This window comes from Rana temporaria, chromosome 1 (assembly GCF_905171775.1).
Source record: "Rana temporaria chromosome 1, aRanTem1.1, whole genome shotgun sequence".
NCBI classification, from domain to species: domain Eukaryota; kingdom Metazoa; phylum Chordata; class Amphibia; order Anura; family Ranidae; genus Rana; species Rana temporaria.
Genome location: NC_053489.1, coordinates 178782817 through 178926995, shown reverse-complemented (window position 1 = coordinate 178926995; position 144179 = coordinate 178782817). Strand labels below are relative to the sequence as shown.

The 144179-nt window shown below is 43.7% G+C and overlaps 1 protein-coding gene across 3 annotated transcripts; it reads left to right on the top strand.

Annotated features, from left to right (window-relative positions):
• The first annotated feature begins 58534 nt into the window (after window positions 1-58534).
• Window positions 58535-143634, top strand: ATP2A2 (ATPase sarcoplasmic/endoplasmic reticulum Ca2+ transporting 2). 3 transcript variants are annotated; one of them, XR_005748103.1, is made up of 21 exons: window positions 58535-58839; window positions 61668-61685; window positions 61775-61857; window positions 69609-69713; window positions 73786-73924; window positions 84692-84772; window positions 85664-85749; window positions 85894-86358; window positions 99692-99780; window positions 103148-103250; window positions 109813-109944; window positions 110085-110207; window positions 110336-110554; window positions 111489-111824; window positions 112027-112247; window positions 112535-112737; window positions 113593-113678; window positions 114422-114555; window positions 116517-116634; window positions 116731-118326; window positions 142847-143634. XR_005748103.1 is itself a non-coding variant. In XM_040346772.1 (21 exons), exons 1-21 carry the CDS (start codon window positions 58722-58724, stop codon window positions 142858-142860), a joined length of 2994 nt encoding a protein of 997 aa, XP_040202706.1. In that variant the 5' UTR covers window positions 58535-58721; the 3' UTR covers window positions 142861-143634. The 3 variants fall into 3 exon arrangements, 2 of the variants coding, with proteins under 2 accessions (XP_040202706.1, XP_040202693.1); XM_040346772.1 differs by having other exon boundaries at window positions 116731-116851; XM_040346759.1 differs by lacking the exon at window positions 142847-143634 and having other exon boundaries at window positions 116731-118436.
• The last annotated feature ends 545 nt before the right edge of the window (window positions 143635-144179 follow it).

Genomic DNA, 144179 nt, shown 5'->3' with positions numbered 1-144179 from the left:
TTCTAATTTGCACACTAACGGCTCATGCACAATGGGTGTCAAAAATGCCACTTTTATAGATGTTTGAGGATTTATTATCTGAATCTAAACACTCCTCTATGTTAGCCTATGTGTCTAAATGTAAGGTATATTTAATGCTTGAACATGTATTCAAAGGCTCATGGTTTTTCACCTTTATGCATTAAAATGATTGTAAAGTCTCTTTTTTAAAAAAAAAATAACAAACATGTTATGTTTCAGTGAATTTGCACAGAGCAGCCTGAATCCTCCTCTTCTTCACTGCTCCTGGCCCCTCCCTTCTTTCGAGTGCCCCCTCAGCCAGCAGCTTGCTATAGGGGCACCCAGGCCGAGTCACAGCTCTACGTGTCCATTAAGACACAGAGCCACGCCCCGCCCCCGCCCCCTCTCTACCCTGATTGGCTAACTGACTTTGACAGCTGTGGGAGCTAATGGCGCCGCTGTTGTGTCTCAGACAATCTGGAGGGGAGTCCCGGATGGCTAAGACACTCATGGTAAGTAATTAGGGGGTGCTGGGGAGGCTGCCACAGACGGAAGTTTTTTTATCTTAATGCATAGAACTGGCATTCCAGCTATGTCTCTTGGGTTTATTACCCAGGATGCATGGTTTTAACGGTTAGATTTATTGTGCCGCCCTGTTCCAACATGGTCGAAACCTGCCTTGCTTGGATGCTCACATCAAGGCAGTGGGAGGTGACGTGATCTCGTCCATTCCCTGGGACGTTAGGCGGGTGCTCTGATGACGCGGTGTGTTTTCAATGCGCGCCACTTCATCGTGACCTGTGATTACAAGAATCACAAGGAGAGTACATGGCACCATTCCCTCTCCTCAGCTGGATAGCTGAAGGAGTTCTCTTGAAGGTGCTAATACAGCCAGTGGACAATTCCTTAAGGATTCCCACTCAAGCTGAAGGAGCCAGTCTTTGCATCACAAGCTGTTTTTTTCTTTGGGATTCCACTCTTTGTGTGGGTAAGTTTTCTTGCACCCTTCTCCTGTGTTGTTTAGGAGATGGGGTATGTGTAAGAATTATAACAGCTTTTTTCATTTATCTTTTGGCACAGCACTTTAATCAGCTTTTAAGCGCCATGTCTTGGATTTAATTATCTGGCTCTTCTATAGGAAGTTAGGGGTGGAGAAGTACACAGAGAAACAAGGGGAACCAATACCACTGTTACCATGAGGAATGCATTTGCTCTTTGAGGATACTGAAATTTGAAAAGTGAGTCACTACCCGTTTACACAAATAGGAGTGTGGGAAATGTGGTTCAATGTTTGACATTAAATGAATTTGTTTATCTATTTATAGATAATTATACAACAATATCCCTGATGAAGAAATGTTTTAAGATAACCACTTGAAACGGTTTGGTAAGCTGCTCTTCTTCTACCACTAGTTGACCTGGAGGTTTTGGAATTATGGAAATTGTATCATCTTTATCTATTCTTTCATCAAGGTCCTCATGTTTTTAATGTCCACCTAGGATATATTAAAATGTATTTATAATATATATATTTTTTGTACAATAAATTAATTATTTTTTGCTATATTTTTGTTTCTGTTGCCTTAAAAATCCCATCACTAGAGGTTTCTCAATAATACTTCTGTAAACATACCTTGGAAGAGCGTTTTTCAATGTTTTTTTTTCATCCAAAGTACCCAATAAAAGTAAGCAAAATCCAGAGGAACCCCAGTAAAAAACATAGGGCCAGATTCACAGAAGAGATACGACGGCGTATCAGGACCAGCTGTGGGAGCTAATGGCGCCGCTGTTGTGTCTCAGACAATCTGGAGGGGAGTCCCGGATGGCTAAGACACTCATGGTAAGTAATTAGGGGGTGCTGGGGAGGCTGCCACAGACGGAAGTTTTTTTATCTTAATGCATAGAACTGGCATTCCAGCTATGTCTCTTGGGTTTATTACCCAGGATGCATGGTTTTAACGGTTAGATTTATTGTGCCGCCCTGTTCCAACATGGTCGAAACCTGCCTTGCTTGGATGCTCACATCAAGGCAGTGGGAGGTGACGTGATCTCGTCCATTCCCTGGGACGTTAGGCGGGTGCTCTGATGACGCGGTGTGTTTTCAATGCGCGCCACTTCATCGTGACCTGTGATTACAAGAATCACAAGGAGAGTACATGGCACCATTCCCTCTCCTCAGCTGGATAGCTGAAGGAGTTCTCTTGAAGGTGCTAATACAGCCAGTGGACAATTCCTTAAGGATTCCCACTCAAGCTGAAGGAGCCAGTCTTTGCATCACAAGCTGTTTTTTTCTTTGGGATTCCACTCTTTGTGTGGGTAAGTTTTCTTGCACCCTTCTCCTGTGTTGTTTAGGAGATGGGGTATGTGTAAGAATTATAACAGCTTTTTTCATTTATCTTTTGGCACAGCACTTTAATCAGCTTTTAAGCGCCATGTCTTGGATTTAATTATCTGGCTCTTCTATAGGAAGTTAGGGGTGGAGAAGTACACAGAGAAACAAGGGGAACCAATACCACTGTTACCATGAGGAATGCATTTGCTCTTTGAGGATACTGAAATTTGAAAAGTGAGTCACTACCCGTTTACACAAATAGGAGTGTGGGAAATGTGGTTCAATGTTTGACATTAAATGAATTTGTTTATCTATTTATAGATAATTATACAACAATATCCCTGATGAAGAAATGTTTTAAGATAACCACTTGAAACGGTTTGGTAAGCTGCTCTTCTTCTACCACTAGTTGACCTGGAGGTTTTGGAATTATGGAAATTGTATCATCTTTATCTATTCTTTCATCAAGGTCCTCATGTTTTTAATGTCCACCTAGGATATATTAAAATGTATTTATAATATATATATTTTTTGTACAATAAATTAATTATTTTTTGCTATATTTTTGTTTCTGTTGCCTTAAAAATCCCATCACTAGAGGTTTCTCAATAATACTTCTGTAAACATACCTTGGAAGAGCGTTTTTCAATGTTTTTTTTTCATCCAAAGTACCCAATAAAAGTAAGCAAAATCCAGAGGAACCCCAGTAAAAAACATAGGGCCAGATTCACAGAAGAGATACGACGGCGTATCTCCTGATACGCCGTCATATCTCTGAGAGTATCTATGCGGCTGATTCATAGAATCAGTTACGCATAGATAGCCCTAAGATCCGACAGGTGTAATTGACTTACACCGTCGGATCTTAGGATGCAATACTTCGGCCGTCGCTGGGTGGAGTTTGCGTCGTTTTCCAGCGTCGGGTATGCAAATGAGCTTTTACGGCGATCCACAAAGGTTTTCGCGTTCGTTACGTAGTCGCTAGTCGTTTTTTCCCGTCGCAAAGTTACGGCTGCTTTTTTATTGCTTAACTTTAGACGAGCCATGTTAAAGTATGGCCGTGGTTCCCAAGTCGAATTTAAATGTATTTATTTTTTGCGTAAGACGTCCGGGAATACGAAAGTACGTTACGCACGTCGCCATTCAAAAAACACGTCTGGGCGCCGTAATTTCACGCAATGCACATCGGGAAATTTCCTAACGGAGCATGCGCAGAACGTTCGGCGCGGGAACGCGCCTAATTTAAATGGTACACGCCCCATTTGAATTAGGCCGGCTTGCGCCGGACGTCTTTACGTTACTCCGCCGCAAGTTTATACTCAAGTGCTTTGTGAATCAGGCACTTACGAGGAAAACTTGCGGCAGTGTAACTTAAAGACGATACGTTACGCCGCCGCAGTTCTTTCTGAATCTGGCCCATAAATGTTACTTATCAATGGAATACCTGAGCATGGGACAGTCCACACAACTGTCTTGATGAAATGAATTCATTTCAAAAGACCCACCACATCAGAGGTACCCCCATCTTGTCAGAGACCCCCCTATTATGTCAGAGGCCCCTCCATCCATCCCCCATAACATCAGAGTTCCCCCAACACCATAGTTACAAATAATGCCGTGTTTTCTGCCTTAGAGCAGTTGTTATGGAGCTGGTGGCGGGCCTGCCTGCATCATGGCAACTTGTGATTCTGATCCAGGGCAAACTTTGTCATGTGCAGAACCCTGATTGAGAAACACTGTCCTAGGCCCCATAGCAGAGCATGTGTAACAGCACAGGGGCAGAGTATTGTCTGACTGTGCAATAATGTATCCATGCCATAGAATTTGCCAAATTAGTATAAAATGGAGAAAGGACTGTAAATGGACTCCAAGTAGAATGGTGCTGACCGTGGAAGGGGGTTAAAAAGCCATACTTAAAGTGGAGGTTCACCCAAAAACTAAATTTTTAACATTAGATTGAGACTCGTTTTGTCAAGGGGAATCGGGTGTTTTTTTTTTAAATCGAAGCAGTACTTACCGTTTTAGAGATAAATCTTCTCCGCCGCTTCCGGGTTTGGGCTGCGGGACTGGGCGTTCCTATTTGATTGACAGGCTTCCGACGGTCGCATACATCGCGTCGCGATTTTCCGAAAGTAGCCGAACGTCGGTGCGCAGGCGCCGTATAGAGCCGCACCGCCGTTCGGCTTCTTTCGGCTACTCGTGACGCGATGTATGCGACCGTCGGAAGCCTGTCGGAAGACTGTCAATCAAATAGGAACGCCCAGTCCCGAAGACCATACCTGGAAGCGGCAGAGAAGATCGCTCTCTAAAACGGTAAGTACTGCTTAGATTTTAAAAAAACTACCCGAATCCCCTTTGACAAAATGAGCATTAATCTAAGGTTACAAATTTTTTTTTGCTTTAAGTGCAAATGCTGGAGCTCAACTGTACACTTCAAAATGCTTTATTGTTAGAAGTCCATGGTTAAAGTGGAGTTTCCATCCCAACATTTTTTTTTTCTTTATTGTGCTCATTAGACCTAAAAAAGAAAAAAAAAAAATTTTTTACTCACCTGGGAATGCCTGTTGCTATGCGGTCCCACAAAATCTGCCTTTGGAATCACCTAGGATTCTGACATCATCTCCCTCGGCTCCTCAGCACGCTAATGCTCCTGGGAATGCAGTGCGCTTCCAAATTATAACTCCCCATCCAAGATATCCAGGAAGTAAGTGCTTGTGGGCTTCACAATGCCCACAAGCAAAATGACAACGGTGTGGACATAGTTTTATAAACTATCTTTTTTTAATAACTATGCGGAGCGGCGGCGGATTGTAAAATAGTAAGTGACCGGATTTATATTATAAAAACACATGATGAAATGACATACATTTAAAAAACGCTAATTGTGGTTGGAACCCCGCTTTAAGACAGTGATACAAAATGCATTTTGGCTAAGCAGCCTTAGTCATACTTGGGCTGCTTAGTAAAAATGCGATAGCTATTGTATCACCTTCTAAACCATAAACTTTTAACAAGAAAAGATTTTGAAGTGTACAGTTGAGCTCCAGCGTTTGTACTATTTAAGTATGACTTTTTAAATGTCTATGAAAGACATTTATTTGCTGCAGTATTAATAGCTATTGTTTTAGTACACCTCCCAATTTTAGAACTCAAGAAGGAGGGATACCTTAGGCAGAAAGAGGACCACAGCAAAGTTTAGGTGTGGTTAAATTACACTCAAATGTGGGGCATGGCTTAAAATAATTTGAGCCTACACACTGTACACATCACACACCTATGCGGCATTCCTTGTACTCAGAAAGATACAGTTGAACAAATAAGAATCTTACAGACCTACATTTTCTTTACCACAAAGAAATTTTTTTTAAAAAAAAGGAACTCTTTCATTACAAATGCCTTTCTCTACACAGAATACAGGCCATCTGGCATACAACTGACACTTTGATCCTACATTAAAGAAGTTGGGGACTACATAGCAACCAGCAACTGTTGAGACAATAACCACCATGGTCAGGAGTATGTAATGTGCAGCACAGATTAAAGTGTGCAGCAGTCAGGACTAAATAAAGGCGTTCCCGTACATACAAACATCAGACTTACAAATGACTCCTACTTAGAAACGAGGGAGACAAAAGGACGTGAGAGGAAATCTACCCCTACGAAGGAAAATTCACTCCTGTAAGGCCCCGTACACACGACCGAGTTTTTCGGCAGAATTCAGCCAGAAACTCGATCAGAGCCGTATTCTGCCGAGAAACCCGGTCCTGTGTAAACTTTTGGCCGAGGAAACCGACGAGGAACTCGTCGAGCCAAATAGAGAACATGTTCTCTATTTCCTCGTTAGTCAATAGGGAAACTTGGCTCGCCGAGATCCTCGGCGGCTTCACAAGGAACTCGACGAGCAAAACAATGTGTTTTGCCCGTCGAGTTTCTCGGACGTGTGTACGGGGCCTTAGAGTTATTATGGGAAAAAGGTATATATTGCTTTATCACCAAGGCTTTTTTCCACAACAGCCCAAAATTTTCAAAATCCAATTGTCCTTGGGACAGAAAGTGAGGTGAAATCTTCTAAACAGGGGCACAGACAGCAAAACAAATTTTACAGGGATGTTAACCCTTTCCTATGCTATCCAAAAAGCTTTTTTTGGCTGGAGCTACACTTAAAAAATGTACCTGTTTCGGCTTACAAACAGATCTAACTAAAAGCTCCACCCTAAAGTGGAACTTCCGCTCATCGGATTCCTCCCCCCCTCCGATTTCACAATTGGCACCTTTCGGGGGGAGGGGGGGACAGGATACCTTTTTTGACAGGTATCCTTTCCCACTTCCGGAAGTCCAGGCCACGGCCCGTGACATCACCGCGGGGCTCCCTCCTTTCCAGGCCGCCGGGCCAATAGGAGAGAGGAGCGGGCCTTGCGCATGCGCAGTAGGGTTCCCGGTGTGAAGCTACACTAAAAGGTTCCCTTACCCGCAATGGAAACATCAGCCGCGGTGCCGACATTGAGGGACTCCAGGACAGGTAAGTGTCCTATTATTAAAAGCCAATAATTAAACTGGCTTTTTTTTTTTTTTTTTTTTACAGAAAGGTGTTTTTATTAACAAAACAGCATTTCAAGATATGCAGTAGTCGACAATCAGGTTTTACAGAGAAACAGTAACAGTCAGAAACAAGCATTCTCAGAGTTGCAGATAATAAAACAAATAAAAATAAATAAATACAAATAAAGTAAGGTAAATAAACAAGGTACAAGTTCATGGCTCTTTTTCCCTGACACACCTCAACCAATAACTACCAGGTGCAATCCCAACCGGAGTCCTCCCTTGAGTACACTAGGGTAAATAACCGTCGCCCCTGCGCTAAATCCTCATGTACCCAACCACATCGTGAAATTAACTCAACAGCCGGCAGATTCAGGCGGCGCCCCAGGCAGAGAGGGGAAGGGGCAACAGACCCCCATGCCGGGCAGGGGGGGAGTCCATCTCTCAGTCCCCTACCCCCGGGCACCCCAGCCCCGCGCATCCACCCAAGCCGACCAGACCTTATCGTATTTAGCAGGGCACTGCCTACTCTCATACGTTAGTTTGTAAAGGGGCAAAGCCGAATCCACCGCCTTCCTCCAGGAACCAAGGGTAGGGGGTCCTACCGACTTCCACCGTAGCAGTATCTCCCTCCTAGCATAAAACAGTGAGAATGTGATACATAGATATACTAAGCTGTCTCCCTCCCCCTCACCCAAATGACTCAGAATGAGCACCATGGGGTCCAGCGGTACCCTGGTCCCTCCTATGTCGCTAAGCCTCTCTGCTACCCCCACCCAGTACGGCTGCAGCTTCGGGCAGTCCCAAACCATGTGCCAGAAGGTCCCCACCTCGATCCCACACCTGGGACAGTTCGGATCCAGATGTGGGTATATGCTGGCCATTCTATGAGGGGTGAAGTAGGCCCTATGTAGGAACTTGAGCTGGAGGAATCTGTCCTTGGCTGCTATCATGGACGGGATGTAGGTGGAGACACATTCCTCCCATTCCTCCTCCCCCAAAGTCCTCCCTCCATTTATCCATTACCCGGGTGAGTTTAACATCGTGGCCCACCGTCAAATACATATACAGGTTGAAAAGAGGCTTCCCCATCGCGCTCGACTTCAACAGTCGCTCGATTGAGTCGGGCTCCAGGGTCAGTGTTTCCGGGAATTGGGCCCTCATCGCATGCCTCAGCTGGTAATATTTAAACTCGAAGGAATTAGGGAGGGAGTAAAACTGGCTTTTAATTTTGGCCAGAACACCACTTTAAGAACAAACCTACAGACCCTATCTTGTTTGTAACCCAAGGACCGCCTGTATGCAGGCATCTGGGGTAAAATGGTTTTGGAATAAATCATTTGAGTTTCCATTATTTCTTATGGGGAAATTTATTTTGATATACAAGTGCTTTGGATTACAAGCATGTTTCTGGAATGAATTATGCTCGCAATCCAAGGTTTTACTGTAGTTCATGTTATTTTAGTTAATCCTGTCTCTTCTGGTCTGGGATTCTATAGCTAGTTTTAGCCCAGGGTTTAAAAGCCAGGTCAGGCATCCGATGGCCACTTCTGGTAGTTAGAGTTCCATTTGCATGTCAGATTAGAGGCTACTAGGGAGGAACAATAACACAGAGAAGATAGGCTGACTCTGAGTTCCAGTGCACACCAGAGTTTATGTGTGTGAAAAGCTGCGTTCCAAGCTGGTTGGGCAACAGTAGGAGGGTCTCCCAATCACTGCTGATCTTGTCTTTCCGAGACAAAGACGGACGTAGCATCATAATCATTCTCAGTAGCCCCTGTAACTGGACTTTGCTGCAACATTTATCTGGAGGTATCTCTATAAATAACTATATATACCTGTGTATACATGCACCATTCCACCAGGACACTTATCAGGCCCTTTGCTGATAATACCTGTCTGTACAATGGATGTTTATAAAGCTTGTATTATTCCCATACCGGAGTGCATCTATATACTTATTTACTTATGGTTAATGTTATATGCTGGTTGCAGTAGTTCCTCTGCTCCAAATTACTTTAATTACCGTAGGTTACTGGTTAATTTCCCAGGAAGGGAATCCTCTCTGTTAACAGAGGACCTGTTCTGGGTGGAGGCACTGCCAACTTTATTGTAGTCAGATGCTGCCTCAGCTGGCGAAGCGGCTATACTGTGGGCTCTGAGGTTGCAGAAAAGAGAGAGGCACAGCTGCCGATTTTGTGTGAAGATCCCCCATGCTTACTTCTGCCTCCTCCCTCCCTCTTGGCAGCAGTGACTTGAGCTTGTCATGGTGGGAAGGAGGCTCTGTGATGATAATACTGTTGCAATGTAAGCTGAGATTTGTAGTTATAAAATGGTTCTGCACAGTACAAATGGATGAGGGCTTGGACTTCATTACCCAAACTTCCAGGTCACACCTGAAGAGGATGAACACATGACTTTCCCAGGAACATCAAGGAGAGATCAGGAAGAGAGCAGGGCAGTGGGGACAGAACAAAGAGTGGAAAGTTGGTGGTTTGTGCCTGAGTTGGATGACAAAGAGAGAGTGAGACTGAGCCAATATAAAACCCTTTTTTTCCCTGTGTCTATATCTGGAGATTATAGAGCAATGACCTGTTTGCTGAAGGACGGAGCCACCGCCAGAATACAGTCCATGATGTGCTGAGAACTGGATTCACCCCAGACAACCCAGAGTAATCAGGCACCTAACCAGAGAGATCAATGCCACTGTGTCGCTGGGTTTTGAAGAGGACCTTTCAGATATGACCTATTGCCTCTAAAGACTTAGCCCTTAGGGACTGACTACCCAGATGCATTATGGCACTATTACTGCCTGTAGACCTAATTGTGACTGTTCTCAAGAGCGCAATGGAATCACTTGACCCCAACGTTAGGCGGCAGAATACAGCTGTCGCCCAAAGACCTTTGCCCATTAATTAGTTTAGAGGTACCTCTCAGGAGACACTGAATTGGACTTAGCCATTCATTTAGAGTGCAGCTAATGTTTATACTGTATGTACCGTTCTTGGCTGAATTTGCAGATTCATAGGTTGATTCCAGTTAACTGGTACCGAACCCTACTCTAACATACTTTGGCATAGCTAATACATTGCCTAGCAGACTGTGTCCTACTCTACCATCTGTGTGTTTATTTATGCTCAGACCACCCTTTATTCTAACCCAATATACAGTATCTCACAAAAGTGAGTATACCCCGCACATTTTTGTAAATATTTTATTGTATCTTTTCATGTGACAACACTGAAGAAATTACACTTTGTTACAATGTAAAGTAGTGAGTGTACAGCTTGTATAACAGTATAAATTTGCTGTCCCCTCAAAATAACTCAACACACATCCATTAATATCTAAACCGCTGGCAACAAACGTGAAATGTCCAAATTGGGCCCAAAGTGTCAATATTTTGTGTGGCAACCATCATTTTCCAGCACTGCCTTCACCTTCTTGGGCATGGAGTTCATCAGAGCTTCACAGGTTGCCACTCCTCTTCCACTCCTCTATGATGACATAACAGAGCTGGTGAATGTTAGAGACCTTGCGCTCCTCCACCTTCCATTTGAGGATGCTTCACAGATGCTCAATAGGGTTTAGGTCTGGAGACATGCTTGGTCAGTCCATCACCTTTACCCTCAGCTTCTTTGGCAAGGCAGCAGTCTTCTTGGAGGTGTGTTTGGGGTTGTTATGTTGGAATACTGCCCTGCGGCCCAGTCTCCGAATGGAGGGGATCATGCTCTGCTTTAGTATGTCACAGTACATGTTGGCATTCATGGTTCCCTCAATGAACTGTAGGTCCCCAGTGCCGGCAGAACTTATGCAGTCCCAGACCATGACACTCCCACCACCATGCTTGACTGCAGGCAAGACACAATTGTCTCTGTACTCCTCACCTGGTTGCCGCCACAATAGACACCATCTGAACCAAATAAGTTTATCTTGGTTTCATCAGACCACAGGACATGGTTCCAGTAATTCATGTCCTTCGTCTGCTTCGTCTTCAGCAAACTGTTTGTGGGCTTTCTTGTGCATCATCTTTAGAAGAAGTTTCCTTCTGGGATGACAGACCAATTTAATGCAGTGTGCGACATATGGTCTTAGCACTGTCAGGCTGACCCCCCACCCCTTCAGCCTCTGTAGCAATGCTGGCAGCACTCGTATGTCTATTTACCAAAGGCAGCCTCTGGATATGATGCTGAGCACGTGCTCTCTGCTTCTTTGGTCGACCATGGTGATGCCTGTTCTGAGTGGAACCTGTCCTGTTAAACCGCTGTATGGTCTTGGCTAAGGTGCTGCAGCTCAGTTTCAGGGTCTTGGAAATTTGCTTATAGCCTAGGCCATCTTTATGTAGCGCAACAATTATTTTTTTCAGATCCTCAGAGAATTCTTTGCCATGAGGTGCCATGTTGAACTTCCAGTGACCAATATGAGAGAGCGAAAGCGATAACACCAAATTTACCACACCTGCTCCCCATTCACACCTGAGTAACACTAATGAGTCACATGACACCAGGGAGGGAAAATGGCTAATTGGGCCCAATTTGGAAATTTTCACTTAGGGGTGTTCACACTTTTGTACAAGCTGTACACTTACTACTTTACATTGTAGTAATGTGTAATTTCTTCAGTGTTGGCACATGAAAAGATATAATAAAATATTTGAGGGGTGTACTCACTTTTGTGAGATACTGTATACGTTTACTATACATACGTTTACAATATATACTTTTATATATGTTTGAAGCAGGTCAAAACACATGATACAGATGGTAAACAACATGAGAGACTGACCAGCTACATTAAGCATGTTTTGAACTGCTGCAGTGCACTTTACTCTGGCTAAAAGAAGAAGGAGAACTTTCCCTAGCACTATTGCACCCTAAAGAACTGTCAGTTAATATACTTTAAGCACTGTTTGCACTTTGAATACAAAAATATTGCAGTTTGGTATTTTTTAGTGTAGAGGATAGCGCAGTTTCACAGTTTTTTGTTAATTGATTGTGTTATCACAAGTTATAGCAGCAGCTTTCCTTTCATTTTGACTTTTTGATTTATTTGTCATCACTGTGGAAAAGCACTAATTGGAGGTAGCGCAGCTCATACATATTTTATATTGGCATACTGTATATAGTGTCTACTACACTATTTAAAGCAGCAGCTTCATCATTTGGGATATAATTGGTTTCAATCATAGCACCAACACACTTGTTGGGAGCAATATGGATATTTTTAATTTTATTAAAAAAATCATAATAATAATTTAGAGGAATTGTTCAAAAGGCAATCATAATGAACCAAATATAGATTTAGAGCAAGGATTTAAACAGCTGAAGTATACTATGGATAAACAGGTTAGAAATTGGTGGGATATTGTGGTCTTGGTGCAATACATTCAGAGCAATATAACACCAAGACAACTCAGATGGCATACAGACCCCAATGATGGTATGGACCAAAAGGATCTTATGGATGATTGATACACATTTTATAACCAAAGTGAACACAAACTGTTAGAAATCATCCTTCATAGACGAAGATTAAAATTCACACTGGTGGAAAGACACCAAAGAATATAAAGATAAATCGAAACAGTTGGAAGAATTTTTAACCAAAGTGGATGCAGAAAAAAAGAGAATATTCGATCACTGTGGACACATGACCCAGTACGGGTAAAGAAAAAACAAAGGAGGATTGGAAGGAAGTTAAATATAGAAATCAGAATAGAGGGGACAGACAATGCCCCACACACCAGCCACAATTCTATTTTTATCAAGAAAATAGAAATCCACAAGGTACTTCCAATTATAGAGTACCGGCCCACAATAGATATTTACCATTGAGGAATACAGCACCAAGTACATACAGAGGTGAGAACCAGGAGTACCATAACAACCATTCCACCATAAGACCCCCAAGGGGAAGAGGAGGATATGGAGGATACAGAAATCCACCAAATTAGGGGAGGGGTTTGCAAGAATGGAGAGAACCATACAGAATCTACCAGAATCTCAGGGGATACTCAAGAGGGTATACACAAAACCAAGGAGGAGAGGATGTAGGGGGGGAGGAAAAGAGAAGGTTAGGAGAGGGTATCTTTTTTTTTCACAAGAGAAGGAGATGGTATCTTTAATCTAAAGCCTCATACACACGCTCGGTTTTCTCGGCAAGAACCAGCAAGAAAACTTGCCGAGTAAACCGAGTGTGTGAACGAGGCTTTCAGATTTCTCGTCTGGAAATCTGGCCAGAATCTCGACGAGAAAAATAGAGATCCTGCTCTCTATTTTCTGGTCAAGATTCTTGTCAGCCTGTTTCCCGGCGAGAAACCTGAGAGTGTGTATACTTACCTGTCGCCGTGGAAACCCGCGCATGCTCGAAATGACTTAGACGCATGCGCGGTAGCTTCCACGTCATAGGTAGGGTGAAGCAAGATGGCGGCGATGGCATCGAATGTGATGAGCGCATGCTCCTCATATGCGATGATGTCACCACGTTCTTGCCTTTCAAGAGAACCGAGGTTCTTTTGAAAGGTCTGTCTGTACACTCGGGCGGCAAGAGATTCTTGCAAAGAATCTCGTCGGGAAAAACGTGTTTTTCCTGACGAGATTCTTGCCCGTGTGTACGAGGCCTTAGTAATGGCATACTCGCACAAGAAAAACTGGAGATCTTAAATTTGGACTAAAATTTGCACCAGATAAAATGCTAGATATATTTTAAAATTATATTGATTTGCAGAAATTTATACGTAAACTTAATTTAAAAAAGCATTTCTCCCTAAAGGGGGAACAACTGCAAATATCAGTGGAAACACAATTTGTTCATAGTGGCCTAAATAATAAGTCTACATTCAATCCCAAATCAAAAGGACACCAATATGTGGAGGTATTTAAAAGTATGTTGGAACAGATTAGATTACTGAATATAAGAAAATCTAGACAAAATAAAAAATATAGAGAAAGGCATAGAGAGAAAGAGAAAAGAGAAAAGGAGGAACGTTGTGAAAGGGCCATCGGACAAGGGAGGGGGGAGGGGGGTTAGTAATTTTGGACAAACAAGATTATGATGCAGAGAGGAAAATTATTTTAGGGGAAGAAGGGACATATAATAAATTTAAATAGAATTCCAGAAAAAAGTTAAAAGAAAAACTAGTGTAATTGGTGAAGAGAGGAGAAACTAGTAGGGTGCTGAATAACAAAAGTAGCAAAATATCTCACTCCAAAGGCCCCACGTATACCTAATATTTATCAAGTACCAAAAGTACATAAAAACAAAAGTAAAACGTCAGGAAGTCCAATAATTAGTGGAATAGATTGCTTATACAACAGAATAGGGGAGTATATCGATATTTACTTACAACCCCTAGTTAGGAATAATTAAATATAGTAAGTAAAGACATTATTACTTAACTTCAGAATTTGTGCGTTAATAACAACAGTATATTGGTCAGTATATATTTAATCCAACATAAGCAAGAGGAAACACTTAAAGCAGTAAAATGGGCCCTCTAATCTTTAAAGAACTCAGAGGTAGGGATTAGCCAAACACCCCCCGTTCGGTTCGCACCAGAACCTTCGAACAGACCGTCCGTTCGTGCGAACATTTAGAACCCCATTGACGTCTATGGGACTCGAATGTTCGAATTCAAAAGTGCTCAAAAGCCTACTGTGCAAGTTATTGTCGTAAAACATCTTTGAGAACCTGGGTCTTGCCCCAGGGAACATGTATCAATCGAAAAAAAGTTTTAAAAACTGTCATTTTTTTCTGGAGCAGTGATTTTAATGATGCTTAAATAAAAAATAAAAATAAATGAAAAATTCCTTTAAATATTGTACCTGCTGGGTGTCTATAGTATGCCTGTGAAGTGGCACGTGTTTAGAACTGTCCCTGCACAAAATTAGATTACTATAAGAAAAAAGTAATTTAAAACTGCTTGCAGCTTTAATGTAATGTCTGGTCCCTGCAATATGGATGAAAAATGAGAAAAATAGCACAGACACAGACAGTACACACACCACGTAGCTTTAGGTGCACACTGCAGAGGACAAAGGCAGTACACACTATGTAGCTTTAGGTGCAATCTGAAGAGGACACGGGCAGTACACACCAAGTAGCTTTAGGTGCAAACTGCAGAGGACAAAGGCAGTACACACACTACGTAGCTTTATGCCGGGTACACACGAGAGGATTTATCCGCGTAAACGGTCCTCCGGACCGTATCCGCGGATAAATCCTCTGGCGGATTTTGATCTCCTGGTTGTACTAACCAGGAGATCAAAATCCCCGCGGAATTCCGTCCGCGGTGACGTGTCGCGCCGTCGCCGCGATGATGACGCGGCGACGTGCGCGACGCTGTCATATAAGGATATCCACGCATGCGCCGAATCATTACGACGCATGCGAGGGAGGGAATCGGACGGATCGATCCGGTGAGTCTGTACAGACCCCCGGATCGATCCGCTGGAGCCGATTCCAGCGGATAGATTTCTTAGCATGCTAAGAAATTTTTATCCGCTGGAAATCGGTCGGCCCGAAATATATCCGCGGATAAATATCTAAATATCCGCTGGATCGTACACACCAGCGGATCTATCCGCTGAAACCGATCCGCGGATCAATTTCAGCAGATCGATCCTCTCGTGTGTACGGGGCCTTAGGTGAAAACTGCAGAGGACAAAGGCAGTACACACACTACGTAGCTTTAGGTGCAAACTGCAGAGGACACGGGCAGTACACACCAAGTAGCTTTAGGTGCAAACTACAGAGGACAAAGGCAGTACACACACCACATAGCTTTATGGTGCACACTGCAGAGGACACAGGCAATACACCACGTGAGAATACTGCAGCTAGCACAATCACCTGCCTGCCAGTAAATTAGGAAGAGCTGATCTAGCTAAACTATACAGTGTATAAGTATATATACTGTACAACACCTGGGATGCATATATATATCCTCTACACACTGTAACTTTAACTGACTAGCCTGCCTGCTCTATCTACCTACTAAAAATGACACTCTCTCTCTCTCTCTCTCTCTCTCTCTCTGTCTTCTCTCTTTTAACCACCGGAACACACTACACAAGGCCGACCTGCAGGCGGCCTTTTATAGTGTGGGGCATGTACTAAACCCCCTGTGCCATAATTGGCCAAAGCCACCCTGGCTTTGCCCAATTATAACTCTCTGTTAATTGCAAGCTGTGATTGGCCAAGCATGCGGGTCATAGTGCATGCTTGGCCAATCATCAGCCAGCAATGCACTGCGATGCCGCAGTGAATTATGGGCTGTGAAACGTAACTCGAATTTGGCCCAAAACGTTCGTAATTCGACGAACGATCGAACATGAGTTCGACTCGAATACGAAGCTCATCCCTACTCAGAGGTAGTTTCTTATTGAGGCCTTGGATATGGCCATGGGCAACAAGTACTTCTGGTAATTGTCAAGGCCTCCCAGAACAGGTAACAGAGAGGTGAATTCACTTTTTTAACATTGCATGTGAAATTTGGATCAAATGAGTCACGTGATGCAAATATCGCATGCAATATTATTTTGTGAACTGAGCTTTCTGTGAGTAGCAGGAGAAATTGGCTCCCGCTGCTGTCAGTCAAATCCTGTGAGAAGAGGGTGGGTGACGTGGTCGAGCCACACTGTGTGTGTCTATGGACGCACACAGCCTGGCTTTGGAGCGCACATGCATTGTTGCCCCCTCACCAGCAGGGAAGGTAGAGCAAAGAGCACTGTCAGGTATTCCAGGAGATGAAATAGCAGACCATTCTGTGCAATATCGATGGACAGAGCAGGTAAGTATAACATCTTTTTTATTTTAGCTTAAAAAAAATATTACCTTTAGTATCAGTTTAAAGTGGATGTAAACCCCAAATTATTATTTTTTTTTTTTATGTCAGAATGTAAAGTATAAGATTTCCTATCATCTGTGCCCAGTTTTGCCACACCGAGTTAATCCAGCTCTGAGCAATCCTCTTTTATTGTTCAGTGAAAATTAACAGACTTCCAGATAAAAACCTGTCTAAATAAAAAGTCCTTTCCTCTCTCCTTGATTTGAGTGACAGGTTATTTAAATATCTAGCTTGGACATGTTTATCATATGTTATGTTTATCATAATATGAGGTGATCCGAAGTTCATTGTATATTACCAGGGTGTTTTATGTGGGGGAGGGGTGGATTTCTCACTTTTTATACTGTGGATCACCTCATATTATGATAAACATAACATAACATATGATAAACATGTCCAAGCTAGATATGTAAATAACCTGTCACTTAAAGCAAGGAGAGAGAAAAGGACTTTTTATTTAGACAGGTTTTTATCTGGAAGTCTGTTAATTTTCACTGAACAATAAGCGAGGATTGCTTTTTTAAAGCTTACAACTAAAAAAAGATATATTAATTTACTCAACAAACATTTTACATCACTGGAAAAGTTTTCTCAGTAGTAAAGTAAATGATACTCTCACCCCATCTTATTCGCCATATTATTTGATTTTGAGAGAAATACAAGCTTTCAGGTCCCTGTGTTTGATAACAGATTTAAAGGGGTTGTAAAGGTTCCTTTTTTATTTTCTAAATAGGTTCCTTTAAGCTAGTGCATTGTTGGTTCACTTACCTTTTCCTTCAATTTCCCTTCTAAATTTATTTTCTTTGTCTGACTTTCTGTTTCTCCTCAGTAAACTTCACACCATCATCCGAACGGTGTTTAGTCAGCCAGAACAGCTTACTGAGGAGGAACAGGAACGTAGAAATTCAGACAAAGAAAACAAACATTTAAAAGGGAAATCAAAGGAAAAGATAAGTAAACCAACAATGCACTAGCTTATAGGAAGGTATTTAGAAAATAAAAAACAAACCTTTACAACCCCTTTAAGACTTATAGGTGGTATACCTACATTTGTTGTCTAACATAGCAACTTAGCTGGTGGTAGAAAAGCAATGTTAATTATAATATGCCTTGCTGTTTCTTAGGGTGTTATGGGGAACCTCTCCCTGCGGTGTAACGCCGCGCCGCCAAGTAAGGGCAATTTGTACCATACTTAAGATGGCGTTTCTGTAGCTATTGCAGCGTTTTTCACAATGAGCGCTAGCCCTATATATATGGTAAATCACTGCTAAGCCCTACCCCCATTGAAAACGTCCTTTGATGACGAAATGCGTCTGGGAGGCCACGCAGTGATGTCACCACGCAGAGGAGGAGGGCTCCTTGTATGCCGGCCGGCATTTGTTTGGATTTTTACATGCTGTTTTAATCCTTATGCTTGTGAGTATATCTAATTTTTTAATAAACCCTTTTGTAAAACGGAGTCACGCTATGGTGCACCTCTCTTTTATGTCCTAACCGAATGAATTGGAGCTGTTTGCCATCGAGTGCCTGCTGTTAACCCTTTCCATCCTGGGTTTCTAAGGAGCAAAAGGCCGCGGCTGGGCTATAGCCAAATGCTCGATTTGCTTGCCCTCTGGTAAGCGGCCTCTTATTCCGGTGGAGGGTTCACCTATATTGCCTTACATGTCATGTGGTGGTGTGGAATTTAGGACATTACCTGCAGTGTTCCAATTAATAGGAGTCCTATGCTAATCACTCAAGTGTTGTGCCATACTTTCCCACGGACTTGTATATATTTGAGAGTGATTCATGGTGCAAGATACATGTATATGGACTTTAATATACCTTATCCTCTGAGATTTGTATTGAAATGTTGTATTAATTGTGGCGCGGCTTATGTTTTTTGTTTCTCTCCCTGTTACTACATGGATAAGTCCAGGACCAAATAGAAAGATAACATTTCGCATTATTACACAAACTTCATTTTGTGATGTACTCCAGACAAAGATTTTAAATGATATTGGATTTTCACTGTGCCTGAAACTGCGTATGATTCTATTACAAGCCAGATTAGCTCTGATAGAGACTGCAATTCTAATTTCCAATAATTATCAGATATATCTCCCTCTTGAAAAGCAGCCTTTGTGCTGTTTGTACAAGAGAAGAGAATGATTGAACAGCTTTATGAGCGCTACAGCTACAGACCTAGAAAATCAGAGGCACAGGTGGGCTGTTGCTGTTACCAGGTAAGAATGTTTACCTAATTCACTTTTAAAGCTTAAGAAGACGACATTCAGTGCCACAAACTTAAACAAACTCAAACAGTTGACTTGACAAACTCTTGTTTGCAAAGGATCAGAGTGTTTTCTAAGACTGTAAACATAAATTCAAGTTTCACATTTGCTTGGAGGTAGAATAAACTTGGACGTTTACTGGGAACTATTGCAAGGCTTAAGGCACAAACAAATCGCTTGGCGTACATATATACAAGAACTGAAGTAACAGTGTACAGATCAAAAGGATCCTGTAGGTTAGAAATATGGAAGTTTCCATTGCTTACTTTTTTGAAGGTGTGTTTTTAGGCATTCAGGCCCGGATTTACGTAGAATCGCGTATCTTTGTGCGGACGTAACGTATCCTATTTACGTTACGCCTCCGCAACTTTGACAGGCAAGTGCCGTATTCTCAAACCAAAGTTGCGGCGGCGTAGCGTAAATAGGCCGGCGTAAGCCCACCTAATTCAAATGTGGTAGATGTGGACGTGTGTTATGTAAATTTTATGTGACCCCACGCATGTGCCGTCCGTGAAAGTATCCCAGTGCGCATGCTCCAAATTAACCCGCAAGAAGCCAATACTTTCGACGTGAACGTAAATGACGCCCAGCCCTATTGACGAACGACTTACACAAACAACGTAAAACGTAAAAAATTCGCTGGCCCGACGTCCATACTTAACATTGGTACGCCTTATGTACGCCTCATATAGCAGGGGTAACTTTACGCCGGGAAAAGCCTAACGTAAACGGCGTATCTGTACTGCGTCGGCCGGGCGTACGTTCGTGAATTGGCGTATCTAGCTGATTTACATATTTCTAGGCGTAAATCAGCGTACATGCCCCTAGCGGCCAGCGTAAATATGCAGTTAAGATACGACGGCGTAAGAGACTTACGCCGGTCGGATCTAATACAAATCTATGCGTAACTGATTCTAAGAATCAGGCGCATAGATACGACGGCTCGGACTCAGAGTTACGACGGCGTATCTGGAGATCGTGAATCCGGGCCTCAGTTCTTTTTTTTTTTTTAACTGATATATCCAATTGCTTTTAATAGCCCTATACACACAGGCACGTAAATGTCAGTAAACTAGTGCATCTAGTGAAAACATTTACATCAGTGAAAAAATTATTTTAACAAAAATTTAAATAAGGCCTCATGTGTAAAAAAAAAAAAACATTTCAAATCGTTTTTTGTTTACAGACCTGAATGCAAGTTAGTGGGGCACCTAAGTCCGATACTTTCAGCCAGACCCCACCTACATACAGGGTCTTCAGGGCAACGTGCTTTGCTCTCCGCCCATACCCACACTTTGTTCACGTGCACCAATGCAGGTCCAATATAACACAAACATGTCTGGCACTAGGGGACCAAAACAGTGACTCCCTCGATGACAATAAATGGTACCATGTGGGGAGCCATATACAGCTGTGTGGAGCTTCTGCACCAGGAGCGGTGCTAGAATTGAAAACCAAAAAACAACCAACAGAAAAAAAAACACAGTAAAAAGCACTAAATGGAAACTCCTATGAGAGAAAGACGGATGACCGATGTGCTGAAAAATAGTCTATGAAGGTGTCAATGTTATAAAACCATAAAAAGTTTATTGAAGCAATAACCATCTTGAACAATGTAAATTGATAAATGCAGAGCTCCCCCTGGCAGATGAAAAGTCCGAACAGCGTTAGCAATGCTGTGTGAGTACCTTATGCATGCAGTGGACTGTGTCCCAGCCCTGTGGGACAGTGCTGCAGTGATTAGATTATGCTCCTCATGTCAATGACCAGAGCCCGGTGGGAGGGATGGATGCAGGTCCTAGACCAGCCCAGAGTGCTTCTCACATAGGCCTATGTTTTCTGTGGTCCAGATAGAGATTTCAGGAGTCCATCTGAACACCTAGGGCCCATGAAACATGGGGGCCTGGGTCACCTGATGCATGGTATATGAGGGGGTTTTCTCTCACTGTCAGGTGAGGGACTCCTTTTCCGCCATCATCACTCACTCCTGAGCTGACCAGGCTTGCACCAATAAATACACATAATGCCCTGTACACACGACCGTTTTTCATGAGGAGAAAAATGCCATTTTTTTAATTGGTCATTAAAAACAATCGTGTGTAGGCTCCAGAGCATTTTCCTCGACGTGAAAAACGGGCATTAAAAATTTAGAACATGCTCTATCGTTTTTCACATTGTTGTTTTTCACGTTGTGAAAAATGATCGTGTTTGGGTTTTAACAACGGGGGAAAAATTGCGCATGCTCAGAAGCAAGTTATGAGAAGGGAAATTTGCATAATCAGCCCAAAGGGTGGCACAAATCGAACGGAACTTCCCCTTTATAGTGCCGTTGTACGTCACCGCGCTTTGCGCAAGCATTTTTTTTTCACGATCGTGTGTATGCAAGGCAGGCTTGACAAGAATCATGTTGAGAAAAACTTTGTTTTTTTCCATGACATGAAAAATGGTCGTGTGTGCGCTGTTTAACTCTCCCCAGGAATTGACTATGCACTGTACATCATTCTACACTTTTTTGTTGTAGACTATAGCACAGAGACTTCTGTTTGCCAAAGTAACACCTTTACTTAATAAAATTAGTCATAAACATTCCATCATAGTGGCATTGATAGTTTCCAGAACCTGGCAAAAGTGTTCTATAGAACAGTCACATTATTTGATAGAGGGAGGAAGCATTGCCATACTCATTTATATCATCAAAGTCTTCCTTCTTAGTACACGTTTCCAGACCTAAGTTTTACAGGTCTACCTAGCCCCTCCCACAAAGAGGACCTTACCTCTACCTATAAGAAGGTGTGTTGTTTTCAATAGGGACATGCACGCAGGTGTGTAAAAATACACTGTATTCAGATCCACAACCAAAAATAAAAAAATCTGCGACTGAGCACATGCATTTTACGCATTTATGAGAGTAAACGAAAGTACTGTATATTGCAAAAAGTGCATCTGAATAATGAAGGGGAAAAAAAACAGGAGGGTATAGAACTACAATTTTAAGCATTTAAAAAAAAAATCTAAAAGGCAAGAATTTTACTGATCATTTACACAGAAACATTTGTTCCAGAAAAACCTTGCCTATATGATGAGTAAAATTCTCATGGCTGTGTGCATGTAGCCTCCCTGGTCAGTATTTTCTGTGTCTACACATCAATACTTGCGTTTGTGTATGAATCACACCTGCCTTCAATTCTGGGAGCTAGAAGAATCACTCTGGAATTTTTTTATACGCATATAAGTGTACGGAAGTTTTTGCATCTGTAGCACACTCTAGCGTGTGCAACTAGGGTTGAGAGCAGTGGCGGCCTGTCCATACGGGGCGCAAGGGAGGTACCCCCCTAATCCCGGACCCTAATTTACATGCAGGATGCTGGATGCATGGATTCCAATGGAAGCACAAGATTGTGTGACACATGGTTGTAGCCAATTAATATTCGCTATTGTGCTCCTGATTCTCTTCCCGGCCAATCAGGAAGCTGATCCTGAGACCCGATTGGCTGGGAGTCCTAAGTCCTGAGTGGGTCTCAGGACCCACTTCCTGTTTGGCTGGGAGGAGAAGCAACAACCCCTGGAGCGAGGAAAAGCTGAAGTGAGGAGCAGCAGCCCTTTCCCCTCGGATCCTTGTCATCTGCCTCCTAAGGTAAGGAGGCCTCTAATCACCGCCTTCCCATCCGTCTCCCACAGGGGGGTGATCGCAGCTTTCCCATCTGTTTCAGGGCTGGTGCAAGGATTTTTGACACCCTAGGCGAAACCTAATTTTGCCTCCCCACTGACTCCACCCCCTTTGCACTACCCATGTGACAGGAGGCATCGCTATACACGTAGCATTGGCTTCCTCTAGAGCTGGCTCGAGTGCTGAGATGTGCCTCTAATTACACCACCGGTCGGGTGGAGCAGCTGCCTGGGACTGAGTTAGTTACATGCTGCAGCCTGCAGAGCATGCAGACGCGGAGGGAAACCAGTATCTGGGCGCCCCTAGGCAGCAGTGCACCCTAGGTGGCTGCCTAGTTTGCCTATTGGGGGGGGGGGGGGGGATAACTGCCTTCCCGTCTGTCTTCTACCTTGGGCCGGGTGCTCAGGAAAGCTGGCCTGGAAAGATCCTAATACAGGAGGCAGTGGAAGGATTCATGCCGGAGAGGCAGCAGGAAGAAAAAAGGAGAGACACTGAGTAGATCAGGTGCAGGGACAGACAAGGGGGAGAGACAGCCATCTGCAGCAGGTCTCTCTTGAAGACCGCTTAGTGCTAAGTCTTCATCTAACCTTGCCCTGGGAGGTCTCCATTTGTGTGAGCCAGTAAGACCAAGAGGAAGAGCAGACAGGCATGGCTGGTGGCAGCCAGGTTTGTTTAGCATTTTCTGCAAGCAAGTGGAGCTGGAATCAGTGGCCACAGGAAGGCAGAAAGAGGAATGTCATGCTGTTCACTCACATTGTACTACTTTGTCAGTTGTAACAGTGACAGTTCCTGCCTGTAATGGGCCTTTGATGAACTAGTAACATCCTGCTTCCCAAAAGAGTGAGCAGCAGGTGCTGTGCATTGGAAAACCAAGTTTGTGCAGGAAGAAAGGAAGAAGAGGACTTTTTGTAAATAGGGAGAAAGTGTCCCTTTGAACATAGTTCTGGATATTTTTCAAGTTCGGAAACCCATAATTCCCTACCCTGTCCAAGTTATCAACTCCTAAAAAAACTTAAAAAACAAGCCCAGGGTCTGTTGTCTGCATTAGAATGTATTAAGGAAATGCTATGTGACTGGCTGTGCACCAGTGAGGACCCGGGACATTAGAATCTCCTATACACATGTATAAGCACTCACAGCTGAGCCAGAAGGGAGTTGGTGGGAGGAAGCCCAACCATTGTTAGACTGAATGAGTACCTGATCCTGCTATGCAGAGGAGAAGTGGCTGGTCTAACCCCATATCCCCAATCCCCAAGCAAGTGCAGTGCAATACTGCTTTAGTACAAGACAGCAAAGAGACTACAGTGCAGCCGGAGGCTGTGCAATAAGGCCTGCACTTTTATACAGAGAAGCCAGGAGCTTAGCAGTCCTCAAGTGGTTATACAGTTTCAGAATATCCCATGCTCCCCATCCCTATCCAAGTTATTGTTCTAATAAAAACCTTAAAAGAAACCCCTGGACTGATCTTTGAGCCAGAGGAAGAAGAATCCTGAAAATGCTGTGTACCTGGCTGTGATGCTGTGAGTGGGGGAGACAAGCCCAAATTACTACAAGAGTGACAATGTTCTGTCTGTGTCTGCCATTTGTGTTATTGCATCATTACTCTGTCACATTAGCTTACGAGTCAAGTCTTGCCACAAATTCTCAATTGAATTCAGATGGAGTCGTGGTGGTCATTTCAGCACAGACTAGGTGGTCATGGTTCACTGTTGCCGTTTTCAGGAAATGCAGCCAACATGCTTGCGTGGTTGTCTCCAAATTGTGGTCCCCTAGGCCGAATACAACCCTTTGCTTGCCTTTATCCAGCCCTTGGGGTACTATTCTTCCCACTGACACAAACAGTGGGGCATAATTCCTCCCACTGACAATAACAGTGGGGCATTGTTCCTCCCACTGACAATGACAGTGGGGCATAATTCCTCCCACTTACACCAACAATGAGGTACTATTCCTCTTACTGACACCAACAGTGGGGGCATAATTTCTCCCACTGACAATAACAGTGGGGCATAATTCCTCCTGTAGCACTACCCCCAAAGGAGCTGCTGGTTTGTTTTGGGTGGCATGTTACCTCATGTTTCTCTGATGTCTAGGGGTGTTTGATGAAGGTTGTAGTAACGGAATGTCCACGACAGGTGTCTTTTTCTTTGTTTTTTATTACCCAGCCGGTTAAAAACAATAAAACTTGGTGAAGAGTAGAGGTTCAGAAGAAATGAAGATAGCAGATCCAGATGTCAGTAATAGGGAAACAGTCCTGCTCCCATATGTACTCTTTCACCACTCCAGCCTGAGTTGGTGTAGCGCACCTGGACAGGCTTCTTTCACCAGCCTGGCAGCCAGAATGTCACTCGTACCTTAGGAAAAGTTTCTGCCACAGACCCTCCTGGTAAACGAACGGCGGAGATAATCCTCCTTAGCAGACTTGGCACCTGGATCTCCTTCAGGTAGTTTTGAATTAGGGTACCGACTGACAGGCGGCCAACTTCCAGCCTTTCAGTGTCCGGTTCCCCTGGTCCCCAATGGATAGTCAGGCCCCTATCGGAATTGTAGAAAAAAGGGAAAAAACTGCGCTAAACTAACAAATGTTCAGGAGATGAATAGACTCCTAGAAGATAGGACCACATACACCATTTTACCAGGTGATCCCACCTTCAAGTACAAAAAAGCTTTGGTTGCAATTATTAAGGAGGGCTCAGCTCTCAACATTCTAAATAAAAAATAGGTTGAATATCTGATCCCACTAGCACCCCGTATCCCTATTATTTATTATTTGCCAAAGGTCCACAAGGACCCAGTCAATCCCCTTGGGCGTCCCATTGTCAGTGGGATTGACTCGGTCACTTCAAGAATAGGAAAATATATTGACCACTACCTCCAGCCTTTTGTCAAGCTAATTCCATCTTATCTGAAGGACACCAGGGATACTATCAAATTACTGGAGAATGTTCACTATCAGGGCGAAATTTTTTTAGTTAAAGCTGCCGTATCGGCGTATCCCACACCAATTAGGTCTCGCCACAGGTGAGCTGTTTTTCACAAGAAACTCTTCATTGTCCATGATTCAGAGAAATGTTATCATGGAACTTCTGAGTTTTGCCACCAGCCACAATTACTTCTGGTTTCAGGGGACCTTTTTTCACAAATTAATGGTGTGGCGATGGGGGCCAAATATGCCCCCAGCCTCGCTAATTTGTTCATGGCCCAGTGGGAGGAGGATGTAATCTATGCCCTGAAGAGACCAGAATTGGCCTTATGGGCACGATACATAGACGACATTCTCCTCCTCTGGAAAGGCAATAGGGAGTCTTTAGACTCTTTTATGGCCTGCCTGAACAACAATGATCGTGGCATCATTTTGTCATACAAGGCCAGCTATACGTCCATTCATTTTCTGGACTTAGAGATCTCAGCTATTGACGATCATTTTGAATTCAAAACCTACTTTAAACCTACTGACCGGAATGGATACATTCCGGTCGATAGTTGCCATCACCGCCAGTGGTTGGAATCTGTTCCTCGAGGCCAATTTCTTTGTCTCAGGAGGAATTGCACCAACGAGAGAGATTTTCAGTCTCAATGTGGCATCCTAAGAGGGAGGTTCTTGGACAAAGGGTATCAGCCCACTGCATTGGATGATGCCATTAATGCAGTGTCCACTATTGAGAGAACCTCCCTTCTAGTTGATAAACCACCAACTGGTAAAGATGACAGGTTTAAGAGGTCTTTTTTCACTGCATACTCCACCCAATATAGCGACATCAAAAAGATCCTAAACAGGCACTGGAAGGTCCTATGCAGTGATATAATTCTTGGACCTTCTCTACCTAAGAAAGCGGGAGTCATTTTCAAGGGAGTGATGTAGCTCCCAATACCATCGATCCCCCCAAAAAGGCCTCCTTTTTCCCTGAAGCTAAGGGTTATCATCCGTGTCGCAAATGTAATGTGTGTGTTGCCAATATCCTGGGTAGACGTAGGATTGATACCTTTACTTCCACTGTCACCAACCGGATGTATACCATGTATCACCACCTGCTATACCAGCTTCATAGTTTACCTTATCACTTGTCCCTGTAAGCTGCAGTATGTGGGACGCACCATTAGAAATGTTGCCATTAGAGTGAACGAACATTTGGCCAATATTCGGAAAGGTTGTCATAAACACACTGTGTCTAGGCATTATTTAGAACACCACGGTAAAGACCCTAGGGGCACACAGTTCCAGGTCATTGACAAGTTTGTTCCCCATTGGAGGGGCGATTCCTGTCTGCGAGGGGTCTCCAGATTGGAGACGTATTGGATACATGAGCTCAGGTGTTACTCACCCCACGGCATGAATGTTGAATGGGACATCAACTGTTTCATCAACGGGGCGTGAGTACCCTGGACTCATGTTCCAATCTGTGGTTATACCACAGTGATTGGCCCACCAATTTGCAACTGTATGGGTGTATATAGAGTGGGACCAATATACAGTCTATTTATAATTACTATTATTTTTTTTGGGTGGCCATTCATGCCCATATATATGTAGATTGGTTATATATTTGGCCCATTATTATAAACCATTTGGATATTGGAATTTTGATTTTTATATTCAATTAATGTGTTTTTTGTCTCTGGACATTGCTAGCAATATCTCTGTGGTTGTTGCCTCCCCATCTGGGCGGGTCGGTATACTTCACACACAGATATTGTATGTGTTTTTTGTCCAGTATAGTTCCCTGGGGATTGGTTTATCCAGTTTGTGTACCAGTCCGCACATTTATAGTGACTTTGTGGCCCCAAGTAATTTTTGCCCATCACAGTTATGGAGTCTGTGGTCTTCATGTATGGGCACCTGTACAGGGGGTGAGTCTGATGGATTGGCCAAGGTCTGACCGCGTGACATTAGGTTATCGTCACGTGATCCTCCGATTGGCTCACGCTCCGGGAAATGGAAGTGTCATTTGTCCATGCTCCGGTCTGCAAGTGTTTAATGGGTGGTCACATGGCCACCCATACCGGAGCGCGATTGGTCGGCGCTCATGGGAGCGTGATTGGTCGGCGCTCATGGGAGCGTGATTGGTCGGCGCTCATGGGAGCGTGATTGGTCGGCTATATTACATACATAGCAATGTGCGTCATTTCCGGTATACAAGGTGTCCCCAAACACTTTTCTTGAATAGTGCCACATCTACAGGGATCACACTATTGCCATCTGATTTCAACATAAGGAGGCTTATTATATGATATCCATAGTTTAGGATGACTGTGACCTTATTGTACATACACATGTTTCCATAAATATTTAGAAATATTTTAAAACAATGTATTTTTATACTCTTGATGGGTCACTTTATGTATATGCTGGGTGCAGTTGTGATGTATAGAACATGCATTATATAATTTCCTGTTTTTTTATGATTCGTTATGCCATTTCCTGTCTCCACCCCTGTTTGGGTCGGCCTTGGTCTGGTATATGTATAAAAGCAAGCAGTATGGGGGTGCAGTAACATGCCCCTGGTGACGGCTCTCTAAGCCAAAACGCGTCGGGGTCCACTTTACAGCACCCCATACTGCTTTTATATTTTATGCGATCACTTTTTATCTGCCCATTTCTTGTTATATGAATTTAAAAAGAAAACTGTCACAGTTTATATTTTTTGACCTGCGCCATCTGGAGCACTCTTTTTTCTTTTTTTCTGTTGCTCTCTGAGCCTGTTGGAAACTCTCCATTTTGCATCCTGCATTGGAAGGTCCATCTGTCCGGTTCCTGTTGTGTTTGGTATCCATCTCACCTGAGTGATTGAAGTATATACCACCATTCGGGGAGTCCGTTGTTGCAGTGATCCAGGTCCGTCGAGACCATCAAGTGCATGAGACTTACTGTTGCAAAACAGCTGAGTCCACACCCTATGGTAAGAGTACCTCATCATACTTATATCCATTATTTGATGCCTTGGTGATCCCTTCAGGCAACTAGACATTCTACATCATATGTCAACAATTGGAAAGTTACTCTTTCTTTGTGTAACGCCCCCTTTACTTTCAGTAAGGGCACTACGCTAAAGTTAGTGGGAGAATGAGAGAGGTAATTTGCTCTCATTCTTGATTATGTTAAATTTGGCTGTCGCCAAATCTGGATTGTTCTCTGGGTCAGACTGCGTTCTAGGGATGCAGTGCCATCCCTGGGCGGCAGGTGGCGCCAGAGGGGTCCAGGCGGAGCCGCTTCTTCCCAGCAGCCAATGAGAGGAGTTGAGCCTCGCTGTGCATGCTGGGAGGGAGTATTTCTGTGGCGAAGGCCGTTGTTCTGGGTCTTCACAGGTTCCTGTTTCCAGGTGCGGCACCCACCTTTAGGGTGTGTGCACATCGTGGGCCCCACCACTGTGGCCTACCTGGCCTGGGGTCGCGCTACGTGGAGTTCCTGACTCTGGGCCCTTCTGGCCTGGAGCAACTGATGCCACAAAGGGGCCCCAGTGACTGACTGGGTCCCCCTTCTACTGAGGAGATCCCAGGCTGTATGCCGCACGGTGGGGGATCTGCTTGTGGAAAACCCGGAGGCAGGTTATCCAAGAGGGCTTGAACGAACCATTGGGGATCTGGTGACCGGAACATTGACAGGTACACTTCCACTGTCAACCGTTGACCCTAGTGCAAATTTACTGGGAGGATAAGCTCAACTATTTAGCTCATCCAAGTTCTAGGCCTGTGGCAGAGGCCCCATCAGAGTCAGGTCTGTGGCAGAGACCTGCTCCTCCCAGCATCCTTAAAGTGACACTTTGGCTGCCAGGCCTGTGGCAGGGGGCTGTCCGGGGGCACTTCACCCACTCTGGCTGGAGTGGCGACGAACTGTACTACTATTGCTGAAAGCAGGATTACTTTCTTTTTCATCCAAGCCTGATACCGCAAAGTTCTTTACTTCATCAACCTTTTCTGTCTACCTCAAGTTGATGTTGGTCGTGTTGGGCCAAGAAATAAAGCATTCAGAAAACCTATTCTACGAACTGGACATTCTCTTATTGCTCTACTCACTACCTTCACCCCTAGACTACACATAGAGGTAACTTAATACGCCAATCCCAAAAACAATCAGCGGCTCCTCTGGGGGTAGCGCTACATTTGTATGGACTACTATTTCACACATCAGTCTGTGTGATCGTTTTATTAATCCAGCATCGCATTATTTGTGGTGTATGGTCTTTATATGGACTTTTCACATTCATTAAGTTGTAATTTAATGTATATATTATTTTTGATCTTATGTCACTATAAGTAGTGTGTACAACACATTTTAGTGCCGCACTATTGCTCTTCAGGCTCCTATCGGAACACCAGCTTCTCTTGGTACTCCTCAGGCAGATTCTCCAACGTACGGCCTCCTCCAACTGGACGGACGACCCAGGACCTTCTTAGGTGGGACCCAGTCGACTACTGAGTCCCCAAGCGGCAGATCAATTGCTCCGGGCCCGGATCCTTGCATTGCACACGCAACCCCGGCCCGGAAGGCCATTTGCCGGGGCGGCGTGAAGTGGCTACCCTAAAGGTGGGCGCCACAAGAGGAGAGACCCAGGAAAATGGCGTCTGCCTCATAAATACTCTCTCCCAGCATGTACAGCAAGGCCAAACCCTCCTGATAGGCTGCTGGGCAAGAACACCCAATCCTTGACTCCACTGCTGCCACCTGCCGACTGCACCCCAGAAACGACAGAATGGACCCACTTCACAGCCAAAGCTGAGACAGAGACCCAAATTTGAACAAATCAACATGGTCAGAGTTGACCCCCTCTAAATTTAACATAGCACCGGTACTGGAAAGTAACCAGGCGCTACACTCCCATTGACAATAGCAGTGGGGCATAATTCCTCCCACTGATACCAACAGTAGGGCATAACTCTTCCCACTGACAATAGCAGTGGGGAATAATTCCTCCCACTGACAATAACAGTGGGGCATAGTTCCTCCCACTCATACCAACAATGAGGTACTATTCCTCTCACTGACACCAACAGTGGGGGCATAATTCCTCCCACTGACAATAACAGTGGGGCATAATTCCTCCCACTGACAATAACAGTGGGGCATAATTCTTCCCACTGACAATAACAGTGGGAGTATAATGCCTCCCACTCACACCAACAATGACGTACTATTCCTCTCACTAACACCAACAGTGGGGGCATAATTCTTCCCACTGACAATAACATTGGGGCATAATTCCTCCCACAGACAATAACAGTGGGGCATAATTCCTCCCACTCACACCAACAATGAGGTACTATTCCTCTCATTGACATCAGTGATAGGACACTTTTCCTCCCATTGACACCAACGATGGGATGCTATTTCTCTAATACCAAAAATATGGCATTGCTCACTCCCACTGACGCCATGACATTTTCTACTCCCACTGGCCACAGTCAAGCCCCTTTAAAGTCTGAAAGACAGTAAACTGGTCCTTTGTTTAAAACGTTTGGAGACCCCTGATCTAGCATGTAGACCAAAAGTGGCTGAAGTAGATTAGCAGCACTGAGACTGAGAATAAACAAGGGATGAAAGAAAGCATATTTTATTTTTAAAAATGCTGGTTATTTATGACATACACAATTTTAGCAACTCAAATGCCATTCAAAAAGGGTTCACATCTGCTTTAAATATTCTATTAACAGTTTCCATGATTTGTATATTTTAACTAAATAAAGAAGAATCCTTAACAGTATGATGTTATATCCAAGCAAGTAAAATAAAATCATCCTGGCATACTGAGCAGGAGCCTCAATAAGAGTGAATATCGTTTGTAAAATTCTTTATCTTTGTGCTGTAATGCTATTTTATCTAATTTCCCCTGATATTAAAACTTTCATCTTCCAGTCTTATGAAAATGATGTTATCAATGGTTCAGTTTCTCAGTTTCTTGGTGTATGATAAAATAGTGTTGAGAAAGAGTTTGTCTTAGGCCGGGTACTCACGACCAAACATGTATGGTGAAAGCGGTCCGTCGGACCGTTTTCACCATACATGTCTGCCAGAGGGCTTCTGTACGATGGTTGTACACACCATCGTACAGAAGTCCGCGCGTAAACAATACGCGGGGCGTGTCCGCGGTGTCGCCGCGTCGATGACGCGGTGTCGCCGCGACAATGACGCGGCGACGTGGGCGGCCCGCCTTTAAAATGCTTCCACGCATGCGTCGAAGTCATTCGACGCATGCGAGGGACGGCGGGCGCCTGGACATGTACGGTAGGTCTGTACTGACGACCGTACATGTCCGAGCGGGCAGAATTCCAGCGGACTGTTTTAAAACAAGTCCAGGAATATTTGTCTGCTGGGAAAAGGCCCGGCGGGCAAATGTTTGCTGGAATTCGGCCCGCTCGCGCCCACACACGACCAAACATGTCTGCTGAAACTGGCCTGCGGGCCAGTTTCAGCAGACATGTTTGCTCGTGAGTATGGGGCCTTATCCTTATTTGGTTAAACCCTCTGTGCTGTCTCCATGTAAATGCCACCAAAGCAAATACAAGTGTCCTGCTTGTGATCCACAACCTGCTTATCCCTATTCCTGGATAGTGTTCCTCATTGCACTAACAGGCATTTATTAAATATACAGAAGGCTAAAAAGAATAGTAGAATAACTGATGTGATAAAACTAAAATTGTCTACCAGATTCAGGGGTCATGATGAGTTTTCAGTAGTTTTTTTCTTGTACTCTAAAAGTAAAAGCATTTTGTGTTTTTTTATTATCTCTCCCTCTGGAATGACAAGAGGAGAATGAGCACATACATTCCTACATATTCAAAGGGCTGAATGTCCAATTTGCAGCCTTTGGAATATATCTACTGCTACTGCAATAGACATGCACTGCAGGGGGTGTTCCGGGTGTGCCTGGGCACACCCTAATTACCCCTGGGGCACAGATTCCACTTGCTGATATTTCACCAAAGCTCCCAAACGGGGCTCCTAAAAAAAAAATGTATAATATGTAATAAATAATATAAAAATAAAATTGTAAAAAATAATACAAAAATAAAATAATAAAAATAAATAAAAAGCTGCTGACATGTATTTCTAAGAGTGTATACATATATATATATATATATATATATATATATATATATATATATATATATATATATATATACACACACACACACACACACATTTATTACACATACGCACACACACACATGTTTGAGCTTTGGGTTGCACACCCTAATGCAATAGGCTGCGCACACCTATGTCTACTGCTCCAGTGATTTAAAGCATATTTAAACCCCAAAAACAAACATTTAAAGTGGAAGTAAACTCCCATCTTTGACTTTTACCTATAGGTAAGCCTTATTATAGGCTTACCTATAGGTAGTGTAAATATCTCCTAAACGTGCACCCTTCAGGAGATATTTACTGTACATTCAGTCGGTGACGTCACCAGCGCATGCGCTCTAAAGGAACGGCCACCCAGGCCATTCCTTCAGAGTCCTGTGCCGTAAAGCGTTGGCTCCATGACTGTGATGTCATTGCGGTTCCGGTCACTCACACAGTCTAACATACTCTTGATCCCTGCATTCTGAGCCTAACATACTCCTGATCCCTGAATTATACCTCCGTATACCGCGCACCCCTAAAGTTGCCCCCAATCCTGTGGAAAAAAAGTTTTTTTTGTACTTACAGTTTTGGTGTCTTGCACGGCATCCATCGGCGGCCTCGTCGGGTCCGGCGTTCGTCTGCGGCTTCGGGTGTCCTCTTCGTCGGGTCTGGCATCCTTCTGCGGCTTCGGGTGTCCTCTTCGTCGGGTCCGGCGTCCTTCTGCGGCTTCGGGTGTCCTATAGCGACGCTTTACTGCTATTTAACCGCTTCAGGACCTGCGCACGACTGTTGAAGAGGAATACCTCGTTAACGGCAGCAGCTGCTGCCACAACTGAGATATCCATCTCTTCAGACGCCGGTCCTGTAAACAATAATGGTGGTCTGCGCGGCTGATTCGCTCTCCTGTGCCCTCCGCCGCTTACCGGAGCCGTCGGCAGTGGCGGAGACGATTGGGTCCTTCTTCCTGCTTGCCATGAATACGAGTGAGGACAAGATGGCCCTCACCCGTCTCCATAGCATAGCAGGGCGGAAGCGGCGTCAAAACGTCACTTCCGCCCATACGTCTTAAAGGGCAATTTATTTTTGTCATTTTTTCAAATGAAAATATTTTTTATTGCATTTTAGCCTAAATATGAGATGTGAGGCCTTTTTGACCCCAGATCTCATATTTAAGAGGACCTGTCATGCTTTTTTCTATTACAAGGGATGTTTACATTCCTTGTAATAGGAATAAAAGTGATCCAAATTAAAAAAAAAATTTAAATAGTGTAAAAATAAATAAAATCAAGTAAAATAAATAATAAAAAAATAAAAAAATGTAAAGCGCCCCTGAGCTCGTGCGCAGAAGCCAATGCATACGTAAGTATCGCCCACATATAAAAAACGGTGTTGAAACCACACATGAGGTATCGCCGCGATCGTTAGAGCGAGAGCAAAAATTCTAACCCTAGACTTCCTCTGTAACTTAAAACATGCAACCTGTAGAGTGTTTTAAACATCGCCCATGGAGATTTTTAAGGATAAAAGTTTGACGCCATTATACAAGCGGGCGCAATTTTGAAGCGTGACATGTTGGGTATCAATTTACTCGGCGTAACATAATCTTTCACAATATAAAAAAAATTGGGCTAACTTTACTTTTGTCTTATTTTTTTATTAAAAGAAGTGATTTTTTTTTCCAAAAAAAAGTGCGCTTGTAAGACTGCTGCGCAGATACACTGTGACAAAAAGTATTGCAATGACTGCCATTTTATTTTCTAGGGTGTTAGAATTTTTTTTTATAATGTTTGGGGGTTCTAAGAATTTTCTAGCAAAAAAACGGTTTTAAACTTGTAAACACCGAGTCTCAAAAACAGGCAAGGTCCTTAAGTTGTTAAGCAACACTTTTCAGCCGCTAGTAGGGACCTTTTAACCCCAAAGAAGGGGTTAAAAACTACTATGTTTCTGCGCTTCAGAATTGCTTTTTAGGCGTTTCTGAAGCGTTGCCCATTCAGTCCAATGGGCAGGGCATTTTGGAAGCAGTAAATACGGTGCTCCCAACCCGCCCCAAAGATGCTACTTGCAGGACTTTTCAGAACGTCCCACAAGTGCACCGCCCAAGTGTGAAAAGTCACACTTGAATGAATGGGAGGTGGTTTTCAGGCGCTTTGCAGAGGCTATTTCCAGCGCTAAAGTGCCCAAAAACTGCCCTAGTGTGAAAGGGGTCTTAATGTTTTACATACTGAAGGAACATTTGCATTCATCAGCCAGGAAGCTGCTCATGGGACATTCCAACATGACAATGATCCAAAACACAAGGCCAAGTCAACCTGTCATTGGCTACAGCAGAATAAAGTGAAGGTTCTGGAGTGGCCATCTCAGTCTCCTGACCTCAATATCATTGAGCCACTCTGGGGAGATCTGAAATGTGCAGTTCATTCAAAACAGCCCAGTAATTTACAGGAACTGGAGGCTTTTTTCCAAGAGGAATGGGCAGCTTTACCATCTGAGAAGATAAAGAGCATCGTTCACAAAAGACTTCCAGCTGTCATTGATGTTAAAGGGGGCAATACACGGTATTAAGAACTGGGGTATGTAAACTTTTGATATGGGTCATTTAGGTCGTTTCTGTTGTGATTATGATTTAAAAAGATTAAAAACAGTTGATTGATAATAAACGGCTTTTAGCCAAACACTAACCATGAGTGAAAGAAAATATTTGTGTTATTCATATTCTCTGAAAAATGGCCAAGAAATCATAAATTCTGCCAGGGTGTGTAAACTTATGAGTACTGTAGCAATACCTGTAAAAGGAGCCTGTGTGAAATGATCTAGCAGGAATTCATTTTCTAAAGTTCCACGCTAAATTCTGTCTTCCATATAATCAGAAAGTAGATCTGGTGAGAACATTCACCCCTCTGTTGAGTTGAGTTGAATTGAGAGGTATCTTAATATAGCACGGTCTTACCCCAAAGGGTCCAGATGAGCTTAGCAGAGTTCCTGGTAAAAGAGGACCCAAGAACCAGAAGCAGCACAGAGCGGCCGAAAGGGTGGAAGAGATAGGCTATGCAGGGAAGGATTGCGTGAAAAGCCAAGTCTTCAGCAACCCGCGGAAGACCGGAATAGTAGGGGCCTCCTGGAGCTTGACAGGAAGGCTATTCCATAGAACGGCACCCTGGTGGGGTGGCCCATACTGACAAGATCTAGATTGCAAGTCAGATCTGACATAAAGCCAAGCATCTTTTTTTTTTTTTTGTAAATCTGTTTGACAAATGACAAAAATTGGCTAAGGTACATACAGAAATATGATTCGAGGCAATCTGGTTACATAAAATAAGGTGGGGAGCTCAAGTCATCACAATGGTCTCAGCGGGCCATCATTCACGGGTAGAAGGACAACTCCGGGCAAAAAAAAAAAAAAGGGACAAAAAACCCCTGCAGCTCAGAGACACGTGATATATTACAGTCGTAGAGTCCTATACAACAGCAGGGAACAAAGAATTAAGTGGAGTTTGGGTCTGCGGCTGTGGAAGGATCCGCCAGCCATTTGGACCAAACCTTATCATATTTTTGAGGGCAACCCCTATTAGCATAGCAATCTTTGTAACGAGGCAGGCTGTTGTTGACCAATTGCTTCCACAGGGAGAGAGGAGGAGGAGTAGGTTTACGCCAGCTAAGGGCTATGGCCTTGCGGGCATAAAAGAGAAGCAACCCGACCAGAGTGCGACCTGCCACAGTGGCAATCAGTTGTTCTATGAGACCTAATATACACACTGCTATGGATGGTTGAAGCGATAAAGTGGTGATCTGCGTAATGACCCGTAATATCTCCTTCCAGTAATCGACAATAGCTGGGCAGGTCCAAAAAATGTGGGTAAAGTCACCTGGTACTGTACCACAACGCCAACACCCCGGGGGGGAGGCGGGGTTCATTATGTGCAACCTGTGCGGGTAAAGTATGCGCGGTGAGCCAAAGCCAAGCATCTTTGAAGACTACTGACTAGGGATGAGCTTTGTGTTCGACTCGAACGTATGTTCGACTCGAACATCGTCTGTTCTTACGTTCGATGAATTTCGAACGAAACGGGTCGTTCGCGCCAAATTCGAGTGACGCGTTTCGGCCCATAATTCACTGCGGCGTTGCGCGCTGATGATTGGCCAAGCATGCACCATGACCCTGCATGCTTGGCCAATCACAAGGCGCAAAAAACGAAGAACCACAATTGGCCAAAGCCATGGTGGCTTTGGCCAATTATGGCTCAGGGGGTTTAGTACACGCCCCACACTATATAAGGCCGCCTGTAAGGCGGCCGCGTGTAGTGTGTTCCAGCTTTGTTAAAGAAAAGAACAGTCAGACAGTTAGAGAGAGAGAGATAGATAGAGACACAGTGTCTTTTCTACTAGATAGATAGATAGATAGATAGATAGATAGATAGATAGATAGATAGATAGATAGATAGAGCAGGAAGGCTAGTCAGTTTAGTTAAATTTACAGTGTGTAGAGGATATATATACATCCTAGCGTTGTACATATATTTATACACTGTATAGCTTAGCTAGATCAGCTATTCCTATTGTTAGGCAGTAGATTGTGCTAGATGCAGTGCTCTAACGTGTTGTATTGCCTGCATAGTGTTTAGTTTACACCTAAACATAGTACTCAGTGTTAGTGGACGTGTGCTATTTAATTGCCCATAAACGCATTAGCTGTTACTGCACGTGGGCTATTTAATAGTGTATAAAAGGATATTGCGTGAGTGAGAACGTCGTTCGCAGTCGGTAGAAAACGTTGTGAAAACGATCATGCAGTACGACGATACGAAACTTGATTTTTGGACTTTATGATCAGTGGATGAGTTTGTCGGTTTGATATGGGGAGAAAGCTAAGGCTTGACTGACATTAGTTTTTTTTTATACATTTTGACTTGCAGAAATAATGGAGGCCTTCAGAGAACAGGAGTTCTTCACAGAGTTTGTTCAAAGGGGGCCCCTTTTTTCTAGAATTTTTCTTTCCCAAAAAAATAATTTATTGAGCCAAGATCTGGCATTGTAATGCCCCCTCCCCCACCCCTAAAATAATCTACATATTGTTGCCACACAGCACGTGCACTTTGGGGGGCCAAGCCTGTATGGACAGTCTCACGGGCCACCACCACTGGAACATCAGTGGCCTCATCAGGCACAAGTGTCATGTAGTTTGTTGAGGGTCTCTTTAGGAAATTGTGCAATATGCAGCAGCAAAGTATGACATGGTTCAGATTCTACTTAAGAAACCTACAGTCCTTATCTTGTTTGCACCGCCTGTATACTGCTGTTCAAAGTATATAGGGCCAAACGGTCTTGTCAGGGCCGATCCTCGCTATAGGCTCACTATGCAGGCCTGCTTAGGGCCCCGCAAAGCTGCTAAGGGCCCCCCAAATTACTAGAGGCCCCGCCTGGTGAGAAGTCATTTTCGCCCCCTCACCCCGCTTCTAAACTCACTGGCTGAGTCATTTCCGAATTTCCGACAGCAGAACACCCCCTCCCCCCGCTTCTCAACTTTCTTTAATGTGACATGTCACTGTCGTCAGCGCCCCCCCGATTCTCATTTTTAATGTGCCATGTCATTTTGCTTAGGGCCCCAGGGAGGTCAGGATCGGCACTGGGTCTTGTAATGACTCAGGGGGAGTGGTGGCGGGGAAACTCATGCTATTTTTTTCAATGATTTTTATCCATATTGCAGGGACCAAACATTATATTAAAGCCGCAAGAAGTATTAAATTACTTTTTACTGAGAGTAATCTCATGTTGTGCAGGTACATTCACTTTACGCATCATTAAAATCGCTGCTCAAGAAAAAACTACAGTTTTTACAACTTTTTTTTCCATTGATACATGTTCCCTGGGGCAAGACCCGGGTTCTCAAAGACGTTTTCCAACAATAACTTGCATATTGGGCTTTAAAATGAGCACTTTTGAATTCGAACGTTCGAGTCCCATAGACTTCAATGGGATTCTAAATGTTCACGCGAACGGTCGGTCTGTTCGAACGTTCTGGTGCGAACCGAACCCGGGTACGTTCGGCTCATCCATACTACTGACTGCTTTGTGTTTATTAAATGCCACATCCTCTAAATGGATGTATTCAATGAAAGCAACAAAGCCAATGTGCGCTGCTAGCTGTGGTCAAGGATCAGGATGGATCGGCACATTATTATATATTATTTAGGAATAAAGCCAATCTTCAGTTACCCTCGTCACAAACCTAGAGCAACAATTAAATACCTATCTTTAACATTCTGATTTCCTCTGAACTGTCAAAGCAGCAGTCATTGCTCTGCTCACTTTATGGTCAGTGAGTGCAAAGGTCTTTTCATGTCAGCATTGCACAATTGCTGTGTTGAAAATAATGACTGTTCTTCCTTTCAGAAGTACGGTATTATAAAAGGATTACAGTGAAAACAAGGCATCTAGGATGTACTTCAGAATACAGATCATTTTGTGTGAAATACATTTGAAAATCTTCTCTCCATCCAATGTCTGCATTGCTCTGTATTATAAATCAGGTATATATATATATTTTTTTTCAATACATTTTTATTGATTATTGACCTAAAAAATAAAATAATTACTGATAAAAGTAATACAATAATAGTAATAAATCAGGTATCATTTCTATGTCATGGGACATCTGTCCACCTCTCACTTTCCAACATATGGTTACATTTGGAAGGGGTGATATGCACTCTTAAAGCGGAATTCCACCCAAAAATTGAACTTCCGCTTTTCGGATTCCTTCCCCCCTCCGGTGCCACATTTGCCACCTTTCGGGGGGAGGAGGGAGCAGATACCTGTGTAATCCAGGTATTTACTCCCACTTCCGGGCATAGATCACTGTGGCGACCTGCACCACGTCCGGCGCTTACTTCGCCCCCCCACTGTCTTCTGGGAGACACACAGGTCCTAGAAGACAGCAGGGACCTGTGGGATCGAGCAGTGCGACTCACGCAATAGGGAACCAGAAAGTGAAGCCGCAAGGCTTCACTTCCTGATTCCCTTACCAAAGATGGCAGTGGCAGCACCCGAGAACCGGGGGACAGATCGGCTTCGGGTGCCGACATCGCAGGTGCCGAGGACAGGTAAGTGTCCATATATTAAAAGTCAGCAACTGTAGTATTTGTAGCTGCTGACTTTTAATTATTTATGTTTTTCAGCGGAACTCCGCTTTAAAAAAAAAAATTATAAAAAAAGACCGGGGTTTTTAGTTTAACTTTTAACAAGCATACTTTTTTTGTTTTATGTAGATTTCCAAGCATGGGTTGATTTACTAAAAGGAGAAGTCCAGCCTGAGCTTGTTTGGCTGGGCTTCTCCTATGGGTCACAGGAGTGCAATTCGTTTTACACTGCTGTGACCCGTTTTCAGCAGAAAGCGGGCAGATTTAGATACACAAATAAATTGAAGGAAAACTTCAGCTAACACTTTAGAAGTAGTTATGAGAAACATTTTTCTTTTGTTTTAGGCCGAAGGTTTTACATAAATAAATATAAGCTGATCATTGTCTCAACCCTTGTTCTGCTGAAAAACAGCAAACTTACTGGTCAGGATTACTAGGGGAAAGTAAAAGAACAAAAGTAAAAAAACAAAATAATGCAGCCATAAGAATTGGTAAGCCGCAATATATTACGGGCTAGATTCAGCATTGATTTACGCCGACGTATCTATAGATACGCCACGTAAATTCAAAGCTGCGCCGGCGTATCTTCTTTCTGTATTCAGAAAGCAAGATACGCCGACATTAACCTAAGATGCGAATGGCGTAAGTCTCTTACACCGTCGTATCTTAGGGTGCATATTTACGCTGGCCGCTAGGTGGCGCTTCCGTCGTTTTCGGCGTAGAATATGTAAATGACCTAGATACGCCGATTCACAAGTTTACGTACGCCCGGCGCTATTTTTTAACGCCGTTTACGTTATGCTTTTTCGGCGTAAGGTTGCTCCTGCTATTATGAGGCGTACGCAATGTTAAGTATGGACGTTGTTGCCGCATCAAATTTTGAATTTTTTTACGTCGTTTGCGTAAGTCGTTCGCGAATAGGGCTGGATGGAATTTACGTTCACGTCGAAACCAATGACGTCCTTGCGGCGTACTTTGGAGCAATGCACACTGAGAAATTCCACGGACGGCGCATAACATAAAACACGCCCCCTCATCCACATTTGAATTACGCGCGATTACGCCGGCCCCATTTACGCTACGCCACCGTAACTTAGAAGGCAAGTGCTTTGTGAATACAGCACTTGCCTCTCTAACTTACGGCGACGTAGCGTAAATACGATACGCTGCGCCGCCGTAAAAATGCGCGCCCCTACCTGAATCTAGCCCTACATGTTTGCTTTTGGGTTTAATACCACTTTAATGAAATGAACCCCATTGTATTTTTAGAAAACAAACAGAAAATTAAAGTAATATATATATATATATATATATATATATAAATGTTGAACATGCTGATGGGCTATGTACTACTACTGTCTGTAAACCAGGATGTGCATACTGCTTCTTTCAAGGATTGGACAAGAGGGGTAACCCGAGTTCCCTGTGATTACTTCTTGGTTGATGACGGTTGCTCACAAGACCCTCCAATGGTAGTTATAGGAAAGAGCTTCAGCTGGACTGAGCCTATATCACAAGTTAGGTATCACAGCCCCCTTTATTTTGCAGCCCAGTATTTGTCACAGCAGAGCAACTTTAAAGGACCCACGCCGCATTCATTCCCATCTCTTTCAATTCAAACCCACAATTTCAGATGACCTTAAATGCGCTCAGCACTTTAGACACTTTAAAAAACAAGTTTGGCTACCAAAGAAATGCCAACCAGTCATTATGTCACTTTGAAGTATTCTATCTCAGCTGTTACTTTCATATTTGAACATTCCAAATAATTTTCGCATCTGCATTTTGAAATGTCACCTCCTTTAAAGTTTCTAGGTTATCTAGTTTGTCCAGTCACTATTAGAGAGTATGACATTCAACATTACCTACAGCTGTCTACATTGCTGGTATGTATTTTTATTTTAGGTAGTGTTAAAGGATAACTTTACCTTTATTTATTTTTTAATAAATAAAATAACAATAAATGTGCATCTTTTTGCAGGTAAAAAAAAGGATTTTTTATTAATTTTTTTACACTGGAGCCTGTAAAGCATTGCACCCGTGATCAGAAGATTGTGAGATCAAAGCTGGGATCCTGCAGACTCTGGCCCAGATTCTCAGTGGAGATACGACGGCGTATCTCTAGATACGCCTTCGTATCTCTGCGTTGTGGCGTCGTATCTATGTGCCTGATTCTGAGAATCAGTTACGCATTGATATCTGTTAGATCCGACAGGCTTAAGTCTCTTACGCCGTCGGATCGTAACTGCATATTTACGCTGGCCGCTAGGGGCGTGTACGCTTATTTACGCGTCAAAATATGTAAATCAGCTAGATACGCGAATTCACGAACATACGCCCGGCCGACGCAGTAAAGTTACGCCGTTTACGTTAGGCTTTTTTCCGGCGTATAGTTACCCCTGCTATATGGTGGCGTAAGTGTGGCGTACCAATGTTAAGTATGGCCGTCGTTCCCGCGTCGAAATTTGAAAATTTTACGTTGTTTGCGTAACTCGTCCGTGAATGGGGCTGGACGTAATTTACGTCCACGTCAAAACCAATACGTCCTTGCGGCGTATTAGGAGCAATGCACACTGGGAGATTTCCACGGACAGCGCATGCGCCATTCGTGAAAAACGTCAATCACGTCGGGTCACACAACATTTACATAAAACATGCCCCCCTGTTCCAAATTTGAATTAAGCGGGCTTGCGCCAGCCGATTTACGCTACGCCGCCGCAACTTACGGAGCAAGTGCTTTGAGAATACAGCACTTGCCCGTCTAAGTTGCGGCGGCATAACGTAAATCGGATACGTTACGCCGCCGCAAAGATACGCCGCTGGACGAGAATCTGGCCCTTTCAGTACACTGTCTGCTCATACCTCTAATACAGGCAGTTACTGAATTGCAGGAAGAATCAATAAACGACAAAAGCACTCACCAGTGCCCTCGCAGTTAATTTTGAACTACAAGACATTGGCAGCGGTGGCTGACGGTATTTGTAGTTCATTCATTCACAGAGGATTAGGGGGAGAGATGGCAGGAGCTGAAACATGTTACCCATAATACGGGTAGAACATGAAACATTTTCCAAAAATGAACTTAGCCTTCCACGATTAAGTGGGAGACAGCCACACACAGTAACGCAAAGATGTGTGATCATTTTAGAAAAACAATGTTACAGTTTTTGAAAGAGTTATGCCGCGTACACACAAAGTTTTTCAGGCTCTAAAAAAAACAACGTTTTTTTCAACTTCATCATTAAAACGGCTTTGCCTACACACGATCGCTAAAAAAAAATGCTCTAGCAAAGCGCGATGACGTACAACACGTACGACGGAACTATAAAGGGGAAGTTCCATGCGGATGATGCCACCCTTTGGGCTGCTTTAGCTGATTTTGTGTTAGTAAAAGACGATTCACGCTTTTCTGTCTGTTACAGCGTGATGAATGCGCTTACTCCCATTATGAACGGTAGTTTTACCAGAACGAGCGCTCCCATCTCATAACTTGCTTCTGAGCATGCGCAGGTTTTCACGTCGTTAAAGCCCACACACGATCATTTTTTTACAACCCGAAAAATGACATTGTTTAAAACGTTGTGAAAAAATAGAGCATGTTCGAAAAAAAATTTGCCCGTTTTTCAGAACCCGAAAAATGCTCTGAAGCCCACACACGATAATTTTAAATGACATTTTTAAAAAACGTTGTTTTTTACAACCCGAAAAATGATCGTGTGGAATCTTGTCCTATTGGGAAGATTCCCCTTCACTTCCAGTTCCATAGCCAAAACAGGAGGTGAGAGAAAATCTCTGCAAATTAAGCCCCCTTTTACACAGGCGCCTCCGTCTAGCTGATTCCGCTTGCTCAGCAGGGGGATCGCTCCGCTGATCCGGGTGACAGGTCTTGTCTGCTGGGCTGTGCAGAGTGGACATGGACACAGCTCCTCTCTCCTCTATGGGGAAATCAGAAGGATACGGATCCCCCAAATAGGACCACAATCCTCCTGGTTTTGCAGGCAAGATCGGAACAGATGGCGGTGGGTGTCAGCAGACTACAGGGTGCCTCTAAAAAGAGGGTATCCGCTCCCCCCGCCCCCAAAAAAATGTTATGCCAAATGTGGCATGTCAGGGGGTCACCGTCACTTAGACCCCTTTCACACTGGGGCGGTTTGCAGGCGCAACTAGTTTTCCCATTGAAAGATTTATCTATTACTATTACTTTTCTAGGGACAACGCAAAATTCGGGATTCTCTTTTTAGGCTTAATGTACACGGGACGTTTTGAAACCTCTGCTGAACGATTTAACTTGACAGATAGTAACCGACATTTAAAAACGTCAGTTTTGACGCGTTTACATGCCGCGTTGGTGTTTAGAAGTGCATTTTTTTTTTTAAATAGTCAAAAATGTATCTCCATTAAAAATGCCTGCAAACGAATTGTGGCTAAGCGCGAGTTACCACAATTACATACGTTTACAATTCCTCCTAATGACATCAACAAAGGGGCACAATTCCTCCCAATGACACCAACAAAGAGGCACAATTCCTCCCAATGACACCAACAAAGGGGCACAATTACTCCTAATGACACCAACAATGAGGAACAATTTCCTTATAATGACACCAACAATGAGGAACAATTTCCTTCTAATAACACCAACAAAGGGGCACAGTTCCTCCCAATTACACAAACGATGGGTCATTACTCCTCTCACTGACACCAAAAAATGGGGCATTGTTTACTCCTGCCGATGCCGGAACATTTTTCTATTTTCAGTGGCCACAGTCCGGCCCCCCTAAAGTCCGAAGGACAGTAAACTGGCCCTTCCTTTAGAAAGTTTGGAGACCCCTGCTCTAAAGAATCTGAACATGTTTTATTGTTGCTCTACATAAAGATGGCCTAGGCCAGTGATGGCGAACCTTTTTGAGCCTGAGTGCCCAAACTGTAACACAAAACCAACTTATTGATTTCAAAGTGCCAACACTGCAATTAAACCTGAATATCAAGGTTTTCGTTTAGAAAAAACAACTCGCACAGTTGTCCAAACTAATTACCGTATTTATCGCGGTATAACGCGCTCCCGCGTATACCGTGCACCCCTAAAGTGGCCCCCAATCCTGTGGAAAAAAAGTTTTTTGTTTTTTTTGTACTTACAGTTTTGGTGTCTTGCGCGGCGTCCATCGGCGGCCTCGTCGGGTCCGGTGTCCTTCTGCGGCTTCGGGTGTCCTCTTCGGCAGGTCCGGAGTCCGTCTTCGGCGGGTCGGGTGTCCTCTTCGGCGGTTCGGGTGTCCTCTTCGGCGGGTCGGGTGTCCTCTTCGGCGGGTCCGGCGTCCTCTTCGGCGGCGTCCTCGCCGCTCGTTTCCCGCGCTGAGTTTGAATACTGCGCTGACATATACAGAGCGCAGTACACTCGTGTATTGTCGGCAATGCTCGGCTACCCGCGCTGACGTCCTGTACGTCCAGGACGTGAGTGTGGAAGGAGCCGAGACTGCCCGACTATACCCGAGTGTACTGCGCTCGGTATATGTCGGCGCAGTATTCAAAACTCAGCGCGGGAAAGTGGGTATCGGCGTATACCGCGCACCCACGATTTTGCCCTGATTTTCAGGGCAAAAAAGTGCGCGGTATACGCCGATAAATACGGTAACAGCTTTTGTCTTAAAAGAAAAACACGATACCAGAGGTTTCAATTATGCAGTTTTTTTATTGAAAAAAAACATCAACTCTACATGTGCATGTATTTTTGGATAAGGTTGTATTTGCTGGGCACTGGTAAGGATCCACTGCTGGGCACTGGTAAGGATGCATTTGCTGGGCACTGGTAAGCAGTGGCGGTTCGTCCATAGAGGGCGCTGGAGTGCCGCCCCCTCTGGCTCTCACCGCCACTGAGTGAAATAACAGATTTATGCATTGCACGAATTTATGTTATTTTCGCCGCTGCCGCGGTTATTCAGATGGTCGGCGCTCAATGTCCGGCCATCTGAATAACGCCAGCTGGTTGGCTGTACGGAAATGTCTATCAAAGCCAACAGCTCTCATAGGCTTTCCCAATACAGCCCTCGGGTCCCGGAAGCTTATTCTCGGAGCGCACAGACTGTACGCCCCTTGAATAAGATGACAGGCGTCTCAGCCAATCAGGTTGGCCGGTTCTGGCTACCGGTAACCTGATTGGCTGAGACGCCTGTCAGTCATCGAGGGCGGGAGAAGACATTGTGGGACGTGGATGCCTAAAACCAGTAAAGGTAAGTGCCGGGCGGGGGGGGAAGAAAGCAATTTACAGGGCACAGTGGGGACAATTGGCACAGCGGCGACCATTAAAGGGCACAGTGGCTGCGTTTAATGGCATGGCACAGTGGTGACAATGGATGGCACAGTGGTGACAATGGATGGCACAGTGGCTGTGTTTAATGGCATGGCACAGTGGTGACAATGTATGGCACAGTGGCTGCGTTTAATGGCATGGCACAGTGGTGACAATGGATGGCACAGTGACTGCATTTGATGGCATGGCACAGTGACTGCGTTTAATGGCATGGCACAGTGGTGCGAATTGATGGCACAGTGACTGCATTTGATGGCATGGCACAGTGACTGCGTTTAATGGCATGGCACAGTGGTGCGAATTGATGGCACAGTGGCTGCATTTGATGGCATGGCACAGTGGTGCAAATTGATGGCACAGTGGCTGCATTTGATGGCATGGCACAGTGGTGCAAATTGATGGCACAGTGGCTGCGTTTGATGGCATGTAACAGTGGCTGCGTTTGGGCACAGTGAGACTGCAATTTTTTTTTCTTTGCGCCCCCCCAAAAATTTTGAGCACCAGCCGCCACTGCTGGTAAGAATGCATTTGCTGGGCACTGGTAAAGGATGCATTTGCTGGGCACTGGTAAGGATGGTGAAAGCGGGGGTTCACCCTATAAACCTAAAAAAAAAAAAAAATTTTTGTTCTACCATAAAATCAGGCATTGTAGCGCGAGCTACAGTATGCCTGTCCCGATTTTTTTTTCCCCGTACTCACCGTTTACTCCTACATCGAAGATACCGACTCCCCTCGGTGAATGGGCGTGCCTATGGAGACGGAGGATGATTGACGGCCGGGTCTGGCGCGTCACGCTTCTCCGGAAATAGCCGAAATAGGCTTGGCTCTTCACGGCGCCTGCGCATAGCCTGTGCGCAGGCGCCGTGAAGAGCCGAGACCTACTTCGGCTGTCTTCGGGGAGAGTGACGTGCCAGGGCCGGCCGTCAATCATCCTCCTTCTCCATAGGCACGCCCATTCCCCGCGGGAGCCGAAATCTTCTATGTACGATTACAAGGTGAGTCCGGGGTTAAAAAAATTGGGACAGGCATACTGTAGCTCGCGCTACAATGCCTGTCTCGATGGTAAAATCATGTGGGTGAGGGTGAACTACCGCTTGAAGCCAGACAGGAATGAGTTAAAGGTACCCACCAGCAGGTGGTACTGTATTGCATGGCTCTTGTCAGCAGGATGTACAGTAAAGCAGCAGCTTGAGCCTCTGCCACTAAGAACATTAAACTTCTCACCTGGCTCCTGTCGGTGTGTCTCCCAATCCGGCAGCTCATTCCTGCCTGCACATCACCCCTGATCCCAGCTGCGAGGGAGCCGTGTTCTTTCAGTCACGTCCACCCCAGACACTTCACTGCTGGCCCCAGAGACTTGTGGGAGATGTAGTTAGATGGTGGGGGGCCTGAGACAGCTGATATGAATGGTTTTCTGCTTGCACGTCACCCCTGGCCCCAGAGCCGTGTGGGAGCCGCTTCTTCTCATTCATGTGCACCTCAGACACGTCACCGCTGGCTCTAGAGACTTGTGGGGGGTGTAGTTAGATGGGGGGTGCGTTGTGGACGAGACAGCTTGTATGGATGGCCAGCCAGTGTGTGCTCTTCTTCCTAGCGTGCCCACAGAGAGGGCTCTGCGTGCCTTCTGTGGCACGTTTGTCACAAGTTCCCCATCACTGGCCTAGGCTATAAGAAGATTGCCAAGACCCTGAAACTGAGCTGCAGCACAGTGGCCAAGACCATACAGCGGTTAAACAGGACAGGTTCCACTCAGAACAGGCCTCGCTATGGTCGACCAAAAAAGCTGAGTGCACGTGCTCAGCGTCATAGCCAGAGATTGTCTTTGAGAAATAGACGTATGAATGCTGCCAGCATTGCTGCAGAGGTTGGAGGGGTGGGGGGTCAGTCTGTCAGTGCTCAGACCATTTGCTGCACACTGCATCAAATTGGTCTGCATGGCAGTCATCCCCAAACAGTTTGCTGAAGACAAGCAGACTAAGAGCATGGATTAATGGAACCATTTCCTGTGGTCTGATGAGGCCAAGATAATCTTATTTGGTCCAGATGGTGTCAAGAGTATGTGGCGGCAACAAAGTGAGGAGTACAAAGACAAGTGTGTCTTGCCTACAGTCAAGCATGGTGGTGGGAGTGTTATGGTCTGAGGCTGCATGAGTGCTGCCAGCACTGGGGAGCTACAGTTCATTGAGGGAACAATGAATGCCAACATGTACTGTGACATACTGAAGCAGAGCATGATCCTCTCCATTCGGAGACTGGACCACAGGGCAGTATTCCAACATTCCAACATAAAAGATAAAGATCCCAAACACACCTCTAAGGCCCCATACTCACGACCAAACATGTCTGCTGAAACTGGTCCGCGGGCCAGTTTCAGCATACATGTTTGGTCGTGTGTGGGCGCGAGCGGGCCGAATTCCAGCAAACATTTGCCCGCCGGGCCTTTTCCCAGCGGACAAATATTCCTGGACTTGTTTTAAAACAGTCCGCTGGAATCCTGCCCGCTCGGACATGTACGGTCGTCAGTACAGACCTAGCGTACATGTCCAGGCGCCCGCCGTCCCTCGCATGCGTCGAATGACTTCGACGCATGCGTGGAAGCATTTTAAAGGCAGGCCGCCCACGTCGCCGCGTCATTGTCGCGGCGACACCGCGGACACGCCCCGCGTATTGTTTACGCGCGGACTTCTGTACGATGGTGTGTACAACCATCGTACAGAAGCCCTCTGGCAGACATGTACGGTGAAAACGGTCCGACGGACCGCTTTCACCGTACATGTTTGTCCGTGTGTACCTGGCCTTAGGCCTCGTACACACGACCAGACATGTCCGATGAAAACGGTCCGCGGACCGTTTTTATCGGACATGTCTGCTGGGATCATTTGGTCTGATGTGTGTACACACCATCAGACCAAATTCCCCGCGGACAGAATACGCGGTGACGTGGCGGCGACGATGACGCGGCGACGTGCGCGCACCAGGAAGTTCAATGCTTCCACGCATGTGTCGAATCACTTCGACGCATGCGTGGGATTTCGGGCCAGCGGACATGTCCGATGAGTCGTACTGACCATCGGACATGTCCGACGGACAGGCTTCCAGCGGACACATTTCTTAGCATGCTAAGAAACTTTTGTCCGCTGGAAACCTGTCCACTAGGCCGGAAAACTGTCCGGTAGGCCCTACACATGGTCGGACATGTCCGCGGAAACTGGTCAACCGGACCAGTTTCAGCGGACATGTTTAGTCGTGGGTACAAGGCCTAAGACGACCACTGCCTTGCTAAAGAAGCTGAGGGTAAAAGGTGATGGACTGGCCAAGCATGACCCCAGACCTAAACCCTATTGAGCATCTGTGGGGCATCCTCAAATGGAAGGTCTCTAACATCCACCAGCTCTGTGATGTCATCATGGAAGAGTACTCCAGTGGCAACCTGTGAATCTCTGGTGAACTCTGTACCCAAGAGGGTTAAGGCAGTGCTGTAAAATAATGGTGGCCACACAAATTTTGACACTTTGGGCCCAATTTGGAAATTTTCACATGGGGTGTACTCACTTTTGTTGCCAGTGGTTTAGACATTAATGGCTGTGTGTTGAGTTATTTTGGAGGGGACAGCAAATTTACACTGTTATACAAGCTGTACACTGACTACTTTACATTGTAGCAAAGTGTCATTTCATCAGTGTTATCACATAAAAAGATATAATAAAATATCTACAAAAATACGAGGGGTGTACTCACTTTTGTCAGATACTGTATATCCAAAATGATTTTTGGATAGTTTTGATTTTACATACAAAATCAGATCAGCATATTCTACAATGGGTATGGCTAGGTGCTAGCTGTGACTGCTCAGCCTGTACAAAACAATGAGAGACTCTGCACCTGTCTGCATGTATTTGCACAAGGAGCGATTACCTGCGGTTAGAGACAGATCAATGGCCTTAGACGCAAACGGTCTTTGTACAGAGTTGCTCCTCTGCCCTTGGCTGCATATAATTGCTGTTTGTGCGAGCTGCACCACCAGCTGCAGACAGTGTCAGCCTGTCATTGAATTGTTCAGGCATCCTGTCCCCAGCTAGTGGGACCTACCTGACCGTAACCTAGTTGTACTCATGATAATTGATATAAAAGGCCTACGGTCCCGTTTAAAGTGGTTGTAAACCCTCTGGCGGAAGTTACACCTACAGGTAAGCCTAGATTAAGGCTTACCTGTAGGTGCAAGAAATATCTCCGAGACCTACACCTACACCATCAGGGTTTACTTCCTCTTTAATACATTATTTATAAAAACATATTTGTAGCCAGGGCAGGACTTAAGGTGGTGGGGGCCCCTGGGCTTGAGTGTTGAAGGGGCCCCCTGGAGCCGAGAAGTGGGGGGGGTCGAAGATGTTGAGCGAGGGGGGGGATCATAGTTGTTGAGCGGGGGGGTACGCATTAAAGTTGTTGAGCGGGGGGGGGCGAATTGAAGTTGTTGAGGGGGGTGCCTCTCACCTGTGTCGACTCTCTTCCCTTCAGCAGACATCCACACACCGCTCTGGTTCCTCCTAGGGGGGTTTTGCAGTTGTTGAGCGGGAGGGGAGTGCCTCTCACCTGTGCCGAGCCGACAGCCGGGGGCCACAGACTGTCATTAGCCCGGCTGTCGGCTTTCTTCCCTTCAGCAGCCACAGTCCTCCACACCGCTCCGGTTCCTCCTGCTTCCGTGCTGCCTCCTCTTGCAGTGCGGGAAAATTAACCCTTTAGCGGGACTGCAGGAAGAAGCTGTCTGTGCGGGAAAGTCCCGCAGAATCCATGCGTGTTGGGAGGTATGCGCAGGGCCGCCATCAGGAATTTTAAGGCATGGGCCCCCTGGAGCAGAGAACCGGGGGGGGGGGGGGGTGCTGCCGCCTGAAATTGAGAAGCGGGGGGGCCTGCCGCAAATTGAGAAGTGGGGGGGGGCCTTTACAAAAAAAAGAAATAAAGAAAAATATATATATAAAAAAAAGGGGGTAGCCATCCGGGGCCCTGGGGACCTCTGGGCCCTTTAATAAAAAATAAATTAATTAATTAATAAATAAACATTTATAAAAAATTCATAAAAAAAGGGAGGTTGCCATCCGGGGCCCTGGGGCCTCTGGGCCTTTTAATAAAAAATAAAAAAATATAAACAAAAATAAAAAAATAAACATTTATAAAAATAAATAAACAAGGGGGGTTGCCACATGGGGCCCTGGGGACCTCTGAGCCCTTTAAAGTGGAGTTTCCATCCCAATTTTTTTTTTCATTATTGTGCTCATTAGACCTAAAAAAGTAAAAAACATTTTTTTTACTCATCTGGAAATGCCTGTCCTACGAAATCTGCCTTTGAAATCACCTATGATTCTGACATCATCTCCCTCTAATGCTCCTGGGAAATGTGTGTCATCATTTCCCAGGATGCAGTGCGCTGTCCAATTATCACTCCCCATCCAAGACTTCCAGGAAGTAGGTGCCTGTAGGCTTCACAATGCCCACAAGCAAAATGCCAACAGTGTAGACATAGTTTTATAAACTATCTTTTTTGAATATCTATGCGGAACGGCGGCGGATTGTAAAATAGTAAGTGACCGGATTTATATTATAAAAATGCAGGATGAAAGGACATACATTTAAAAAATGCTAATTGTGGTTGGAACTTCGCTTTAATAAAAAAAAATTATATATAAAAAAAAATTGTAATTTCTTTATAAAAAAAAAAAAAGAAGGGGGGTTGCCATCCGGGGGCCCTGGAGACCTCTGGGCCCTTTAATAATAAAAAAAAAAATATATATATATATATATATATATATATATATATATATAACATTTTTTTTAATAAAAAATAAATAAAAAAGGGGGGGCTGCTGTCTGGGGGGCTGCTGTCTGGGGCCCGGGGCACCTCCGGACCCCTAAAAAAAAAAAAAAAAAACATTTTTTTTTTTTTTAAAAGGGGCCCCCTATTGGATGGGGCCCATGGGCTTGAGCCCAGTCAAGCCCAATGGTAAGTCCGGCCCTATTTGTAGCAGTCAGGTATCCAACACACCCTGAAGCCTGCTAGATATTTAAGATTTGCTGACCATCATGGCTCTTCAAGAGAGTGAAGATCTGGGGCATGGGTGCCGAGACAGGCATGTATTATACCTCTTCCTTATAGGGTTTTTTCAGGTTTGCTTCCTGGCTGTCTCTGGCTCCAATACATTGAGACACTAGCCACATACAAGAATGCAGATGAGAAAAAGATTCAGGGTGAGAGGATAGACCGAGCGGGGGCCACTTGAAACTGCAGGTGGATCGTTTGTTCTTCCGTTCTTACTGCCAACCTGAGACATTTTTAAAAACTTCGAGCGATAGGGATGTGTAAGTATGCATCCTTCAGATCTATGGATGCCATATAGTAGTTTGGAGGAAGCAGCAAACTTTACTAAAAATAGGGGGGCAGATTCAGGTAGCTTTTACAGCGGCGTATCTCCAGATACGCCGCCGTAATTTGAAATCTGCGCCAGCGTATCGTTACGCCGATTCTCAAAGGCAGATACGCTTAAAAAAATAGGCTTCCTCCGCCAATGTAACTTGAATGCGGTGGCATATAATTGTGTGCAATATTACGTTGACCGCTAGGGGCGCTTCCGTTGTTTTCGGCGTAGAATATGCAAATTACCTAGTTACGTCGATTCACGAACGTACGTGCGCCCGGCGGTAGTTTTTTACGTCGTTTGCGTAAGGCTTTTTTGGCGTAACGTTGCTCCTGCTATTAGGAGGCGCAGCCAATGTTAAGTATGGACGTCGTTCCTGCTTCAAAATTTTTATTTTATTTTCATTTTTATTTTTTACGTTGTTTGCGTAAGTCGTTCGCAAATAGGGCTGGATGTAATTTACGTTCACGTCGAAACCAATACGTTGTTGCGGTGTACTTGAGAGCAATGCACACTGGGATATGTACAAGGACGGCGCATACACCGTTCGTAAAACACGTCAATCACGTCAGGTCATCATACATTAGCATAAAACACGCCCCCCCTTCCACATTTGAATTACGCGGGCTTACGCCGGCCCCATTTACGCTACGCCGCCGCAACTTACAGAGCAAGTGCTTTGTGAATACTGCACTTGCTCCTGTAAGTTGCGTCGGCGTAAATACAATACGCTGCGCCGCCATAACTAGACGCGCAGGTACCTGAATCTGCCCCATGGAGTCCATACAAAATCATGTGTATGTTATTGACAGGTTTAGAATCTTTAGATTTAGTATCAGCCTAAACTTTCCTAAAGGCTTTGGCACCATGAAAATGAGAGTAAAAGCCCCTGCCTACTTCTTCCAAAGGTTACTCGGCTTACAACATTTTGTTCCTTCAACTCCCATAGCGCCTCCAGAAGGCCCCTGGCCTTTCCTGTACCTCTCGGAAGTTCTGTGATAAAAAATTTGTTTGGGGGAGGTTTTGAGAATTCTAGGTGATACCCCCTCCTTACAATTCTCAGATTAAATTGACTGGAGGAGATTGCTTCCCACAGTAGGAGGAAAGCCCCCAATCCCCCCCCCCCCCCACCGTGGACAGCTTGGCATTGACTTCTACAGACTTTGTCAATAGGGCGAAAAATTGCTCCTCCTTTGCTCCCCCTCTGTCCCCAAGGCCTTTTTTAGCTTTTGGCCCTAGGTATAGGAAGGGATTTTGTACCCACAACCTTTTCTTAGTTGGCTGCAACTGGAAATTTCTTTTTTCTGTCCGCTGTATAATCTAGTACTATCTCTAGCCCAGGACCAAAAGTAAGTCCCCTGTGAGATGGATACCGCATAGGTTGGCTTTGGACGATCCACCACGCTGCCAGGTTTTGAGCCATAAAGCCCTCCTGGCGGAATTGGCTGAAACCGAGGACCTTACATCCATCCAGACTGACTCAGCTGATGTGTTCGCGATGTAAGCAATTCCCTGAAGGAGCATAAGGAAGGAATATAGAACTGATTCCTTTGATGTTCCTTCCTCAATATGGGCCTGCAATTGAGTCAGCCACCAATGTGGGCCACCACTGTCACCACCATGGCCAGCTTCAAACTTCCCACAGTGGAATCCCAGGACTTTTTCAAAAGAGAATCCATTCTCGTGTCCATAGCATCTGACACGGCCCCCATATCCTCAAATGCTAGGTCAGTATGCCTAGATACCTGGGAGAAGGCTGCATCTAGTTTCAGGTTTTTATTACAAACTATCGCTGGATCCTCTAAAAAGGGAAACATGCGCTTCAGTGCCCTCGAGAAGAAGAATTCCCATTCAGGATCGTGCCATTCTTTTTTGATTGCCTCCACCAACACCTCATGGACTGGGAACATTCTCTTCTGTTCCCCTAGGCCCTGGTACATTTGGTCGTGGAGTGATAAGGGTTTTTTGCCTGCTTGGATCCCCAAAGGTAGTATAAATAGCCCCCAGGAGACCCTCCACTTCTTTAAAAGAGAGTTTGTACTGAGAGGGTTTACTGGAATCACCTTCCAGCCCTTCTCCCTCTGATTCTGCCTGGTAGCCCCACTATCCGGCTCTTTCCTGGAGTGCCCCCACTCGTAGATTGAACCACCGGTGTTGCTAGTGCCAGGCCCTGCTGTACTGGCAGAGGAGCAGCCTGAGGCTGTGGAGCCTGAAACCCTGCAAAAAGCATTTTGAAGGACTCAAAAGGTACTAGAAAGCCAATAGATCATTACACTGTTCTGTGGGTTCACAGTGCGAAGGTTTATCAACCAATGGAAGATGCTAGCAATAAAACATCCACAAGAAAATCTTAAAGCAATTAGCACCAGTGGTGCTTACTCCAACTCCATCAAGCAATGGGTGACCTCGAAATCAGGTATCTTCACATCACTATTTTAACAATCCTTTACTGGATAACTGTCACCAATGCCAGGTTCACAAATGTATCATCACCCTAAGAGACAAAAGCTGAATATAGTGGCTTAGCGGTAAGCATTTCTGCCTTGCAGCACTGGGGTCCTCAGTTTGAATTCCAGCCAGGACACCACCTGCATGGAGATTGCATGTTCTCCATGTGCTTGTGTGGATTTCTGCAGGGCACTTTTTTCCCGCACTCCAAAGACATGCTGGTAGGTTAATTGGCTCCTATCTAAATCTGCTCTAGTATGTGTGTATATGTATGTGATACAAGAACCTTAGATTGTAAGTTCCTTGAAGACGGGGACTGATTGAATGTACAGTATGTTAATCGCTGGGGCTATATATGCAAATATGTGCCATGGTGTACAGGCAAGAAGAGTAGCCATGCCGGTGACTTGTCCTGAATGTTCCACTATGGGGGAAGTTCCTTCACTGACTGCGCAGGCGCAAAGTTCCCGACGGAAATCCCCGAACCTCGCCCGGCATCCAGGCTCATTCTTTAACATCCCTGTGGATTGGAGGATGTTAAAAAAAGAGCCAGGAGGCCGAGCGAGCGAAGCGAGCCGTCCGAGCGCAGCGAGGACGTGAGGCCGACTGGCCACCTTCCTCTGAGTCCACGTCGCCCTGGATGCCGGCCGCCGTTCGGGGATTTCCGTCAGCAAGTTTGCACCTGCGCAGTGCTTAAAGGAACTTTCCCGATAGCTGGAACCATCTCAGCGCATCAGTTCGCGCATGCGCTGGAACTTCCGTGATACCTGGAACCAGCACGGCAGATCACCGGGGTTAGTGTTTGCTACATATTAGGTACCTACTTTCTACTAAAGTACATAATAGTTAAAGACCCTGTCAAGTATTGTTTTTAGCCATCTACATCCATTGGAGAGATTTCCATTTACAGCCTAGGACTAGGTCATGACAGTAGGCATAACAATACGTGAGTGGAAATATCTCCAAGTGAGGAAAATCTCCTATTGGGACTCGTTCACATTCGATCCTTTATCCAAAAAGGAATAAAAACTGCTTGCAATAACTGTTTTAAAAGTGTTTGCTGGAGTTTGGCTTAAATTTGTTAGTGTATTTAAATTTGCTAGTACATCTACATGCCCCTCCTCCCAGACTGACAATGTTGCCATCTCAAATGTGTCCCCTGTGCTCATTCACCCAGAGTGGGAGCACGCTAATATAGGTGTTGTAATACTGGCCAGATAACCAGGTGAAAACAGAGGGGGGGGAAACCCTAATACATCCACCACATCTAATGATTGGTAAGCTGCATTAGATTACATATTTGGTTTGGGGTTTAAAGTGATTGTAAAGGCAGAAGTTTGTTCCTCACACTGGCAGGGCCTTGGTGCAGACCCTTACCACAGAATACAGCCTTGGTGCAGACCCGTACCATAGAAGCCAGCCTTGGTGCAGACCCCGTACCATAGAAGCCAGCCTTGGTGCAGACCCTTACCACAGAATACAGCCTTGGTGCAGACCCGTACCATAGAAGCCAGCCTTGGTGCAGACCCCGTACCATAGAAGCCAGCCTTGGTGCAGACCCATACCATAGAAGCCAGCCTTGGTGCAGACCCATACCATAGAAGCCAGCCTTGGTGCAGACCCATACCATAGAAGCCAGCCTTGGTGCAGACCCATACCACAGAAGCCAGCCTTGGTGCAGACCCGTACCATAGAAGCCAGCCTTGGTGCAGACCCGTACCATAGAAGCCAGCCTTGGTGCAGACCCGTACCATAGAAGCCAGCCTTGGTGCAGACCCATATCATAGATAGAAGCCAGCCTTGGTGCAGACCTGTACCACAGAAGCCAGCCTTGGTGCAGACCCGTATCATAGATAGAAGCCAGCCTTGGTGCAGACCCGTACCACAGAAGCCAGCCTTGGTGCAGACCCGTATCATAGATAGAAGCCAGCCTTGGTACAGACCGTACCACAGAGGCCAGCCTTGGTGCAGACCAGTACCATAGAAGCCAGCCTTGGTGCAGACCATACCACAGAAGCCAGCCTTGGTGCAGACCATACCACAGAAGCCAGCCTTGGTGCAGACCCGTACCACAGAGGCCAGCCTTGGTGCAGACCTGTACCACAGAAGCCAGCCTTGGTGCAGACCCGTACCACAGAAGCCAGCCTTGGTGCAGACCCGTATCATAGATAGAAGCCAGCCTTGGTACAGACCGTACCACAGAGGCCAGCCTTGGTGCAGACCAGTACCATAGAAGCCAGCCTTGGTGCAGACCATACCACAGAAGCCAGCCTTGGTGCAGACCAGTACCATAGAAGCCAGCCTTGGTGCAGACCCATACCACAGAAGCCAGCCTTGGTGCAGACCGGTACCATAGAAGCCAGCCTTGGTGCAGACCAGTACCATAGAAGCCAGCCTTGGTGCAGACCCGTACCATAGAAGCCAGTCTTGGTGCAGACCCGTACCATAGAAGCCAGCCTTGGTGCAGACCAGTACCATAGGAGCCAGCCTTGGTGCAGACCAGTACCATAGAAGCCAGCCTTGGTGCAGACCCGTACCATAGAAGCCAGCCTTGGTGCAGACCCGTACCATAGAAGCCAGCCTTGGTGCAGACCCGTACCATAGAAGCCAGCCTTGGTGCAGACCCGTACCATAGAAGCCAGCCTTGGTGCAGACCCGTACCATAGAAGCCAGCCTTGGTGCAGACCCGTACCATAGAAGCCAGCCTTGGTGCAGACCCGTACCATAGAAGCCAGCCTTGGTGCAGACCAGTACCATAGGAGCCAGCCTTGGTGCAGACCAGTACCATAGAAGCCAGCCTTGGTGCAGACCCGTACCATAGAAGCCAGCCTTGGTGCAGACCAGTACCATAGGAGCCAGCCTTGGTGCAGACCCGTACCATAGAAGCCAGCCTTGGTGCAGACCCGTACCATAGAAGCCAGCCTTGGTGCAGACCAGTACCACATAACCCGGGTACAGATCGGCGCCCACCGGCGTGTCACGAGCATGCAGCACATGAGCTCGGGCAATGCAGCGACAAGCGTCTATCACAAGCCCCGCCCCTCCAGCCTCAGCTGAGTGTAGGCCGAGCTCCCCCACTGGGACATTTTGAGCTACGTCACCATGATCCTGGATCCTGCCGGGGAAAAGAGGCGTGGCCCGGTGACGCTCCTTGCCACCAATCAGAGTCGTCCACATGCAGCGACCGTGAGCCTGGGGCTGCCTCGGAATAAAATGCTATAGCGGCTGTGTTCCGCTGCCACACTAGAAGCAGGAGCTGCGCAGGAGGAGACGGCCCCGTGTACGACACGGCACAGACACAAGCAAGCGAGGCCCGGAGATAACGCTTCATAGGAGGAACTCGCTGACCGGGCACTGTGTCTTCTATATCTATTCAATATATATATCTGTGTGAGGAAACCAGCCTTGGACAGTCCCGGGCGCTGAGGTGCATCCAGTCCCGGCATCGTAGAACCACCCGGCTTGGCCTCTCCAGCTGTGTAAGGAGAAGACTCTCCCCTCAGAGAAGACTATCCTCTATACAGAGAAGACTCTATCCCCTCAGAAAAAGACTATCCTCTATCCAGAGAAGGCTCTATCCATAGATAGTAGCGGTGTCCGGGTGGGGGGCTCCTCGTATGGACAGTGAGCTGTGAGGAGGACCCGGGCCTATTGTGTGGACTGATCACTAAGGCGGACACAGAGGAGGAGGAGGAGAGGCAGGAGCCGGCCATGGACAACGCACACACCAAGACGGTGGAGGAGGTGTTGGCCCATTTCAACGTGAATGAAAGCACAGGGCTGGGCCTGGAGCAGGTCAAGAAGCAGAAGGAGAGATGGGGGCCCAACGGTACGTCATCTCAGGGGCCCCTCCATCACCTGCTACAATGGAGGAGAGGGGGAGGGGGATGCTCAGGGTGTGATGTGCTCTGATCGGTTGCTGCCACCAATGGATCTCCCCATACACGTTACAATCTCCTTTCTCTCTGATCATCCACACATGGACAGGGATCAGACCGATCTAAAGAGATTGTAAGGTGTATGGAGAGGGTTAGAAGGGAATTCACCAGAACTGTGCATAGCAACCAATCCGCTTCTACCTTTCATTTTTTTTTAAAGCTTAACTGAAAAGCCGGAAGTTAGAAGCCGATTGGCTGCCAAGCACAACTGATCCAGTTTTTTGATGAGTCCCCCACCCTGAGTGTTTGGATTACAGGTGGTCACTCCATCTACCTACCTAGATATAGCTGCTGTGTGAATGAGGCCTACATTGCCAATCTACTGCCAACTGTCAGTAAATTCACGGGCAGTTTTATAATCCGTAAATCTTTACATCTGTCCATCAACAGTCGTGACAGATATGCAGTCGACATGTCCCTAACTGACTGTCACGGACATATGTAAAAATCAGATTTGATATTACTGACTGTTGGCAGCCCTGGTACCTACCTGTAGGAAAATGTAGGCCTCATTCACACAGCAGTTATAAAAAAAAATTCACTTTTTTTTTTAAATTAACGCATCTGAACACGGTCGCATTGTTTTCAATGGAAACCGCCACACAGATGCGTAAACGTGTTCTGCGTTCAAATCCGTAACAAAAAATCTGGACTTGCGTAGGCCGGATGTGGGTGTTGGAGATAAAAGTCGGGACACAAGTATTTTCTGATCTTTTACATGTGTAATAAGATCAGTTAAATTTTTACAGCCATATGAATGTAGCTGGGTTGTGTGTGTGTGTGTGTGTGTGTGTGTGTGTGTTGGAGTAGCCAGGGCTGAATTTCTGATGACTGAATCATTTCCTACCCACCAACTACAGGGAGAGATGGGGACAAAGGGGAAATTCAGCTACTAATCATTACCCAAGATCTGTACACGCCAGCGGTGCTAATCAGCAGCTGTTTGTGGTGTTGCCAGGCGACTGATTAAAAGATCACACAACTTTATTTGTATACTAGGGATCGGATGTTGTTTTATCCTTGGTGTGAGAGAGGGACCAGGCTGCTCCAGGACACTGACATGGTGCACCGGCTTCTCTGTGGGGGAAATGCACCAACAGAGATAAATGTCAGCACTTCCTGTAAGGGCCTATCCCGGCATCTCAATGGGAGCCTAGCTTCACATCAGCAGAAGATGGCTGCCTGGATGGAACCTCGTGTGTGTGTGTGTGTGTGTGTGTGTGTGTGTGTGTGAGAGAGAGATCGAGTACCAGAACCGGTTTCACCACTTCCCTGACATCTGCCGATTGCTGATCTTGGCTTTAATCCCTTTGCCTTTTCTTAAGGGTTGCACAACATCCTGTCTCCTCTTTATGTAGGAGGTGAATGTAGTATTGGCAGACCTGGGCGAAAAAAAGCGTATATACTTGTTGGCTAACATGCCAAATAAAGATTAATATTACCTATTTAGTTATTGCTCGGTAGAGATTTTTGTTGGTCACTGTTGGAGGAATAACCAATTTTTTTTGTGTGTTTTTTTTTTTGTATATATATATATATGTATGTATGTATGTATGTGTGTATGTGTGTATATATGTGTGTGTAGATATAGATATAGATATAGATAGATAGATATATCTCATTTTCATATTTTCTCTCTCTCCTTTGTGTACGTTTCATTAAAGCGGGGGTTTACCTGCAAAAATTTTTTTAACATTAGATTGGGCCTAATTACTGGAGGCAGAATCGGGTGTTTTTTTTTTAAATCAATGCAGTACTTACCGTTTTAGAGATAGATGTTCTCCGCCGCTTCCGGGTATGGTCTTCGGGACTGGGCGTTCCTATTTGATTGACAGCCTTCCGACGGTCGCATACAGCTCGTCATGAGTTGCCGAACGTCGGTGCGGCTCTATACGGCGCCTGCGCACCGGCGTTCAGCTACTTTCGGAAACTGGTGACGCGCTGTATGCGACGGTCGGAAGGCTGTCAATCAAATGGGAACGCGCAGCCCATACCCGGAAGCGGCGGAGAACATCTATCTCTAAAACGGTATGTACTGCATTCATTTTAAACAAAACACCCGATTCTGCCTCCAGTAATTAGACTCAATCTAATGTTAAAAAAAATTTTTTTGGGTGAACCCCCGCTTTAAGGTTGTCATTGTTTGTTTTTAAATATCGTGTTTGTGTGTGATTATCTATCTCACACACAAACACTGTATTTAAAAAACAAACAATGACAACCTCCATGAAACGTACACAAAGGAATCCTAAAAAAAATAACATTGCTGGACACCTGCAGGCATACCCACAGCTTTTGGCTACAGAAATCTGTATACAAAACAAGATTAGGCCTCATAAATGTTGGTGTGTATGGGGTTTTTTTTTTTTTTTTGTGTCTCTGCAGTAGCTTTATTTGATAAAGATATCTATTTTTATCAAAGCTACTGCTGGTACAAAACAAATAAAAACATTTATGAGGCCTTAGCTACACTAAGACCTTGTTTTAAACTAACTATATAGTAAAGTGCGTTTAGAAACCTACTAAGTTGGTTAGTAATGTTTCTATTAGCAGCTGAGGACATACAGCCTGGAAAAGAGCATGCAAGTAGACGTACCTGTTGAGGATCACATGGGACTTTGTCCATTTACATGTCTGACCTTTTTATGTCTCTTTTTGATTTTTAACTTTTTTTTTTTTTTCTCTTCCCCCTGTGCTCCTTGAACCATTTCGGGAACAGAGCTACCTGCAGAGGAAGGTAAGTGTTTATTGCCGTTCAGCTATGTTTTATTTGTGCTTCTGTGTTGTCCTTAAGTCATGGTGACAAGTGTTTATCTTTCTCCATAGGGAAAACATTATGGGAGTTGGTGATTGAACAGTTTGAAGATTTATTAGTTAGAATATTGCTGCTCGCTGCCTGTATATCGTTTGTAAGTATATTGAGAAAAAAAATCTTGGCACCTAGTATTAGATGTGCAGTGATGACATAAAAAGTTGCATCACTAGAATTGAAAAGCCAAATCTATCCAGAATGTTCTAGAAATCGTGTGTGTGTGTGTGTGTGTGTGTGTGTGTGTGTGTGTGTGTTCTCTCTCTCTCTCCTCTTCTGGGAATGTTGATTTCTTTAGATCAGTGTTCTAGGCTGAATGATACTTGGCGGCAGGGTGGATGATTTGTTGACTAAGTATAGTAACTGACCACTTTTTTTTTTTTTGCTAATGTATTCCTTTTGAGCCCAAACAGAATTACCACTATAATTCCTTTTCTGTGTATGCTTGTACTACAAATTAACAGAGGGGAGGTTTTAATGAATGATCAAGAGATAAGTATAGCAGCTACAGGAAGTATATTTTCTGTTTTCATTGGAAAGCTTTCTTAGGAGCCCTGGGCTTTTTGGGCTCATGTACGCAAACATTGTGCAGTACTCTTACATTGCTCTGTAATAAAGGCTTGTGCCAGATTATACAGTGTCTTGTAGTCTGAATAGTTGATAAATTGGGAGTTTGGGTAGGAATAATCTCACTCATCAAGAACCCTCCTTCACCCACCATGCCACGTGTTGTGAAGCAGTATATAGTGGCATGGAAGTTGGTGAAACGCCTTCCGTTTTCTGTAGATCCCCATGTAGTACCAATGCTAGTCTCCCTGTGTCAGCTTAATTGTAAGTGTCCTGTACATAGTGAGATTTACTATAGATTTTATCAAAACTGTATGTAACAAAGAGAAATATCCTGTGTTAAGTGCATCATAAACCAATTAAAATTAGTGTACAAGTAATCCCAATAATAAAGACAAGCTGTATCCCACAGAGTAATACAAAATAGCACAACACACACCTTTTCTGATCAATAAAAAAAGTGTGTGAGAAATGAAGAGAAGATAAATAGTCCGGTAATTCGTGAAGTTCATAAAACAGTGTAAAATCAGTTCCATTGCTGGGTAAAACCAAGGTGCTCCAATGTGCGCCAAAAACATTTAAAAAAATAATAATAAATCTTGTGCTTTTAATTACCAACATGTGCTCCACCAAGAGGGATTCCAAGATCCCTCTTGGTGGAGCACATGTTGGTATTCACTGAAAGCACAAGATTTTTTTTTTTTTTTTTTTATGTTTTTGGCGCACAAGTAGAGCACCTTGGTTTTACCCAGCAATGGAACTGATTTTACACTGTTTTATGAACTTTGTGACTTACGGCACTATTTGTTTTCGTGTATCATGAATGATTGGTTTAAAGGGAGTTGTAAAGGTACAATTTATTTGTTTTTATTCTTTTTTTCCTAAATATCTTCCTTTACCTTAGTGCAGTCCTCCTTCACTTACCTCATCCTTCGATTTTTGCTTTTAAATGTCCTTATTTCTTCTGAGAAATCCTCACTTCCTGTTCTTCTGTCTGTAATGCGAGGCTTTCTCCCTGGTGTGGAGTGTCGTGCTCACCCCCTCCCTTGGACTACAAGAGAATCGGGACTCCCACTAACGCACAGCTCCTTTATCTGCAACGTAGAGAGCGTCCTGACTCTCCTGTAGTCCAAGGGTGGGGGTGAGCATGACACTCCACACCAGGGAGAAAGCCTTGCATTACTATGTGGAGTTACAGACAGAAGAACAGGAAGTGAGAATTTCTCAGAAGAAATAAGGACATTTTAAAAGCAAAATGGAAGGATGAGGCAAGTGGAGGAGGACTGCACTAAGGTAAAGGAAGCTATTTAGGGGGAAAAAATTGTACCTTTGCAACCCCTTTAAGTGCTTCAGTACTATAGTTCAGCAGTGCAGAATTGTTGCTACTAAACACAAAATTGATTTTTGCCTCTATTTATCAAGCCATTCCAAAATTTATAAAATGTGTGGTACATTTTTTATGATTGCGTTTTTGCCTTTAGTAAATTGGGCAGAATTTAAGGAAACATTTTAAAATAACCAAATAAGGCAAAGAATTACAATATCTCGGGTGGTCGTTTTTTTAAAAATAAAATTTTTTTTTTTTGTAAATGGATGCGTTTTGTAACAAATGTCAGTGGGCTATACTCCAAGTGCCTTAGCCCCCCGTTCACAACAGTGTGGTTTGACGGTTCCAAATTGCATGACAAATTGCACCTCATTGCTGGCAATGAAACCGTTCATATAGCCGTGACTTTGAAAAAGGTTCCTGCAATACTTTTTTCTGATTTCACTGCGACTTGCATTGACTTCTGAAATTGCAAGTCTCAGTGAAGTTGGATGTACAAATCGCACTGATGCGTGGCTTTGAAATTGCGCTGAAAGCACGATTTCAAAGCCTTGCTGATGTGAACGGGTGAGTGCTGTTGATTTAGGCCTCTTTCATACGGGTGGCCTGCCTGATGATCCCCTGCTGATCAAAGCAGAGTCCAATCTGTTGATCCCCCCCCCCCCCCCCCTCACTGAGCAGGCGGATGACGGGTCCGTATCTGCTCACTGTGCATAGACAGACCTGTCAGAGCCCCGCTCTCCTCTATAGGGAAATCAGATGAAAATCGACCACCTGTCCGATTCGCCGGACGGATGGAGAATAAGGGTATCCATTTGTCTGGATTTGACAGACGGGATCGCATAGCAGGCGGGTGTCAGCGGACATGTCACCGCTGACATCCCATACTGGTAAATGGGGGCTCTGATCAGGGCTACCCGAAAAACTGACAGGATCGGAAAGCCTGTGTGAAAGGGGCCTTACAAAAACTGGAGGGTGCAAAATCTGGTGCAGCTGTGCATGGTAGCCAATTGGCTTCCAACTTCAGCTGTCAGTTAAGCTTTGAAGCCTAAAACCTAGAAGCTTTTTTGTTTCTATCAGGGCTGTGGAGTCAGTAGATAAATGTTTCCACTCCTAAATGTTCCGACTAGAGGTCAACCGATATATCGGCCGATATTTGGCTGTTTTGGAGAAATTGGCATCGGCCGATTTTCATCCAAATTGGGCCGATATTTAACATGGCCGTTGGCGTTGACTCGGCTCCGGAGCTAGGCCGAAGCCGCAGCCTTTCCTGATGCTGTGACCGCGGCGGCAATCTGCGGATTGCCGCCACGGTCACAGCATCAGGAAAGGCCGCGGCTTCGGCCTAGCTCCGGAGCCGCGGCCATCTTGGTACACCCAGCGCGGCGGCCCTCCCCTCTGTTTACACCCAGAGGAGGAGGGGCCAACTCGCTGCTATCTGCTGGCTTTTTTTTTTTTTTTAGTTTTAGGATGTCGGCAGCGGGCCTGTAACTGCCAATTGGTGGCCGCCGCTGCCGACATCCTCCACTCTGGGGGCAAAAAAACGTCCCCTGACTGCTGCGCGCCCTGCCTCTGCCTACAAGCCCCAGAATGCAGCGCCGGCCGGTAACTGCGGTGATGCACTGGTTGTCACTGAGGTGATATGCGCTGGTGGGCAATGATGGGATGCACTGGTGATATGCGCTGGTGTGCAATGGTGGGATGCACTGGTGCATTGATGAGGTGGCACTGATAGGCTGCACTGATAGACAAGACGCCAATGAGGTGGCACTGATAGGATGCACTGAGGTGGCACCGATTGGGCTGCACTGATGTGGCACTGACAGGCTGCACCCCACCTCTCCACCCTAAACAATTATCTCCTCTCCACCCTAGGTTTTTTTGAGATGAGGGGAAAAAAAAATCGGCCTAAAATATCGGCCGCAAAAATCGGCAACACAATATCGGCCATCGGCCGCCCCGATTTCCAAATATCGGCATCGGCCAGAGGAAAAACCCATATCGGTCGACCTCTAGTTCCGACACCTAAATGTTGTTCCGACAATCTAAATTTAGTAGGAGTTGGGGTCGGTGCATTGTTTGCTGACTCCGACTCCAGGTACCCAAAATTTCCTCCGACTCCACAGCCCTGGTTTCTATGCAGAGCTGCACCTGATTTTACACTCTAGTTTTAGTAAATTGACCTCAGTGTGTCTATTTACAGGGACCTATGTAAGATGCAAGCATTAGTTGCAATCTGTGAAGCAAGGGCAGTTTGCTGCCATTTGTTACAAAACTTGGGATAAATGTCTAATTGCAACCATTTTAATTCTGTAGTTAAGCAACTGTGCATTAAGACAGAGCTAGCATGTTTGATTTTTTTTTTCTTGAGTCGCTCTTAATCAGTGTTTTACCTACTAGGGTTAGGTTCGCACTATTGCAGGTTTTGCGTGCCGTGTTTGCATGGGTACAGCAGCCCATTCATTTGATTGGGAAATACAGGGAACAGGTCCCCAACCTTTTTTTCCAAAACTGATCCGTGGGGCAACTGCACAGAACCGCATTATTTGTGGCATCATGTAGTTTTGCACAATGAAGCACCGCATTTCTGAAATCTGGAGTGCGTTTGTCCTTTCTTACGAATATTGCCTGTCGCACCAAGACAACGGACCAGCACCTTGTCCTTCAGAGAGGGGATTGTCTCACCTGGAGTGGTGTTGCTCTCATTACTGACAGAATTAAAGGCACCCCCACGCATCTGTTAAGGAGTAGCCTATTTTGGCCGCGGGTACTTGTGTGTTTTACACGTGCTTTGGTACTCGCAATGGTGTAAGCCTAGGCTAAGAATACGTTTTGTTACAGTAACCATTTATTCCTACTTGTACAGTTTTGTAAACTGGGGTTACCATACTTAGAAGGAAAATGAATGTTATAATCCTGTCCTTTTACTTAAAGGCTACATTTTGGGATGCTTGTTGCAGCTGGGGCTCCTGTTCTCTGACTTCTAAAAAGTGGTACTAGTCGCCAGACATAGTACATCTCTGCAGTATCAGACCACAATCTGTTTAATCCCCAAGTTTCCACTTCTACAAGGCCATTGCAGTCTCCAGTGCTAGATGTGAGCATTGGATATGCAGGTTTACACCCTTCTTCTCCTCCTTTTTTATTTATTTTTTTTAAAAAAATTTTTAATGCTTTCCTGTAAACCGTTTCTAAATGTTACTACTTTCATAAAACTGGTTTAATTTTCTCAGTGATGAGGGTCAGTTAAATCCAACCTGCTATAGTTTAGGTTGCTAGACGCTTCCCTTAAAGGAGCACAAGCGTGTGTTTGTTTTTTCTTTTCCTTATAAATTTTTTTTTTTTTTTTTGGAATCCCTGTAACAATTTTGCTTTCAAAGGGATAGCTCATTTTTAAAGGGATGTATGGCCAAAGCTTGCTTGCACTCCTGTGACCCATAGTCAGCAGACAGTGGGCTAAAACCCATTGTCAGCTGATGTCATAGCTCTAGTCACTGGATGTATCTTGACAATATCTGGATCCACCTAAATGCCTGACCAGCAGCTGGCCCAGCCTGAGACAGCCACTTCCGCAGCTGGTGGGCACTTCAGTGAACACTGGAAGAGCAGAGAGCTGGTGGCTGACAGTTGCCATTCTGTGCTTTTTGAGTGGGTCTGAGAAATCAGTGGTTACTTGATTGTTGTGTTCTCAGGCTTAGAGCCAGCAAGAGATCATACCAATGCTGCAGCCATATAGTTTAGTATGTGTGCTTTGCTTTTTTTTTTTTTTTCCCCACTTCCCGCGCTTCTGCTTTAAAAGGATATTAAAGTTGTCTGTTTTTAGGGGGGGAAACGCCTGCCAGCTGCGGCTATACTACCCAATGAAAAGCAACTCATCATGGATCACTTTTCAAAGGACAACAAGCGGTGAAAACCTGTTAGGGGGGAGCAGGGGACGGGGACAAGCCACGCTTTGTGTGTGTCTATGGATGCACACATCCCGGCTTGACATATGCCTTTTTAGCAAGCAGCTTGATATGGGGGCACATGCAGAAGAGGAGAAGCAGAGTGTTCGCAGGGGACCCCAGAAGAGGAGGCAAGGAACCACACTCTGCAATATACTTTTAACAGAGCAGGTTGGCAGAACGTGTTATTTTTCTTCCCTAAAAACGAACGTTCTGCCAACCTTCTCTGTTAAAGTATATTGCACATTGTGGTTCCTTACCTCCTCTTCTGGTGTCCCCTGCCAGCACACTCTGCTTCTCCTCTTCTGCATGTTCCCCTATAGCAAGCTGCTTGCTAAAGAGGCCCATGTACATGCTCCCAAGCCGTGCTGTGTGCATCTGTAGATGCACACAGCCTGGCCGGGCCCTGTCCCCTGCTCCCTCCTAACAGGATTTCACTGCTTGTTGATTGATTGATTTTTGAGCTTAATTAGGCGCCAAATGCCCACTATGAAGTGAGCGTCTATGTTGCTCTTTGAAAAGTGATCCATCATGGGTTGTTTTTCAGAGGGTAGTATAGCTGCAGCTGGCCAGGTGTGTGGTTTTATTTTATTGCTGAACTGCAATTATACATTGCATGACTCCACTGCAAGCCTAGCATTTGGCTTGTGATTGCAGTGCAGTCCCATTTGATCTCGATGGGAAAGTTTGAAAGGTGTGCCACCTATCGGTGTGACTTTTTATGAAACTAAAACATTTTCATGTGAGGGTTTATGGTTTTGACCTGATCTACTAGATCTTCAGGTTTAGGTGCACTTATTTGGAGCATAGTCTGCAAGGTCTTTTGATCAAATCAGCGAGTGTGGTTGTTTTTATTGGTTAATTTGCATCATAGCTATATGTGTTAATATTAAAGTAGCAGTAACTGAATGGAGAAATAGCATAGCCAATAGGCATGTTTTATACAATGGTATGTGTACTGTATAGAAAATATGTAAGTGAAAACCTGTTTGTAGTACAAGGAGGAAACAAACTGCCACAATCATTTCTAGCCTACCCTGTGGGATAACATTTGTCACATTTTTTTTTAAAGAAAATACATTTTGTAACCAATTCATAATCTTGCATGTTTGTTCTGAATCGTTTTATATTCTTTTTTTTTTTATAACTAGAATTGTTTTTGTCAGGTGGCTTTAGCTATGTTGATTGCGGACTGTTATATACAGTATATGTTAAAATAAATAAAATGCATACATGGCCTTGTTTGCATTATAATGTTGTTCTTCCATGTCCAACTCCAGCAAAAAGTGTTTTTGTATAGTGGGGAAGGGTTAGAGCCTCTGCCATGTTTTTATTGCTCTGTATGAAAGAGGCTAGAGGTGATTAAAGAAATCTAACTAGGACAATAACTGCAATAAAATCTGTATATTTTTAGCTTGATGGGAGTGTTGGCACTCTTGCCCTATGCACACTGGGATTTTAACTATTGTGCATCAAATTTCAAAGGCTGTGACATGTTGAAATGTGCTGGGATTTGATGCACAGGGGATAAACATCCAGTATATATGAAACCACCTCCACTCTATTTGAAAAATAAAATGAAAAAATTTACTAGAATCCACGTGTGTGCGTTTTTTTTTTTTTGTTTTTTTTTCCCCCCCAAGATAAAAACCCTTGTAGTTGGACAGATGTTGAGCTGCATATTTAATCTAGGTGATAAAGTCTTGTACTTGCATAGCAAAGTTTGTATTCCCAGTGTTCTAACTAATTTGTAAAGTGACTAACCTGATTGTTCTATGCCCTCTGTCAGCTATGTTCTATTTAAGAATATGACATTAATGATTTCTTCTGCTTGTTAGGTCTGAAAATCTAATGCAAAAAATGGGCACTAGCAGTATCATACATTTTCCCACAGTTTAAACAATGCCAACAAATTCCAATGCCTTTTTAAAAGCTAGCAAAGACAATGCCTGCTGCATTCCCCATTTGTGCTAATCTTTTTCTGTCTTTTTTTTTTTTTTATTTTATTTTCAGGTGTTGGCATGGTTTGAGGAAGGTGAAGAAACAATCACAGCCTTTGTAGAACCTTTTGTAATTTTACTTATTTTAGTAGCAAACGCCATTGTGGGTGTGTGGCAGGTAAGAGAATATTTGTAAAAAAAAGCAGCATAAACTTTGTCTTCTTGCATCCTGTCAATTTAAATGGCTTTTGGAAAAATGAGTATCAGATTCCAGTCCTAAACAAGGCATTCAACTGAATAATAAAGAAAAAAATTAGAAGTGAAGTAAAATATTAATTTTGCTATCTTAAAAAATATAGCTTTAAAGTATACAGCTAACAGAATCAAGCACATGTAAAGGATTATCGGTTCAGAAGTCAGAACAGTTTTTCAGTGTAGTGCTTACAATGATGGCTACTTTCTGTTGATCTTACATTTTCCATTAAATGATGTAACTTCCTCATACTAAAGCGTTTTGCAATCGCCCATGTTAGAAAACCGTGTTTTTCCTGTCTCTAATGGTGGTTTCAACCCCCCAATTAATGAACATAAAGTATAAAGTGTACTTATTGTATGCTAACCCCCCTTTCCCCAGATAAAGATGTCAAAAAAAGATTAACAGAAAAAGAGTAGTCTGTATTTTTCAAGTGTTTTTGGGTGGCTTAGCAGACATTCACTAAACATATTGTGGTTGGCTACGTCACACTGCATAAACATTTGCCAAAGGGCAACTCATGCCTATTTCAAGAGATAATCTGCTAGAATCATTTTTGTATTTGAGTGGAAAATGCAATTGTATGATTATCCTACTGTAGTTGGGCTCAGTGACAGTTTTACATGATTGGTCACATAGTTTTGACATATTGTAAATTAAAATTAAGCTGTTACATACACAAACATGTATGACTATCATTACAGATAACAACATTCAGGTACCTTTTACTTGTCTTTATATTGGTCTCTAGGGAGTACCCTGGGCCCTAAACCCAGGCTAAATGCATGATCTTGACTTTCCTCTAAGTTGAGATGTTACACCACTTCAATGCTTGCCCTATCAGCAAGTCATTTTTTTTCACTTTTGGTGGCTAAACAGGTCAGCAGAAGAGCAAATGAAAGGTACATGTATGTGTGCAGCTAGTCAGGCATGTATTAAAGTAAAATTGCATATGCAAAGCACTAGACTTGCTTTAGATCCTGCTACCTGTCATTGGACAGACCGGTGCCAGAATGCCAGTGACGAGCACATTTGAATGTTGAATAACAGATGGTGGGGCTAAGGCCTGAGAGCAGTGGATCTTAAAAGAAGTTGAGAAAAAAAAAATCAGTCAGTCACCTAGTTTGATGCAGCATTGGTCCACCCACCACCTCCAAGACCGAGAATTGAGAGCTCAAAGACCACTGATTGCTCAGTTCTCGGTCTTCACTGAGCCGGTGACTGTCAGTCACTGGCTCTCTGCTCCTCCAGCGCTTGCAGCGCAGGCAGAAGGAGCAGCTGGCTCCAGGCTGTCAGCAGCTAGATGTCGATCCATACATCTGTGTGGAACCCGACATTACATTTTTAGGATCTCTCCAGTGTCTGGACCAGCTCAGAATATGAGTCACAGGAGTGCAAAATGAAGTGCACGCCTGTGATCCCCAGGAGAAGTGGGGCCAAAAGAACTTTGACCCTACTTCTCCTTTTTTAAAGTGGTTCTAAAAGGTTTAGGCTTAATGCATTTCCTGCATTAAGGTAAAAAATATTTAGGTAGCAGAATTGTAAGAATTGGGACGGGACACTTGCTAAAAGAGGAGTATCCAGAAACACGGACAAGGGACCCGAGAAGAGGATGTTCTGGGCCGCTCTGTGCAGTTCCATTGCACAGAGAAGGTAAGTATGAACCTGTTTTGTAAAGTGTTTGTTATTTAAAAAAAAAAAAAAAAAACTTTAATCTCAACCTGTAATGGAAGAGGCCCCTGTATGCAACTTGGACTTCAGAACCCCCAAGGCACAAAGGACTTTTTTTTTTTTTTTTTTTTTTTGAAGATAGGGGTACACCTTGTATGATCTACCACTATTAGATTTTCTGCAGATTTTTAGTGCAAGGGCCTGCCTGATTGCATACAAATTGAAACTGTTGAGGTTTGACCTTCATATAATATATGGTTTTGGTAAATCTGAAGACAAAAATCTGCAGAAAATCTAATCGTGTGTATGGTGTCTAAGGGCAGACCTCTGCACATTCCTTTCTTATTTTGCCTTTGAGGAGAGGGGTTGTGTGCCTTTCCTCCAATCAGCTTTCTTGGCTGTATGCCAATAATCCACTCCCAGTGCTAACCATTAAGAGAAAAACTTTAACACAAAGAGCACTTTCTAAAGGATATATACAGATGAAGACCGCAGATATACTGGTAAAACTTGTATAGGGAGATTTGTTTCATTTTCTAATGGTCTTGTGTAAGATGTGCTCAGTCTGTTTGCATAAATTTTACAGCAGTGCTGAAAACTGGGAAAATTCTGCATGATCAGTCTTTGTGATGATACAATGGGGGGGGGGGGGTGTTTGATCCCCTGCTGATTTTGTAAGTTTGCCCTCTGACAAATGATCAGTCTATAATTTTAATGGTGGGTTTATTTTAACAGTGAGGGACAGAATAACAAAAAAACAAAAAAGAAAAGCCTTCCTTTCAGAAAAGTTATAACTTTATTTGCATTTTAATGAGTGAAATAAGTATTTGATTACCCCTATCAATCGGCAAGCTTTCTGGATCCCAGGTGTTTTTCTATACAGGTAACAAGCTGAGATTAGGAGCACTCTCAAGGGAGTGCTCCTAATCTCACCTTGTTACCTGTATAAAAGACACCTACCTATCCACAGAATCAATCGGATTCCAATCTCGCCACCATGGCCAAGACCAAAGAACTGTCCAAGGATGTCATGGACAATATCGTAGACTTGCACAAAGCTGGAATGGGCTACAAGACCATTGCCAAGCAGCTTGGGGAGAGGGTGACCGTAGTTGGTGGAATTATTCACAAATAACTGTCAATCTCCCTCGGTCGGGTGCTCCATGCAAGATCTCGCCTCGTGACGTTTCAATGATCGTGAGAATGGTGATGAATCAGCCCAGGACTACAAGGGAGAATCTTGTCAATGATCTCGATGCAGCTGGGATCAGTCGCCAAGAAAATAACACACTATGCCGTGAAGGACTGACATCCTGCAGCGCCCGCAAGGTACCCCTGCTCAAAAAAAGCACGTGTACAGGTCCGTCAGAAGTTTGCTAATGAGCATCTTAATGGTTCAGAGGAGAACTGGGTGAAAGTGTTGTGGTCAGATGGGACCAAAATTTTGCTCTTTGACATCAACTTAACTCGCTGTGTTTGGAGGAGGAGGAATGCTGCCTATGACCCCCAAGAAGACCATCCCCCACCGTAAAACATGGAGGTGGAAACATTATGCTTTAGGGGTGTTTGTTTGCTAAGGGGACCGGACAACTTCACTGCATCAAAGGATGACGGACAGGGCCATGTACCGTCAAATCTTGGGTGAGAACCTCCTTCCCTCATTCAGAGCATTGAAAACGGGTCGTGGATGGGTATTCCATCATGACACTGACCCAAAACACACGGCCAAGGCTACAAAGTAGTAGCTCAAGAAGAAGCATATTAAGGTCCTAGAGTGGCCTAATCAGTCTCCAGACATTGATCTCATAGAAAATATGTGGAGGGAGCTAAAGGTTCGCATTACCAAACGTTGGCTTTGAAACCTTAATGAATTGGAGAGAATCTGCAAAATCCCTCCTGAGATGTGTGCAAACCTGGTGACCAACTACAAGAAACATCTGACCTCTGTGATGGCCAACAAGGGTTTGTCACCAAGTCATGTTTTGCAAAGTGGGCAAATATTTATTTCACTCATTTAAAAAGCAAATCAATTTATAACTTTTTTGACATACGTTTTTCTCACTGCTAAAATAAACCGACCATTAAAATTTTAGACTGATCATTTCTTTGTCAGTGGTCAAATGTACAAAATCGGCAGGGGGTCAAATACTTTTCCCCCCTAACTATACATGCACTGAAAATGATGTGATGTTCGTGGCCTCCCTTAAAGACCCCCTTTATCTTAGTTGACCCATATTGGTTTATACACTTTGGACAGCGCATGTTTACTTTAACATAATAGTAGGAAGCCCACCGTTGTATTTCACCAAAAAATATCTTCTTTCAGGAAAGAAATGCTGAAAATGCTATTGAAGCACTCAAGGAATATGAGCCTGAAATGGGTAAAGTGTACCGACAGGACCGGAAAAGTGTCCAGAGGATTAAAGCCAGAGATCTTGTTCCTGGGGACATTGTTGAAGTTGCAGGTGAGGTTTCACTTTTAATCGTAGTAAGGCTGGGTTCACACTACTACACTACTTTCATCCTACTTTGCTCTGTGTTCAATGTTTCCCTATGAGAGCGTCTTGTAGCGTCCTACACAAGTCGGTCCGACTTTGAAAATGCTCCCTGTACTACTTTTGGTCCTACATTGATCCTACTTCAGGCCCATTGAATATCATTGAAGTCGGACCAAAGTAGTATCCTGTTCATGAAAGTAGGATGGATGTAGGACCAATGTAGGACCAATGTAGCAGAGCAAAGTAGGATGAAAGTAGTGTAGTAGTGTGAACCCAGCCTTAAGGTAGGCATTGCACCTAAAAGGCTTGTTAGTAAGATCTTCTCAAGTAATAGTAAACTGCATAATTGCACTGCAATTTTGTTAGCTGAATTGCATGTTTTCCTGTATATTAATTTCATCTTCAATGCTTATATTTAGAACTGACGGTTTTGGTGCTGTGATCCCTATGTACACTTTAAATTTGGTAAATTTATTGCTTGAAGCCAAGCATTCTGCATGCTTGAAGCTTTAATATGTCTATAAATGTCAGGTTGCTTTTAAGAGCAGACGTTGCTACGATTTATTTCATGTCTGCCGCACTCACGTTAAGTTGCTGATGTATGTGGAGTGTATTGCTAATACCTTTTATGCTTATTATTGTATGGACTTTGCCATAGAATTTGCGGAGAGATGTCCATGTAGGGGAATGGAGCACCTCACACAGGGATGCATATCTTGAAATGGAATTCTAGGCCCTATGCCAATGACATTTGTATGTCGAAACCTGTTTGCCTTCTGTGACAGTGGTGAAAATGACTGACTGGTGGTCATAGATTTGTTTTATGATGTTCACAAGAAAGCTCTTTGGGTGTCGCATGTGTGTGGTGTTTTTAAAATATTTTTTTAATATAAACTAGTCTTAAGTAATTTTACTGTAGTACTGAGCACACACATAGCTAATGTTAGTGGTGTTGCAGGACAAAAAAAAAACACTATTCTGTAATGCTAGCCTTACAAGAAGGTTGCTTTTTTAAATGTAAAAAGGAGCTCTAGGAATCGTTTAGTTGGTAGCTTTTAAAGCTGAACTCCAGGATAAGCAAATATTGTCTAAAATTTGTCATGTGTATTCTTCCACAAATCCTGGTGTGCTTTTGTGTACAGTGGAACCTCGGCTTATGAGTATAATCCGTTCCAGGAGAATGCTCGTAATCCAAAGTACTCGCATATCAAAGCGAGTTTCCCCATTGAAGTCAATGGAAACTAAAATTTGTTCCCCATTGTCTTTAATGGCATGCAATACCGCATGTGGCCAGAGGTGGGGAGGCATCGACGAGCCTCTGAAAGGCCCGAGGACAACTCGGCTGACCTCGGGAACAGAGTATTTCCGATCGGTGCCGCTCTGCTCCAGCACCCCCCACCTCAGGCCAAAAGCAGTACTGCACACCGCTTTGGCTTGCATCCTGCTCGTTTTGCAAGGCAACACTCGCAAAACGAGTCAGGAATTTGAAAAATACAGTGCTCGTATTGCGAAACGCTCGTTAACCTTGTTACTCGCAATCCGAGGTCCCACTGTATTTATTTCTTTCCAGATCTGTGCAGCAATCCAGAGTAAAGCTTTGCCTCTCTGTAGGAGCTTCCTGTAATAAAGGCTAATCACTACTGCTCTCTTTTCTGCATGGTGACTGGTGTCTCTGCCCCTCCTGTAGTTTTCTGTAGTGGGTGGGGTCAGCTGGGTCCCTCCCATAGTTCTGCTCCCTGCACATGCCATGTACAGCACAGTGATGTCACTGTTACTTTTTTATAAGGTGATCATGGAATTTGTAAAGTTGTTTTGTGCACACAAAGTAAATGTATTTTAAATACAATTATAATAAACTGTGTGTGTGTGTGTATGGTATGTGTGTGTGTGTGTGTGTGTGTGTGTGTGTGTGTATGTATATATGTGTGTGTGTGTGTGTGTGTGTGTGTGTGTGTATAATTTGTGTTCAGCATTAAATCATCCTGCATGCAAGACCGTGTCATTTTTAGTCAAGTGTTTTGCCAGGAAAATTATGTTTTTTTAGTTAAAACAAAACCTAATCATTTAATGCTAGGAACAGATTCTGCCTTGGGCGTTTTTTTTGATGTGAATGAGCAGTTGTTTAGTAAGCATCTAACAAAGATCTGCTTGTATACGGCCAAGTAAAGGCTGCATTCACACCTAGGCGTAGGCAATAGCGTCGTTTTCCGGCGTTTTTTTTAGGCGTTTTTTTCGCGCGTATTCATGCTAATATGCGCGTTTGCATACAGCGTTGTCCGACGTTTTTGTACTTAGACGTTTTTTTTTTAGCCAATAGGAAAAACTATCATCTTTTCATCACTTGTTGCTATGTTGGTAGATTTTTTTAATCTTCTGCATGGGCGACAAGTTCTATTGACAAAACGCCCGTAGCAAACGCTTGTTGTCGCGCAATACACGCGTATCTGGCGTTTTACATTGATTTCAATGGAAAACCAAAAACGCTCAAATACGCGCATATCGCGCGTATTGCGCGACAAAAAAGGGTCCGGAACTTCTTTTGACTACAGGCGATGCGCGTTAGGCGCATCAGCGTGCAGATGTGAACCATCCCCATTGACTAACATTGTATTTTGTCCCTCTGGCGTTTGTTCGCGTCGCGCTACATGCGACAAAACGCGAAGGTGTGAATGGGGTCAAAGTGTTTTGTTGAAGCATGCAGTTGGCTTTGTCTGCAGTTTTTACATTTTGACTTGCATGTCTTCACTGTGCTTGTTGGAAGTTAACCTGACTTTGATATTTTATTTAAAGGGTTAGTTCACCTACAGATAAGTGGCATCTGTAGATAAAAACAAACTGTGCAGTGACTTAAGTTGAATAATGCACTTGCTATAGGTGTAGGCCATTTCCGTACCTCATGAAGCCTGGCTGGAAAATGCTTAGGATGCTGTTAGGGGAGGCCCAGCTGTTACTGCTCACCTCTTGAGGAGTGAGCTCTCAGACTCGGAGCTACTTCATTAGGGAGGGGAGAGAGAGCATGTGAGGGGGTTTGAATCCGAGAAAGGGGTTCACTTTTAGTGGTGAATAGCAATAGCTGGGTCTCTTGGCAATGTCCTGGAAATTTGCAATTGGGCTTCACAAGGTATTTTAATAGCCTACACCTTTAGCAAGGGCATTATTAAATTTTGGTCAAAGCTGTACCGTTTGTTTTTATCATTAGCCAGCTTTTTAGTAAAGATGAGTTAGCTATGCCTCGGTTGACCCCTAAACTGGCCGTGGATCGCAACGCTGCCAGTCCTTGTTTTCCGCTTCGGGGACAAATCTGGACAGAATCTTTGTCTGAATTCGGCCCTCAAACGGAGGCAGAGACATGTGATCCGGCTCCATAGAGAGCCAGTCACATTCTCCCGCTATGCGTATTGGATGCAGTGAAACACTGCATCCAATTAACATGGGTGTGAGCCCAGCCTAAAGGTTGAAGATTGCTAAAATATCCATTTGCTGTCAGATGCCTGATTTCCCATGAAGTTCATGGGGTTGGTGAGTGTGTTTTTTTACTAAAAGGGTAATGTTTTTGCTTGTATAATTATTACTAACTCTTTTTGATCTCTGGGCACTGTCACAACAATTACAAACTGCACTCTACAGTGTCATTGAGGATTGTACTTTTTCTTAGTTTGCCTAAGGCCCCTTTCACACTAGGCAGACTCCGTCTCAGCAGAGTCCGCCAGCTCAGCGGGAGATCTCTCCGCAGATTTCCGCTGAGCCGGCGAATGACAAGTCCCTCTCTGCTCACTGAGCAGGGAGGGGCTTGTGCAGTGCCGCTGTCCTCCTATGGGGAGATCTGATGAAAAGGGACAGCTTGTCAGTTTTCATCAGATCTCACCCGTTCCGCCATGGACGGATGGGGACTTATCACCCTCTGTCCGTGTGTGTGTGTGTGTGTGTGTGGTGTTTTTTTTTTTTTTTTTAACGAATCGGCTCTGATGTCAGCGGACATGCCTCCGCTGACATCCGACGCTGCATAGGATTGCATGGAACGGCCGTTCAGGTCCACCGTCAAAACTGACAGGCTGACCTGAATGGTCCGATCGTGTGAAAGGGGCCTAAGAAGGTAGCTGGTCTGTATTTTAACATCAGAGACTGAAAAATCTTGTAGTTATAAGTGCTAGGCGTAGGGGGCAATGGAACGCCCTTCATCAGATCTACTGCTATGGATGTGTGTAGGCAGTGACTGGGTAGCAGAACACTCCCCTGTCATTGTTGGTATCCACACACTTACAGAGAAAGTAAACCCAGGTATTAAAAAAATTAAATAAAAAAACACCTGCAAGACAAAGGCATAAAGGGCTAGTATGCATGGCATACTGGCTCATTATGTAATGCTCACCTCCGATCGCAGGCGGCCTCTTCCAACGCTGAGGCAGCCAACATTTGCCCGGGGGTTACTTCCACTTATCGCGGCTGCGATGACTTCAATCCCGCACGGGCAGTGATGGCACAGCCTCAATGAGGAACGGTACACTACAGTGTGCCGTAGACCGCGCCGCTCCCCGTGTGTTTAGTAACTATCTCCAAAACGTGGAGGTTTAGGAGATATATTAAGCACATACAGGTAAGCCTTAGTCTAGGCTTATCTGTAGGTTAAAGTGTTATCTCCATGAAAATGGAGATGGCCACAGGTCAGTTTTCATCTCTACAAACCTGATGCAATTTACTTTTCACTGCTTGGCAAACTGTGCCATGATTGAAGAGGCTCTGAGTTTTACAGACAAGTGCGACAGACTGACCAGAGGCAGACTCGGTAGTAAAAATAAATGCAGCAGAGCTGTCCAAAGATCGTGCTATCTCCACCAGCATCTGGCTGGCGCAATCAAAATTTGTTGTTCTTCCTCCTGACTGATTTTTTTTTTTTTTTTTTTTTTTTTGCATGCCTCCTTTTTTTTTTTTTCACTACTCGAAAGAGAACATACATACTAAGCAAAGCAGTATATAAGCCCCTCTGTTCTAGAGCGACCATACGCTATTAGATTATTGTTTTTTTGTTCAGCTAGCAGACAGAACAAAAGAAATAACAGATTCCTCCATCTACACTATACAGTGCAGATGGACTAATTCCCATGTGTCTACTCTTGTATGTTCACAGATGTCGGTCAGAATACCCAAATGCATCTGCAGGAGGGGGTCAATGGGGCCACCCACTAAGGGACTTTCCATCAAGTTTATCTGAAACCAGCCAAAGTTTATACAGTATATGGCCCGTTTAAGAGCCAAGACACTAAAGTTTGTCTACAATTTCACAGATTCCTCCATCCATGTGATGGTCTGCGCTGACATTTACAGGAAATTGCTTCCCTGTATTATTGTGAAGGATGCAATACAGAAATAATTACCTATTACAGAGCAAGGTGCAAAGTAAAGAGTATGTGTTAATTTTGTTATGAGTTGGCCATTCTACATATTTTTTAAAATTTTGCCTGGTACTTTCAGAATAAATTGGGTTTACATTAAATTTACATAGAATTTACCAGGAATTCCAGTAAAACATTTCTGAAATCTACTATAGCCAATATATAGATATATCTAGATAGATTTGTGTGCTTAGTAGTTTCCTGTTGATTCTGCCAGTGCTGCTGTTTAGCCTTTATTTTCTCTCCCAGGCTGGCCCATGATGCTGAATTTGCAGCAAAATTGTCTGTCGCATCTCTTAATTCCCCCACCCCCCTCATTAGTGACGTCCTTGTGCCAGCGCTATGGCTCCCTAGGCATTGTTAGCGGGGGGATAGTTCTGTGTATGCAGAGTATGTCACCGTCCACCTGCTGCAGAGGACCAGTTTTTAATGTTTGGGAGCATATTTATAAAGCTGAATTTCTAAATATAAAAAAAGCGTGCATTTATGCTTATTTTTGATGTGATTTGTTTATTTCTTCAAATGTGTACAGTTACCCGGGATGCAATGGCTACTGCATCTGGCCTATGTGCAGGGATTGCCTTGTCACTGATGCTTTTTGTGCAGATTGACTGGTCTTGTGCCTGCCCCCTGTAGTAGGACTTGCCAGGTCCCTGTCCCAGCTCTGCTCTCTGCACAGGATGTATGCAGCACAGTCATGATTTTCACTGCTACTTTTTACATATTTGGGTTTTCAAAAGCATTTTTTGCACACAGTGGCTATAGAGGTGTGTGTGTGTGTGTGTGTTCATTTATTATATATATAATTTTGCAGTGCCTGGAATTCATCTTTAAAGTGAAACTAAAAGCATGACTTTTTTCCATTTTGGATATAGTAAGGGCTTGTTTACACACCCACTTTTCTCTCTAAAGAGCGATCAACATTCAGGTCACTTTTCAGAAAGCATTTGACAGGCAGTGTGGAGATGCATCGCCTCCTCGCTGCCTATTTTAACCCCCTAAATACCATATCCCCATGTATGCCGTGTGCAGTTGCAGGGCTGGTACTGTGCAAACCATGTTCATTGGGCAGTACTGAATGGATGGGAGTATAATTCCTGCCACAGGCATGAAGAAAAGCATCACAGCCATGGTATGTATACAACCCCAACTGCTGCCTTTGCAGCAAAAAGGGTAGCAGTTGAAGGGTGGTAAAAATGGCTCAAAACAAGCCCTAGGAGGAGGATTCTAGCCCCTGTCAGTTTGGGTTGATATATATATATATATATATATATATATATATATATATATATATATATATATGAGAGAGAGAGACCCCCCCCCCCCCCCCCCATTGGTGTCCTCATTGGAAGACTTCTCTTCCATTCCAGTGGAAACTCAAGATTCGGCCTTTTTTCTTTTCCAGGGTTAATGGTAGATGGGACAAATACAGAGGGTAAATCCCATTCATGGAGGAACAGACAACTATAAAACTGACTTTTAATATAAGGACACTTTCATGTCCTCACGCAAGCCGATTCTTCAACCTGCTTCGGGTGCATGGGCCAGCATCTGTCGTAGGGGAAACCGGAAGTAGTGTTGGATCCTAGTACAAACCCATGTGAGCATGCCCTCCAGGAAACTGTCACCTGTACTGGACCAATCATCTGCAGCCAATAGGCATGTATACACTCGGCTGCAGGGCATGAAATGCCTTGGACACAGGTGATTGGCCCAGTACAGTGACCGCTTCCTGGTGTGTTTGGACTTGGATTTAAACATACCTGTACTCATCTCTAATAACCAGGACTAATTTTTAAGGGGTAACTAATGCCCTGTATGAAAAATGCCGCTATCGGATCGTTGGTACAGAGCTTTCGAGAGCCGATCATGACAGTTCATACGATGTCGGATCGTATGATTTTCGCTTTTAATCAGTACAGCTGTTGTTCGAAAATGCAATACAAATGCATTTCAACACATGACATCACTTCCGAATTTTTATTCTGTCATATGAGAATTTTTATGACTTTAGTAAACTCATCAGATTCGATGTCTGATTAACATGCAAAAAAGGTAATCTCATCGTGTGTATGGGGCATAAACCCTCCTATCTTTTCAGTCAAGGGTGCTGCCATCTTGCCTCTGTTTCATTTGTAACTGCCATCTTGCTGCACATCAGTGATCAGTTGTGATACCAGCCATTAATTGGTCTGACCATTTGGTTGAAAGCACAACCAAAGATGACAGTTGGCATTCCCAGCATGCCGCGAATGTAACTGTTTTTGAAACTTAAATTAATGGGTTTAGTTCTGCTTTAAAGAAGGGGGGGGGGGAGAAATACCTGATTGGTAACTCACACACACCACTATATAAAAAGTTTATTATAAAATTTGATAAGTAGATTAGTATTTTTTGTTGGCGGTAGGGTATGGACTACTTTTGATACTGTCCCATAGAGGTCTGCCAAATACAGTCTTTTGCAAGTGATGGGGTAGCTACATTGTATGCATTGCCTGCGATAATTTGGAATGACCTTTGTGTGACTTGTTGGCTATTGCTGACATAGTAATGGGTAAAATTTGCCAATGGGATTGGCAAGAATGCAATTTGGATAGCACACTGAACTCTCATCTTGCATCACTGAGACCCCATCTAGTGGGAAAACACACCACTTGTTCATTTTTAATGGCACCTAAAAGCGGTGCGGTTGTTGCAATATAAGTCGCATTGCACAAAGCTTGTTGTTGAAAAAGGAGCAGGAGCTTCTTTTGGGCGACTAGCTTCTTGTGATGCAGTTTGCTGCAATTGCCACGCCGCAATTTATTGTGGCAGAACGTGTTTATGTGCCATTTACAAATAATTGGCACACGTGGTGCGTTTTGCCATTATTTCAATGCGATTTGGAATTGTTGGCAGAATCGCCATGATCCCAAATCGCCTAGATCTGAACAGGGCCTGAAGACAATCTTTCCTGTCTTTAGGCACTCTCAGCAAAAACTTTCTTGTGTGGTCATCAAGAGGAAGCTGAGTTTGTGCAGCAAAACATCTTCATTCACAATTTTGTTCATAAGGGTATTACGTAGTCGGGCAGCAGAAACCTACATGTGTGATTGTAGCGCTAGTGAAGACCCGAGCTGAGAAACACTCCACTATATTAAGCCGCTGGGTTGCTTTCACACGCCATTGACTGCTTAATAAGTCTGCATTGCAAATCGAATCTGCAAGTTTACATTTTTGCTCTCTGCTTTACAGAAAGTGTGTCCAGTTTAGTCAAATATAAAAGGCCTTTGTTACAAGCTTTTCAGGTTTGTGATTAGATATTCATGGAGTTTAAGAAAAAACAGTGAGGTGAAAAAGGTATTCGATTCCCCTGCTGATTTTATACGTTTGCCCATTGCCAAATAATCAGTCTATCATTTTAATTGTAGGTTTATTTTAACAGTGAGAGACAGAATAACAAAAATAGGGGTCTGCTGCGGGTGAGGACCGGTGGACTTCCTTCCTGCGCCTGGGAGCTGGGTGCCTCTAAAAAGATGGTATTTTTGGGTGAAACTCCATCGGCACATGCGGATACAGTGAATATCTCCTAAACTACAAGTTTTTAGGAGATATTCATGGTACCTACAGGTAAGACTTATTGGCTTTCCTGTAGGTAAAAGTGGCGTAACAGTAGGGTTTACAACCACTTTAAGAATGCAAATCTCAAAACAAGCTATTACTTGTAATTGCATAAGGGCTCCCTCTAGGGACTGCTTATACTACAGGGATATGGTACGGTGTAGAGAAGTTTGCTTTTAATGCAGGGTCATTTATCTCTCTCATATAGCAGAGGGTTGTTTTATTTTTTATTTTTATGTTCCAATAATGTGTAGTTGGCAGAGAGATTATTTTAGGTATAATGCCCTTCCTAGTATTTCAGCCCTTAGAATGATTATTGCTTTGTTAAAGAATTAGTGGGTTTATTGTGTGTTTTTTGTATGATACAACTTCTAGACAGTTTTGCTGTGCTCAATCTCAGCACCTTCATAAGGGCTGTTGTATGGCCTCATTTTGTGATGAGGTGATGTATTTTATTTGGGGGAGGGGAGATATCATGTTTTGGAAATGTGAGATTAAAGGAGATCTCTACTTTTGCTGTAAAATAGCAAATATCTACTTGTATTTAATTTGGTGGTTAACCATTTAATTTTTGTATAAGCTAGGACCTAACCCGTGGATATGCAGTTGGCTAAAGGATAGACACCAGAGTGTAATTGTAAATGGGGTTCACTCAAAATAGAGACCAGTGTACCGCAAAGCTCTGTACTGGGTCTTGTTATCTATAAATTAAATAGAAGTGATATAACTAAAGGTTTCTTGGGCAAGCTATGTCTTTTTGCTGATGATACAAAGGTGTATAATAGGGTTGACATCCCTGGAGGTGCCTGTAACCTGGAACATGATTTGTCATTGCTGTAAGATTGGGCAAAGCAGTGTAGACTGCAGTTCAATGTTTCTAAATGTAAAATAATTCACCTAGGGGGGAAAAAAAAACAATACCTTGAGAGTACAACATTGGGGGTACAGTGTTGGTCAACACTACAGGGAAAAAAGGGGGGGGGGTTAACGAAACAACAAAATGGGGGGGGGGGGTGGAGCAGACCTTTTTAGATTTCTATAGAGATGGTTTGTTTTTCCCCTATGCAACTTGGGAGTTAGGCTCCTTTCACATGTACGGATCCCGTGAGGATCTGTACATGTCCACGCTTGCTCAGTGGGGGTCGCTCCGTTGATCCCCCGCTGAGCCGGCAGATGACAGGGCGGTCCCTGCACAGTGAACACGGACGCTCTGCAGACGGATGGGGGGAAAAATAGGACTTTCCTCCATCTGCAGTATTGGAGCATAGCAGACACTGAGTCTGAGATGTTCATCTGCTGACACCCGCTATCACATAGGGATGCATGTATGTCCGTATTTTATCCGAAAACAGATGGATGAAATACGGTCCGCTGGTCTGAAAGGGCCCTTACACTTTTAGTTACACATTTCTGCATAAAATCTGCCATGCTACAACTGTATCAAAATGGTTTTATAATGGTCCTTTTTTTTTTTTGTCTCCTTCAAAATCAGTGCTTGTGTCTTTACCCTAGGATGATACTATTGGTATGCTGTAAGCAGGAGGGAGCATTTACCAATGCTCCTCTATTCGTAAACTTACTTGCTATATTGTACTTGTACCTGCAGCAAAGATTGTTTACTTTTATATCAAAGCCATGTCCCTCAGTGGCCATACACATTTTTTTTTTTTTTGTGTTGTGAATTTATGAAAATACAATTCAAATGAATGCTAAATTCTTTATTTTTTCCCCCCTCTCTTTTTAGTTGGTGATAAAGTCCCGGCAGACATAAGGCTAACTTCTATCAAGTCTACAACTTTAAGAGTAGATCAGTCAATCCTAACTGGTATGTAAGATGAGGAGGTTTGTGTGTGTGTGGGGGTGTTTTTTTTTATTTTTTTCTCCAGTGGGAGCTTGCTGGCACAACAAAGTATTTGCTTTGCTTTTAAACCTATAACCTGTTATAAATTCCCATCTGATATCCATATATAAATACAGTGTCACAGTATGATACAATAACCATTTAAAAATATATTTCATCATATATCGGTGTACGCATGCACGTGAAAAATAATCACACATAACCCTGATGAAAAATAAATAAGTCCCAATCCAATGTGGTCAGTGCACTTATTTAAATTTCACACTCAAAGGTGTTGACTCTTTACCCAGCGCAACTTTGAATCGGCTCTAAAAGTGCTCCTTGACAATTGCCTCAACATTATTGGATCCATGTAGAGAGAAAAGAACTCTCATAGTGTTCACTGAATGGTTTTAGATTCATAAGAAAAAAATCTAAACGCTCATAAAGCTTGTGCAGAAATGGTGCATATATACATGTAATCTGTTCATGCCAGACACGTCGCAGGATAATGCAGAGACACTCCTCCAGCATTAATAATAATTATTTTAATGTTTTGCTTGAGCATTTCTTTGATAATTTTTTAGGGAATGGAAAGCTAGTTATTAGAGGTAAAAGGTGTCGTGCATTTCTGCATGTTTTTTTAAGCATTCATATTTTAAGTCTGGGGCCCAAAATGCTTGAAGATTGTGTACTTTTTCAAACTTCAGGTCACTGCTCAGATGTGAACAGGCAAGAATGAAAACCATTGGATTTTTTTATGTTGAGTGTTTTGGATCTTCAGGCTATAAAGCGCCCAGGTGTGAATGGGCTTTTATGGAAGAAATTTTGTATTAATTTCTTTGGGTGATTGAAAATGTTTCTTTTGTGTTCTAGGCGAGTCTGTGTCTGTTATCAAACACACTGACCCTGTCCCTGATCCACGTGCTGTTAATCAGGACAAAAAGAACATGCTCTTTTCTGTAAGTACATACAGCTGTTGTCCTCAGTAGATACATGTGAACCTCTAAACTTCCTCAGGTGCAAATTGTTCTTAAATTTTTTTTTTTCTCGTGCATCACCCCATTTACTGCACGTTTTTTTGTAACTTTATTTTTTCTTCTCAGGGTACAAATATTGCTGCTGGCAAAGCATTTGGAGTAGTTATAGCAACAGGAGTCAACACTGAAATTGGGAAGATTCGAGATGAAATGGTAGCAACTGAGCAAGAGAGGACTCCATTGCAGCAGAAGTTGGATGAATTTGGGGAACAGCTCTCCAAAGTTATCTCTCTAATTTGTATCGCTGTCTGGCTGATCAATATTGGACACTTTAATGATCCAGTTCATGGAGGCTCTTGGATCAGAGGAGCCATCTACTACTTCAAAATTGCAGTTGCCCTTGCTGTTGCTGCCATCCCTGAGGGTTTGCCTGCGGTTATTACTACTTGTTTGGCTCTGGGTACTAGAAGAATGGCCAAGAAAAATGCTATTGTCAGAAGCTTGCCATCTGTTGAAACCTTAGGTTGTACATCGGTCATCTGCTCTGACAAGACGGGAACTCTAACCACTAACCAGATGTCTGTGTGTAGGGTAAGAGAACATCAATATAATATGTGATTGTGATGGTGTTGTGTCTGCACTTTTCTTTGTACTGTGGTATTTTGGGGGAAAATGCGGTTGCCATTACTATGAATGCAACACTGGCATGATTTTTGCCTGCACTGTCAAGGTCACCTTGAATGTAAGCTGTATTTCTTAGGTAGGCGGGGGATTGAGAGGGAGAAAAAATCCAATCGTACTGTGCCAATCAGCCAAGCCTGTGGTGCATTGTCTTGTTAAGTGAGTCATGGATGACTGGTCAATTTTATGGTTCTATCCCTCACAGCATTCTAAACAGATGAGGATGTGACCAAGCTATTGTGAGACGCATAGCATTTAACATTTTGTTTTTTATGCTTGGAGGGGCAAACCCTGGCAGAATAGTTGGACATGATGGATGTGATTTTTAGCTTCTATTCAATGCTCTGCTTTTATACTGTGGCTCAGAATTTTGATCATAAACAATTGTTAGCGTAGTAGGTTACATAATTCCAATTCTTCATGATACCATGAGTAACTGATGTGCTGTTTTGTTTGACTTGATCCATCGTAAGCTTAAAAGGTTACCTTTCCTCTCAGGAGAGTAAATGCTGATCAGTATTCAAGAAGAGACTAGTTGCAGTGTTTCATAACTGCTGTAGTCAGACTTGCAGCGCTCTGTGTTTCCAAGGAATGAAGCCAAGAGACCTTGGTAATAAAGTATTAGATCCTGTCGGGCTTAATTTGTGTCTATTGCTGTTAAAGGTGGTGGTTTGAAGAAAAAAATATTCATGTTTTTGAACTGCTTTTGGGATTGTTGGTGAAAATGACTTTAATAACTTTGATTTGTAAATGCATGATTTTCTAGAAGAAAGTGAAGCCTCGTTGAGAATTTTTTATGCAGTTATATTATATACTGTATGTTGGATTCATCAAGAATCTTGGAGAAGGGCATTATTTAACAGACTTCTAAAGACTTTTGGTTCACTTTACATTTTCTGTGCACTGTCTGCTAGGAACATATTTAACCAATTCAACCCTGAAAGGATTTGCCCCCTTAATGACCAGAGCATTTTTTGCGATACAGCACTGTGCCGCTTTAACTGACAGTTGAGTGGTTGTGCGACACTGTAACCTAACAAAATTGACCTTCCTTTTTTTTTTTTTTTTATATATTATAAACCATTTAAAAACATCAGTGTGTTCCCTCAGTGTGTTCCCTCAGTGTGTTCCCTCAGTGTGTTCCCTCAGTGTGTTCCCTCAGTGTGTTCCCTCAGTGTGTTCCCTCAGTGTGTTCCCTCAGTGTGTTCCCTCAGTGTGTTCCCTCAGTGTGTTCCCTCAGTGTGTTCCCTCAGTGTGTTCTAACTGGGGGGGGGGGCAGTAGGCTTACTGAAACATGACAGATCACTGCTCCTCATCACTGGATCATGCCGCTACGTGTAACTGAGAAATTCCTTGTTTACATCAGCAGTACCCCATTCTGCCTCTGCTCGTTGCGATCATGGGCCGGCGACAGACGTCTGTGTTAGTTTTAGGTTTTTTTTTTTTTAGTTTTTTTAATCAAATTTATTTTAATGCGTTTTGGCATAAAAATCTTTCTAAAGATAGTTTTCTGTTTAATAATTTAGTTTATTCAGCATGAACTGGCTTTATTATGTGGCACGAGGCTGTATATTCTGCAATATTTACATTTTTGGTGAACTCATTCAATGAATCCAAGCTGATGTAACGTGCACTGGGAATGTTATTGTTTTAATTAACTAAAAGAATTTGAGTAGTTCTCCAATTATGTGCAATTACCATTATTAACCTAAAATCGGTTCTGATATCGCTGTTTCATTAACCTGACGGCTTATTATTCTAAATGGGAAACCTTCATTTTGTTTGCAAATATTTAAAGTTTGTAACTACCAGCAAGAATTGGTCCTTTCCATGTAAAGAGCACCTGTCATTTCAGATCCATCATGGCTTGTTAGCGGGCATCCATTCGCCTGCTGCCGCCACGTCCCTCACCTTGTGTCACTGCGGCATCACCAACCGTCCCAATAAAGTGAATTGGTCTGTCGGTGAATCTACAGTGGGTCAAAAGAGAAGCCGCAGCGGGACAGATGACAGTTCTTTTAAAAAAAATTATGCTTTAAATCGAGCCTATTTTACTTGTGATTTAAATCAAATCCACCCATCTGATTTCTCTTTTTGGATAATAATGTATAACTAAAAGCCAAACTTTTTCTTTCTCCCCCCCCCCCTCTCTATTTGTCCTGTTTACCTTTTTTGCCAATGAGAGAAAAAATCCCAAATTTTGGACTGTCCCCTGAACTGAGATGGGAAATCCTGCAGTGGGGACACTAGATCTTGGTAAACCATTACCTCACTTTACAGGGATTTCCATCTGCTTCCTGTTTTGGTTATTGGACAGGAAGTGAATGGAAATCTCTCCAATGGGATGCAGGTGGCAAAGGAAAAAGGGAAGGGGAACAAAAAAAACACTAGCAGAGATGTCCCAATACCGATACATTTCCCCCGAGTATGTATCAGCCGATACCTGGGCAGTTGCTGCAAGTCTTCTCTCCATGCAGTATTTCCTCCCCCCACCCCCCCATGCTCCGTGTCACTCTTCTCTCTCTCTCCCCCCCCCGTCCGTGTCGCTCTTCTCTCTCTCCCCCCCCCGTCCGTGTCGCTCTCCTCTCTTCCCCCCCCCCCCCCCCGTCCGTGTCGCTCTCCTCTCTCCCCCCCCCCCCCCCGTCCGTGCCCCCCCTCTCCCCCCCCCCCCTTCCGTGTCGCTCTCCTCTCTCCCCCCCCGTCCGTGTCGCTCTTCTCTCTCCCCCCCCCCCGTCCATGTCGCTCTTCTCTCTCCCCCCCGTCCGTGTCGCTCTTCTCTCTCCCCCCCGTCCGTGTCGCTCTTCTCTCTCCCCCCCGTCCGTGTCGCTCTTCTCTCTCTCCCCCCCTGTCCGTGTCGCTCTTCTCTCTCTCCCCCCCCGTCCGTGTCGCTCTTCTCTCTCCCCCCCCGTCCGTGTCGCTCTTCTCTCTCCTCCCCCGTCCGTGTCGCTCTTCTCTCTCTCCTCCCCCGTCCGTGTCCTCTTCTCCTCCCCCGTCCGTGTCCTCTTCTCCTCCCCCGTCCGTGTCCTCTTCTCCTCCCCCGTCCGTGTCCTCTTCTCCCCCCCCGTCCTTCTCTCTCCCCCCCCCCCCCCCGTCCTTCTCTCTCCTCCCCCCCCCCCCCGTCCTTCTCTCTCCTCCCCCCCCCCCGTCCTCCTCTCTCCCCCCCCCCCCCGTCCTCTTCTCTCTCCCCCCCCCCCCCCCCGTCCTCTTCTCCCCCCCCCCCGTCCTCTTCTCTCTCCCCCCCCCCCGTCCTCTTCTCTCTCCCCCCCGTCCTCTTCTCTCTCCCCCCCCGTCCGTGTCGCTCTTCTCTCTCCCCCCCCGTCCGTGTCGCTCTTCTCTCTCCCCCCCCGTCCTCTTCTCTCTCCCCCCCCGTCCTCTTCTCTCTCCCCCCCGTCCTCTTCTCTCTCCCCCCCGTCCTCTTCTCTCTCCCCCCCGTCCTCTTCTCTCTCTCCCCCCCTGTCCGTGTCGCTCTTCTCTCTCTCCCCCCCCGTCCGTGTCGCTCTTCTCTCTCCCCCCCCGTCCGTGTCGCTCTTCTCTCTCCCCCCCCGTCCGTGTCGCTCTTCTCTCTCTCCTCCCCCGTCCGTGTCCTCTTCTCCTCCCCCGTCCGTGTCCTCTTCTCCTCCCCCGTCCGTGTCCTCTTCTCCTCCCCCGTCCGTGTCCTCTTCTCCCCCCCCCCGTCCTTCTCTCTCCCCCCCCCCCCCCCGTCCTTCTCTCTCCCCCCCCCCCCCCCGTCCTTCTCTCTCCCTCCCCCCCCCGCCCTCTCTCCCCCCCCCCCCCCGTCCCTTCCTCTCCCCCCCCCGCCCTCTTCTCTCTCCCCCCCGTCCTCTTCTCTCTCCCCCCCCCCGTCCTCTTCTCTCTCCCCCCCCCCGTCCTCTTCTCTCTCCCCCCCGTCCTTCTCTCTCCCCCCCCCGTCCTTCTCTCTCCCCCCCCGTCCGTGTCCTCTTCTCCTCCCCCGTCCGTGTCGCTCTTCTCTCTCCCCCCCCGTCCGTGTCGCTCTTCTCTCTCCCCCCCCGTCCGTGTCGCTCTTCTCTCTCCCCCCCCGTCCGTGTCGCTCTTCTCTCTCCCCCCCCGTCCGTGTCGCTCTTCTCTCTCCCCCCCCGTCCGTGTCGCTCTTCTCTCTCCCCCCCCGTCCGTGTCGCTCTTCTCTCTCCCCCCCCGGTCCGTGTCGCTCTTCTCTCTCCCCCCCCCGTCCGTGTCGCTCTTCTCTCTCCCCCCCCGTCCGTGTCGCTCTTCTCTCTCCCCCCCCGTCCGTGTCGCTCTTCTCTCTCCCCCCCCGTCCGTGTCGCTCTTCTCTCTCCCCCCCCCGTCCGTGTCGCTCTTCTCTCTCCCCCCCCCGTCCGTGTCGCTCTTCTCTCTCCCCCCCCCGTCCGTGTCGCTCTTCTCTCTCCCCCCCCGTCCGTGTCGCTCTTCTCTCTCCCCCCCCGTCCGTGTCCTCTTCTCCTCCCCCGTCCGTGTCCTCTTCTCCTCCCCCGTCCGTGTCCTCTTCTCCTCCCCCGTCCGTGTCCTCCTCTCTTCTCCCCCCCCCCGTCCTTCACTCTCTCCCCCCCCCCCGTCCTTCTCTCTCCTCCCCCCCCCCCCCCGTCCTTCTCCTCTCCCCCCCCCCCCCGTCCTTCTCTCTCCCCCCCCCCCGTTCCTTCTCTCTCCTCCCCCCCCCCCGTCCTCCTCTCTCCCCCCCCCCCCGTCCTCTTCTCTCCCCCCCCCCGTCTCTCTCTCCCCCCCCCCGTCCTCTTCTCTCCCCCCCCCCCCGTCCTCTTCTCTCTCCCCCCCCCCGTCCTTCTCTCTCCCCCCCCGTCCGTGTCGCTCTTCTCTCTCCCCCCCCGTCCGTGTCGCTCTTCTCTCTCCCCCCCCGTCCGTGTCGCTCTTCTCTCTCCCCCCCCGTCCTCTTCTCTCTCCCCCCCCGTCCGTGTCGCTCTTCTCTCTCCCCCCCCGTCCGTGTCGCTCTTCTCTCTCCCCCCCCGTCCGTGTCGCTCTCTCTCTCCCCCCCCCGTCCGTGTCGCTCTTCTCTCTCCCCCCCCCGTACCGTGTCGCTCTTCTCTCTCCCCCCCCCGTCCGTGTCGCTCTTCTCTCTCCCCCCCCGTCCGTGTCGCTCTTCTCTCTCCCCCCCCGTCCGTGTCGCTCTTCTCTCCTCCCCCCCCCGTCCGTGTCGCTCTTCTCTCTCCCCCCCCCGTCCGTGTCGCTCTTCTCTCTCCCCCCCCCGTCCGTGTCGCTCTTTCTCTCTCCCCCCCCGTCCGTGTCGCTCTTCTCTCTCCCCCCCCGTCCGTGTCGCTCTTCTCTCTCCCCCCCCCGTCCGTGTCGCTCTTCTCTCTCCCCCCCCGTCCGTGTCGCTCTTCTCTCTCCCCCCCCGTCCGTGTCGCTCTTCTCTCTCCCCCCCCGTCCGTCTCGCTCTCTCTCTCCCCCCCGTCCGTGTCGCTCTTCTCCTCTCCCCCCCGTCCTGTGTCGCTCTTCTCTCTCCCCCCCCGTCCGTGTCGCTCTTCTCTCTCCCCCCCCGTCCGTGTCGCTCTTCTCTCTCCCCCCCCGTCCGTGTCGCTCTTCTCTCTCCCCCCCCTCCGTGTCGCTCTTCTCTCTCCCCCCCCGTCCGTGTCGCTCTTTCTCTCTCCCCCCCCGTCCGTGTCGCTCTTCTCTCTCCCCCCCCGTCCTCTTCTCTCTCCCCCCCGTCCTCTTCTCTCTCCCCCCCCGTCCTCTTCTCTCTCCCCCCCGTCCTCTTCTCTCTCCCCCCCCGTCCTCTTCTCTCTCCCCCCCCGTCCGTGTCGCTCTTCTCTCTCCCCCCCCCGTCCGTGTCGCTCTTCTCTCTCCCCCCCCCGTCCGTGTCGCTCTTCTCTCTCCCCCCCCCCGTCCGTGTCGCTCTTCTCTCTCCCCCCCCGTCCGTGTCGCTCTTCTCTCTCCCCCCCCCGTCCGTGTCGCTCTTCTCTCTCCCCCCCCGTCCGTGTCGCTCTTCTCTCTCCCCCCCCGTCCGTGTCGCTCTTCTCTCTTTCCCCCCCCGTCCGTGTCGCTCTTCTCTCTCCCCCCCCGTCCGTGTCGCTCTTCTCTCTCCCCCCCCGTCCGTGTCCTCTTCTCTCTCCCCCCGTCCGTGTCCTCTTCTCCCCCCCCTGTCCTCTTCTCCCCCCCCCCCCCGTCCTTCTCTCTCTCCCCCCCCTGTCCTCTTCTCCCCCCCCCCCGTCCTTCTCTCTCTCCCCCCCCCCGTCCTTCTCTCTCTCCCCCCCCCCCCGTCCTCTTCTCTCTCCCCCCCCCCCCGTCCTTCTCTCCCCCCCCCCCGTCCTTCTCTCCCCCCCCCCCCCCGTCCTTCTCTCCCCCCCCCCCGTCCTTCTCCCCCCCCCGTCCTTCTCTCTCTCCCCCCCCATCTTCTCTCTATTCTCACTAAACCCGGCTCCTACCTTTTCCGAATGGACAGTCAGTAATCACTAACTCTGTCCATTCACATAACTGAGCATGTGTTTACGATGCTTCAGTTTATGAATGGAGAGGAGCTTCCCTCCATTCATTTCAGCTGAGGCTGCAGAGAAGGACTGGGGAATCTATGTCCTTAGTCCCTTTCTCTATCTTAAAGGGGAGATTTCAGAGGTCTTTTAAGACCCCTGATATCTCACCAAAGACCCCCCAACAGGGCTGATAAAAAAAAAAAATTGCAATAAATATTTAAAAAAATAAATAAAATGTAAATAAATAAAAAAAAAACTGACAATTCACCCCCCCCTCCCAAAAAAAAACAGAAAAAAACTAAAAATCACTGTAAAAAAAAAAAAAAAAATAGTAAAAAAAATACCGCCACTGTCGCATGACATTGAAAAAAAAAAAAAAAAGTATCGGTACTTGTACTCTGTCTCAAAAAAAGTGGTATCAGGACAACCCTAGTTATAACCCTCCGTTACTCCAAAAATGGAAAAAAAGTGTTGCTTTTTCTACTTTAATTTTATTACATTACCTTTTACTGAAAATACTTTTGTCCTAGAACAGCTCTGTATGTCCAATGAAAAAAAAAATGTCTGGTATATTTTTTATTTTTCTTGCGTCTACTGCAGTACCCATGCGGTTTGGTGCAGTATGTTTTTCAAAAGAGTGCATGCACTACTTTTTTCCACATTTCAGAGCCCTTTGCAGCCCATTCAAACGAATGAGCTTCAGAAATGCACAGGAACACATTCCTATGCAATTCTGGTGTTAACTGGCCCTGAGATATGAAAGCTTACTTAAAGGGTCACTAAAGGAATTTTTTTTTTTTTTTTTTCTAGCTAGCTTCCTTTACCTTACTGCAGTCCTGATTTCATGTCCTCATTGCTCGTTTTTGCTGTAAAACTGCTCTGTTCTGGACACTTCCTGGTTGTCTGTTTCCGTATGAAAAAAGTAACGGGAGAGTTTAGTTTCGTTTTCCTAGCCATGACTCTCTATGGCACTGTCCAGCACAGAGGCATAAAATAACATGCAAAGACTAAACTACTTTCAGTTTAGTTTTTGCATCTAAGAGGCACATTATATGATTGATTTTTATCTATTTTTAATCGTTTTTAAAAGGAATCAGTTAACTTTTATGTCTCTATACCCTGTGAATGGTCATTTCCTTTAGTGATCCATTAAAGCGGAGTTCCACCCAAAAGTGGAACTTCTGCTTCAAGAACTTCTGCTTTAAGCACTCCTCGCCCCCTTACATGCCACACTTGGCATGTATTTTTTTTGGGGGGGGGGGGGTGGAGAGTAGGGGCTTTGGTAGGAGTGGGACTTCCTGTCCCACTTTCTCCTTCCACCCAGGGACCACCTCGGTGACTTCTCTCCCAGGGACCCATTACCCGATTGCCTGTCCACTCATAGAGCGCAGCGTGACTCGCGCATGCGCAGTGAGTTTCCGGCCGTGAAGCCGAAAGCTGCCACGGCCGGGTGCCCACACTATGGATGGAGGCGCCGGCCGGAGGGGGGGAGTAGCGGAGCACCTGGCGGCCTCGTAGCTGGACCGCGGAGCAGGTAAGTGTCTATTAAAAGTCGGCAGCTACACTTTTTGTAGCTGCTGACTTTTAATAAACACTAAAAGGCTGGAACTCCGCTTTTAAAGGTTCTTCGGTGTTGAAGTGGAATTGAACAAAAATTTTAACTTTTGCTTAAATGGTTGCATTTAAGGCATACCTTGAATAACTGTAAGTTTACAAGTGTGCTTATGTTGGCTCTCAATGGAACTGTTATGCGATCAAATGGCTGTCATCGCTGATCACATGTGCAGCACCATGGGACCGCAGATCAACCAGAGGCTAAGATGGCAGCTTCTTTTGGCTGTAAAGAATAGAAGGCTTCGCTCCACTTTAAGGTTGAGAGAGGCTGCGGTACATAGGGATTTGTTGCATCCATTCAAACTTTGCCCAAATATAGAACTTGTATGTTCCTGCCAACAACCACCCAAATAGAGGAAGTGTTTGTCTAAAGCAACTCTGTGCCAATAACTAATAGTTTTTTTTTGTTTTTTTTCTGCATGGGTACATTTAAGCTATTGTATTTTGTGTCTGAGTTAGAAACTCGGTATTTATATTCCAAATGATAATTTTCAGTTTAAATTAACTTTACACAATAATACACTTGCCTTTTTACAGGTCAGTTGTAAATTAAAGGCCTATTTACACTGTAACATTTTAAGGCGTAGCAACGCATGTGCCCAACTTCCCCATAACAAAAAAACGTGTGCCCATATTTGCGCTGCAGTGCGTCCGATTTATTTGTTTTCCTGCATTTTATTGCATTAACCAGTTAAGCCCCGGACCAATATGCAGCCTAAAGACCCAAGGTGTTTTTACAGTTCGGGACTGCGTCGCTTTAACAGACAATTGCGCGGTCGTGCGACGTGGCTCCCAAACAAAATTGGCGTCCTTTTCCCCCCCACAAATAGAGCTTTCTTTTGGTGGTATTTGATCACATCTGCGGTTTTTAGTTTTTGCGCTATAAACAAAAATAGAGCGACAATTTTGAAAAAAATTCAATATTTTTTGCTGTAATAAATATCCCCCAAAAACATATATAAAAACATTTTTTTTCCTCAGTTTAGGCCGATACGTATTCTTCTACCTATTTTTAGTAAAAAAAATTGCAATAAGCGTTTATCGATTGGTTTGCGCAAAATTTATAGCGTTTACAAAATAGGGGATAGTTTTATTACATAGTTACATAGTTAGTTACATAGTTAGTCAGGTTGAAAAAAGACACAAGTCCATCCAGTTCAGTCCAGTTTTTTATTGCATTTTTATTAATTTTTTTTTTTTTTTACTACTAATGGCGGCGATCAGCGATTTTTTTTCGTGACTGCGACATTATGGCGGACACTTCGGACAATTTTGACACATTTTTGGGACCATTGTCATTTTCACAGCAAAAAATGCATTTAAATTGCATTCTTTATTGTGAAAATGACAGTTGCAGTTTGGGAGTTAACCACAGGTGGCGCTGTAGGAGTTAGGGTGCACCTAGTATGTGTTTACAACTGTAGGGGGGTGTGGCTGTAGGAATGACGTCATCGATCGTGTCTTCCCTATAAAGGGAATGACGCGATCGATGCGCCGACACAGTGAAGCACGGGGAAGCCGTGTTTACACACGGCTCTCCCCGTTCTTCAGCACCGGGGAGCGATCGCGACGGAGCGGCTATAAACAAATAGCCGCGCCGTGGTCCCGGGTCGCTCCCCGAGCGGACCCGACCTCCGCATGTAGCGGGGGGGTTCCGATCGGACCCCCCACCCGCTAATAGGCGAGGACGTACATGTACGCCCATGTGCCTGTACGTGCCATATTGTGGACGTATATGTACATGCGGGGGTCGGGAACTGGTTAAAGACCCATAAAAGGCAATGGAAACCCATTCGTGTGTGTGTTTTTTTTTTGTTTGTTTGTTTTTATTTTTTGTTTTTTTTTTAAGATGCCATTAACCACTTAAGCCCCGGACCATATTGCTGCCTAAAGACCCAAGGGGTTTTTACAGTTCGGGACTGCGTCGCTTTAACAGAGAATTCGCGTGGTCGTGCGACGTGGCTCCCAAACAAAATTGGCTTTCTTTTTTCCCCACAAATGGCTTTCTTTTGGTGGTATTTGATCACCTCTGCAGTTTTTATTTTTTGCGCTATAAACCAAAAATAGAGCGACAATTTTGAAAAAAATGCAATATTTTTTACTTTTTGCTGTAATATCCCCCAAAAACATATATAATTTTTTTTTTCCTCAGTTTAGGCCGATACGTATTCTTCTACCTATTTTTGGTAAAAAAAAATCGTAATAATCGTTTATCGGTTGGTTTGCGCAAAATTTATAGCGTTTACAAAATAGGGGATAGTTTTTTTTTTTGTTTTTTTTTTTCTCCGTGACTGCGACATTATGGCGGACACTCCGGACAATTTTGACACATTTTTGGGACCATTTAAATTGCATTCTTTATTGTGAAAATGACAGTTGCAGTTTGGGAGTTAAACACAGGGGGCGCTGTAACATTTAGTGTTCACTTTGTGTGTGTTTACTAGTGTAGGGGGGTGTGGCTGTAGGAATGACATCATCGATCGGGTCTTCCCTATAAAGGGAATCGCCCGATCGATGCGCCGCCACAGTGAAGCCGTGTTTACACACGGCTCTCCCCGTTCTTCAGCTCCGGGGAGCGATCGCGACGGAGCGGCTAAAAACAAATAGCCGCGCCGTCGTCCCGGATCACTCCCCGAGTGGACCCGACCTCCGCATGTACCGGGGGGGTCCCGATCGGACCCCCCACGCACGTCAAGAAGAGCACGTACAGGTACGTATATGTGCCTGTCCGTGCCATTCTGCTGACGTATATGTACATGAGGAGGTCAGGAAGTGGTTAACAAGCCTTGGTCAATGGCTGTTCACTCTATCCACGCAAAAACCCATTGGGAGGACAATGCCCACGCATAGACCTTAAATGGGCCCTTAAAGCAGTATTAAACCCAAAAGCAAAACTTTTCATTTATTGCACTTTATCGATGCTTAGATGTGATGGCTGCATTATATTTCTTTTAGGCTTTCTTTGTTCTATTTTCATCTGGTGAGCCAGTCAGCAAGTCTGTTTTCAAAAGCACAAGCTCTCCAGCAGAATGTATCAGTTTACATGGATAAGACAAACCACTTAATGTTGGCAGAGGGAATTAAAGTGATCAGCTTTTATTATTACAATACCCTTTATCCCAGAAGGAAAAACAAAAGTTTGCTGTAACAGTGTGAACTGGAGTTTGGCTTCAATTTTGTTAGTGTATCTAAATCTGCTAATACATTTAACACTTATCCCCACCCTGTTTTTTAACCACTTTGTATCGAGGCTAATTCTGACACTTTCCTGCTACATGTAAAAAGGTAGATTTTTAAGAAAGTTACTTGGAACCCCCAAATAGAATAAAATGGTGGGTGTTGTAATTTTTTATGTCCCATGGTATATTGTGGAGTTTTTTTGGGGGGGGGGGGGGGAATATACTTACATTGAATAGTAAAATAAAACCATAAAGTTAGCCCCTTTTTTTTTTTATTTTTTTTTTTTTATTTTTTTTGTATGATGTGAAAGATGATGATCTGCAAAGTGAATGGATTCCAAAATTGTCCAACACTGGAATGGCGACAATTCTTCATAGGTGACACTTTAAATGCCTTTACAGGTTACCTGTTTAGAGTAGCACAGGAGGTCTGGTGCTAGAATGATTGCTCTCACTCCGACTGTTGCAACACTACCTCATGTGGTGCGATCACTGTTTTACTTGTGCGGAAGTAACGTATGCATTGGCGCTAAGCACAGCGTGACGGGGGCGTTTTTTTTTAATTTTTTTTGTTTTTGGATTGACATGCCTTATGACAGATCCTCTATTACTCCAAATCTCCCTTTTTTTTTTAAACAGTAAGTGCAGGAAGAAAATACATGGCCCCCCGTCACAACAGGGACTAGGGGGTGCTGGGGCTACTCATTTAGTAACAGGTTACATCCTGGACATGGGTCTAAGGCCCATGTACACGGCTGCTGCTAAACAGACGTTCAGAGGCAGTTGGACACTTTTTTTTCAACTCCATGTTATCTTATGTGTACATGTACACAGGTTAATTTACTGCCGTTTTTAAGCCAGTTGCGTTTTTTTTTTTTTGCCTTAAAAAAAAAAAAATATATAAAATGAGTTCAGACGCCGAAGTTTGGCTTCTGAACGATTTAACTTGACACATAGTAACCCACGTTTAAAACGTCAGTTTTGCCGCATTTGCATGCCGCGGTTGCATTTGGAAACGTAAAAAAAAAATGAAGGCAAAAAATAAAAACGCAACTTGCTTAGAAAAGACAGTAAATGAACCTGTGTACATGTACACATAAGATGACATTGAGTTCAGGGGCAGTTGAAAAAAGTGTCCAACTGCCTCTGAACGTCTGTTTAGCAGCAGCCGTGTACATGGGCCTTACACCCATGTCCAGGATGTAACCTGTTACTAAATGAGTAGCCCCAGCACCCCCTAGTCCCTGTTGTGACGGGGGCCATGTATTTACTTCCTGCACTTGCTGTAAAAAAAAAATCCACCCACATGGCAGCATCATTCATTGACAGAATTCTGTGAATGGGAGAAGTGCAACTACTGTCGGCCATTGCGGCTGGTGGCTTTTAGTCCTCAGTGAACTACCTGGGCACTGATGAGCACTAAAGGTAGTTCATTGATGTTTCCTGTCATTCAGTAACTGCTTGCCCATAGGAGGGACAGGCAGGCGGCTTCACTGACAGGCTGCAGGAGCCGGAGATTGCACTCATGATCTGATCATGGGGATGTGCTTTACAGGTTCAAAAAAGTATAAATAAATTACAAAACAATGTACCTGCAAAAAGATTTGCGTTTTTGTTTTATAAAAGGTGAACCTTCTTTTTTTTTTTTTTTTTTTTTTTTGTTTAGCAGTTAACCTGTGTATTTCAGCTGTTCATATAGTGTGTTTTTTTTTTTTTTTTTATCATATATATTTTTTTTTTTTTTTTCATCGTATGCTGGGGAAAATGATTTCCACCTTTTTAAGGCTATGTGGTTGTATCGGAGCTTATATTAAATCAGAATGTCTAATTTTATTTCAAAACTTGTACACTTTGTATGTGAAAGGTGTTCTGTGTATGTATGTGATGTCATGGGTATTGTTTCATCCAGTCATTGGCATTTCTCAAGCAGCAGCATTTTTTAAGACACACTGAAGTTAAATTTTGGAACTAAATATGATAAGTACATTTATTCTTAAACGTTGAATCAACTGATGCATTTTTTTTTCCTTCCTACAGATGTTTGTTGTTGATAGAGTTGAAGGTGATAATTGCTTCCTGAATGAGTTTTCTGTAACAGGCTCCACTTATGCTCCCATGGGAGAAGTGTAAGTCCATTTTTTTTAGATCTTTTTTTTTTTTACTTTCAAATTCATTGTTTGCCTACTTATACCTGAAAATAGTTTATTTCTTTGCTATTTTAAGAGCAGCTGTGGTGGCGGGTTACTCATTAAAGTGGTAATAAATGCAAAAGAAATTATTATATTGCAGCTTACCTGTTCTTGGATGTGATGGCTGTGCTTACCTGTTCTTGGATGTGATGGCTGCATTGGTTTTCCTTATTTTCACCTGTGATCTGGCCAGCAAGTCTGTTTTTTTTTTTTTTAACCTCTTGACCACCGCCCCATGTCCAAAAGACATCCTGTTTTTAAAGATGGATATCTCGGTAACGGCAGCAGCTGCTGTCACAACCGAGGTATCCATCTTTTCAGTGGGCGGTGGTGTACACGATAACGGCGGTCTCCGCATTGGATTCGCCGCGAGATTGCCGTTATCGGTGGCGGGAGAGGGGCCTCCTGCCGCTCTCCCGCACCCTCCGCCGCTTACCGGAGCCGTCGGTAGAGGCGGAAGCGATCTGGACTGTTCGGCAAGTGACTGGGGTTGCGAGTGAAGGAAATTTCCTTCACCCGTCCCCATAACTCTGCTGGGCGGACGTGACGTCAAAATGTCAGTCCCGCCCAGCGTCTTAACCACTTCCAGACCTGCGCACGACGATGTACGTCCTGTTTTTAAAGATTGATATCTCGGTAACGGCAGCAGCTGCTGCCACAACCGAGGTATCGATCTTTAGGGTGCGCGAGGCGATCGGGTGCTGTCGGCTGGTGAGCGGGGACGAGACTCAAGGAAAAATCTCCTTCGCCCGTCCTCATAGCTCTGCTGGGCGGAAGTGACGTCAAAACGTCAGTCCCGCCCAGCCTCTTAAAGCGGGGGTTCACCCTATTAAAAAAAAAAAAAAAAATTTTATTCTACCATTACATTCGGCATCGTAGTGCGAGCTACAGTATGCCGGTCTTAAATTTTTTTATCCCCGTACTCACTGTGCTATGGCTCATTGAAGATTCCGGGGAATGGGCGTTCCTATGGTGAGAGAAGGTGATTGAGGGCCGGCCCTGGCACGTCACGCTTCTCCGGAAATAGCCGAAATAGGCTTGGCTCTTCACGGCGCCTGCGCATAGCCTGTGCGCAGGCGCCGTGAAGAGCCGAGACCTACTCCGGCTGTCTTCGGGGAGCGTGACGTGCCAGAGCCGGCCGTCAATCATCCTCCCTCTCCATAGGCACGCCCATTCCCCGCGGGAGTCGGATTCTTCAATGATCGATAGCACAGTGAGTACGGGGATTAAAAATTTAAGACCGGCATACCGTAGCTCGCGCTACGATGCCGAATGTAATGCTATAATGATGTTAAGGAGGGTGAACCACCGCTTTAAAGAGACAAATTTTTTTTTTTTTTGGTCATTTGAAAAAATTACTTTTTTTATTTTTTTTTCATTTAAGCCCAAATATGAGATCTGAGGTCTTTTTGACCCCAGATCTCATATTTAAGAGGACCTGTCATGCTTTTTTCTATTACAAGGGATGTTTACATTCCTTGTAATAGGAATAAAAGTGATCAAATTATTATTTTTTTTTCTTTTTTCAGTGTAAAAAATAATAAATAAGAAAACAAAAACATTTTTTTTTTAAAGCGCCCCGTCCCGACGAGCTCGCGCGCAGAAGCGAACGCATACGCGAGTAGCGCCCGCATATGAAAACGGCGTTCAAATCACACAAGTGAGGTATAGCCGCGATCGTTAGAGCGAGAGCAATAATTATAGCCCTAGACCTACTCTGTAGCTCAAAAAATGCAATCTCTAGAATTTTTTAAACATCGCCTATCGAGATTTTTAAGGGTAAAAGTTTGACGCCATGCCACGAGCGTGCGCAATTTTTAAGCGTGACATGTTGGGCATCATTTTACTCGGCGTAACATTATCTTTCACAATATATAAAAAAATTGGGCCAAATTTATTTTATTTTTTAATTCAAAAAAGTGAATTTTTTCCAAAAAAAGTGCGCTTGTAAGACCGCTGCGCAAATACGGTGTGACAAAAAGTATTGGAATGACCGCCATTTTATTCTCTAGGGTGTTAGAAAAAAAATATATAATGTTTGGGGGTTTTAAGTAATTTTCTAGCAGAAAAAACTGTTTGTCTCGTAAACACTGAGTCTGAAAAACAAGCCCGGTGGTAAAGAGGTTAAAGCACACGCTTTTACAGATGTAGCAGTTAGAGTGTTTAGACAAACCATTTACAGCTGACGGGGGTGCTCTTGGCTGGTTAAAAACGTAATGTTGCTTTAACTGCTTATAAAGTGTTAGTTTGACTTCAACTTGTTAGTGTAGCTAAATCTAATTAGTCCATCAAACACCCCACCCCACAGACTGACCGTGCTGCTGTCCAAAGCTGTCCCTGTGCTCCTTCATCCAGAATGGAGGTACTCTAATGCAGGAGGTGGGTTACAGGCCAGATCACTAGAATAGAAGTTAGGAGCTGCTTTGTAAACCCCCCCCCCCCCCCCCCCCCCCCCCATACACCCAGTGAAGTGAACAGCCTCAGATGATACACAGGGATGAACCAAATCTCCCTGCATGGGTTTTACATCCATATCTGCCGTCTTCACATTTATATACTGTTTATAATATTCAGCTTGTGTTAGGAGATATTCTCTTCCTGTTTAAAACGGAGTGTGATGTCTGGACATACAGCCAAGGTAGTTAAAATTGCTGATTGGAGGAAAGGCGTGCACGCACACACCCCCTCTCCTCATAGGCAGGTACTATCTGAGGTGTTTTGTAATAGGGCCAGCTGCCTGCTAATCTATTTCAGCAACCTCCCCTGACAGAAATTTCAGGCTGTTTTTATCTGATGTGTCTGAGAACAGAGGAATGGGTCAGGAGAGCGCTACAAGACTTGGCTTTTTGAAGAGAGAAAACAAAATACTGCAGATATGTGCGCAGCTCAAATTTCATGAATCAGGTTTACGTCCACTTTAAGCTTGGTTAGATCCTGATATTCCCTTTATCTACACTTTATCATGTCCTATGTCAATGTGTCTGAAATGAGAACTGTCTGATAATCCAGAGAAAAGTAGATTAAACAGTTTTCAGCATACTTGTTGCTGTTGGTTACTAGAGATTTTGGTAAATAATGCCTGTGGGTGATTCAGCCATAATTGTCTTTTTACTAGCTCTGTGTGTTTGCCTTGCCTTCTGTGTGTTTAACAGTATCTCATGCACTGTTTAATATGTAAACGCAAAGCCTTGTGTAGAGCTACCCAGAAATAAAATTTTAGCAAAATAACTTTTTTTTTGACATTCATGCAGTTGGTAATATGGAGAACTTTGTGTTTTTGTTAATATTTTTTCCTTGTTAATAGGCTGAAAGATGACAAACTAGTGAAATGTCACCAGTATGACGGTCTAATAGAGCTTGCCACCATCTGTGCCCTTTGTAACGATTCATCTTTGGACTTCAATGAGGTTTGTATGATATTATATACCTTTTTTAGAGTTGTGTGTATGCATGCACATTTTGAGTCAATGCAAAGTATTACATAATTTGCAACTGCTGCATTGTTGATTTCAAATAAAACAAAGATAAAATGCAGTTTTTGCCCTCCTGTAATGCAGCCAGCGGTTCTTTACTTAAAGTGGTTGTAAACCCCACTTTTTGACTTTTACCTACAGGTAAGCCTATAATAAGGCTTACCTGTAGGTATAAAGAATATCTCCTAAACCTGAACGGTTTAGGAGATATTCCCCTCGCAATGCGCCGCTGATTGCAGCGGTGCATGCGCAGGGGGGATCCTCGGCTAAAGGACCGGCCACCGCCTGCCCTTGCCGTAATGAAATCTCCCGCGCGCATGCCCGGGAGTGACGACATCGCCGGTATAGCCAATCACAGCGCTGGAGCGGTGATACCCGGAAGACACGCCGGAGCAAGATGACATCTCGCTCGGCGTGGACCAGGTAAGTTCCCTACACCTCGTTTTAAGGTAAGTATTTCATAATGAGCTACTATGCAGTGCATACTAGCTCATTATGGCTTTTACTTTTCAGGTGTAAAAAAAAAATGCGGGTTTACAACCGCTTTAAGCTGGGTACACACGCACAACGGGTTGCATGAAAAATAACTGACCGCTCACTTATTTTCCAGCATGCACCTCTGACATACACACAGGCCAAATGTTGGCTTTTTTATTTTAACCAGCCGATGTCTACCGACGTTCGGCCCGTGTGTACAGGACTTTAGGCAACCAAAAAGGAATGCAATTTTCCCAGGGCGTCTTTCAGGACAGCACCTCGAGATATTGGCTCCTCCCTCTCCACAGGAAACACCTTCAATCCAAGATCTTTAAAGGGAGGCTCCTCCCAGCACACATCAGTTTTTGTGTTTCCTCCGACCCGGAGGGAACACCTTCCAGAGGGGAGTAAATATTTTTTTGTGGTCCTGTGGGACCGCTTCCCTCTTACCTGTCAGGCATCTGCCTGTGAGACGTCCGCTCCCCGCGCTACCCGTTCGGTGGCGGTTAGTAGCCGGGCTCCCCCTTCCACGGTAGCGTGCTCAGTGGAGCCAACGAAAAGCTGGGAGGGCGTCCGGCGGCCGCGCGCGCGATTCGCGCCATTATTTTTCATACAGCGCGGTCGCTGGTGTGATGCGTCATTTCCGGCGCTTTCGGCTAGAGGAAGGGGCGGGGCGGGAGCTGGTGCTGATTTCCTTCTTCCGGTCCGGCGCAACGGCGCTTTTGGTCTCCGGCGAAGGGGTAACAAGCCACAGGGTGAAGCGCTGGCGTTCTGAGATGGAAACGGCAGAGAATCCAGCGGTGGGGACAGGCACAAGCACCAGCAAGACCTCAGCAGGAAGCAGCACAGTGAGTGTCCTTCCTTTTGATTTTTTCTGCCCTAAAGTTTTTTCTTAAGGTGGAGGGTCGGTCTCAACTTTTTTTCTCCCCCCCCCCAGTGGCTTTGGGGGGCCTGTCTGGGCACTAGTTTGGCTGCTGTCTTTTACTAGTGCACCTTTGCTAGGGGACCACATATGGGAACAGGGTTCTCACTAGGGTCCCCCTACTTTCTTCTGTGCTTTTTTTCAGGCTAAATCCGACACTAGAAGAAAATGCCCATCATGTAGATCAAAGATGAGCGATAGCTGGAAGAAAGTACTGTGTAAAGCTTGCATTGATGTTTTAATTCAGGAAGAATCAGCCGCCATGCGGGATGATCTGATCTCCTCAGCGAAAAAAGAACTATTGAGCACGTTCCAATCTATGCGTGATTCATTAGTTGCGCCTTCCACCCCTCAAGCATCCACTTCCCAATCTTCGCAGGAGTCAGGGATTGTACCTGAACTTGTTATGGTTGAGGATTCAGGTCCCGGGGACCAACACGGTAGCGAGGACTCAGAGGAGTCAGAGGGGGAGGTGATAGGACAACCCTCAAAGTTTAAATTATCCCTGGAGGAAGTGGAAGGCTTAATCAAGGCCATACAGGTTACTTTGGGCCTGACTGAGGAAAAAAGAGATTTAACCTTACATGACCGCATGTATGCGGGTCTAGGTGAACCTAAAGGGCGGGTCATTCCGGTTCATGCAGTAATTTCTGAGGCCATAGTTAGAGAATGGCAGGATCCAGAAAAGAAGCCCTTTTTTCCTAAATCTCATAAGAGGCGCTTTCCTTTTGAGGAAGATTCAGCAGCAGTCTGGAACAAAGTTCCTAGACTAGATGCGGCTTTTTCGCAGGTATCCAGGTCAACAGACTTGGCCTTTGAAGACATGGGGGTCCTTAAGGACCCCATGGATAAGCGTATGGATCTACTCTTAAAGAGGGCATGGCAATCAACCATGAATGGTCTAAAGCCTGCCATGGCTACTACATGTGTGGCCCGGAATCTGGAGTTCTGGATGAACCAGTTGAAAGCTCATATTTCAGCTGATTCATCGAAAGAAGAGATTCTGGATTCTTTTTCTACCTTAACCACAGCTGTAGCCTACATTGCAGATGCTTCAGCAGAGGCTATAAAGATGTCAGCTAGGTCCGCGGCTCTGGCAAATTCCGCCAGGAGAGCGTTATGGCTAAAAACCTGGCCAGGGGATGCGGCATCAAAGAATAAGTTGTGCGGCATTCCGTTTTCAGGAGACCTCTTGTTTGGTCCTGAGTTGGATAGCATCTTGGATAGGACCGCGGATAAGAAAAGATCTTTCCCCGTCAAGAGAAAGAGGCAACCTCCCAGACGGTTTTTTCGTCAGCAAAGAGGGCAAGACAAAAACAACAAACCCCAGGGGGATAGGAGAGGTTGGGCGGCCCAAAAGGGCAAGGAGAAAAAAGGAATCCTTTTCAATCCTCCTGCGCAGCCCCAGAAGTCTCAATGACTCGGTGACCCGGGTCGGCGGAAGATTGCAGAAATTTCTTCCGCAATGGTCAGAGATAACCACCAATGGTTACATTCTGAACACCTTGTCCCGGGGGTACGAGATAGAATTTTCGGAGACCCCACCACAAAGTTTCCGGGTAACAAACCTCCCAAAAGATCCACTAAAATCCCTGGCCATGAAATCCTCTTTAAAAGAGCTGATTCAGCAGGGAGTAATAGTGCAGGTGCCTCAGGCAGAACAAGGGTTGGGGTTTTACTCCCATGTGTTTCTAGTGAGGAAACCCACGGGAAAATTCAGGATGATCTTAAACTTAAAACCCTTGAACAAATCAGTCAAGTACAGGAGGTTCAAAATGGACTCTATTTTTTCGGTAAGGAATCTATTGACGACAGGTTGCTTCATGGCGTCAATAGATTTAAGGGATGCCTACCTGCACATCCCAATCGCTCCGCAATCCCAGAGATACCTCAGACTAGCGGTAAGGAGAGGAGGGGTGGTCCAACACCTACAGTACAGGGCTCTCCCCTTCGGGCTCTCATCCTCACCACGGATATTTTCCAAGGTGATGGCAGAGGCCTTGGCCCCGCTTCGTTTACAGGGGGTGGCGGTAATCCCGTATTTAGACGACCTATTGATTTTTGCCCCGTCAAGGGAAAAACTACTGATGGATTTGTCCAAAGCTCAGAGTCACTTAGAATCTCTGGGATGGATTCTGAATCTTCAGAAATCATCTCTAGTACCCACTCAAGAAATTATCTTCCTGGGCTATCAGGTGAACTCTTTGAGCCAGAAAATGTTTCTACCCCTAGAAAAGAAAGTCAAGGTCCAGGAGACCATTTCTCGGCTCCAGTCCAACCAGCCCATAACTATAAGACAGGTAATGTCGGCTTTAGGGGTGTTAACCTCGACCATGCCGGCAGTACAGTGGGCGAGACTGCATGTCCGTTGCTTACAGAGTTTTCTTCTAAGATCTTGGGATCACAGTCTCAGCTCCCTGGACAATCTTGTAAAGATTCCATCCCGGGTAAAAAGATCCCTTTATTGGTGGAAGAACCAGCAGGTCCTCTCGAAGGGTCTGTTGTGGTCTTTCCCGGTGGAAAAAAGGTTAACAACAGATGCCAGTGCGTGGGGATGGGGAGCCCACTTAGAGAAGGATTTCATTCAGGGCTGCTGGTCAAAAGAGGAGTCGGTTCGGTCCTCAAATTGGAGAGAGTTAAGAGCGATCTCATTAGCTCTACAGAGGTTTGCCCCAGATCTAGTAGGCCACCATGTTCAGGTGTTGACAGACAATGTTACGGCTGTAGCGTATGTAAACAGACAGGGGGGCACCAGAAGCAAGCCCCTGCTGTTGTTGGCCGAAAGCACCTTACAGTGGGCAGAAAAGAACTTACTATCCCTCTCAGCGGTGCACCTGAGGGGATCACTGAACGTGGTGGCAGACTTTCTGAGCAGACATCAGGTTCGGGAGGCGGAGTGGTCATTGAGTCCAGAAGTCTTTCTAGAAATCTCCAACAGGTGGGGTCAACCGGAGGTGGACCTGTTTGCCTCGAGAGAGAATGCCCAGGTACCTCGGTTTTTTTCCCTGGACAGGCGGGTCGGGTCCCTGGGGATAGATGCTCTGGCGCATCCATGGAGATTTCGCCTTTGCTTTGCTTTCCCCCCTTTCCAGATTCTCCCGCTAGTCTTAAGAAAGATTCAGAAGGAAGGGGTCCCAGTCATTTTGATCGCTCCTTACTGGCCCAAGAGAGCATGGTTCTCAGCAATCCTAGGGATGGCAACGGAACCATGTTGGCATCTTCCTCTCAGGTCAGATCTTCTGAGGCAGGGTCCAGTATTCCACCCGGACGTATCCAGACTCTCCCTTGCAGCTTGGTTTCTGAAAGGAAGATCTTAAAAGATAAAGGTTTTTCAGATCGGCTGATCTCTACCCTGTTAAATAGCAGGAAGAAAGTCACGAGAGCCATCTATGCTAAAGTTTGGAGAGTATATACGTCCTGGTGTAATGCTTCAGCCAGGGAGCCGAGCAGTCTTATTGCCATCCTAGAGTTCCTTCAAGATGGAGCGGACAAAGGATTAGCGGTCAGCACCCTAAAAGTGCAGGTGTCCGCCTTAGCAGTTTTCTTGGAAAGATCCATAGCCTCAGAGCCGTTGGTAGCCAGATTTTTTAGAGCCCTCACTAGGGCTAGGCCGCCACGGGTCAAGGGCTTCCCTAAGTGGGACCTATCGGTGGTTTTAAAGGCTTTAGCAGTGAAGCCTTTTGAGCCTTTGAGTGATGCGTCTCTTAGGGATGCTACCTTGAAGGTTCTTTTTCTGGTCGCGATAACCTCAGCTCGCAGGGTTAGCGAACTACAGGCCCTGTCAGTAAGGGAACCGTATTTTTCATTATTTTCTGATAGGGTTGTGCTTAGAACAGACCCAAAATTCTTACCTAAGGTAGCCTCAGCGAGCAATCGCTCTCAGGAGATTGTGCTACCCACTTTTTGTTCCAACCCCGTGGGGGAGAAAGAATCTTTTTTTCACATGTTGGATGTGAGAAGGGCTCTGCTATCTCAAAATAACAGAGCCTTTCAGATGTTCAGAATCGTTATTTATTTTATTTGGGGGCAAAAGAAAAGGCCACCCGGCCTCAAGGGGCACCATAGCCAGATGGTTAAAATTAGCTATCAGGGAGGCTTATTTGCATTCAGAGTTAGTGCCGCCAGAAGGGATTTGTGCTCATTCTACACGTGCGCTTGCAACCTCATGGGCTGAGAGAGCTGGTGCCACCCCGGACCAAATATGCAAGGCGGCGACGTGGTCAAGTTTTAACACCTTTGTACGGCATTATAGGTTGGACCTTATTTCTGCCAAGGATCAAGCATTTGGCAGAAAGGTCCTACAAGCTGTTGTCCCGCCCTAGGGTGGTAAGTCTCTGGTATCCTCTCGAGGTGCTGTCCTGAAAGACGCCCTGGGAAAAAGCAAGTTAGTCTTACCGGTAACTTGTTTTCCAGAAGTCTTTCAGGACAGCAGCATCCCGCCCGTATATATGTAATTATTAATGTGCCACGCTGTGACTAACCTATGTGTTCCAGCCGGGGCCGGAGGTTTCTCGGTAACAACTGATGTGTGCTGGGAGGAGCCTCCCTTTAAAGATCTTGGATTGAAGGTGTTTCCTGTGGAGAGGGAGGAGCCAATATCTCGAGGTGCTGTCCTGAAAGACTTCTGGAAAACAAGTTACCGGTAAGACTAACTTGCTTTTTCTTTCCTGCAACAAAGAAAACCTACAACACTATTGTTTTCTGCCAGTGGGGAGCCTTCCCCGCTATTCTATGTTCTGGCGGCTATAGCCACCGGCAGTAATCGCATGCAAAAGTCCGACAGGCTAGATTGTTGGATCGACTTCTGTACAGCAAACCTGCCCATAGATGAATTGAATCTTTGCTGATCACTGCTGAACTGACCGAGATTTGATCGATTTATGGCCGACCTTACTATCGCAACATTTTAATGACATGCTTTCCTTACTAAATGCCAATTGATTTAAAAGGATATCCGTGTAAGTGTCAATATTGTGAGTTTCGGATATGCCTGACCGTTTATTTTTTAATTTTTTTTAAGAATGCTGCAATTTTGTTTTTACATCTATTTTGTGTATATATAACAAATTATCGTCATTTGTTTTCTATTAAATTTAGGCAAAGGGTGTTTATGAGAAAGTTGGAGAAGCTACAGAGACTGCTCTTACCTGCCTAGTTGAAAAAATGAATGTATTTGACACAGATCTAAAGGGACTCTCAAGAATAGAGCGTGCCAATGCTTGCAACTCGGTTAGTCGTGTGTGTGTGTGTGTGTGTTTGGTTCTTTTATAGGGTTATAACTGCAAATCACAGAGCCCCGTAACAAAAGGTTACGGTTACTTGTGGTTAGTGTCTCATTTTGCTTCTACAACTAACCTGTTTGTTTATAGGTTATTAAACAACTGATGAAGAAGGAATTTACATTGGAGTTCTCAAGAGATAGGAAATCTATGTCTGTTTACTGTACGCCAAACAAACCAAGTCGCACTAACCTTAACAAAATGTTTGTCAAGGTAAATCTCCTTTCATACAATAAATGATATTTACCATATTTCTATTTGCTGCAATATTTTTTTTTATTTTTTTTAATGCTTGGTATACTGTTAATACTTAATTATTATTTTTTTTTTTTTTTTTGTAGGGGGCTCCTGAGGGTTTAATAGATCGTTGTACTCATATCCGTGTTGGAAGCACAAAAGTACAATTAACACCTGGCATTAAACAGAAGATTACGAGTGTGATCAGAGAGTGGGGTTCAGGCCGAGACACTCTGCGCTGCTTGGCTCTGGCAACTCATGATAACCCCATACGGAAAGAAGATATGAATCTTGTGGAATCGTCCAATTTCATTAATTATGAGGTAAAGTATTAAATGCATGCTTCTTATTTTTTATGAAGTGCTTGAAAAATAATGGCTTCCCAAAACAAACATAGGTATTTATGCAATTTTTATAATAAACGCTCAGATAATTGGTCGACACCCCCCCTCACTATTTCTGTTTCATATTTATTTTGCGGTATAAAAAATGTATACACTGGTATTTTAAAGTGATTGTAAAAATAAATGATTTAATGAGCATCGCATACTTGCCTGCTCAGTGCAATACTTTTGCACAGAGCAGCCCTGATCTTCCGCTTCTGTGGTCCCTCACAGATTCTACTGGCTCCACCGCCCCCCTGCCAAGTGCCCACATGGCAAGCTACTCGTGCAGGCTCGGCCCTGAGCAGTGTGCTGTTTGTCCTCAGAGCATGGCTTTCATCCACCCTTGCTCTCTTTTTACGGGCTGTTATGGACAGCAGCAGGAGCCAATGGTTCCCACCGCTGCCTTCATGTCCAGAGAGGGGAAAGAGAGGATGAAGAGTCTCTGCTCTCTGGCACAGTGCTGGAGATCAGGCTCAGGTAAGTATTTAGGGAGTGATCTGTTCAAATCATGCTGCAAGAAGTAAAACTTATGTAGTGTTATACCAATGATTGTATTAACATTTTGAGATCCATACCAAAATCTGATGTTTGCGTGGGTAGTTTTTCCTGTGCAAAAATTGTCATATAGTTGGAAGGATCCAATTACCTTAGAAGTATTATTGTGGGGTAATATGAGCTGGTTCTAGAAGGTATTGTCTTGTAATCAAGTGTTAAGAGTATGTGCTATCAGGATAGGGATATCGGAGTAAATGTAAGGGGCATTTGGGGAAAGGGAGAATGCTGGTGGGAAGGTAAAGTGATGTTATTGCCCCGCCTCTTCACAATGCTCTGGTTGAAGTTAATTGTCTTTTTAATGTACTTCCACCTTCAGACCAATCTGACTTTTGTTGGCTGTGTTGGAATGCTGGACCCACCCAGAACCGAAGTTGCTGCATCAGTGAAAATGTGTCGACAGGCTGGAATACGCGTAATTATGATTACTGGTGATAACAAAGGCACAGCAATTGCAATTTGTCGACGTGTTGGTATCTTCCGTGAAGATGAGGATGTTTCTGAGAAGGCTTTCACAGGTCGCGAGTTTGATGAGTTGTCTCTTGCTGCACAAAGGGACGCTTGCATGAATGCACGCTGCTTTGCTCGTGTAGAACCTTCACACAAGTCCAAAATTGTTGAGTTTCTGCAGTCATTTGATGAGATCACAGCCATGGTAAGTAAATGAAGATTAGAAACTACTATTTTATAGGGTCATAAATCCTTTTTCATGATTCTATTATTGCTGTGGAATATTAGTAAGTGTTCTGATATGAAGTGTTTAAGATGTGTTTCAGTTGTCTAATAAAGATTCCCAAATCGCATTCTGTTTCACCAAAATCTGTAACCTCAAATACATTGACTGTTTTTGGTTTTAGACTGGAGATGGTGTCAATGATGCCCCTGCCTTGAAGAAAGCAGAGATTGGAATAGCTATGGGATCTGGGACTGCAGTGGCCAAAACTGCTTCAGAAATGGTGCTGGCTGATGATAACTTCTCCACCATTGTGGCTGCTGTTGAGGAAGGGCGAGCCATCTACAACAACATGAAGCAGTTCATTCGTTACCTCATCTCTTCAAATGTCGGAGAAGTGGTTTGGTATGTATCAGTCGACACTGCTGTTTTTGTTGCCACGGTTTGCATGGGTTTATTTGAGTTGTTTCCTGAAACACTGTCTTTTTTTATATTCACCCAGCTCTTTATCTGTAGCTCTCCAGATTGATATAGATATCGGTCTTGCAGTTCACATTCAGGGCAGGTTTAAAAACTCAAATGTACCCAACCACTGTCTAGACTTTTTTTGGTAATGTGTTTTGGGAGAAAGTAATATGTTTTTTAAGTTTTAATAGCGGATATTTTACTATATGCTTTTGTATCCCATGTAGCATTTTCCTGACAGCTGCCCTTGGATTTCCTGAGGCATTAATTCCTGTCCAGCTGCTGTGGGTTAACTTGGTGACTGATGGTCTTCCTGCAACTGCACTGGGTTTCAATCCACCAGATCTGGACATCATGAACAAGCCACCCCGTAATCCTAAGGAACCACTCATAAGTGGTTGGCTCTTCTTCCGGTATCTTACTATTGGATGTGAGTGTTTTCTTTACTTCGGGGTGTATATGGCATTTGTGTATTTTTAGACTTTTTTGGCTTAACTGTTCTGTGTCGAGGCTTATCCGCCTCTTGCCATTTTTGTTTTGTTTTTACAAGATGTATTTTTTCACAAATTAATTTTGAATATTATTGAACAAAGTCAATAGTCTGTTTGTATTATCAAATCACATTTCTAGTAGTTGTCTATCGCATTCAGCTAGACTTGCTCTGTAATGTTGAGGAAGTTTTGTCGCTTGTTCAAGCCGCTTAAAGAGGAACTTCAGTCTGATGTGCCAAAAACTGTAGCTGAGAACTCAACAAACATGCACTTGCCTGTCCAAAGATTTAGCACCGTCCTCACCCACAGTTTGTTTTCAGGTGTCCAGTGCCAGTGTTTTAACTGTGGGCAGCTGGCTATGACTTGGATAAATTGGAACCTTTGTAAACATTTATCAAATTACAATTTTTTCAATTAAAAGTATCTCTATTTTTGCCAATGAGTGAGTAAAAGGTCGCTGATGGCTTAGTGTAGGAAAAGATGCTATGATCTTTGTCTACCTGTGAATTCTAACTTTTTGTCCCAATTGGAGACTGCATTGATTTTTATTTTTATTTTTTAATTCTTCAATTAGCCCTTGCCCATAAACAGCATAAAGGAAAGCCTACTTAAATAACGAGCAAATATCACTAAACCCATTTCCTTTGTACATATGTATTTATACTCTAAAAAACAAATTTTCACATGTTAAATCCTTTTTTGGGATTTACTCTATGGGCTGTCTTCAAATGTTGCAATGTATAGTGACTTAACAAATACCTTTTTTGCTTGTTCCCCTCTCTGTTTGGACTTAGGTTATGTTGGTGCCGCTACAGTTGGTGCTGCTTCCTGGTGGTTTATTGCTGCTGATGATGGACCAAGAATCACTTTCTATCAACTGGTACTAAATATAATTTTAGTTTAGTGGAGGAAGATTTTAATCTTTTGCATGTAGATATTCCATGCTTTTTAGTACTGAACAAGTATCTGTAAGAATGCTTTTTGTAAAGTGATACCTCCATAATCCTGTGGTATATTTTTTTTTTATCTATTTTGGTACGATTTTGTATTCTTAAAGCTGGCCATACACCAGTAGAAATGTGGTCAAACTGATTGTTTGAAGCAGGAAGGAACCTTTTTCTTGGATGAAAGTTTATCTTGCTGTCAGTTTATTATTGGCGATTCTTGCATAGAAAGGGTAGATGAAAGCAGACATTTTAGCGATTTACAGTTAAAGTATATGCAGTCTCGATCCTTATCTTTTTTGGATCCAGCAATATACTGTAACCAGTTTCTCAACTAAGGACCCTAACTCCCATTTATACATACCTATGGCCAATTTATATAGGAACAAATCAACCTACCAGGATGTTTTTGGGGGTGTGGGAGGAAACCCTCACACACACTTTTGGAAATTTCTGTATGCCGTTACTGCCACATTATCTTATTGGTCTGTAAACCTGTAGGCCTCTGCTTGAATGTGCCCCCATGACAACTAATTTTATTTTGCTCCAATCTGCACACCTCTCTAAACACTGCTTTTTTTTTTTATTGTAAAAATATTTTGTAAAAATATATGCAGGCTCCTTTGAGTAATTTGACTAGCGATTTGTGTCTGCTAATTCAGGTTCTTTTTCCTTCCAGAGCCATTTTCTTCAGTGCAAAGAGGACAACCCAGAATATGAGAACGTTCAGTGTGAAGTCTTTGAGTCTCCTTACCCAATGACGATGGCGCTGTCGGTCCTTGTCACTATTGAAATGTGTAATGCCTTGAACAGGTAAACGTAACTGAACATCCATGGTCAACTCTGGTCTATTTTATTTACAGCCAGCATCCCGACAGTGCCTCCGAAACCTCTCTGAAATTTCAGCACAAGACAAGCTTTCTGAAGGTCCATATTTGTTTAGGCTTGCAACCCCTACCTTCTTTGTCCTAGGCTACAAGCCTAGTGATGAGTCAATCGGGCACAAGCTTATGTGGGATGGCTTGCAACCATAGAGGAAGTCTAGTACATTGTCCTTTTAAAATCAGAAAATGTATAATATACTCAACGTGTGTACCAGCTCATCAGAATAGATCAATGTACTGAATTCCAGGGTTCTTGCATATTATCTCAACATCACAAGGAGAAAGTCCAGAAGGCTAACACGTTTTGGGGAACTTGTTCTCTTCATCGGAGCCTTCGGCGTTCAGTATCTTGATCTGTTCTGTTCTCATGAGTTTGTGTGTGAGTATATTATACATTTTCTAATATTGCACTAGCCTGGTGCACCCTCTGTCTATGGTGGCAGTTGTCCAGATTTGTAGAAGGAAACTTAATGCCTTTTTAATGATTACCACATTCAAGAGCGGGAGGATTTTTTGTCTACTTGTTATCTTGTGGAATAGGCATGAAAAGGTGTCCACTACCCCAGTAAGGTCAGTAAAGATGCTAGTTATGACAAGAGGCATACTGTACATAATATCAAAAGATTCAGAAAATCGGGAGAAATCTGTGTGCAAGGGACAAGGCTGAAACGCAATATTGGATGCCCATGATCTTGGGTGGCCTCAGATGGCACCATATTAAAAACTGGCATTATTCTCTGAACTCAGGAATACTTTTAAAAATCACTGTTTGTGAACACAGTTCGTCCTGCCATCCAAAAGTGCAAGGTGAATCTCTATCGTGCAGAGAAGGGGCCATATCTAAACACGATCCAAAAATGGCGCCGTATTATCTATGCTCAATTAAAATTGTCTGTTGCAAAGTGGAAAACTGTTCTGGGGCAAGACGAGTCTAAATTGTTGTTTTTGGCAACCATTGACTCCGCATTACCGGACTAAAAAGGACCTTCTGGCTTTTCATCTCTGATGGTATGGCAGTACATATGGAGTGGGCATCTTGCAAATCTGGAAAGGCGCCATCAATGCTAAGACCTATCTAGGTTTTAGGACCGCATATGCTCCCATCCAGATGTCTTTTTCAGGGAAGGCCTTGCATACTTCAGCAGGACATTGCTAAACTGCATCTATGACGGCATGGCTTCATAGTGGAAGAGTCTGGGTGCTTAACTGGCCTGCTTGCAGTTCAGACCTTTTCACCATTTGAAAATATTTGGCACATCTTGAAACAAAAAATACAACAAAAAATTGGACAACATTCCTCTTCCAAAACTCCAGCAACTGATTTTCTTGATTAAACATGGCCCTGTCCCAACATTTTACAGTGTTCCAGCTTTTTTGGTGTTGTAAAATACTAATACTGTAGAGGGCCTAACTGCTTGCACAGGTGTCAAGGACATTCAACCATTTTCAGAGGAAATGTATTTTCTTGTATCAATATCTGTAAAGGTTCTCTATTTGATATGTTTATAGCTAGAACTATTCTCATTCAAGTGGACATGGTTTGTAATGTTGAAGACTTTTCACTACTTTTTGTGTTTAAAACTGCTTCAGCATTCTTGTAATATATCTTGCATAGCACTGTTATTCTAGAGGACCTGTGGTCTTGTATTGCAGTACATATATTCCTTCATTATATGTAATTTGTACTTCTGATAAGGTATATATTTCTTGCAAAAGTAAGTTTAATATTCAAAACAATTTATGGACTATTCTGACTTCCACATAATTGTTAGATTTTTCTTTAAGCACGTTCGTATTTGTGCGTTTGCTTTATTACTGTATTTGAATGATTTTGATGTGCAATAAACAGTGTTAAGATCACTTCTTACAATTTTTTTTATTTTTTCTCAGCTTGTCTGAAAACCAATCTCTTCTGAGAATGCCTCCATGGGAAAACGTGTGGCTTCTGGGCTCGATTTGCTTATCCATGTCCCTCCATTTCCTAATTCTTTATGTTGAACCATTACCTGTAAGTATACCTGCCTTTTGCAGCATTTTTGCTTATCTTGCACATTGAAGAAATGTTCTCACTGACTATTTTAATTTTGTTCTCCATTTTCTATAGCTCATCTTCCAAATAACTCCATTGAACCTGACTCAGTGGTTGATGGTGCTGAAAATCTCATTACCAGTCATTCTTCTGGATGAGGCACTTAAATTTATTGCCCGTAACTACTTGGAACCCGGTAAAGAGTGTGAAAAGCCTGACGCCAAACCGTGCACTTTTTCAGCATGCACTGAGGGAATTTCTTGGCCGTTTGTGTTCATTACCTTACCTTTGGTTACATGGCTTTACAGCACCGACACTAACATTACTGAGATGTTTTGGTCTTGACTGACGTTTTTATGGAATGGAAATGTTTAACTTAACCTATTCATTTTTTTTTTTTTTATTGTTTAAAGCAACTGTCTATTTCTGCTGAAATTTCACACAAACGTAATGCTGGTGAAGGCAAGTTTTTGTTTCCCATACTAGGTCTTATTTTGCTTCCCCCCCAAACACACACCTCTTGACTCAATGCTGGATAAGAGGTGCCTCACTTTTAGTTTTTTTGTTTTATACATACACACTTGGTGTTCATGTACAGAGAATTAACACTATTTTATGCAAATATTTTTTGTAGATGGGGGGGAAAAAGCATGTACAGTGTTCTGTTTCATAATATTCATTCTCGTTTAAAAAAAAAAAAAGGAAAAAAAAACACCCAAACATAAGGAAGTGAAAAGGAACTTTAATTTGATTTAAATGGACATTATCTGCAGAAAATTAGTAGCAGATTTAGGGAAAGTGATTAAATGTCTAAAAATACAAAGCATGATCTGTCTTTCTGCATGGTCATTTGGATTTGGTTTGATATCATTAATGCTGTCTTCTTTAATGGGCTTTTTATATAGCCATAAGCCATTTTTTCCTGCACAAAGCAGATAACTGCTACCTCAGTCAGTATTTTTTGTTTTCTAGGCTCTCTTTTTTTTTATTTTATTTTTTTTGTCTGTTTACACTGTTTTCCATAAGAGGTATGCCTGTTGCTTGTGCAGCTCATTATACACCCATCTAGTTCAAATAAAGTTTCTCCCATAGATTTTTAAGTTTATTTATTTAAATGTCTAATGTATTTTTTATTGTAAGACATTTTCATTTTGCCAGTGTTGCCCATATCATGGACTATACTTCTCATCCTAGACAAAAATAAAAACAATTTTAATAGACAGAGAAACCAATGTCTTGTCTTGAAAACTGCTTTATCACCTAAGTTCCTTATCTCTCTTTTTTTTTTTTTTATTTTTTTTTCTGCATTAAAACATACTGTGTGAATGTGATCAAATAACTTGCACTGCAAAGATAAAGTTGGATCTTATTTCATTTGTTGGCGCACACAAGCATCCACCTATTATCATTGCAGGATATTCTGTTAACTTGTATTACCAGAGTTGGGGAGTTTAACTTTGTGTATTTAATTTTTTTTAACTTGTAAATAGAACATGACCAAATGAACATATTGTATAGATCTATTTTTATTTGAAAGTGACACTAATGACCATCATTTAACTGTTAGAGCATGTTTTCAGGTTGATTCCCGTCAGCCTCCAAAGTTTAGATCATTAATCGTCCTAATTGTGGTGTTTTTTTCCAAATGCATTCCAACACTCATCAACTAAAGTGAGTATTTATTGCCTTTTTAAACACTCCGTCTAGCCAGTTCATGTAATATTTCCAGAAATAACCGTTTGTATTGTTGCTAAAGAATAAAAGTGGTTAAGTTTCCCATTGCTTTGAGTCTGTCCTCAACATTTCATACACATGCACTTAACAGGCCAATCGCCTTTTGTCTCAAAACACCCAGATGTGCAGTTCTGCAGGATCCAACAGTAATTTTATTAAGGGTCTTCTAAACATGCAAGCCAGTGTTTGGCTACTTTTTTTATTTTATTTTTTTTTCCTCGCCTTTCTTTTTACCAAATAATTAAAACTGATAACGAGGTACTTTCTAGGGCCAGTTATTTTAGATTCTCACTTGTTCACAACATAGAGATTTTCAGTATATTGTTTTAGACTTGCAGGTACAATTTTTTTTTTATATATATATATATATAATATATATAATTAAATCTTCTTTCGGTTAAGGTTTACTAATTAAGTCTGGTATTTTCTTTAGTTGGGCCCCACTAATACGGTGCGGTTTGACCTGCATGCGGGACTTTCAGTGCGCTTTCAGAAAGCGCACCAAAATCATGGAACATAACAGAACTCCGTAGGGAAGTTCAACCAGCCTGCAAGTACTGTGCGCTACACCCGCAGTGTGGTCAAACCGCAACACGTGAAAGCTTGCAAATATACCTTGCAAAATTGTGACTAGATTGTCACATCTCGGTGTGGAAGTCGATAGGAAATGTTCTGATCCAGTAATGCATTGAGAGATTCCTATGGGAAGATCTCTTCATCTGCCCACAGAAATGAAGAAATCACACAGATTTTGCTATAGGTAGATAATAGGACAAGTGTGTTGCCCACCACAGTAAAAGTCTGCAAATAAGATAATGGTAGTAGATCAGTGAGCATGTAGCAGTTCTAGTTTGCTGTACTGTGGGGGTGCATAAAGGCAGTTAAAGTGGCGCCAACACCCCCCCCCCTTTTTTTTTTTTTTTCTTATCAGCCAAGGAAGCTGCCAGTTTAACCTCTGTTTGATCTGCAACTGGTGCTGCACATGTGATCAGTTATGACTCCAGCCATTTGATGCTTTGACAGTCATATGTTTGACATTGTGACAGCATTTCCCGGAAATGTAAAGTGTTGTTTTTTTTATTTTTTAACTGTTAAACCGATGTGTTTCTTTCTGCTTTAAATATGAAATTCTCCTTCTGCATGGGGCAAAAGGATTCAAAATGTAAATCCTTTTATGGTCATCAGGCATAACTCATGTTCTTATGTCTTGATCATTTGACATAGAAGTTGCATCCTCGATGGTCGATTTAGAGTTGCTCATTTTAAGCCCCATTTACACAACTCTTCTGTAACATGAGTTGGTGTGATGCAGTGATATTCAATGGCACCCTAACACACCTTGCCATTGGACATGTGCTGCAGGGCACCACAAAGCATGGTAACACACTGCAGCTCAGTGTGTTGCAAAAGAATAAATGTTACATGCACGGAACGCGTGTGCACTGGTGCAGTGTGAATGGGGCCTTATGTTGTATACACTTTATTGTCAAATGTATTAAGACACCTGCCTTTACATGCACGTGAACTTTAATGGCCTTGCAGCCTTGGTCCATAGGGTTCAATATTGAGTTGGCCCACCCTTTTGCAGGTTTAAACAGCTTCAACTCTTCTTGGAAGGCTGTCCACAAGGCTTAGAAGTGTCTATGGAAATGCTTGACCATTCTTCCAGAAGTGCATTTGTGAGGTTAGGCATTGATGTTGGACGAGAAGGCCTTGTACCCAAAGGTGTTCTGTCACGTTGAGGTCAGGACTCTGTGCAGGCCAATCAAGTTCCACCACCCCAAACTCGCTCATCCATGTCTTTATGGACCTTTCTTTGTGCACTGGTCCAAATCATTTGTAGCTAGGGGACTATGGTGTAGGATTGTTTGCAGGGGTTGGGCTTGGTCCTTGAGTTCCAGTGAAGGGAACTCTTAAGGTGTCGCATACCAAGGCATTTTGGACAATTTCATGCTCCCAACTTTGTGGGAACAGTTTGGGGATTGTTCCTTCCTGTTCCATGCATGACTGCGCACCAGTGCACAAAGCAAGGTCCATAAAGATATGGGTGAGCGAGTTTGGGGTGGAGGAACTTGACTGGCCTGCACAGTCCTGACCTCAACCCAATCATCTTTGGGATGTATTCGAGCCGAGACTGCAAGCCAGGCCATCTTGTCCAACATCCATGCCTGACCTCACAAATGCGCTTCTGGAAGAATGGTTACACACTCCTAAACCTTGTGGACAACCTTCCCAGAAGAGTTGAAGCTGTTATAGCTGCAAAGGGTGTGCCAAATCAATACTGATTCCTTTGGGCCAAGACTGCGATGCCATTAAAGAGCATGTGTAAACGCAGGCCAATACTTTGAACAATATAGTGTAGCTAAAGAGTCGATCCACCTTCCTAATCTTCCTCCATTCCGTTTCACTCTAGAGTGCTATGGGTGCACTTGTCAATTCTGATGTTGTAGCAGTATGTTGACATTGTTATTGTGACTTTGTTGAAAAAGGCTTGGCTTTCCACTCTAAGCTTTTTAAGATGTTGGTTCATTGTTGCATTCAGAAAAAAATGGCATGCTTATATTAAGTGAAAAAATGTAACTATATATGGACCAGGTCAGTAGTCCTACAGGACTCTTTAATGGCCTCAACAAGATGACCCTAAATGTGAGATGGCTCTTCAGACGTGTTGGTGTGCAAATTTACAGCTTTTAGTGACTGTACATTAAAAGCTGATTTAAACAAGATGGCTACAAGCTGATAATGAATTTTAGTAATGTTTTCAATCACCAGTCCAGTATTCTCATGCATTGTGGACAATACTTGGCAAGGCTCAGAATGTATGGGCATAACTGTCTTTTGGGAGAATATACCGTCTTTAGGGTACTTTCACACTGGGGCAGTGCCGGCATTGGTAGTAAAGCGCCACTAGCTTTAGCAGTGCTTTTCAGCTGCCAGCAAGGTGCTTTTAACTCCCGCTAGCGACGGAAGAAATTGTCAAACTTGCCCGAGTTGTGGCGCTGCCCATTCATTTCAATGGGCAGGGCATTTTTGGGAGCAGTGTATAAGCCACTCCCGCATTGGCCCAAAGATGCTGCTTGCAGGACTTTTTCCCATCCTGCAAAGCACTCAGGCTTTCACGCTGGGGTGGGTTGGGAGGCTCCTTACAGTGCTAAAACGCCTGAAAAGTGCCAAGTGTGAAAGGGGTCTTAGTCTTGACACTGGCGGCTATGGAAGGAGTGTTTTTATCTCCCAAAGACCTGTCTACTTTTATAGGCTGCAGTGGCTGTTTTTGGAAGAGCGTTCTTGTGATTTGGATGACGATTGTAAAAAATACATGGTTTGTTGGTTTAACAGGAAGATGAGACTTTTATTCCAATAATGAAAATGAAACAAACATTTTTAAGGGTACTAAAAATATTTGACTAATGAGCACAAAATCCATCAGTAAAAAAAAGTTAATGTGCAAGTGTATTAACCACTTTCATAAGGGCCAATTCTGGCATTCCTCTCCTACATGTATAAATAATTTTGCAATTTTCTGTCACATTGTATTTGGACAGGAATTTTTCAAACGTGACTCTTTTTGGATGGGGGGGGGGGGGGACGAAGGTGTGTGTGTGTGTGTGTGTGTGTGTGTGTGTGTGTGTGTGTGTGTGTGTGTGTGTAATATATATATATATATATATAGTGAAAGATGTTCCACTGAGTAAATACCCAACATGTCGTGCGTTAAATTTACGCACACTTGTGGAATAGCGCCAAACTTCGGTATTTAAAAATCACCATAGGCGGTGCGCTAAATACCGAAGTTTGGCGCCATTCCACAAGTGTGCGTAAATTTAACGCACGACATGTTGGGTATTTACTCAGTGGAACATCTTTCACAATGAGAGAGAGATTATATATATATATATATATATCTCTTGCCAACGTTTGTGGTGATACCTCTCGTGTGGTTTGAACGCTGTTTACATATGTGTGCACGACCTATTTTATATGTTCGCTTCTGCATGCGAGCACGGGGGCATTTTAAAAACCATTTTTTAGCTTTTACACTTTTAATTTTATTACATTTTTTATTTTTTATTTTTTTTATTCCTATTACAAGGAATGTAAACATTCCTTGGAATAGGGTATGATAGGTCCTCTTTACATATAGATCTGTGGTCTAGAAGTCCACACATCTCTCCTCCTAGGCTGGAAAGCCTGATGGCAAAAAAGAAAATAAAAAACGACCATGTCACTTCCAGCCTCCGAGGGTCATAGAGATGGCCAGGGACCATCTGGTCTGTGGTAACCTCTATGGTAAACCACTGCCATTGGCAATTTTATTCTCTGCCTGCTGATCGTCAATCAAGCCGCTATGAGGGCTTTCCCTTTGAAGGGAATCGCCTGCTGGCAAAAAAAAAACATCTGAATGATGCCTGCAGCTGCAGGCATCTTTCAAATATTTCCACTCACAGCCAAGGACATTAAATGGCGGCCTACAGGCTAAAAGTGGTAAACCACAACTCTTTAAACAATGCGTTTTAAATCGTCAAGAGTAATGGGATGCTTCTTGATGCCTTTTGTTGCTGCTCTTCACAAGATTGTGTGCATTCTTTTATTTGGGGAAATGTACAAAGTTCCGTAGAGTTAAAGGGTTTGTAAAGGTAAAAAGTATTTTTTTCCTTAAATGGCTTCCTTTACCTTAGTGCAGTCCTCCTTCACTTGCCTCATCCTTCCATTTTGCTTTTAAATATCCTTATTTCTTCTGAGAAATCCTCACTTCCTGTTCTTCTGTCTGTAACTATACACAGTAATGCAAGGCTTTCTCCCTGGTGTGGAGTGTCATGCTCGCCCCCTCCCTTGGACTACAGGAGAGTCGGGACGATCTCTACGTTGCAGATGGAGAAAGGAGCTGTGTTGGTATGCGTTCTGACTCTCCTGTAGTCAAAGGGAGGGAGCGAGCATGACACTCCACACCAGGGAGAAAGCCTTGCATTACACTGTGGCGTTACAGACAGAAGAACAGGAAGTGAGGATTTCTCAGAAGAAATAAGGACATTTAAAAGCAAAATTGAAGGATGAGGTAAGTGAAGGAGGTCTGCACTAAAGGAAAAAAAATGTACCTTTACAACCTTCTTTTTTTTTTTTTTTTTTTTTTTTTAAAGCTTTAATAATAAAATCAAATGCAAAATTAGCAACTCACAAAATTAAAATGGCTTGTTCTCGACACTGCCCAGCATGAAGGTCACTTTTTGTTTTCACACTTGTAGTCCTGGATAGCAGCACTATCCGATGGAAGAGTGTCTACAGCTGAAGAATAGACCAGTGCTCTGTACGCAGGCATAGCGTGTTGCAGGAAATTTCCTGGACAGCGTTGCATGGGCGGTGTGGTGGGCATGACTGTCATTTGTCAAGGCATAAGAAAGCCCTTTTGAAATGCACATAGCCATACCCACCGCACTGCCAGTAAGTATGTGTCATCCAGGATATTCAATGCAACATGCTGTGCCTGTGTGCTCTGTCCTTCAGCTGCAGCCATTCTTCCATCCGACAGTGATTAATTCCAAAGAAGCTCCTATAGTAAGGGAAGATGTAACCTACACATTGCAAAACGCGTGTTTCTTGACCTGAAATGGCTAAACACATGGAACAATAGTTTGCGCTCTGTAACCCAGAAAATCAGTTGTTTCCAGTAATGCTTATGTTTTGGATGACTGCAGCTTGACTGCTTAAATACATGTAGCGCCCCCTTACTTCCAGTATGGGCACTATGCTAAAGTTAGTGGGGAATGGGAGAGTTATTTTGCTCCAATTCACAATTTGTCAAATTTGGGCTGCTGTCATTCCAGAAATGTCCTGTAGGTCAGCCTGCGCTCCAGAGGTGTTTCCACCTCTGGGCGACAGGTGGCGCTAGAGGGGTTCTGGCAGAGCGACTCTCCCCAGCAGCCAATTAGAGGAGTTTTCCCTTGCGGAGCATGCTGGGGAGGGGTATATCTGTGGCAGACGCCATCTTTATTGGGTCTTCGCGGGGTCCCGGTTCCAGGTGCGGCATCCACCTTTAGGGTGCGCGCATCCATGGACCCCGCTGGCGTGGCCCACCTGGCCGGAGTTGTATGCTATGCGAAGCTCCATTCTGATGGAGAAGAGAGCCCCAGTGACATACTGGGTCCCCAACTTTTCTAGGAAGATCCTAAGCTGAGGGCTGTACGGTGGGGGATCGGCTCAGGGAGAACACAGAAGCGGGTGATCCAGGAGACTGTAACGAACCATCGGGGATCTGGACACCAAGGTATTGACAGGTATGTTACAGCTGTCAATTGGTGACCCTGTTTGACTTATGTGTAAATCTACTTGGAGGATTCGCTCAATTTGTCCATTTAGCTCATCCAAAGTAATAGGCCTGTGGCAGAGGCCCTAGAGCCGGGTCTGTGAGAGATCTGTTCCTCCCAGCAATCTAAAGTGACACTTCGGCTGCCAGGCTTGTGGCAGAAGTCTGTCCGGGGGCACTTCACCCACTCTGGCTAGAGTGGTGACGAACTGCAATTCGGTACTACTGAGAGCAGGATTGCTCGGTTCATATCCAGGCCTGATGCTGCAAGGTTCTCCCTTTCTTCATCAACCTTTTCTTCCTATTTGATGCTGGCCGTGTTGGCCTAGAAATAAAGCATTGGAAAACCCTTTATTTACTGTCTGGACATTCGCTCAATACTCTGTTCTCCATTTGCACCCCTAGACAACACTAAGGTAACTCAATACGCCGATCCCAAAACAAACCAGTGGCTCCTTCGGGGGTAGCGCTACATACACTATTCCACTTTAGCAGCAAGCCTAAATCTACATTTTTATGGTACACAGTGAATGCCTCAAGAGCCTGAACAAGGCTGCAGGAAAATTTCTATTCAAAAGTTTTAATTCTGCATCAGTGTTTCATTTCAGATGGTTAGAAAGGTGAACTTTAGTGTTTACAAGACAAATGGTTTTCTTTGCTAGTAAAATTACTTAAAACCCTAGAGGATAAAATGGCGATCATTGCAATACTTTTTGTCACACCATATTTGCGCAGCGGTCTTACAAGCGCACTTTTTTTTTTATTAAAAAATAAGACCGCAATAAATTTGGCCCAATTTTTTTTATACATTGTGAAAGATAATGTTACGCCGAGTGAAATGATACCCAACATGACCACACTGATTATTGTGATTACAACACAAAAATGTTTGTGTTGTAATCGCAATAATTGGGCGGTCATTATATTCTGACCATTTATATTGTTGGCTTTGGACACCACCCAGACTTTCTATGTGGTTCATCACTACTCCCCAGTGTTTTTGTGACAGCAGCTCAGGTATTTTTCCCTGATTCAATCATATGCATGTCTGACACTCTGGCTATAGTGCTTGGAATATGGTGTGTGTGTGTGTGTATTTAAATGGCTTGTAATGTACAACAACTTGTACTTTGTAGCCCTTGCTTTGACACACATGCATATTCTTTCCTGGTTAAAGGTATTGTACATCTGTAAGAAACACTAAGGCAGATGTGTGAAGGTTTCTTGGAAAGTCTGTTTAATTTCCAAACCCTTAATGTGGATGTTAACCCGATTCATGAAATTTTGAGCTGTGCACATAAATCTGCAGTATTTTGTCATCTCTCTTCAATGAGCTAAGTCCCATAGCTCTCTCCTGAACCGTTCCTCTGTTATCAGCCTGATAACTCCTGACAAATTCTCTGACAATTTTTAGACAAACAGCCTGAATCTTCAGTATGGGGAGGTTGCTGCAATAGATTAGCAGGAAGCAGGTCCTATTACAAAACATGTCTGAGAGTCTCTGCCTATGATGAGAGGGGGTGTGCGCCTTTCCTCCAATCAGAAATGTTGGCTATCTTGGCTGTATGCCCAGACATCACACTCTGTGTTAAACAGGAAGAGAAAAATCTAACACATCTGAACTTTCTAAACGGTATATAAATGTGAAGACGGCAGATATGGATGTAAAACCGATGTAGGGAGATTTGGTTCATTCCTGTGTATCATCTGAGGCTGTTCACTTCACTGGGTATATGGAGAGTTTACATCCACTTTAACTGCACAATGACAGTAGGAATGTAATTGATGGCTATGGGCAGCATATGGGCTATGGGCACCAAGCCTTAAAAAAAAAAAAAACTGCCCCAACTTGGGAAACATGTTTTACCTAATGGAGTTGGATCCAATAAAACCATTATCTTGTCCATGGCAACCATGGGGAGGTCATTTTCTATTCACAAATTACTAACCCCTACATGCTTTGTTCCCTTATATCAATAATCAAAGCCTCGTCGCTAAACCAAGAATATAAAAAAATAAATAAAAAAAAATTGTGCTTCTACACAATGGTTCTGCAAAATATGTATTCAACTTTAATAGAACACCAGAATGTGCTGCGGATAATTGTGCTGATTTTCTAAAGAAGTTGAAAATCTTCACACAATACATGAAACGTTGTATGTTTATGGAAATATCTGAGTAGTCAAAACTTCCAATCACGATCCTACATCTGTCTGATCAATGGGCTCCCAGACGGTGCTTTTTAATCTGCTACATTGTAGTTCATGCTAAGTGTTTAAGCAGTTCGCAACCCATTTTAATGCTGCTGCTTGGAGTCCAGATTTGTTGATGATTGTGTGTACTGAAGTTATCCTTTTTATGGCAACTTGAATTTCAGGATAATTATGCCTTTTAAATACAGTAGTCGGTCCTCCCAAAAGTTATTTCAGTTGTACGTAAAGTCTGGTAGGCTAAGTCAGCTACCGACTTTAAACCTTGTTTCCAACTCTTTTTGCACCACATACTTTTACATGGTGGGTGTTCAGACACTCCTTTTGATTATCTATCATTTAAAATAATTTATTTGGTTAAGGAGGAGTATACACAAGTCACAAATTTTGTGTAAATCTCTTCCATTTAGCTCTCAAAACTCCCAAAAACTAAACTGCAATAAAAGGACTGAACTTCTGGATGTAAAGAGTGCTGAATGGAGCTGATCTTTATTTTGGCCCTATGACCCTAAAGTGTATGTAAACCTAAATTCTAATGTTGTGCAAATATCTCCCATTTTGCCTTGTTAAAGTGGTATTAAAGCTTAAAATAAAACAACAAACGTTCTTAGCTGCTCTGTGCAATGATTTTGCACAGAGCAGCTCCGATCCTTTTTATTTTCAGGTGCTCTTGGCTCGTTCCCCAGAGAAAACCACTTGCCCTGGGGGCACCACTGTGTGCTTTCTCCCAAGCCGCTACTCTTATGCGTCCATAAGCCACCTAGAGCTGCGGCTTATTGAGATTTACTGGCAGGATCAACAGGATGTTAAGAGTATTGATAGACTGCATCATATATGTATTTTGTTTTGCCCAGAGTTTCTTTAAATGCTTCCCGACCTGCTGCAATCATTATACTGCATCAAGGTGGCTTGTTCCTGCAAATTGCTGTAGATTGAACTTGCTTTTAGTGGGTGAATGCACTCCCATTGGCCAGCAGGGAGCCAATCATTGGGTCCGGCAGACTCTGTATGCCGGCCACCTGCGATGGTTCTCCGCAGTGACAAAATGGGGGATCTGCCTGTGTAAACAAAGGCAGATCGCCGTTCTGACAGAGCCTGTCTTTTTCTGCTATGCAGGAAGACTGATCTGTGTTTTTCCCTAGTCACAAAGATGTGCACATGGGCTTTTTGTAAGAATATTTATGGTGGTTACTGCACTTAATGACACTCTCTGGTGCTATTTAACCACTTAAGACTCGTACCATTATGCAGGTAAAGGACCTGGCCCCTTTTTGCGATTCGGCACTGCGTCGCTTTAACTGACAATTGCGCGGTCGCGCGACGTGGCTCCCAAACAACATTGGCGTCCTCCCCCCCCCCCCCACAAATAGCGCTTTCTTTTGGTGGTATTTGATCACCTCTGTGGTTTTTATTTTTTGCGCTATAAACAAAAATAGAGCGACCATTTTGAAAAAAATTCAATATTTTTTTCCTTTTTTTTATAATAAATATCCCCAAAAAATATATAAATATATAAAAAAAAAATATATATATATATATATATATATATATATATATATAATTCCCCTCAGTTTAGGCCGATACATATTCTTCTAGATATTTTTGGTTAAAAAAAGCGCAATAAACGTTTGGTTTGCGCAAAAGTTATAACGTTTATAAAATAGGGGATAGTTTTATGGCATTTTAATTAAAAAAAATTATTATTTTTTTTTTTTTTTCTAACTAGTAATGGCGGCGATTTTTTTTTTATTTTTTTTTCTTCTTCTTCCTGTGACTGCGACATTATGGCGGACACTTTTGACACGTTTTTAGGTCCATTGTCATTTTCACATCAAAGTCCTATAAAAATGCACCGATTTACTGTGAAAATGGCAGTGAAGGGGTTAACCACTAGTGGGCACTAAAGAGGTTAAGTGTGCCCAGATTTGTTTCTTACTGTAGGGGGGGGGCGTGGCTGGACTTGTGACATCACTATGACAGGGAACAGATGATCAGTGACAAGCTACAGAGAAGAACCGTTCTTCAGCTCCTGTGACCCGATCGCATGACACCGGCGGAGCGCGATCCACGGCTGGACACTTAAAGGGCAACATACCTGTACGTGCTTGTGCCATTCTGCCAACGTTTATCGGCGTTGGGTGGTCCTTAAGTGTATAAAAAAAAAAAAAGCAAGCTGGTAAATTTTGCCTTTAATTGGCAATCTCATAAAAAAAATGAATGGGCTGCTTTTATGCAATGAACATGGTAGGTATGAATGGGCCCTTAAATTATAACCACAGCAATTGTATTCACTTTTTGGGTTGAGTGTTGTGGGTGTGGTGTGTGTGTGTGTTTTTTTTTTTTTTTTTTTTTAGCTATTGGACTTCTACCACATTCTGTTGCCAGAGAAGAAATGTTAGAGGGGTCACATACTACTACGACGACAAAAACCAAACTCAAGGTTCAAAACCTTTACCACCTTCCATACATCGAAAGTAAAGTATGGCCAAAGCTTTTTTTTTTTTTGGGGGATATACATCTATTCTTGGTCACAGGAGTGAACTTTACTCCTAAAGATCCCTGTCGGCTGATGTCACAGGGCCGATCCAGTCTCTGAAAGGATCCCAACCTTATTTTTGGGGTTCACCTATTTGCCTATTTGACAGCGGGCTCCGGCTCTGCGCCACCCCCTCTCCTGCTTGGTGACCGTCAATACTCTCTGCTCTAAGATTGAGAACTAAACAAACAGCAGTCATGTGATCCCTTAGTTCTCAGTCCTGGAGACGATGTAGGACAGCTGCAACAAAGTGAGTATGGTTTTTTTTTGTTTTTTTTTTTAAATAACCTCCAAGCTTCTTTTAATTATGTGTACCCTTGCTGTAGAATCTCTACAAACTTCCTGTCCTAGCTACACAACTGAGAAGCGAGTCGGCAAAGAAACAATGGAATTTTTTTAAATATTAAGGATTTAACCATTTGCTGCCAGGTGACATGCCAGTCATGGGACTTTATGTGGTTAGACCTGGATGATGGCTCCCCGTGCTGGTGTGCAAAGGTGAACGCACATGTCTGTCCATCAGTTTGTAAACAGTGATCGCAAAAAAAAAAACGTGAAAAAAAAAAAATCATATTTACCTCCACTGTCCAGTTTGTTTTTGCAGAGTGGCCCCGGTTCCTTCTCGGGTCCCTCAGCGACGCTGGTGACTCCTCCCTGGATCGTGTGTCCACGTTGGAGAAACACTCTCCATGGTGGACACCCATGCAGGCGCACTCTCGAGTCCTGCATCTGTGTCACACAGAATGCAGGACTCTGCGGCAATGGCTGTGCTGCTATCAGTCTATCCAATCAGGACACGAGACACCAGCTAGTCCTGGTGTGCTCGTTCCTGGCCAGAGGAAGACCTGGGTCAGGTAAGTAAAATGGGGGCTCGGGGGTTCCAACACCATAGAATGCAATAAGGTGAAAAACCATCAGGGCTTACAACCGCTGTTCCATGGGTGTGCGCAATGACATGTTTGGTATCCATTTACCTGAAGTAGCATCATCTTTTTATATTTTATCAAACATTTGGGTATTATAGTGTGCTTTTGAGCATTAACATATAAAGTGTATTTTTTCCCCCTAAAACAAAATGTTGTGCAAATACTGTGTGCCAGAAAAAATTGTAACATCCACCCACCAACAAAAAAAAAAAAAATTTTGTTGGTTCAAAGTATTTTTCATGGGGGGAAAAAAATGATTTTTACATGCATGTTAGAAGTGTCAGATAAGGGCTTTATGTTCAAGTGGTTAAGATACCATATAGTAGAATTACCCAGTGCAAGAAAATAACACTGACAAACACTGTTAATATCCGTACACCAAATATTTGCTATGAAACCAGCATTAATATCAAAATGACTCGAGGGAAATTCTAATTTTTCACTATTCTGTCTTTAACTAGTTCCAAACTTTGGGCATGCCCAAAAAACACCATTTTATACAGGACTTGTGTACCAAGTGCAGAGTTCCTGCCCTGCTGTTGGGACCCCCCCCGCATTATATATATATTATATAATATATATATATATTCTCTTATATAATATATATATATTCTCTATCTATCTCTCAATTGTCAGTTCTGAATAATCAAATAGTCTAAATCTGTGTTTATAAACACTGCTCCAGATATAGAAAGATACAAAGTAACAATGCTGCTTTTGTATCATTTTGTTAATTTGTCTGCAGATCATAGGGATGAACTTCGATCTGCAAAATATGTCAGTTAAAGCAACCTGACAAGTAACAAAGTGAACATAATAAATGCACCTCTTTTGCAGGTAAAAGAATTGTCATTTATTTTATAGCCTGTAACGCATTACACTGGCAGATCTGCTGATCGCTGGTGCATCTGCTTGCCCGTACATCCCGTAATCTGACAGGAAGCATGAATGAACTACCTCGGCGCTCCACAGCGCTGTGGTAGTTCATTGAAAATTATAAGTCAACGGCCGCAAAAGCTGCTGGAAATTAAAATTTTCCATGCACAGAGCCCTGTCAATCAGTGCCCTGCTCGGTCACGTTAAAAAAAAAAAAATGACAGCGGGGAGGGAGAAGAACCCAGCTAGCTGCCACAGCTGGGATATGTGAGGTGAGGGGGGACAGTCTGTAACATGTTACACCCTGGAATAAGGATGCAACATTTTTTAACTAAGGCCCCTTTCACACCTGCGGACCGTATGTCCGCTTTTTCATCCATCCGTGTACGTATGAAAAGGGGACATACATTGGTCCCTATGAGATCGCGGGTGTCAGCGGATGAACATCCGCTGACACCTGATCTCGCCCACTTCCGCATTCCTCCGATTTCAAGGATGGAGGAAAACCCTATTTTTCCTTCCGTCTGCGGATCGGGTGAACATGGACAGACGGTCCGTGTTCATCCGATTCCCCCATAGGGGAGAGCGGAGAAAAGACAGGGCAGTCCCTGCACAGTGTGCGGGGACCACCCTGTCATCCGCTGGCTCAGCGGGGATCAACGGAGCGATCCCCGCTGAGCAAGCGGAGGTTCACGGGGCGGATCATTACTGATCCACCCCGTGTGAAAGGGCCCTAAGTGTTAACTTATCCTTTAACCCTTTGTTTACTTCAAGATCTTTATTTTCCTTCTACATTTAATAATTTTTCTGCCGATTTTTTTATTTTATTTTATTTTTTCTATTTTATTGCCATTAATGTTTTAACAAAAAAAATTTGTTTTTACACCTGTCCCATTTAAAAGTGCACACAATTAAAAAAAAATGTACATCATTTTGCAATGCTTCCTATCGGAATCCTAATTTTTGCGTAATTTTAAACAGGACAGAATAAATTGCACACTTTTTCTCTGCAGTAACACTTTTTTTTTTTTTTTTAAATGAACACTTCTCACAAAAAAGTGTTTTATTTAGTTTTGCTGCATTTTTAATGTCTACACAATATCATTAAAATAGAGCCTTGTTTGTCTGTAAACAATTGTATGTAATACCATGTTGTCTTTAGTAATCACAAAGATATTGCTGAATAAACAAAACTGGTCCATAGCAGAAATGTAAAAATCGCTCTGGTCTATAGAGAATGAACAGGTGTGCTAGGTGAAGTTGTGGCTGGAGTTCAGCTTTAGGTTGCTTTCACATTGAGGCGCTTTGCAGGAGCTATTGCACTAAAAATAGTGACAGCAAAGTGCCCTGAAAGAGCTGCTTCTTTCTATCCAGTGTGAAAGAAGCCCAAGGGCTTTCACACTGGCGCGTTGTGCTGGTAGGACAGTAAAAAAAAATTCATGCCAGACGCATTTTTGAGGCGCGGTGAAAATACCGCTCCAATAGCGCCACTGCCCATTGAAGTCAATGGGGCAGAGTGGCCATACCGCTTGCAAACCGTCGCTGCAGCGGCATTTTGTGGGCGGGTTTAACCCTTTTTTGGACGCTAGCGGTGGTTAAAATCTCTCTGCTAGCGGCCGAAATATCGTGGCAAACACGACGGTATAGCGCCACTAAAAATAGCAGTGCTTTACCGCCAGCGCACCAAGCGTCTCAGTGTGAAAATACCCTTACTCGCACCTTGTTCTTTTTAAAATGTACTTGACTTTAAGTTGTGTTTTTTCAGATGTATGTATTTATGTTGTAAGGAGCAACACAAGATTAGATGGTCCTAAAAGCAGATATCCCAATTTTACTGCTCATGGTAATTGTGGGATAATAATTCACAATTTAGGAAATGTAATGTTCAGTCTTGAGAAAAGAGTATCCGTTTCTTAAAACTTAACTTAAAATTTCTTAAGTTTCAAAAGGTGCTGTTTTTTTTTAGCTCTCTTTGCTCCATCTGGAATTGTTTTTGGTAAACTTTTAAGCTGCACCGCTGTTTCCTAATGCATTTAGTTACAGCTGCTGGTACAGCTAGCTGCCTTCTTTATTAGTGCAAGTGAAAGCGTTTTTGCTAGAAAGAGGTTCAAGCCTACTATGTCCATAAATGGTTAGAGTAAAAGCAAGCATTCCTAGTGACCAAGCTGTGTTTAACTGCACATTCTGATACATTGAAGCTGCCAGGAAAGTCTTGTATGACTTTTTCCATTGCATTTCATCAATCTTTCATACTATTTTACCCAATTTACCTCCATTTTAAGTAAGAAAAATAGCATTTTAATTTGAGACCTATTTTAAAACTTCTCCCTTTAATGTTTCCATTAAACTTTAAAGACAGAGTAAACAAGTTGATAAGATTCCTTAGAGACAAACCTTTAATTCTTTCATAAAGGGATTTGGGTATCAAATTAGTACTAAACTGTGTGGTGGAAACTATTGTAGATACGCAGTCATAAAGGCCAAGGTAAATGTAAGTCGTGATCCTAATAATGTGCACTAGATTAGGCCATTGGCTTGCAGCAGCAGTCTCTGGAATAGCAGTAATAACATCCTGGTTTGATTTGTAGTTCCCTTATGCAAAGCGATGTTTATAAGGCACAGGAAGGAAAACCCATATTCACCAATACATTTTTTGCCTAAATGCTGCTAACTGGGCTAGTGATGAGTCACTGTATTTTAAGAATTATAACACAGTGTATAAAGGAAAATAAGGTAATTTGAAGGGACTACTTTTATTTTTGTTGGTGATTGAAATTTTATAAGCTTACTGTTCCATATCTTTATGGCCATGTTTCTTATACGTGTGTATGTTCTACTGTGGTTGTCTATATATCAGCCTGTCCATCTTCCATAAGAAAAAAAATAAGCCGTATTGCTTTTTTTTTTTTTCTTCCCAGTCCAAGTTGGCTTAAATATGTAATGAGCAGTTATGTATATTTTTTTTTTTTTTTGTCATGTATGGAAACTTTTAAGAGTGGTTTTCTTGTTGGACTTTAGATGTTGAAACTGACGCCTAGTTATACGCAGCAGAGATGCTTTTCCTTTCACCAGTTTTTATTGCAGTGGTCTGATTGAACATATTGCTTTCTTTTAGCTATCTTCAGAAAATATAGCTATTTATCAAACACTGATATGTTTGGTGAAGTCCATCTCACATATTTCAACAAGAGTCAAACTGCCATATTGGCAACTGTTTACAAAGACCTGGTTTATCCCTAGTTGCGATTTTTTTTGTGAGACTTAACAGATCAAAATTGCATGACAAGTAGCATCCCATTGCCGGCAATAGAGTCGTTCAAATCGTTGCAACTCAAGTCGTGTGAAAAAGGTTCCTACACTACTTTTTGGCAATTTTTTTTTCCCCCATTGCGACTTGCATTGACTTCTGGTAAATGAAGTTGCAAGCTGCAATGAAATCGGATATCCAATTTGCACTGATTGGACGGCTTTGAAATCTCGCTGAAGTAGCACGATTTCAAAGCCACACTGGTGTGAACCAGGGCTTAATCTCATAAGACATAAAGGGAAATATCTATCCTGTGTATGTAGCATTATGGTGTCACATGACACTGACATTTTAAATGCAATCAAATATTTAACATTAAATATTCATCACAAAAAAACAAGCTAGGGGAAATTATAGTCTATTCTGACACTGTCATTTGTAATTGTGGACCCAAACACAAATTGACTATGATGTATAACTCTTTCTTAAATATGAAGTACTAGTCCTATGTCAGGTAAAAGCCCTGTGATTGTGTTTTGATGCCATTCAAGCTAGAGCTGCACGATTCTGGCCAAAATGAGAATCACGATTTTTTTGCTTAGAATGAAGATCACGATTCTCACGGCGTAAAATCTTTTACATTTATACAAAAAAAAAAAAAGGGGCTATATTTACTGGCTAGTTTTTTTTTAATTCATTAAAGTAATTTTTTGCAAAAAAATTTCATTTAAAAAGACTGCTGCGCAAATATAGTGCAACATAAAATATTGCAACAACTGCCATTTTATTCTCTAGGGTCTCTACTAAAAAAAATATATAATGTTTAGGGGTTCTAAGTAATTTTCTAGCAAAAAAAAATAATGATTTTAACTTAGAGCTGTCAGAAAAAGGTTTGGTGTGTAAAGTGGTTAAACGTTCCCTAATTTACATACAGAAGTTTATTCCTTTGAAGTGATACAATGTTTAGACTTAACTTTCCACTGATAAAGAATGTTTTTTAAAACTTGGCAGGCTGCCCAGACTTGAAATTCTTTGCATACCAAAGTGCAGAGAGAAAATTATTTTCATGTCAGACATGTAAAACCCTGTGTCAAGTATTGCAACGGGAAAAAGATCGCGATAACGATTCTTGACGATTAATCGTACAGCTCTAATTCAAGCACACTGCATTTTTGTGAGTGTATGTAACTAGGGGTCGACCGATATTGTTGTTTCAGGCCCAATACAGATATTTACGGCTGCCTTTTAAGGTTGATGGCTGATATCAGGTGCTGATATTACATACCGTAGTTACATATTGGATAAGGTTGAAGAAAGACAATAGTCCATCCAGTTCAACCTGTGTAGGTGCACGTGTCAGTATCTAAAATTCACATATCCCTGTATGTTGTGCTCTTTAAGATGCACACCCAAGAGTCTCTTAAAAATATCCATACTCCCTGAAGCCACCACCAATTGTGGAAGAGAGTTCCACATCCTTTTTGTCCTGACCGTAAAAAAAAACCTGCGCAGTTTAAGGTTAAACTGCTTCTCCAATCTCATTGGGGTCATTTAGGAAAGGCAAATCCACTTTGCACTACAAGTGCACTTAAAGTGCACTTGGAAGTGCAGTCGATTTAGAGCAGAGGGGGACATACAAGGAAAATAAAAAACAGCATTTTAGCTTGCACGTGATTGGATGATAAAATCAGCAGAGCTTCCCCTCATTTCAGATCTACCCCTCAGATTTACAGTGACTGCACTTCCAAAAGCACTTGTAGTGCAAAGTGGATTTGCCTTTTGTAAATGACCCCCATTGTGTGTCTGTCCTCTTACACTCCTTCAGATTGAATAGTGTTTTTTTTTTCCTATGCTGGGATCGCCATTGAGGCATTTGAAAATCGCTGTCATGTCCCCTCTCAAGTGTCGTTTCTCCAGCGAGAATAGATTTAGTTTTTGCAGTTGTTCCTCGTAATCGAGGTCCTCCAGTCCCCTTATTAGTTGTTGCCCTTCTTTGGACTCTCTCCAGTTCCAGCACATCTCTTCTGAGGACTAGTGACCAGAACTGGACAGAATACTCCAGATGTGGCCTAACCAGAGTTTTATAAAGTGGCAGGATTATAGTTTTATGACTTTAACTATTTATCTCATCCTCTATCATTTATGAATAAATTAAATCGAATTGGTCCGAAGACAGAACCTTGGGGCACGTCACTTGCCACTCCAGAATAGTCCTGAGTAAATGTTTTTTATCACCACCCTTTGGACACGCCCCTATAACCAATTTTTGTTTACCCAAGAACAGACCTTATGGTTCACGCCTGCGGACCTCAGCTTGTAGATTAAGCATTTATGGGGGACTGTATTGAATGCCTTTGCAAGATCCAGGTACACCACATCCACAGGCCTCCCCCTACCTAGATGGCAGCTCACTTCCTCGTAGAATGTTAGCAGATTGGTCTGGCAGGAACAATCTTTCGTAAACCCATCCTGATTATTACTATTGATATTTTGTTCCTCGGTAAATTATTGGAGGGGATAAGGGATTAAATCCAAAAATGTACTAACGATTGATGTTGGGCTGGCTGGCCTGTAGTTTCCAGGGATTTGTCTCTGTCCTTTTTGGAATATTGGTACCACATTGGCTTTTCTCCAATCAGCTGGTACCAATGCTGTCAGTATGCTGTCCACAAAGATTAGGAACAAGCCATCTGGTCCTGGAGATTTTTTTGTATTAAGTTTATCTAGCCTTTCCTTCACTCTGGCCTCTGTTAGCCATGAGGGTATGCCCTGTGATGTGTCGCTAACAGTACTGACACGATCCGTGCTGTTGGTACCCCTCCTTTTCCATCGTAAAGACTTAGAAGGCATTTAATACAGTTGCCTTCTCTGTGTCATCTGAAATTGCGTGCTCTGATTTTGCATTTTTGCTGTTAATGTATCTAAAAAAAAAAAAGTTTTCTACTCTCCTCTGCTATGTTTCTCGTAGTCCCTTTTTTTTTTTTTTTTCTGGCTGCCCTGTTTGCGTTCTTACTACTTATTGCATTCCTTGTAGTGTTGGAATGCTGTTGGTGATGATGTTAGTTTGTATTGTTTTAAAGGCCATTTTTTTTCTTTTAATGAGGCTTTTTACATTACGTTTGGTTACCCAGGTTTCACCTTCGCTTTTCTATATTTATTGCCAATTGGAATGCACTGTGATACCTTTTTTGTTTAATATGCTCCTAAAGCATTCCCATTTTTGTTGTGTTCAATGTATCTAGGATTTGGTACCCAATTGATGTCATGTAGTAAGGACCGCAGTTCAAAAAAAACTGGCTTGTTTGAAATTTAGTGCTCTTGTGCTACCATTGTGCCTCCTTTTTCTATATTTTACATTAAATGTGATCATCCTATGATCGCTAGATCCCAAGTTGTCCCGTATTTACACATCTGAGAGCAGACTAGGATTGTTTGTAATTAATAAATCTAGCAAAGCATTCTTTCTAGTTAGGGTATACACCAATTGAGACATTAAGTTGTCCTGTAAGACATTCATGAAATGACAGGCCTTTTAATGAGTGAGCTGTCCCCTTTGCCTAGTCAATATCGGGATAATTTAAGTCCCCCATTATGGTGAAATTTCCCTGCAATTTCTAACTGTGATAGGTCCCCCTTTTCCTCCTTCAGGTTGGGGGCCTATAACATACCCCCCACTATTTTCCTCTTCTCTGAAGTAACAATCCCCCCCACTATTAATTTCCCTCTTCTCTGAAGTTCTACCCATACGGATTCCACCCCCTCTCCCTTGTCCCATTCACAATGTCGTTCCTTTCTATCACCCTGGATATTTGCCAGCCAATTGTGTGAGCTGTCAAACCAAGTTTCAGTTATACCCACAAAGTCTAAGACCTCCTTATGTAAAAGCAGCTCCAGTTCCTCCATTTTAACTAGGCTCCAAGCATTTGTGTATGCTCCTCTCAGCATTGTACGGGTGCATATTAACTTCCCCTTAGTTTTTCTCTGGCTTTATTTTTATATTGTCCTTGCATTCACCCCACGATTGGAAGTTACAGCTGTATTATCACTACTGACTCCACTATTACCCTCTGTCCTATGCTCACTGCCGGCTATTTCTTCCTCTGACCCCCTTCCACCCCCTCCAATACCTAGTTTAAAGCCCCTCCAACTTTGTTGACATCTCTCTTCCCAATAGGGCTGTACTATCCCCATTAAGGTGCAGCCCATCCTTACTAAAGACCTGGTAAACAACTCGGAAGTCAGCCCAGTTCTCCAGGAACCCGAACCCCTTTTTCCTACAACAATTCCTCAACCACTTGTTCCGTTCCCTAAGCTCCTGCTGCCTCTCTGGTGTGGCTTGAGGTACAGGTAGTATATTTAAAGCGGTGTTTCACCCTGCAGAACAACTTTTTAGCATAAAATTTGGCATAGTAGCGCGAGCTACAGTATGCCTGTCTTAAATTTTTTATCCCCGTACTCACTGTTATATCGTACATAGAAGATTCCGACTGCCCGCGCGGAATGGGCGTTCCTTTCAAGAGGGAGGGTGATTGACGGCTGGCACGTCACGCTCTCCGAAGACAGCCGGAGTAGGTCTCGGCTCTTCACGGCGCCTGCGCACAGACTATGCGCAGGCGCCGTGAAGAGCCAAGCCTATTTCGGCTATTTCCGGAGAAGCGTGACGCGCCAGAGCCAGCCGTCAATCACCTTCCGTCTGGATTGGAACGCCCATTCCCCGTGGGCAGTCGGAATCTTCTATGTACGATATAACAGTGAGTACGGGGATAAAAAAATTAAGACAGGCATACTGTAGCTCGCGCTACTATGCCGAATTTTATGCTAGAAGGAAACATTTTTATTTTATTTTTTTTTTTTATAGGGTGAACCCCCGCTTTAAACGTTTTATTTTTATTCTGTCCATTTTACTTTATTTTATTACTTTTATTGCTGTCACAGGGAATGTAAATATCCCGTGTGACAGTAATGGGCAGCGACAGGTACTCTTTATGGATGGATTTGGGGTCTATAAGACCCCAAACTCCTTCACTGCACTTAAAGTATTCAAAGACGCTGATCTTGGCATTTCGAATACTTTTATTTTTTAAAGCTGGCACCTTTAGAGTGAGAGTTATGGGGAAGTGATGTCATGACATTGCTTCTGAGTTACTAGATCCAAGACCCAAAACAAATCGGCTTTGTTCAGGTCTCTGGCCAGCTGGCGGATGTGCTGGCTGGTTGCTCGGGCCTCCCGGTGAGCCGAATGCTTGGCTGCATCGGTTGTTATTACAAGAAAGCTGACCGTCCACTATAAAGAATGGACCCGGGTGATTCCTGCAGCTTCAGTTATCACCCCGGTACAACCATTTGAAGTAATATCAGTAAGTTTGTTACCAATACCGATTCTTAAAAAAAAAAGTGAATATCGGCCACTGATTATCGATCGACCCTTATATGTAACTAGTCAGTCCAGAGCTTAATCGTTTCTATACACAACCTCCATCATGATCAGCATTATTTACCAGTATATCACTTTTTAGCAGGATAGTAATGTTACCCATATTATCCAACTTCATAGCTTATCCGGGAATTTTAATTAATGGCTTGACGCCAGAAGTTCTGCTTATCGAATGTAGGTTATAATCCAAGTTGCATGATTTTCAGTAAATCCAGCTTTATGCTGTACTAATTGGAAAATAATCACAATGTGCTTCACTGGCTTTTGAGCGGATAGCGGATAAAATACATATTTTGTATTAAATCTAGTTTGGCTTGCAATGCTGAAGTTGGTGTTTTTAAACAATCTAAGGAAGAGAAAAAAAAAGCTTTTGTCCACAACCAATTTCATCTGTAATTTTTTCTGTTGTGAATTAAATAAATATGTGAAATGCCTCCAACTTGTATACATCCGATTCCTGTATGACTAAGGTCACCATGTCTCACCTGTGATCATATCAAAGAGATCCTGAGAACCTACCACTTGCTAATAATCTGGACAAATGCCATAACAATGTGTGATAAATTACCCATGCACTTATTTTCATTCTTAACATCGCACACCTCTACTGTTCAAACTGGGAAAATTAACACACTTTTTCACCTACACATTGACTAATGAAAATGTTTGCCATTTTGAAATTCACTGTGCACCTGAATGCTATTAACCTTGGTGGTGGTGTATATTTATGATTACACAACATTACTGTTACGTTTTTAAATCAAGAAAATCATTGTGTTAGAAGAAATACTAGAATAGAATTTTAGGGGTATATTTAACTTTTTTCAATATACACTATATAGTATTTTTTGGACTCGCTGGAGAGTTAAATCTATGCCATCTATAATAGCATAATGTCATAACATTCCATATTTACAAGAACAACAGGAGCTGAACCACAACTCCAGGTTTCCTTTTCCTTTTTAAATTGTTTTTTTTTCGGCCAGCTTTGCTCAAACAAATTATTTACATGGCAGAGTGGTCTGGCTGCTGGGGATTCTGTATCTTTGCTACATACTGTAAGTGACGTGGTCTTCCTGTACTGATACAAGCAACTTCCCCTCTGCTGTTGGGCAGAAAGAGGGTCTGTATGGCATCTCTGCCATTTAGGAAACACTTTATTTTCATCAATAGAACAAAGCTTTCTTTGGCTGAGGTATTGAAGCAGACAGATGACATCACCACATTTACCTCGGTCAATCTTCCATTCATTAAAGAAGGTTGTTCCCGAAAAGTTCTAATACCATAAGTGACACTCTTTCCAACAGCAGAGCATTGTAGCAGTGCAGGAAGACAACCCAGATTTTACTGTGTGTGGAAAACCTACTACAATATATTAAAGCAGCCACTAGATAAATCTGCCAAGCTGGCCCAAATGAACTATTTACTGTGAAAGGAAACCTGGAGTTCTGGTATATGTTGTCTTTGTGTACATTACTGTTGCATCCTAATACCATCTTAAGAGAGCACATTCATGGAGAACCCTTTTCTGCATATGTTTAAAGAGAAATTCAGGTTACAGGCTAAGGTGGAAAAGGGTGCAGGGCAGTATATGATAATTTTTATTTTCTGGTCTATCTGGCTGTAGTTCAGCAATCCTGTTTTTTTAAAAGCACCCTGTAAATTACTTATCCAAGTGTGCCTGCATGGTCTTGTGTCCAAAGACTCCTCGTAGGTTTCTTTCAATGACGTGCAAAACTGCAGCCAAAACTTGAGGAAAGCATTTGGGCCTTTGCCAAAAAATGTATTATGTTTTTGGCAGATTTTTTATCTGCTCTTCTGTACATATCTTAGACACACTCCTCTAGCCTGAAGTTCTCTAATAAAACACTTCTATCTGGGTGTCTACCAAAGACGCAATTTGAAACTTTACTTATATTTTGTCATAATTGGCCTTTTTCATTTTACCATTACATTTGTTTGCTAAAAACAAACCTAAAGTGACGGTATATTATTCCCATAGCTGTCAAGTTTATCAAAATGTAGATATTTCTACTGTAACGATGAAGGCTCCTTCCTCTTCATATTATCTTGCATACTACAGGTAGGTCAAGGATTAGTAGATGGTAGTGTGCACCCAAATTACTCCTACAAATGTAATCATATTTTCCTCCTTAAAGGGGTTGTAAAGGTACAATTTTTTTCCCTAAATAGCTTCCTTTACACTAGTGCAGTCCTCCTTCACTTACCTCATCCTTCGATTTTGCTTTTAAATGTCCTTATTTCTTCTGAGAAATCCTCACTTCCTGTTCTTCTGTCTGACTCAACACAGTAATGTGAGGCTTTCTCCCTGGTGTGGAGTGTCGTGCTCGTCCCCTCCGTTGGACTACAGTAGAGTCAGGACGCTCTGTACGTTGCAGATAGAGAAAGGAGCTGTGTGTTAGTGGGCATTCTGACTCTCCTGTAGTCCAAGGAAAAGGGGCGAGCACGACACTCCACACCAGGGAGAAAGCCTTGCATTACTGTGTGGAGTTACAGACAGAAGAACAGGAAGTGAGGGTTTCTCAGAAGAAATAAGGACATTTAAAAGCAAAATGGAAGGATGAGGTAAGTGAAGGAGGACTGCACTAAGGTAAAGGAAGCTATTTAGGGGGGAAAAATTGTACCTTTACAACCTCTTTAAGGGGAAGTATCCACTTTACTTACTGTAGTAAACCCATGTAAGAAAACATTCATGGCAGTTTTGATGCATTATATAAAATTACATACTATACTTCCCTTTTTAATGCAATATAGAAAAGGTTACAGATTGGCTTTAAAATGTCAAATATCGCTTTTAGATCATAGGCCTCTAAGCTCAGCAATATGATTTTCTGTTGTACAATTGAAACCCTGTCATTCTACAGCCTTCTAAAAGCTGATATGCAATTTCTTTTTTTTTTCCTTTTCAGAACAACTGGAGTAATCCCCTCCTTAAACAATTGTGCAGAGATGTAAGATTGCTTTGTTGCGTGCATGTGTGTGTTTAGAGGCAGTTAATGGGTACAGGAAAAGGCATGTCTATTGGGCTTTGAAAATTTGCTAAACTGAAAAAAAATACACAGCAGCAGAATTAGAAGATTCTGTGAATTTGAATTATTCAGTGCACAGTGAAGATGCAACATATAATTGAATGCATATTAATCTTTTTGCTGTTAGAGGGGCACCCAGAGTCCTATGAGGTATTTGGACCCTCTAACATCAAATGGATAAAGAAGAAATCTTGAGCAGCCACGTTTGTGTTTCGCCATGTAAGATGTCATTGATTCATGTACAATATCATTGTAGTGCATGCTTTCAGTTGTAAGTAGCCAAATGTCTGTATTGTATCATTTCCTTTATAAACAGCTATGTACAATATGCACTTGTTCTATTTATAAACTCAATCAAAAGGTACAGATGTTGAATGTTTAAAATGTAAATCTCCAAATCGCCATTTCATAAGTTTTAGTTTTTTTTTTAAACTTTAAGTGTGCAAATATCATTTTTGCACTGTAATAATGTAACTTATTAAATTATAAAGCAGATAACATTTTGGTGCAATACGACTTATTGTGATGCTTCTGTTACAAGAAAACAATGTCAGTTACTGCAAACGCATGTTTGGCCTTTAGGCAATTGTAAATAAATTCAGTTGTTGCTGACATGAGCATCATACAGACATCATGGTTTCAGGTAAATAAAAGTTTGTTCTACTATAGACTTTTATGACTGAGTTGTCTTTCTTGTACAATTGGGTTTTAATGTGTTTCTATAGTATCTCAGAGCTGGCCTAGTGCACATTTTATAACCTGTGCCATATACATGCGATGACATTCCACACCCAAATTTAATGGCCAATTGAGGTCCTCTCTCATCTCCTCATAGCCCCCCACCCCAACATGTTCTCGTTTTTGACAGATTTTTGCTTGGAAATGCCTTTTTTATATGCATTTCTTTGTCATCCATTGAGGGGGACACAACTGTAGGATAGTCTGACATTTAGCTTATACTGCCATCTACAGTTGTTTTGGACACTGACAAAGCAAAAACATAACGCCAGCTCCTGAATACTCCCACATTCAACTGTCATACATCAGTCATTTGCTGGTCTTGGGAGGATTGACATTTACCTTCCCTAATTATGCTGTTTACCATTATCATTGAAAGGAAAAGAAAATTCAAAATTTTGGGTTGTCCCAGTGGGGTAATAGAGGGGGGAAATCTTCCAGTTGGGACACTAGTTCTGGTGACCTGGGGGTCCCC

Bases quoted from the DNA above. Each gene is read 5' to 3' on its own strand.
- ATP2A2 (XM_040346759.1), top strand. From the start codon at position 58,722: ATGGACAACGCACACACCAAGACGGTGGAGGAGGTGTTGGCCCATTTC. The intron at 109,945-110,084 runs GTTAGTCGTGTG...GTTTGTTTATAG, and splicing joins GTGCCAATGCTTGCAACTCG to GTTATTAAACAACTGATGAA. The intron at 113,679-114,421 runs GTACTAAATATA...TTTTCCTTCCAG, and splicing joins GAATCACTTTCTATCAACTG to AGCCATTTTCTTCAGTGCAA.